Source organism: Pongo abelii, chromosome 23 (genome assembly GCF_028885655.2).
Source record: "Pongo abelii isolate AG06213 chromosome 23, NHGRI_mPonAbe1-v2.0_pri, whole genome shotgun sequence".
NCBI lineage: Eukaryota > Metazoa > Chordata > Mammalia > Primates > Hominidae > Pongo > Pongo abelii.
In genome coordinates this window covers 28231944-28361853 of record NC_085929.1, presented here as the reverse complement: position 1 = coordinate 28361853, position 129910 = coordinate 28231944, and the positions used below count along the sequence as shown (strand labels likewise).

Here is a 129910-nt window from a genome sequence, read left to right as displayed (position 1 = left end):
GAGGCAGGGGCAAGGCTGGAACCCCTTGGGCACCTTGAGGTTCCCCGAAACCTGAGGGTGGGGGCCCCAGTGTCGGCTCTCCACTCTGCTGGTCCCTCTCTCTGCTGCCAGCACCAGATGAGGCCCACTGGGAGCCCTGAACCCCTCTAGGGCTGGCTTTGCCTGACCTAGAGCCCAGGGATACTCCCTTTCCTACCACTAGCAGGGTGGGCATGTCCAGGTGCTGCTTTTGAGCCACTGGCAGGAGCCACCTGGAGCTCAGAGCTGACACCTGAAGCTTCCTATCTGAGAGGACATGAGATCTGGGACTGACTGGCAATGTCTGCCTGGGGTGCTGCAGGATTCCTGCGCTTGGAACCGCAACAGATGGGATCTCGCTCTGTCGCTCAGGCTGGAGAGCAGTGGCACAATCACAGCTCACTGCAGCCTTGAACCACTGGGCTCAATGGATCCTCCCACCTCAGCCTCCTGAGTAACTGGGACCACAGACACACACCACCATGCCTGGCTAATTTATTTTTTTATATTTTGTAGGTGGGATCTTGCGATGTTACCCAGGTTGGTCTCGAACTCCTGACCTCAGGTGATCCTCCCTCCTCAGCCTCCCAAAGTGCTGGGATTACAGGCATGAGCCATAGCACCCAGCCATGATAGGGTTTCTTTCTCTCTGTATAGAAAGGACTCCCCATCGCCTGGACCATAGGGCAGCCTGACGCTCAGCTGAGGCTGAGTGAAGCTGGCCTGGGCTCAGGGGCATGAGTTCCAGGCTCCAGGCCCCACACTGGGACTCAGTGGTGCCATCCTCCTTCTGGGAGCCTCCTGGGGGCCTTTGAGAGCTGGAGCATCACAAGTGGAGGGGTGACTGGGTCAGGGACAGCAGAGCAGGGAGGCAGGGGCCGTGTTGGGCAGTGAGGAATTAAGGCCTAATAATGAAGGCCTTATCTCCAAAAAATGTTTCGGAGGCAGGGCTAGCCAGGCCCAGCTGGGAATGGGGGGGTGTAGGGGAGAGATGTTCTCCAGGTTCTCCCAGGACAGGCCATCCTAAGGACCCAGCCAGCCCAGTACCCAGCCCAGCCCTCCAAGCACTCGGCACCAAGGCCCTTGTCTGCTCTCAGCTGGTGGGGTGGGCCAAGCTCCCACCCACTAGCTGACAAGCCTCTTCTGGACCATCTCCATGTTTTACAGATGGGGAAACCGAGGGCCAGGGTGGGAACAGTGCTTCCAGAGAGCCTACAGCTGGCCTGGCTGTGTGGACTCTTCCTCACCACCCCTGAGGTCCTCCTGCCTCAGTCTGGAGGAGGGACGGAGCTCTGGCCAGCTGTTTGGGTTCAGGCAGACCTGAGCGTGAGTCCACTTCGGCCGTGTCCCGCCTCCAGGCACTGTCCGCTCACCTGGAGCTCTGGCTGTCCCATGGGGCCTTGGAGGGTGTCACCACCTGATGTTGGTCCGCTCCTCGCTGGTCCTACTGCCCTGGTAGACTCCTGTGCACCGTTGAAACCCACTGGAATACTGCCTAAATCGTGAGCCCAGGAATGCCCCCCACTTCCTAGCTCCAGCGCAGGCACTCAGCAACCCTCCCCTGACGGGGAATTCCCTGTCCATTGCCCCCGGGAAACCCACCAGCCCCCGCCTCGGGCAGTCCCAGGCTTGGCCCCACCACTTACCTCACTGGACAGTCTTGGACTCATGCTGTGAGGACAGACACATGACGTCACACCGCCTTAGTTTCCCCAGCTCTGAAATGGAGATGGTAAATGTTGGGTGGGTGTTAAGCCCGGGTGTCCCGAGCTGCCCAGAGGAAGGGCAGCTGGCAGGAGAGCTAGGGGTGGTGCCCACCCTGGGCCTCTGCAGCCCTACTTCCCACTTTAGGGGCCCAGATGCCATCCACAGATCCTTGGTCCAGCCTCTCACTAGGCCTGAAAGCCAGGCTGCTGCTGTGGGTAGACTCCTGCCAGGCTGTGGGGGCTGGGGAAGTGTGCCCAGCGGCGGCTGAAGCCAGGTTGCCTGGAGAACCAGTGCTCCCCAGGGGGCCTACTGCTGCTTCCAAGGCCCCCTAACACCCCTGCCCACAGCTCCACCCAAGCCCCCATTGCTTTCCCTCAGCATTTTCTTTCATCCTTTGGGCCTCAGTTTCCCCACGTGTCTCAGGAAATGACAGATGGCAGATTTGGAGGTGAGGAGAGGAGAGGGTATCCAGGCACTTAGGATTGAGGTGGAAAGAAGAGGTGGTCAGTGGAACATGGGGGGCCAGGGTGAGGAGGAAGGCCTCAAGATCCCCATCTGTCCCCTCCAGAGGCAGAGTGAGGTTAGGGCCTCACCAGACCAAGTGGAGGAGCCAGGATTTGAATGGGGGGCAGGACGCCACCGTGTGGGTGGAGGCTCCCTGTGCCTGAGGCCTGAGTGCTGGCCACCACCTGCTGTCTGGCGTCCTCTCCAATCCACACTGGCCCTCAACCCCTGTCCCGGGCTCTGGCTCCCCACCTGTCAGGGGAGGTCCTTTTGAGCCCACGGCACTGGGGCAGCCTGGGTGGAGTCCCTGTCCCCTCCCAGCCTCAGGCAGCATCCCAGGCACACAGAGCCTGCTTCCCAGGCCTCTTTGAGGAAGGTCAATGGCCGAGAACTAAGGCTAGAGATCACCAGAAACCTGTCCCATCCTCGCCCCCAAGACCCTCTGACCACAGAATCTCCTGTGGGGCTGCACCCTGGGTCCCCTCCCAGGCCTGTGACCCGGCAGGAGTCACAGAGGCTGGAGGCAGACAGGCTCAAAACTAGGCCCCCTCCTCAAAGCCCATGGAAGCCCGTGAGATGTCCCCCAGCACCCCAGGGTGGGGCTCACCCACCTGTACACAAGCAAGGGCAGGCGAGGGCAGGAGGTGGCAGTGAGGCCAGACCCAGGGATGACCTGGCACTAGGCCCAGCCCCTACCCACAGCCCCCCTCTGCCCATCCCCAGCCCCCTGGCCCAGCTTGGGCGCCCAGGCTCCAAACCAGAAAAACTAGACGGAGAGCAAACAAGCCCACGGTGCAGACTCCCATGTCTAGTGGACCAGTGTGGGCAGAGCCTTGGAGCTGGGGTTCTGCCCTAGCAGGGCCCTGTGGGCCTGGGCAGGAGTGACAGGCCCATCCAACCCTGAGTTCAAGGCCTGTCCCACCAGGCACCTCACGTTGGTCCTGTGCATCCCTCAGTGGAGGGGGATTTCCACCCACCAGCCTGCAAAGTGAGCACTGCCATGCCAGCTGCCCCAGATGCCACAGGCTGCCTCTGGGGAGTGGGCTTCTCATCACTAGGGGTGTGCAAATGGTGCCAGAGGCCAAGGCAGGCTGGCCAGGTAGGACTGATTCCCCAAGGTTCTGTTCAGAGTCCCTGGACCCAAGACTCCAGAGCCTAAGGCTCTGGAATTCTGTTCCCTGAGATGGTGATATGTTTCACAGTGGGCACAGCGGTGGGCACGTCATAGGGGCCGGACAAACACCTGCTTATTCAATCAGCACACACCTCAGTGGGGTCCAGGGGTGGCTGGGTGCCTCAGGCTCATTGCCCTTCACCCTCCCCTCCACCAGCCCTCCCCATTCCCTCTCTAAGGGTCAGGCCGACCACTGCAGCCTGCAGTGCCTCACACAGGCCTCTCCTCCCCAGGAGTCGCTGTTCCTGCCCCACGACCCTTGCACAGGGCCACCACTGGAAACCGGGAAGGGTCCATCTCTCCCGGGTCTGCTTGGTATTTTCCAGTGTATTTGCAGATTCTTAGCATGACACTTCCATTCGGCAGAAAGGACAGGGAGAGAAGGCTGTGCTTTAGGGCAGCGGCAGCAGGGCCAGCTGGTGAGAACCATGCACAAAGGTGGCCGGCAGAGGGATGTGACATGGGCTCCCAAACAGGCCAGGGGACCTGGGGCCCAGGATGCCACCTGAGAGGCTGGGGAGAGCAGCTGAGGGAGGGAGGGGGCAGGGACTCCCCCCAGGCCAGCCCACCTGCTGTTCTCGCAGCCCTGGGGCCAGTGATGTGGGGCTCAAGGGGGCCTCACCTGACAGTCAGTTGGGAAGCTAGAGGCTGGGACAGGAGCTGAGGGTCAGAGGGGACCCCAGAGGACACTGGATCAAGTGCCATCAGCTGGGCCAGTTGAAGAGAGTTTTGTGAGGTTTTTTTTTTGTTTGTTTGTTTTTGCGGGAGGGATGGAGCAAGGACCAGCATGCAGGGCAAGATGAGGCCTGAGGGTGGAGGGGACAGAAGAGCCCTGCCAGGACAAGGGACAGAGGGACATCGGTTAGGGTTGGACCCATGCACAAGGGCTCAGCCACGCTGCCAGTGCCGGACTGGCCCCCCTTCCCAGGGCCCGGCAGCACATTCAGTCTTGGGCACAGGCAAGGGCAGGGGCCAGGGCTGCCTCAAGCAGGGGAGGCCGGGCACCCAGCTGTCCTGTGAGGACGCACCGCCCCACCCTCAGACCGTGCCACTGGACACTCACATGACCCAAGTCTGGCCGCTTGCTTACTGGCACCCCTGCCAATCATGCTGACCTTCTTCCCACTAGCACCTGCTGGGAGCTGACAGAGGTCTCTATTCCCAGCCAGGCGCCTGCTCAGGTTATATTTAGGCCACAGGGGTGGGAGCTGGGCCTCTGACCCCCTCCATGCCCAAGCAGGGGCAGCTGGGCTGCCGCTGTGGGTTGCTCACTGCCTGCAGGGCTCCTCCCTCCAGGCCTTGTCCTCTCATCCATCGGCCATGTGCAGACTGGGAGGCACGGGTGCCGGCCATGCTTCATATGGGAAACAAGCTAGTCCGGGCTTTGAGCTCCTGGCCTCGGGACGATGGGGCTGATGGCACCAGAAACTCCAGGGAGGCCAGCACAAGGGGACAGGCCCGGGAGCTCAGGTTGGGTTGGGGGCTGGTGGGAGGCCCAGCCCAGCCTTTCAGCTCCGGAGGCTCAGACGTGCCATGAAGTCATTCCCTCCTGGGAGCTCCCAGAGCCCTGCCCGAGGGGATGCTGAGCCCCAGGCCCTTCCTGCCCAGCCGGGGCTGGATCCCTCTTTTCCCTCCTGCTGCCCAGGCAGGATGTTTCCAGGGAGGAAATGGCTCCTGGGAGGCCACCCCACCCCCGCTGGAGTCTAGGGCCACTTCCTGCCCTGCATGGGCCTTGGTTCTGCCCCCAGTCTGCCAGCCTGGGCCAGACCCCAGATTTCCTGTCCCTACAGCATGGAGAGGCAGAGGTATCTCGGCCTCACCCAGCCTGGGAGGCACAGTCGGAACCTCCTGGACCCCAGGACCTGAGAACCTCCCCCTGGGCCCCCACTTCCCTTGCCCCACAACCCTGGTCAGAGGAAGGCACGACCTGCCCTGCCCCCATGCCCAGCCTTCCCCAGCGCCACAGAGCCTCCTTCAGATAGGTTCCGCTTGGGCACCAGCTGCTGCTCCACCGCCCATCTCCATGGGGCCCGTGGGCCTGGGCCATCCCCAGCCCACCCCAGGAAGCTGAATGGCTGCATCGAAGCACCCTTCTGGCTACAGCCCTGCAGGGCTGGCCTTGGACCAGCGGGCTAGCCTGGATCTGATGGGCCCTCCTAGCAGAGGTCATCACCCGGCTCCGTGGGCAGCCCCATCCCCAGGGGAGGTCAATTGGCTCAGTCCTCACCCACCCTATTCAATGGGGCTTCCTGCCGACCCCAGATCTGGGTGAGTGTCCTGGACCGGCCCCCTCGACCACCACCCACTGCAGCAGGAAACACGTAGCTGGGGGGTTGTGGGGCTTCAGGACTGGGATTGGAGAGGCTGACAGCAGGGCCCAGGGCTCTCGGCGGAAGTGGGGCCTCAGCCCACTCAGAGGTCCAGGAAGTGGGGGTCTCGGAAGCTTCCTCTCTGCCAGACGAGCCGGAGGGTCAGAGGCCTGGCCGCAGCTGCCCCTTCCTCTTCGGCCAGCCAGCCGCTGGGTGGCCCGTGCTGCAGCAGGCCTCAGGTTGGGGAGCTGGGTGTCCTTCAGCCCCTGCAGGTGGCCAGCATCGGGACCGGAAGGCTCTGAATCAGCCTGGTCTGGAGGTATGGGCAGCTGCGGGGGCCACTGGACAGGTGTAGCGAGCTCAGGGCGCACAGCAGGGGCCACCTCAGCCTGGGCCTGTGTTCCCTTCAGTCAGACCTCCTTCCAGCCTCGGCTTGCCCATCTCTCCAGTGAGGTGACAATCCTGGGCCCGGCCAGACAGAGAGGCTGACCAGGACAGAGGACCCTGGGGCCTTCTAAGGCCACTGCCATGTGGGCCAGGTCCTGTCAGACGCCCCCAGCCCTCAGCCCCTGACCCATTTCTGTTCATGCCCTGGCCCTCCTGTGTGCCCACCCAACCCCACCGGAGCTCAGAGACTCGGCCCCTCCAAGGCCTTTTCTCCAACAGCCAGGACCAGGCCCCCAGACCTGGTGCCCCATCAGTCCTTCAGGTACACTTCTCCACAAAAGAAGCCCAGACCCAGCCCAGCCCACGTGGGCCCTGCTGGGGGGCCTGGGCCATGGAGGTCCCCAGCCCCATGCTTCAGGGGACCATGGCCCAGTCAGCCCAGACTGCAGAGGTGTGAGGAGGGGGCTCTTGCCCTTGGCAACTGGCAGGAGCTGAGGAGGTACCCAGGAGACCCCATCCTCACAGATGCTGTCATTCTGGCACATCCCTACCTGCAGTGGGGACCTGGACACCTCATGGAACCAGTGGGAGCTGGAGGCTCCAGGGATTGATGTGCTGGGCCTCAGTCCCTATGGGTCCCCGCCGCGGGAGTGTCTCAGAGTAGGATGAGGAGTCTGTGTCCGTGCCTGGGCCGAGGCCTGGACAGGCCCCACCCCTGGCCCACACATGATGGGCGGTCGTCCATCAGCACAGCCAGCCCCTCTGGCCATCCATCACCAGCCAGCGGCCACAGGAGGAATGGCCTGTTTGTTTTGCCAGCTCCATGTCGCTCCCTGGGGCGGGGGCCGGAGGAAATGGCCATTTTCTGCCTGGGCGGGCGGGTGGACAGCAGGGGTGGGCAGGGCACCAGGGGCAGGGATGTGGCAGGACCCCGGCTCATCCCGGCCCTGCATAGATGCCCACAGCCTTGCCCTGTTCTGTGCCTCAGTCTCCCCTCTGGCATTAGGGTGAGTGACACTGGGATTTTCTGACTGTTCCCATGGCAGCTCTCTCCAGCTGGGTCACTCACCCCTGCCCCTTGCCACTGGGTAGGGTGGGCTCAGGTGTCAGCTGCCACCAGGTGGGGGGTCCCCCTATCTGAAATCCAAGATGCTTGATGCTGGCTGTTCTTATAAACCATGGGGGGAGGCTCTGGGGCTAGGTCCAGGCCATAGGCCAACTGTTGATTGGGGTTGGGGCGGGGGCTGTCAGGAGATCTGAAAGGGCCTGGGCACCGATTTGGAGACTTCCAGCCTTAAGATCAGAGCAGGGGACAGTTGGGGCCACATTTAAAAAGGTAGCACGTGTAGAATGAAGGCAGTGACATCCTGTACCAAGAGGCTGGTGTCCAGACCCCGGGACAGTGTCCTCAGCACCTGCACAATGACCCTCGCGGTGTCCTGATGGTAGAATTTGCAGATATGATGTAGAGGTGTGCGTATATGGGTGGAAAGGTATACATAGCAGGTATAATTTGCTGACACCATGCTAGGGACTCTACAATCATTTTATCACTTCTCACAACACCTACAAGGCTCCGGGGAGTCAAACTGGGATATGTCTTTTACCACTGCAGCCTCAGACCTCTGCCCTGGTCCCTGATCCAGAACACAGTCACCCCACACTCCCCTGGTCTTGGGCTAGCAAGGAGGGCTGTGGAGGAGGAAAGCAAGCTCCAAAGTCTGCAGCATTGAGGCCGGGGCGGAGACACTGAGTTTGCTTACCTCCCAGGCAGCTCTGATGTTGCATAGCTCTTTTTCATTTAGGAGCAGTGACTTCCTTCTCGCAATTTCTTCCCTTAGACCTGGGCTGCTTCCTCTGACCCTGCACAGCCCTGCAGATGTTTGCAGGGTATCGCCCTATTTTATCTCCCCAGACTGAAACATACTCTGTCCTGAATTAAGACTCTGGCTGGTTGTAGCAGACTTTAAGGAAAGAACTTAATTGCAAAAATTCACTCTAAGTGTGGGCGTGACTAAGACTCATTGTGTCTTGAATGTGCAGAGATGGATAGGAGGAGCTCGGGGGTTAGTGACATTGAGGCCATGTGAGGGAACTCTCGTAAACACTAAGTTGAAGGGTTCTGGAGTTGGGAGGCTAGTGAACCAGTCCCACCGGTGCAGGGCTGACAGGTCCCTGTGTCCAGAGACCCCCAAGCCCAGCCTGTTCCTTGAGCCAGGGCTGCCGTGCATCTGCCCAGCCTCCAGCTCACGAGGGCTGGCTTAGCGGGATTCATGTGCCACTCCCTCGGTGACATCTGAGACCATGCACGTCTTGGTTGTGCCTTGTTGCTCCCTGCTGCTCTACACAGGGAGACAGGCCGGCTGGTCGCCTCAGGGGTTACCTTCCCTGGCCCCCGAAGCCCTGGTGACCCTGAGCCTGACCCAGAGGGAACAATGACACAACAGCAAATGCCCTGGGGCGAGTGCCACCCTGACAGCCCCAAGGAACAGAGAGAATCAGCAGGGTGCAGGGCTCAGCAGGTGCAAGGAGAGAAGGCTGGCTTATCTGGTGGTGGGGACAGGGCATAGGGCCGGGAGGGAAGGGACAGGTGGCCAGGGGCTCTGTCTACATGGGAGCTACACGGGGGTGTGGGTAGGCACTGCAGAGAGGGGCCCTGGTCATGGGGTCCGCAGGAGAGCCAAGCCAGCCTAGAGGATCCAGGGGTGGCCCAGGTGCTCCCGTCCCACCTGTTCCAGGCCAGCTCTGTCAGGGGGGACTGCCTCGGTTTCTCCAGGCTGGGACCTCCGCTGCAGACCAGCCCCAGGGCCTGGCAGTTCCTGGTGAAGACTGAGACAGCCCGGCGCCCATCCACACCCCCGCCCAGGATGGGGTGGCTGCTGGGTCACTCGGTCCTGGCAAACATGCTGGAGGGAGGGGCTGGATTGGCTTTAGGGCACTGGCAAAAGCTCATATCCATCTGTCTGTCCACCCAGAACAGCTGGTGCCAAGCACCCACTTAGCAGGACAGGGCACCCCACGCCTCCACACTGCCCATGCCCCCTCCCATCTCCCAGGACGTCCACACAGGAGCCACATGTGTCCTGGATCCACACCACCCCCCGCACTGTCCCTCTATTCCCTGAGCTGGGCTGGCAGGGGAAGCTGAGGTGTCCAGGGATGGCCAGGGCCTCCTCCCTCCCCCCTGCACCCCCTAGCCCCATTGGCGTTACCTCAGAGCAGACAACAGCTTAGTGGGGACCCAAGTGAGGGGGCATCAGTGGCCCAGGCCCTGCCGTGCCCAGTCACTCAGGCAGCTAAGAGAGCAGGAAGGGCCCAGACGACACCCCCACAGACACATGCCAGCCCCTCCGGGTGACCGAAATCATCTCAGTAAAGGCAGATGAGGCCAGGCGAAAAGGGGTGGGTGGAAGAACCGGCTCCGAGTCTCAGCCCACGGACACGGACACTCGTCGGCCCGGTAGGCAGGGGTTCCTGGCAGCCTCAGGCTGTCAGGCCCGGCCCCCTCCCGCAGCTGTCTCCAGCTCCCACCTCCCCCGCCCACCCCCCAGGACTCCTATTTCACTGAGGAGATTAAGACCACCTGGCGAGAACCCCTCCCACCCCTTCCCTCTCCCCAGCCCTCCCTCCTAACCCTGTCGGCCCCTTGAGGTGCCCTCCAGGCCCCAGCCCGCCTCTCCCACCCCCACGTTCCTCCACAGCAGCCTCCACGCCCTGCCCTGCCCTGCCCTGCCATGGGCCTGAGGATATCCCCACCGGCTCTGATGGCCACCTCGGGTCACTTCTCCTCAGCCCATACCCTGGCCTAGCCCCCACCCTGAGCCTCCAGTCCCTCCAATCCTCACCCTCCATGTCCCCAAGTCCTGCATCGGTACAGGCATCGTCACCAGCCACGGCAGTGGATCCCGTCCACCTCCCACTCGGCCACTCCAGACCCAAATTCAGCACTGGCTGCAGCCTCTTGCCATCCTTGCTGGGTCTCAGGAGGGAACCGGGCCAGCCAGGTGCTGTCTGGGACTGTAGGCTCTGAGCCCGGTCCCTGCTCAGGTCCAGCAGCCAGTGGGCCAGGGGTGCTCAGCTGAGGACCCCCACTCATCCAGCCTGCCGTGGGGCAGCCGGCCTGGCCTGATGCTGGCTCAGACAGACTCATGAGGAATCTGAGCTCCGAAAACCGCAGCTCCGAGCTTGCCTGTTTGTTTGCTTTTGAGAAATTCCAACCTGGTTCAGCAGAGCCTTGGAGGAGGGAAGGGATTTGTCAGGGCTGGGGTGGGGCTGGGGCAGGCTTATGGATGTGGGGAAACCAAGGCTGAATCTGGGCACAGGAACCCAGTGGGGAAGCCAGGAGAGGGTGCCTAACTGGGCCTCCTGGGGGGTCCAGCTGTGATTCCCCCTCCCCAAACCTCACGCCAGGCCTGGAGGCTCCACAGGGGCTATGGAGGCAACAGCCATCCTACTCACAGTACTGGGAGGACCTGCGGGGCTGGGAGGGGCCCAAGGAGGCCCTGCAGCAACAATAGTGACATCAGCTGGGGAGCTGCAATTGAGGGCCCACATGTGCTGGCTCCATCCACCCATGGGGCCTGCAGCATTCTCACCACTTCTCAGACAACATCACTGAGGCTTGCAGAGGCCAGGGCGTGTTCTCAGACACAGAGCCCTGAAGGGTGAAGCTCGCTCCTGGACCCAGCTTCTGTGACTGGGCGACATCACCACCCTGGTTCCTCCCTGTGCAGAAGGGCCCAGAGTACAGGGGTCCTGCTGAAGCAGTCCTGCTCTCCTTTGAAATGAAATATTCCCAGCCTTCTCACTAGCTCCTTCCCCTGGGAAGGCGGGAGACCAGACAGGGTTGGCAGCCCCCAGCCCTGCATCGCCACCCTGACCAGGGAAAGCTGCCTGTGCTCCTAATCTCTCTAGGCCCCGGTCCCCCTCTGCCCATGGGCTTGGGGATCCTCCACAGGTCTCAGCAAAGCGGTTCCCATGCTAGAGCCTTGCCCATCAGGGACACTCCCCAGAACCTGCCCCAGCCTGGGCAGTCCACCTGCCTTTGGCCCCAGGTCAGTGAAGGAGCCTCAGGCTGGCCCCTATAGGCACAGGGGGAGATGCGAGCAGGGTCTGCCCAGAGCAGTGGGCAGGGAGGCTCGAATGCCAGCCTGGGCACCTGGGCACAGTCCTGGCCTAGCAGGGACAATCCAGCAGCCTTGGGGGCTTGGCCAGGGAGCAGAGTGGACCGAGAGGCACAGGGTGTGGGGCCAGTCCTCCCCTGCACTGAGACAGGATTTCCACATAGTCTCTCCCAGCAGTCACACTGGGCTGTCACAGTGGACAGTACGGACTACTTGAATCAATTGAGCATTTAATGAAAACTGCAAGTGTGATATATTTGATTACTTTAAATGCTTTAAGCATCTTTAAAGAGAGATACAACATATCCAATGTTTACGGGGGCATGGCCTCGTTAGGACCCATTAACAAAGGTGCTGAGGTCACTGGCTTAGTTGTCATTCCTCATTGCCTCTGGCCCTGTCCCCAGAGCCTTCCTTCTCAGAGCTTCCCAGGGCTCATTCACCACCAAGCAGGATTCAGGGTTGGGGTCTGAGCATGGAAAGTGGCCTCCCAGGGAGTTCCACCCAGAAGGCTCTCTGTAGACCGATCTTATCTTGAGAGTCTCTTCCAGTACCAATGTCTAAGGAAGCAGGCTGGCCAGTCGGATGCCATTATCCGAGTGCATCCCCTTCAGGAATGACCCAGCAGGAGAGGACTGAAATATTGCATTCTTCCTTCCTCACGCAGCAGCAAGCTTCCACAGTGCTTCGCCCAAGTCAAGTCAATCCAAGGCGCACGTGAGCATCGTCATTATTGTAGAAGGGTTACAGTGGCCACTGTGAGTGATAAGCCTGCACATGTGTGCGCCTGTATGTATGTCTGCTACACATGCCAGTGTGTGCACACTCTCCCACAGTGGCGTCTGTGTTGGTGTCTGCTATGTGCACGTGTGTGCCCATGTTCACGTGTGTCTGTGTATGTACAGAGGTGCATACATGCCCGTGCTCACGTCTGTGTACATGTAGAGTGCCCATGCTTGCGTGTCTGCAGGCATACAGTGTGCATGTGGGCATCTGGGCCCAGTCCGTGTGTCTGCATGCAGTGTGCCTGTGTGTGCCCATGCTCACGTCTGTGTGTCTGGTGTGTGCATGTGGACACATGTGCCCATGGTCACAATATTGGTATGCTCACATGTGTAGGCATATGTGCCCACACTCCCATGTATGTGTGCCTGAGTATGAACATGGTGTGAACACACACATACACTCACGCCCGTGCTCACAAGTATGTGTGCACGTGGTGGTGTGGGTGCTTGAACATGAGCAAGTGGGAGCTACTGTCCAGTCAGGGTTCCCTGCTGCCCAGAGGAACTGGAGGGGCCTGTCTGCACGTGTCCATCTTCTGGCCACTCACCCTCAGCCAACACTCCTCCAGGGTCTTTTGGGACAAGTCCCTTCCCCTGGCAAGTGTGGCTCCCCCTGCTGGGGCCACAGAAGGGAAGGGGGCTAGCAGGGACTGGGTCCTCAGCTGGCCCCCCAGGCTGAGATCCAGCCACCTCACCAGCCTGCATATAGGTCATCCAGGGTCTCAGAGCCTCACCTCTGCCTGGCTGCACCTGGGATGGAGGAGCTAGTGTGGCCAGGAGATGGACAGACAGATGGACAGCCAGCTCCCCATGTGGCTGGGTCCTCCCACCAAGTGGGCAGCTAAATCAACAGCCTCAGAAATTGGAGAGGGGTCCAGGGCTGGGCTGTCCATCAGTCTGTCTGTTTGTTTGTTTGTTCTGGAGTTGTGGGAACTTCCAGTCTGCAGGGAGTCCTGGTGCCTGGCGAGGTCGGGGGGCAGAGGGTGCCATCACCCATCCGGCCCAGCCATCCCTCTCATCATCTCCCCACATCTGTCCTCCTGGGAACTTGGCCCAGAACACTGCACCCATAGTTGCGGGGGGACAGCTAGGCCGGGTGACAGGAGGTTGGGGGCCAGCTGTATGCGGCTGGCTGTGCAGACCCTGGCCCATCCCCTCCCGGCTGAGAGGAGGCTGGTGTCACAGGGCTGTGTGCTTCCCTGTCCAGTCTTCCCTCCACCCATTACCCCATCCCATGTCTGCCTCTCTCAGGTCTCGCTGTTCTCTTTGTCCATCCGGCAGTCATTTGTCCCCCAGGGTCCAGGCACTAGGACTCTCAGGAGGGTCAGACCCTGCCCTGGGACAAGGGAGCAGGTGGCACTGGGGCCTAGGAAGAGTCCCAGGGGATGCTCTGGGTCGGGTGAGGGGGCCACACCTCCTGTCATCCTGTCCAGTGTCCTCCCAGTCACAAGGTGTGCACACCAGGCTGTGTCTAACTCCCAGGCCTTTGCCAGCTACGTGGTCAGCCTGGTCCTGACCAGGCTCACAGGGACACCTCCTCCAAGCCCTTGGCCCCTTCCTGGGAACTGGCTGCGGGCCTGGAGCTCCTGGGCAGGGTTCCTGCCTGCTGTCTGGCACACCCCCCAGAGCTTGGAACCAGCCAGAGTACCCACCACCCTGACAGTTTGAGTAAAAGCCCAACACCAAGGAGAACACGTGGGGGTGGGCTTGGTGAGGACTTCCACGTCAGGAGGCGGGTGCCAGGGAGGAGAGGGGTCCAGGGAGGGCAAGGTCAAGGAGCAGTGGGACCACCTGAGCCACAGGTTGGGGAGGACTCCCATGGAGACCCCAGGCTGGGTAACAGGAACGGCCTCCTTCCTCATCGCAGGCAGTGTCTGCGGTGGCACAGGAGATCCCGCGGTGGACCCAAACGCGCCCCGCCCTGGCAGGCAGCGAAGGAAACCGCTTCTGTCTCCAGCCCTCCCTGGAGGCGGACCTGGCCCCTGTTCTGGCTCTGGCTTGGGCCCCTCCACTCCAGGAGTCCCCAGCCCCCAGTTCTAACTCAGCACCCGCCCCAGAGGCTGCAAACCCACTGCCTATGCAAGAAGGCAGACAGCACTCCCGCCAACGCCTCCGCATGCAGAACCTAATGTCCGACCCCGGCTTTGATGCAGATCCCCGCTCGCTCCCGTGCCGGCTCCCGCTCCCGCTCCTCCTCCGCCGCCCCCGTCCGTCGTTCTTCTCCCGGCTTGGTGGCTGGGATCCGACGAAGGGACAGAGGCCACAACTCAGCGCCCCGCGGGCAGCCCCGGCACGCGGCCTCACCCGCCCGCCCGCTTCCCAGGCTCGGGGTCTCGGTTCGTCCACGGCCACAAGGGTCGCCCGTAATGTCGCGTTCGCCGGTGCTGTGGGCCAAGCACTTTCGTGGGATGGAGGGACGATTGGGGAGCGCCCGAGGCTGCTGTGTTGGCGCCCGCCCCCCAGGGCTGGGAGTCAAGAGGTGGGAGTGGATCGGGGAGGAGAGGGCAGAGCTCCTGGGCTCGCCGGCCTGTCCGGGTTCCGGCGAGGTTTGGGCCCCCAGCCGCCCGCCCTTCTCTGGGGCCCGGGGCTGAGCGGCTGATGGCGGGAGGGAGGACGGTGAGGGCAGATCCTGGCGGCGGGCCTTCCCCGAGACCCCGAGGCCGCGTCCAAGCAGGCGCTGTAAGCAATTCCAGGCGGTCCATCCTGAAACGAATTAGCAGGGTCAAGTAAAGCCCGGCTCCTCAGCGCTTCCCTTTGCACGGTGCGCGGGGGAGCCGGATTCTGCTCTCTCCATACTCTTGAGGCCTAGAGGAGGAGTCCCCCGTGCACCTCGAACATCCGGCCGGTCCCTTCTGTGTGTATATTTGCCCCAAGCAGCCTGGGACCAATGCTGGGGGCGCAACTTGCCTGGGAAACCCAGCCTAGCCCAAAGATCCTGGTATACTGTCTGCCCACCAGGGACGCACGGGGGGTGAAGGAGGGTGCGCGGCAACCCAGCGGTGCTCAGAATTCTGAGCAGTGGGGAGGTGCTGTGCCTTCATGGATAGGAAGTGGGGAAGGGGGTCCTGCTGGGTGGGAGTGAGGTTGCCTGTCTGAAGGCTCCCCTGAGGGAGCCACGTGCGCCCAGGGGAGGCGGAACTGGGCAGACAGATGGGCGGCCACAATTCTCCAGCGGCAGCCTACCTGCGCTAGGGAAAAAAACTTCTGGAATTAGGGCTTGCTTCACCCACAACTAGGAAGACTGGGGTGGGGGGCGAGTCTCAGCACACTGGACTCCCTTGGGGCAGGGCTGAGGTGCAGCCCAGACAGCAAAAGCCGCCGCGTGTCCTCGGTCGCATCCGTCCCTTCAGCCTCCTGCACTCAGCGAAGCCTCTGCTCCCCACTCCTTACCTACCCGACCCAAGTGGAAGCCAAGCTTCGGTTTTCCGGCCTGTAAAATGGTATCATAGCTCCCATCTCGCCGCCTGCGCTGGGAGAAATGGGGGTCTTGTCTTCGCTGCGCATTGCATGCGGAGGAGCAGACGTCTCAGCCCAGGCCCTAGCCTTGCATCGAGCCCTGAGGAATCAGACCCTGCGACCCCTAGCCGCGCCTCACCTTCCTGATCCACGCAAGGGAGCTCCCAGTCAGGCCTCCTATCGCGCGGCTGTGGAGGTGCGGCCGGCAGGGGGAGCGAGGAGGAAGGGAACCGCGGCCGGGCCAGGTGAGGGAGGGAGGAACACTGGCCGCGGGCCGTGCTGAGGCGCTGCGTTCGCGTGCGGAACCCGCGTGTGCCGGGCTAGGGCCATCCGACGGGCGCGCTCCCTCCGGGCTGCGGGAGGGCACGACGGGTGGGGTGGCAGCAGGTGAAGAGGAGTGCGGGCGGGTGGCGGGGTGGCGGGGCGGCGCCCTAGGCGGGAGGGAGGGTCGGAGGAGCCCTATCCTGCTGGGCGATGGAGGCAGTGGAGGCGGCGGCTCCGGCTGGGGGCTTGGACGGACTGGCGCTTCGAGGGCTTCCGGGCCCCTTTAGCCGAGGGCTCCCGGAGGGTCCCAGCGCTGAGCAAGGGGGTCCGGGGGTCCGAAATCGAGCGAGTCAGTATAGGCAGCCGGTGGGGTAGGGTCGGCCGAGGGAGCGGGCTGGGTGGGGCCCCTCACCTCTTCCCGTCGCCCTTCTGGTTGACCAGGGTTTCCTCCACCCTGACGGCCTCTTCTCTGCTGTGGCACGCTGGCCGCCCCTGCCTGCCTGCAGGTCCTGCTCAGGCACGAAGGGGTTAATGCGGGGCTGGAGGGGCTCTGCTCCTCCCTACAAACCTCAGGCACAGAGATCTGGGGACCTCTGGACCGATCCTTGAGGGGCTGACCCAGAGTCTCCAGGAGGCCCCAGGGTTTTTCACTTTCACTTCTCCCTCCTCAATGTTGGCCTCACCCACAGGCCCCACATCTGGCCACTGCCCTGAGGTGTGTGCAGATGTGCACAGGACACAATCTTGGGCATACCCTCAGGCTGGGGCACATGCAGGAGCCCCACCCCCATGCCCCCACCGACCAGCCCAGGCCTCTCTGGGTGCAGACTGCCAACACAGGCACGTCTCCTGCAACACTACCAAATCTGCGGCCACCAGCATCCCTACCACCCGCCTCCAGCGGGACTGTCCTTCCAGCAGGAGCAGCTCCTGGGGGCAATGGCTGGTCCTGCTCAGAGAGGAGGGAAAGGGGCCTGGAACCAGCTGGTCCATCCCCACACAGCACTCCTCACTGGACCTGTACCTGGTCAGGTCCAGGGACACTGAGAGCACTGAGAGACACAAGTCATTGTCACTGTCATGGCCCAGAATGACTACTCAGGGCAAGAAAAATGCACTGAGGACAGCTTCCCTTTTCTGACATGGCCCACAAAGCTCCAGCTGCAGGCGGCAGGGGTTGTGGGGGGCAGGACATGAGGCACCCCATACAGGCAGCGACACACACCACATCCCAGACAGGCAGCACTATTCGTATACTCACCCACTGCGGCCCTGGACTCACATGCGTTCCTGGACCTCAGGCCCAGGGCCAGCCTCCCCACTGGCGCCCAGCTCCCCAGCCCGTTACTGGGCCTTCCCAGTTCCCAGCCAGCATCCTCTCCAGCCCAGGGTCTGAGGTCCTGAGATCCTAAAAACCCTGGGAGAGGTTGCCTGCCTCCCACTCCCATCCTGAGCATGCACAAGCGAAGGCTGCAATGAGGTTGTATACAGAGAGGCCTTGCAAACCGTGGCCCTGACCACCAGCACCAGGGGGGCTCCAGCAAGGCACAGAGGCTCCATGGTTGACACCCAGCTGGAGAGGCCCTGTACAGGAAAGCCATGGGTGCGCTGAACTGGTTAGAGGAGACCCTGGAGACAGTAGGTGGGGAAAGGCACAGGCCAAGTCAGGCCTTGGCGTCTGGGATGCCTGGGCCTAGAAACCAGGCTGAGCGGCGGGCCTCGGCCTCACTCTGCCCAGCCTGGTCGGGCCATAGAGCTTCTCCCGGCAGGCAGGCTGGCTGCTGGGTGCCGGGGGGCAGCATACGACCCAGGGGCCTGAAGTTCTCCAACATGTCCTCGGCTCCCTCGGCTAGCCAGGCCCCGCCCCCGGCCCTCCCTGCGCCCGGCCGGTGAGCAGGGAGGTCGGAGGAGCGGGCACTGCCCACCCTCCGGATGTATAAGCGTCCTGGCCAGAGGCGGGCGGTGCGCGCAAGTGCGCGTGACGCTCGGGCTCCCGGGCTGCGCAGCCTGGGCAGCGTCCCTCCGCTGGGGTCTCCAGCGACGATAGTGAGCCAACTTCAGGGGGCTGTTGGGCATTTACTGGGCTGAGTCCTGTCCTGCTGCGCCGAGGAACAGAGGACGCTGCGGCCCTGGGGCTCCTGCCAGTGGCCGGTGCGAGAGCCCAAGCTGCCCTCTCCTCACCCAGGTGCAGGGGCAGCCAGGGAGGAGGTGGAGGCGGGAGGGGCCAAGGGCAGGGGCAGGGCTGGGCCCCGGCAGCCACTCGGTGCTTCATGGGTGCCCTGCCACCTCGGGCTAGGGCTGGGTGCTGCTGGCATAGACACCTCTCCTCGGGGGGCTGTAGAAGCTGACGGTGGCTTCGCTGCACAGAGGAAGGCCGTGCCTTGGCAGGAGCAACGGGATGTTCAAGGGGCGTTGGTCATGGAGGTCCCTGGGAACGGAGGAAGGGGGCAGGGAGCTTGGAAAGCAAGAGGGCCCTGCACTTCCAGGGTGCTCCACCCGTCTGGGCCCCTCGGCTGCTACCAGCCCCAAGTGGGGGGCCCATGACGCCATAATCCTCTGGGCCAGGGGCCCCTGGCTGTGAGTGGCACCACAGGCCCCCGCCCCCGGACTCCGTGGGCTGGGTTGGGCGCGGTGCGGCTGGGCACACGCAGTCGGAGGCGGCGCCGGCCAGGCCGCCGGGCGCCTATGGACGCGCGGAGCCCGCTGTCTCCCCGAGCCAGTGCGTTCAGCATCGCCTCTCTGGTTGCAGCCGAGGCGGCGGAGCGCACCGCCCACCAGGGCTCAGGGTCCTCCGACCGGGTGAAGCTTCGCTGGCTGCCAGGATCCCCGGCAGGGATGCACTTCAGCACCGTCACCAGGGACATGGAAGGTGAGCCTCCAGGCCGTGTCTACACTGGCCCGCCCGCCAGACCCCCTGCCTCAGCTGCTGTGGGGCCCGGGTGCAAAGTAGGTGGAGGCAGCTCTTGGTAGGGTGGGCTCCAGGCTTCTGGCTGCGATTCTGGGGCAGAGAGGAAGAGCCGGCATCCCGCCCAAAGCCTGTCCCCTCACCAGCCTGGGGGCCCAGCTTGGAGATGGGCACTCAGGTATACACAGGCCCGGAAGAGGGCGAGTGAGGCTGGGAAGGAGAGCAGAGGTGGCCGTGAGCTTGGAGAGGGGGTAGGAAAGTTAGTAAGAGAGGAGAGAGCGGGAGAGTTTCACAGAAGGAGAGAAAGCCTCGAGGAAGCCGTGGAGACGAAATTGAGCAAAGGGGAGAAAACACAAAAAACCCAAAGAAGGTAGGGGAGAAACAGAAAGACACGAAAAGGCAATAAAAAGCAAGAGCGAAAGAGAAGAGAGAAAACGAAGGGAAAATTTAAGACAGAAAGTGAAGTCATAAAAAAGAAAAAAAGGAAAGACTTTAGTTTTTATTTTTTTAAAAAAAGAAAAACATAAAAAACAAAGGACATACAAACATAAGAGGAAAGGCGCCGACTAAAAGAAAGACAAAGAATGATTAAAAATAAAGTGAAAAGGAAGGCGAGGATGGAGGAAAAGGGGAAGAGGCGGAAAGTAAAACAAATAAAGAGAAACTACAGAGATAGGGGAAGAAAGAAAGATGATCGGGAGGGAAAATTCAAATGACGACGACAAAGGTAAAATAACAAATTAGGAAAAGAACGTCTGGGAGAGAGAGAGGAGAAACGCACGCGGGCGGGCGGCAGAGCGAGGGCCGGCCGACGGGCCCGGCGCACCGGTGAGCCGGTCCGGGCGGTCGGGGGGCCCCGGGCCGAGCGAGCCGCGGCGGGCGGGCTGGGGGCCGGGGAGGGGGAAGGGGCGGGGGAGGGGCGAGGGCCAGGGGAGGGAGCGAGTCCATTGTCTCGGCGCGGGGGTGGGGGGGCGCGGGGCGGGGCGGGGCGGGGCGGGGCGCCTCCTCGGGGCCGGCCTGCGGTGTGGGGCTGCGCGGCCCGGGGCGCACGCAGCGCGGCGCCCGCCACTCGGCCCGCGGCGCGGGGCAGCGCTCAGCTCGGTGGCGGGGGCGGCGGCGGCGGCGGCGGCGGCCCGCGGGTCATGATCTCCGCCGTGTCCAGCCCGTGGCTCACGCAGCTCTCGCACTTCTGCGACGTTGCAGCCTTCACGGCCAGCAGCCTGAGCAGCCTGGGGGCCGCGGGGGGCTTCCCGGGCGCCGCGTCGCCCGGCGCCGACCCGTACGGCCCGCGCGAGCCCCCGCCGCCGCCGCCGCCGCCGCGCTACGACCCGTGCGCCGCCACCGCCCCCGGCGCCCCGGGCCCACCGCCGCCGCACGCCTACCCGTTTGCGCCGGCCGCCGGGGCCGCCACCAGCGCCGCCGCCGAGCCCGAGGGCCCCGGGGCCAGCTGCGCGGCCGCAGCCAAGGCGCCGGTGAAGAAGAACGCGAAGGTGGCCGGTGTGAGCGTGCAGCTAGAGATGAAGGCGCTGTGGGACGAGTTCAACCAGCTGGGCACCGAGATGATCGTCACCAAGGCCGGCAGGTCAGGGCGCCCCTCCCCACGCCGCGACCCTCCCCACGTGCTGCCGCCAGGGCTGCGGGCCTCCGCCTGATCCGCGCGAGCTGGGCCGAAAGCCGGGTCGGGGGCGCGGCCCGGCCACCTGCGGGCCCCTCTGGGCCCCGCTGCCTCCTTCGCTGTCCGCCGTCCCGGCTCCGGCGACGGCCGCCCGGCGCTCCCCTCCTAACACCTATCCTCCGCCGGGGCGGGAGGAGACGGCGCGGGCCGCACGGGAACGGCGAGGAGCCCCGCGGGACTCGCCCGCACGCCCCGCAGCCCCAGGACGCCGCGCCGCCCAGAAACCGGCCCGGCTTGGAGCGCACCCGGCTGGGGGCAGGCAGCGGCGTCCAGGGGGCCTCGCCGCCCGGCCGACTCCTAGTAAATCCCACCTCAAGAAAACTCTGGTTCGGTTCTGGAGTTCAGTCTATGCGGGCAAGATAAAGAGCGGCAGCCGGGCAACTCTCTGGACACTTTCAGGAGAGGATTACCCTTAAAAACAGCGTGCACTGTTCCGTGGAAGTTGCTACCCAGTTTCCTTCAACCTAGATCCCCATAGCTGTGGGGCCTGGCTCTGTAGCCAGCGGCCCGTCACCTCCCAACCGGCCTGTATTTGTTTTAAAGACCAAGAGACAAGGGGAACAAGTTTTGCAGATGCACCCGATTTGACCAGTAGACAAAGGCGGGTGCCGGGCTGTGTCTAATGTACACACCAGCTCCGAGTCCGAACAGCCAAGGGGAGCTCAGGGCCTGTTTGCAAAGCCTTCTCGTGGTTTCTGTTTCCCTGCTGCCGGCGTCCTTCCTGAGGAACCTGGGCCTGTGCTCCGCTCCAGCTCTGTGGTTTTTTTTCCAGGCCCTCCTTGCTGTCCCCAGGCACACAGGCCCTCCTGAGGACAGCGGCAGCCCAGCCTCTGGCTCAGGCCAGCCCCGCAAGGGCCTTGTCGGCGCTGGGCTTCACCCGGGAGCCCACGTCCCGCAGCACCCTCCAGCCTGCAGAGGCTTCGGGTGGGGGAGGCTGGCTCCTGGCATCTGTCTTCTGCCCACCGCCTGCAGGGAGCTGCTTGTGAGGGGAGGCAGAGGGAAGGGCAAGTGACGGCCAATCCTTGTGTTGTCCTGAAGGGCCCCACGGCCACTACTGCTGCGCCATCATGTGGGGGCAGCCCACGGCCTACAGCCGTCCAGGCACTGCAGAATGTCCTTTCAAGAGCCCTGATCGCTCACTGAGCCAGGGTCCAAAGCGGGGGAGATTTGAGGAACAGGAAAGACACAAGCTGAGTCCACTCTGGGTAGCTGCGTCTTGGGGTTATGTGTCTTAAGGGGAGCGGAAGCTTGCCTGTGTGCTGAGGAAGGTGGGGAGACTCTACCATGGGGCCATGATAGAGTGGGGCCCTGAGAGTCAGGGGAGGGAGGGCTCTGAGCCTTGGCCTCACTGAGGGGATTGGGTAACAGCCGAAGACCCAGCTAAAAGGGCAGCAGGGACGCCTTGAACTCACACGGGACTACCCGGTTTCACTTTGTTGGAGCCGGGAGCTGCTTCGATCAAGCTGGGGAGGCTCTGCTAAGGGCGCATGTTAGGCACCCTGCTGCCGGCCGAAGCTGGGACCAAGAGGCCAAAAAGTCAGCAAGGGTGAGGCCGGGTTTATGTAGGCCAAGGTTGCCGAAGGTGGGGGCTCCAGCGCTGGGCCGGCCATTTCTGTGTCCAGGAACGGCCCAGGAGGCTCCCCTGCTGCGCCAAACTCCCGGTTGAGTAGGGGCCTGCCCAGATTAGAGCAGCTAAGCCAGGAGAGATGGAGCCCAAGGGCTGGGACGACACAGCAGCCCCCAGAGGCTGGAGGGAGGGGCTGAGCAGAGGGGCCGCCAGCCCCGGGCAGGTCAAGGGGGGCTGCCTTCCACCAGCTAGGGTGACCCGAGGCCTCATCATCCCCAGGCGGATGTTCCCCACCTTCCAAGTGAAGCTCTTCGGCATGGATCCCATGGCCGACTATATGCTGCTCATGGACTTCGTGCCGGTGGACGATAAGCGCTACCGGTGAGCGAGCGGTTGTAAGCGTGAGGGACCTGGGAGGGCATCCTGGAAAGTGGCGGGTCTCCGCCTGGTGACCCAACTCCAAGGGTCGTCTGCACCATGAAACTCTCTAGGCACCTGCGATGCTGCCCGATCAACCCGCTCCCTCCTCCACTCCTATCTGACCCCAGACCCACAACCCCACTCCATGCGCTCTCAGAACCCGCCTCTGGAGCCGCAGGCTCCAGACAGCTCTTGCTCCCCTGGGCTGGTGTGGCCCTAGGGTGGTCAGCCAAGTACTCAGCTCCGGACTTCTTCAAGTCTCCCTCTCCCAGGAGGCCGGCCTGAGCGCCTAGTCCCCTTCCCCCATCCCCAGGGAACTCTGGGTCCTGGAGCTGCGCCGGAAAGGTGGGGTGGCCACGAGAGATTATGCAGGGCGGGCCTCAGCTGCCCGGACAATTAACAGCAATTAATAAAGAGAACGCGCACTGCCCTGTGCCTGAGGCCCGGCAAGGCCAAGTGTGGGCTCCCAGCGCAGCGGCACCGGAGCGGGAGGACCCGCATCCAGCGAAATGAGATGGCAGGAGCCCAGCCTCCCCCCTCGGTGCCCCACGGGGTGTCCAGTTCCTTGATTGTTTTGAGTGTTGGGGTGGGTGGGAGTTCTCTGTTTAGTCCATAGTCTCCCTCGGAAAAGCTCCCAGCACGTGTGGCAGCAGAGGGTTCAATCTCACAGGTGGGGAAACTTCTCAGAGGCACTTTTAGGGTTCGCCCAGCACACGGGTCAAGGCCCTCTGGGTTCACCTCCACGTGCACGACCCCACCCCGTGCCGCTCCAGGTACGCCTTCCACAGCTCCTCCTGGCTGGTGGCGGGGAAGGCCGACCCTGCCACGCCAGGCCGCGTGCACTACCACCCCGACTCACCTGCCAAGGGCGCGCAGTGGATGAAGCAAATCGTGTCCTTCGACAAGCTCAAGCTGACCAACAACCTACTGGACGACAACGGCCATGTGAGCGACCGCCTCCCCAGGCTCCTGGTGTCCCCCAAGGCCTCGAGTCCCGAGGCACCCGCCTGTCCCTAAGAGGCCTGTAGAATCCCCAGGCCCCCGGCTGTCCCCAGGCGGCTCTGGGCTGTCCCCGAGGAGGCCCTTTAGAGTCCCTGCGAGGCCAGAGGCTGAAGCAGAGCTTGGGCAGCGCTGGCGTGCCGATGAGGAGAGCGGCCTCTGGTCAGGGGTCGCACAGCCTAGTGGGCCTGGGCCCTGGGAGAGGGGTCACCCTCCTTCTCTCACCCCACTCCTGATTTTATGTGGGAAGCTTTTTTAATGGAAAAGATGGGGCCCTGCAAGGGGGCTGGAGAAAGAGGCTTTATGGAGTCCAGGCCAGCGAGGTCGCTGGGCAGGCACCTAAGGAAAGAGAACCTAAACCCAGATCTTTTGCCACTTGGAGCTCATTCCTGGCAGTTGCCAATGGGTCACAGCCTCTTCTTGGCCCAGTGACCCAGCCTCATATTGGAATTAAGGGTTTTGCCCAACTTATCCAGGAAACTAATTGCCAACTCAGACCTCAGCCCGTTTCCTGGCTCCCACCCCAGATCCTCAGCCCAGCCCCACCGCTGGAGCTGATTCCCCACCTTGTCTTCCAGATTATTCTGAATTCCATGCACAGATACCAGCCCCGCTTCCACGTGGTCTACGTGGACCCGCGCAAAGATAGCGAGAAATATGCTGAGGAGAACTTCAAAACCTTTGTGTTCGAGGAGACACGATTCACCGCGGTCACCGCCTACCAGAACCATCGGGTGAGGGCCTGTGGGGAGGACCTGAGCAGATTCAACGCCTCTGGAAAAGCGGGTGTAATTTTCAGTTGCCGTTTGGGGACAGTGGGTCCGCTTAGACCTGCAGGCTGCGGTCCCAGTGGAGCCCAACCCAACTGGAGCCCCACTCCCAAGGGACTCAGGCAGCCCCCTCCCTCTCGAGGCTGGCTGGCCCTGCCTCCTATCAGCTTGACCTCTCCAGCGGCAACTGTCACTTCGTCCTGAAAGTTTGTTTTCCGAACCATTCCGGAAACTCCCCATCAGGGGCCTGATCTGAGGTTTACCCAGATTCCTAGGGAACCCGCTCTGTTCCCCACCCCCCACCCCACTGCACGTGGGGGGTGGTGACCACATTCCCGTCCCAGCAGGGGGCATAGGGCCTCCATCCTCATCCACTTGGGGGACACCAGAGAGGGGTTTCTAGTGGGAGAGGAGGTTCCTCAGACCCCCGCCCCCCTGCAGGAGGGAGCACCAGCTCCGTAGAGGAGGGGCAGACATGGACTGGTTCTTGTCGGGGCAGCAGAAAGGCCCTTGGTGCGCTTCTCCTAACACTCCCCTATCCTCCGCCGAGGTCGGGTGGCCCAGGCTGCAGGGCTCCAGCGGCTTGCTCACACCCACCTCCCTGCAGATCACGCAGCTCAAGATTGCCAGCAATCCCTTCGCCAAAGGCTTCCGGGACTGTGACCCTGAGGACTGGTGAGTGTCCTCCCCCCGAGAGAGTGAGCGCCGGGCGCCTGGCGCAGGCGCCGCCCTGATCCGCCTCCCGCCCGCAGGCCCCGGAACCACCGGCCCGGCGCGCTGCCGCTCATGAGCGCCTTCGCGCGCTCGCGGAACCCCGTGGCTTCCCCGACGCAGCCCAGCGGCACGGAGAAAGGTAGGGCCGGGGTCGTGGGATCCGGGTCCCGGCTCTGTGCGCTCTCTACCCCGGGCCGGCGGCCTCGCCCGACCTCGCCTGCGCCCCCGGGGCGCTCCAGGCTTTCGCGCCGGTTGCACAACGGCCGCGGCGGCGGGCAAGCGCGCACTCGCCCGCCTGGCCCGACGGTTGCGCCCCGCCCGCCGCCGCCGCCCGCAGAGGGGCGCGGGCCCCGGGGAGGGCTCGGGGCGCCGGCGACTTGGGGTCTCGGGCACGCTGGCACCGACTGGTCGGGGAACACCGAGGGCGGCCAAGCGCCTTCTCCCCGCCAGGGCCTCGCGTGGGGCGTCGGAGCTCCTCGGCGGCCCCGGCCGGCCGCGCTCACGCCTCGGCCCTCTCCGCAGACGCGGCTGAGGCCCGGCGAGAATTCGAGCGCGACGCGGGCGGGCCGGCAGTGCTCGGGGACCCGGCGCACCCTCCGCAGCTGCTGGCCCGAGTGCTAAGCCCCTCGCTGCCCGGGGCCGGCGGCGCCGGCGGCTTAGTCCCACTGCCCGGCGCGCCCGGAGGCCGGCCCAGTCCCCCGCACCCCGAGCTGCGCCTGGAGGCGCCCGGCGCATCGGAGCCGCTGCACCACCACCCCTACAAGTATCCGGCCGCCGCCTACGACCACTATCTCGGGGCCAAGAGCCGGCCGGCGCCCTACCCGCTGCCCGGCCTGCGCGGCCACGGCTACCACCCGCACGCGCATCCGCACCACCACCACCACCCCGTGAGTCCAGCCGCCGCTGCCGCCGCCGCCGCCGCTGCCGCAGCCGCCGCGGCCGCCAACATGTACTCGTCGGCCGGAGCCGCGCCGCCCGGCTCCTACGACTACTGCCCCAGATAACGCGGGCCCCGCCGCGCTCCCGCCCCGCTCCCGCCCCGGCCCTGCACAGCCCCGAGGTTCGCGGGGCCCGGCCACCCTGCCCCAAGGGCCAGCAAGGAATACGTTCCCCCAGCCCCAGGGGCTACCGCGGGTCTCCCCTTCCCCAGCCTCGAAGCCATGGGGGCCCCCTTGCCACCCCCCAGCCCCTTGGGCTATCGAAGTATCCGTTCCCCAGTCCCTGGAGCCATCGCGGGTCCTTCCCCGGCCCCGAGGGCCAAGGGGGTCCCCGCCCGCCAGTGCCAAAGCGCCCGATCGGAGGCGGAAGGAAGTGATATTTATTGTTCTCCCCGAGACCGCGTCGCCTGCGGCCCGGCCGGCAGTTGCAGTGTAGACAACCCGAGAGCCCCGCCTGCAGGCGGTGTAGATACGTGTAGATACTGTAGATACTGCGCCGGCGCCGACTTGATAAACGGTTTCGCCTCTTTTGGAAGCCGCCTGCGTGTCCATTTATTTGTGCCCAGTTAGATCGCGTTGGGAATCTTCGGGTTGGGAATCTTCGGGACAGCGAGCCCAGGGTGGCTCAGGGCCCTCAGGGCCTACCCAGCCCCAATCCCTGCCGACTGTAGGTCGGTCAGGTCCCACAGCCCCCTGTCCGCCACGCCCCCTGCCCTCTCCCCGCCCCATAGGGGCTCCCACTGCCACTCCCCTCTCCGAGGTCCCTCCTGCCAGGCCTGTGCACTCCCCCCACCTTCCCACCGTCCCGTCTCATTCCAACCTCCCCAGGGCTGGTGGTACCGCCCAGGTGTGCATCCTGCCTTTTTACTTAAATTCCTCACACCTGCAGTTGTCCCTATTCTGGGACTTGGGCCTGCGCCCTGGCCTGTTTTCGGGACAGATGCTTGTGCTTTTCCATGGAAGTTGGGAAGAAGGGTCATGACAGACACTGCCGGTCGGTGTTGGGAGGGGGAGAAGCCCCTGACCGGATGGGGTCATGGAAAGACAAAAACAGGCAGCACTGTTCTGCTAGCATTTCCCCTGCCGGCCTAGCCCAGGCCCGCATGTTCCCTCCTTACTGACTTTATTTGCTGTGAGTGTCCCTACGGAGTGACCTGGCCAGGGGGCACAATGACAGTAGCCATGAGTCATCTTGAGACCTGTGTATGAAGCATTTTTCCCAGGCCAGGTGGCTAAGGGACCTCTCCCTGTTAACTCAACACCAGGGATGGGGCGAGAGGAACTCTTTGATCCCTCCCTTCCTGAGCACAAGCAGGAAGGGCTGACAGCCGGTCAGCGCCAAGGCTGCTGACTTGGACACAAGATGAACGGGAAGTGCACGTGGCCGAGGCTCTGTCCCCCCGCTCCCGTGCCTGTCCCAGTGTGTTTGTGGCAACTGCTGCCTTCTAGGCCACTCGGCTCATCACCCCACGTGGTAGCGGCAGCCTGAGTGCTGCCTCTCTGAGGGCACAGCCAGGAGTTTCCAAATGTCCACCCTCGCGGACCTATTTTTCATATACATGTTTGTCCTGGCGGCGTGAAGTGAGTGGGGTCTTAGTAATTGAATGGCAGGAACCATTCCCAGAGACCAGTTTAGGGTGGGAGGGGGTCTCCAGGGGCCATCCAAAGCCTCAAAGGGCATCTAGCACCAGAGTGTGAAGACCTCTGCAGCATCTGCCCAGGCTCCGTGAGCACAGCTTTGGAGATGCATTTGGGGGGACGGCTGTGGATGCCCATTCCCAAGTCCTGATCCCCACCTGCGTGAACTTGGGGCAGCCATTACCCATGTGCCCCACGGTGGGCGGGGCTTTGCACTGCAGAGGGCCTCCCTCTCTTGCTGTCAAAAAGCAGCCATTCCGTACTCCACATCCAGGGTGTGCGGAGGGGCTGCCATTCGAGACTTCCGCCTTGGTTTTGTTCAGAGCTAAAGGGAGGAAAAGCCGTCCCCTGAACAAAGAGCAGACACAGTGTTTGTAAATGAGGGTGGAACACACAGCAATGTGCAAGGACCCTGGGTGTGCAGCAAACTGGCCTGTTAACCTGCCCCTCCTGTTGGGATGGCCATGCAAGATGGAGCACCCAGCCGTCCAGCAGGGCCGCTGCTGGCCATCCATCCGGGGCTGTTCGCATTCTTTTTTTTTTTTTTTTTTGAGACTGAGTTGCACTTTGTCGCCCAGGCTGGAATGCCGTGGTGCGATCTTGGCTCACTGCAACCTCCGCCTCCTGGGTTCAAGTGATTCCTTCTGCTTCAGCCTCGGAGTAGCTGGGACTACAGGAATGTACCACCATGCCCAGCTAATTTTTGTATTTTTAGTAGAGACGGGGTTTCACCATGTTGGCCAGGCTGGTCTCGAACTCCTGACCTCAGATGACCCGCCTGCCTTGGTCTTCCAAAATGCTGGGCTTTCAGGCATGAGACATCACACTCGGCCACACGTCCTAATGAACTAGGATTCATTAAACATTCAGGTCCTCACTGGCCCCATTCCAGGTGCTCTGTGGCTCACAGGCCGCGGGTCACCACACTGCTGCTGTTGCTGCTGAGGGCACTCCCACGCTGGGCAGTGGCCCCCAGAAGTGTGGGTTTCCTCCCCTCTACCTCCGTAGATGAGTTTGTGCATCTGAGAACTTGTAAATGAGAGCTCGCAGGCCGGCGTCTGGGGGGCAGCTTCTGCTGGCTGTGTGTCTGCAAGACTGGTGCACGCCGCTGCTCACCATCCCTCATGCGTTCAGTCCTCAACCAGTGCCCAGTGATTGCCTGCCCGCTGCAGGCGCTGTCTGGCTGATGCCCCAGCCACTACCGTTCCTGTGGAGCTGATGTTCCCGTGGGCAGCTGCCCTAAGGCCTGGCTTCCAGCAGCTTCCTCTGTGACAGCTGTGATCTGAGTGTTCACCCCCAAGGTGATGGTGGCGGGAGATGGAGCCTTTAGGCGGTGATTAGGTCATGAGCGTGGAGCCCTCATGAATGGGATTAGTTGAGTACTACTCTGCTCACAGACCTCCAGCCTCCAGAACTGGGAGAAATAACTGTCCATTGTTTATAAGCCACCGGGCCTATGGTGATTTGTCCTAGCTGCGCTACTGGACTGACAGTGGCCGTTCTTCCGTCTCCTTCTTGTTCCCTGTTGTAGGTTCCTCGTTGAGCACACCTGCCCTGCCACTTCTGTAAGCTGCTGTGCTGGGCAGTACGGTGTAGGGGATAGGGGGCTCGTCCCACCACTGTTCCCCCACAGGCTCCCCCTCAGCTGTTGGACTTCCCCCAAGCATCCTCCTCCAGGTTCCCTAGCTGGTCCAGAGGCCCCGTTCCCCTCCCCTAGCCTGGCTGCAGACATCCAGCTGCCAGGACTCAGGAGGACGAGAGACCAGAAGGGCCCCCAGACTCCTCACTCCCAAAAACTCTCCAAAAACAACAGATGCACAACGCAGGAAACAGAAACATTCTTGACTAAGCGGGGGTGGGGACCATCCACACCCCCTTCACACCACTGCATCCCACAGAAGGGTTCTAGGACCCCAGGGCCTGGGGGTGCAGCTGGACGATCCTGCAGTAGCTCCGCTCCCTGTTTTCAGAGGACCCCCCGTGGCTGTCCTCTGCAGCATGTGCCCCTTTGTCGAAGGGACAATGAGCACTCCACTGCCCAGAGGGGCTTCTCACCCAGGAAAGCATTGGAGGTGCAGAGGCAGGAGCACGCTGGGGCTTGGCTGCGGGACAAGGCGAGTCTGTTTGGTGGCACCTTGAGCTGCAGAGGAAGACAAGACCCTGGCCTGGTGGAGATGAGACCCTGGCCTGGTGGGCTTCAGGCCGCACCCTGCGGCGCACCCTCCAGCTGGGGAAGTCCATGGGGTGTGTGGGATCCATGCGATGACAGTTGTGTGAGGCTGAGGCCCTGATCTCCAGGTGCGCTGCAGATCAAAGCACCCGCATACCAGAGAATTCCACGTGGCCACAGCTGCTGAGGGCAGAGGCAGCCTCATCTCTCACTGGTGGAGGAAGAGTGATGGGCAAGGAGCTGCTTCTAGGATGAAAGGGATGGCTCCAGTGTGGCAGGCAGTGCAGCCCAACCAGGAGCTGGGCACCAGGGGAGAGCATGTGGCCCGTGTTCCAGAGACTGAGTTTTCCCTTCGGCTGTGGTGCTGACCTCTGCCCTGTGTGGAGAAGCTCTCTGTCAACAGTGGAGGCCTGTGTGAGCCATGAGCACAGGGACGTTCATTCCTGCTTCTCTCCTCCCTGTGGGTTCCAATGAGGCCGTGTGCTCGGGCAGGGTCCGCAAGCATCTGCACCATCCCGCCCCTCCTCCTTGCCAAGCTCCTTCACGCCCCCCGCCGCCCTGAAGGAGCATCCTGCAGAGCCTGGCCAAGGAGCAGGTGGGGGCACGGCCCCCCAGCCTGGCATAGTGGCACCCAGGCCTAGGGAGGGCAGGATGAGACCTTTTTCCCTGGTGCTACCTCACACATTTTCTGGATTTCAAAAAACACAACTGGTGCCTTTGATTCAATTCCCTTTCCTGCTTGTTGTACTACTTCAAACCAGATGGGCTCCTCAGATGAAACTCCGGAGACTCAGTGTCTCTCTTTAACCGCTGCCAGGTCTGTGTGTGGGAAACAGCAGAACCAGAAATATTTTGCTAAAACCAGCCCATGTGGGGGAGAGGCTTAGGTTTTAATAGCAGTAATTAAATTATCTTCTTAATTATAAAGGGTGATAGCATTGTCAACATCCTTTATCTATCAGCTTTCAATTGCACAAAGTAAGCACGTAATCCTCTCCTCCCGGCCCCACTGGCATCCTCTGCTCTGTGACCAGCCCAGGCCCCCTTCCTGCAGTGCAGACCCCCGGAAGCTTTGGGGTGCATCTCCCCATTTCACCAATTCTGAATTGCACAGGGTTTTTTGCCTGCATTTCAACACCTCTGAAGTTGGTATTCTCTTATTCAAAGTGGGGGGTCTCAGCCTAGCTGAAGGATCTTGGCTGCACATGAAACCATGGTGCAGTGGCAGTTGCCAGGGTGCTGCAGTCGAGGCCCATGTCTGTGTACCCACTGTGGCCTCGGGCAACGCTGGGTGCCAGCATCTTGCTCTGGGTGACTTTCTTGCAGGTGGTGACTCTGGCTTCTGTCTCCAGCCCCTACAGTGGCCCTGTCCTTCCAGGACCTTACTCTTCATTCACATCATTTCTCAGGACACTCCTCCCTGCATATCCCTAGTCTTCCCCATCTCCTCTTCATTCCTCTGTCATTCTAGCCTCAATTCCTCTCAACAGTTTTTTTGTTTGTTTGTTTTTTGAGATAGAGTCTTGCTCTGTCGCCCAGGCTGGAGTGCAGTGGCACAATCTCAGTTCACTGCAACTTCCGCCTCCTGGGTTCAAGCGATTCTCCTGCCTCAGCCTCCCAAGTAACTGGGATTACAGATGTCCGCCAACACGCCCGGCTAATTTTTGTATTTTTAGTAGACATGAGTTTCACCATGTTGGCCTTTTTTTCTTTTTGAGACAGGGTCTTGCTCTGTTGCCCAGGCTGGAGTGCAGTGGTGTGATCACGGCTCACTGTAGCCTCGAACTCCGGGGCTCAAGCCATCCTCCACACTCAGCCTCCTGATTAGCTGGGACTACAGGCGTGTGCCACCACACCCTGCTAATATTTTGTAGAGACATATGAGTCTTGATACGTTGCCCAGGCTGGTCTTGAACTCCTGCCTCTTGAACTCTTGGCCTCAAGTGATCCTTTGGCCTCAGCCTCCCAAATTGCTGGCATTACAAGCGTGAGCCACCGTGCCCAGCCCTCTTCTCAAATAGTTTTTTTTTTCCCCTCCATTTCTGAATTCATCCTTTATCTCAGAATATGTTTTCTGGATTACTCCTCAAGACAAGCTTTTTTTCTTGTGACATCATCACAGAATGCAGATAGTGACGGCAGCAGGGCCACAAAACAGTCCCCTGTCTACCCAGCTGCTCATGGCCGTGGTTTGGACCTTCAGCCATGAGGCAGTATGTCTTCCCAGGGCAGGGTAGGGACCTTCACCGCAGGGCTGGGTCTCAGGAGCTGCCGGGCGCCCTTCTCCAGCCCGCCTTTGTGATAAGGGACAGAATCGGGGTCACTGGCAGGACACAGGTCCCCTTCCCTGTCGCCTCAGGCTGCACTCGAGTGCTGCTGGGGCTGCGGGCGAGGCCTGGGCTACACAGGAAGCCCGGGCACCGCAGAGTGGCCGCTAGTTGGTGGCATTGTTCCTCCACGGATTCAGAGCTTACGAGCACGGGCGTTGAGCTGAGGCAAAATACGGAAACAGCCACTTCCATGCAAATAATCACCCTTCTGATAACAATAAGTCAAGTCTCAAGAGACTAAGAAAAACAAGCAGCTTTATTAAGATGCAGCTGACCGATCTCAAAGCCTGCCTGCTCTGCCCCCTCCTGAGAGAGCCTGCAGGGCTCGAGCTCTGGGGACAAGGGCTGCTGCTCAGGCCCCAGAGGAAGGTCTAGGTGGGGAATGGGCCGCCAGGAGGTGGACACCAACACATAGGAGCACATCCCAAGACACCCATCACCCTGTGTGGTGGGTGCTGGAAAGAAACCTCCTAGTTATGAGAAAGACTTGCAACTGGGGGCACTCTAGCACCCCACAGAGGCATTTCCAGGTGGCCCCTCCAGCTTGGCTGTGTGGGCTTCCTTGGAGGACCCTCCCTCCTCCCAGGCGGCCAGCCAGAAGGGGCCATCTCCAGGCAGGCACCCCCTTCAGGAGAGCCCATGCCCAGTCACTGCCTGGGAAGCTTACTGCAGGGCTGGTCCCCAGCTGCCACTGTCACCTCCTGACCTCCACCTGCTCTTCTGGGTCCTCAGGCCTCACACAGTCCTGTCCCTCTAACAGGTGACTGCAGGGTGGAGCCCCATGCATCTCGGCACCCTGATGCGGCCACTGCCAGGAGGGGAGTGGTCTCAGGGTAGGCCAGACCCCTGGACACCAGCGTGGTCTCCTTCCTGAGCTGCCGAGGGAGATTTGCCTGGCAAAGCCCACCTGGCCCCTCTGCCCTCAGCCGCCGAGTTTCCCTCCTGTAGTGGGAGGTTTCCCACGACTGGAGGGAAGTAGTGGCTATTCCAGTAGTAGCTGTTTCCCATGCACAGGTCTCTTCCCCAGTAAGAATTTGTGCTGCAGGACAGAGATCCTATCACATGTATACCCAGAAGGTGATTCAAGGTGAATATTAAAGACTTGGATATCCATTAGAATGATGATGATTTTAAAAAACAAAAACAGAAAACAACACGTGTTGGTGAGGACGTGGAGCCCCTGGAAGCCGTCTACACTGCTGGTGGGACTGTAAGATAGTGCAGCTGCTGTGGGGAACAATGTGGTGGGTCCTTGAAAAATTATACAGTTGTTAGGGAGAGTGAAGCAGGAGGACTGTTTGAAGCCAGGAGTTCAAGACCCGCCTGGGCAGGCCCAGGCACCTGTAGTCCCAGCTACTCGGGAGGCTGAGGCAGGAGGATCGCTTGAGCCCAGGAGTTCCAGGCTGCAGTGAGCTACGATCACACCACTCCACTCCAGCCTGGGTGACAGAGCAATATCTTGTCTCTAAAATAAATTAAAATTCTACATAGAACCCTATGATCCAGCATTTCCACTTCTGGGAAAATACCCAAGAGAATTGAAAGCAGCGTCTCAAAGAGTTATTTCTCCACCCATGTTCATAGCAGCATTACTCACAATAGCAAAAGGTGGAGGCGAGCCGAGTGTCCACCGATAAGTGAACGGATCAACAAAATGTGGTGTGTGTGTACCATGGAGTATTATCCAGCCTTAAAAAGGAAGGGAATTCTGTTACTTGCTACAACATGGATGAACCCTGAGGTCCTCATGCTCCGTGAACTGAGCCGGTCACAAAGGACACATTTTGTACTGTACAATTCCCCTTGTGTGAGGCACCTCAAGTAGTCAGATTCAAGAAACAGACAGGAGAATGGGGATTGTCAGGGGCTGAGGGAGAGGAATGGGGAGCTGGTGTCTAGTGGGGACAGAGGTTCCATTTTGCGTTCATCTGGAGGTGGACGCACAGCATCGGGAATACACTTAATGCCACTGAACTGTGCACTTCAACCTGGTGACAATGGCACATTCTTTATTTTTTGTAGAGACGGGGTCTCACTGTGTTGCCCAGGCTAGCCTCGAACTTGGGTTCAGGCTCTCCTTCCACCTCGGCCTCCCAAAGTGCTGGGATTATAGGTGTGAGCCACCACACCTGGCCAAATTTGTGGGTTTTTTGGTTTTTATGTTTTTGAAAGTTTCTCCCTTGTCACCTAGGCTGGAGTACAGTGGCACGATCTTGGCTCACTGTAACCTTTACCTCCTGGGTTCAAGCGATTCTCCTGCCTCAGCCTCCCAAGTAGCTGGCATTACAGGCACCTGCCAACACACCCAGCTAATTTTTGTATTTTTAGTAGAGACGGGGTTTCACCATGTTGGCCAGGCTGGTCTCGAACTCCTGACCTCAGGTGATCCACCCACCTCAGCCTTCCAAAGTGCTGGGCTTACAGGAGTGAGCCACTGCGCCCGGCCAAAATTTGTGTTTTTAAATGTAGGTTTAACAATTTAAAAATCCTAGATCATCCACAGTTTGCAAAAGCCACTGCTATTCATCTTGGATTGACCAATTCCCTACCTGCCTCTAAAGTGGTGGTTTTTTAACAGGAGCAGTCTTGTCCCCTGGGGTGTTTGACAGTGCCTGGGACACTGGGTGGGGGTGCTTCTGGCATCTGGTGGGTAGAGGTGGGGGATGCTGTTCACCTCCTGCAATGTACGCTCGGAACCACAGGTCCGGAGCCACGGGGCTGCTGTGGCAAGGTCTTCCCACGTGGCCGCATCCTGTCTGAAGCAGCTAGTGGTGGGGCCCTGAATATTCTGAGGCCAGGAGCTCCCAAGTCCCACCTGGCATGAAGCGGTGCCCCAGGGCCCTCTCCGCACTCCTCCCCCTGCCCAAGTGGGCCCAGACTCCCCAGTGAGGCCGCATGGCCTGGAGTGCTCGCCTGGAGCCTGAGGGGTCTGGCTGCAGTGAGGTGGGCTTCGAGGGTGGCTGCCAGGCTGTGCTAGAGAAGGCTGGGCTTCAGAAGGCTGGTGACAGCCTTGCAGGGAGACGGAGGGTTACCGGAGCGGTCCCTGGAGGTGGCCCCTCCAAGTGCTCGGGCCCCAGGCAAGTCCCACCGGCTCCCGAGTGGAAGGTGTAAGCCACGTGGGCATAGGTGGGAGGGAGTTCTCACCACCCATGGCTGCTAGTGCCCCTGAAACCACCTGGAAGTCCCAGTGGCTTCCCCAGGGACAGGCAGTGCTGTGGCCCGTGTCCATCCCAGCTCTGGGGCCTGTGCTCGTGGCTCTGTGTCTGCCCGTGGTCTCCCTCTCTCTCAAGGGTGGTTTCTCTGTCCCTACCCAATATGGTGCTCTATAGCTTTCCTTAGGATCCTAGCTCCTCAGGAGGAAGACGTGTGGCCCCTTGCTCCAGGAAGGCCCAGTCCTCCCTCACTGGGGGTGGGAGGGTAAGGCAAAAGTGCCAAAGTATCCATTCCATGAATGCAAGACACACAGTGCCTGCTCTAGAAGAGCTCATGTTCCGGCAGGGAAGGACAGCTGACACCCAGGGACCTGCGCGGGGTGGAGGGCTCTGCAGAGGCAGAATCACCTCGGAGATGGGTGCAGGGGACCTCGGGCCACCCCAGGGCCAGGCCTGCTTGCCCTGCTTAGGAGCTGGGTTTCCCACTCAGGGAGGGAGGGGTCATGTCTCAAGGGCAGCCCACTGGGCTTGAAAAGCAGAACCGCACGTGATCAGTCCGGGTGGGCAAGACTTCAAGAGAGCACGCCTACCCTCAAGGGATGGAGGCAGAGACTGGTAGCCGACGTCCATGCCAGCCGCCAACTCAGAGCCAGCACACTACCCGCATGTGCCTCTGCCAATGAGTGGATGAAAAGCAACGACCTACAGACTCAGGCAACCTGGATGAGTCTTGACTTTATCTCGTGGAGGGAAGGAAGCAGGCTCGGGAGGCGCTGTGCCGCGTGGCTCGGTTTATAAGCTGTCTGGGAAAAGGCAAAACCACAGTACAGAACACAGATCAGCCAGTGCAGGCAGGAAGGGCCGGCACACGGGGCGGGAGGAGCTTCCTGGGTAATGCTCAATCCCATACGCTACAGAGGGCGCATGTTATTGAACATTAAGTTCTTTTTATTATTATTATTATTATTATTATACTTTAAGTTTTAGGGTACATGTGCACAATGTGCAGGTTAGTTACATATGTATACATGTGCCATGTTGGTGTGCTGCACCCATTAACTCGTCATTTAGCATTAAGTATATCTCCTAATGCTATCCCTCCCCCCACCCCCACCCCACAACAGTCCCCGGAGTGTGATGTTCCCCTTCCTGTGTCCATGTGTTCTCATTGTTCAATTCCCACCTATGAGTGAGAACATGCGGTGTTTGGTTTTTTATCCTTGTGATAGTTTGCTGAGAATGATGGTTTCCAGTTTCATCCATGTCCCTATGAAGGACATGAGCTCTTCATTTTTTATAGCTGCATAGTATTCCATGGTATATATGTGCCACATTTTCTTAATCCAGTCTATCGTTGTTGGACATTTGGGTTGGTTCCAAGTCTTTGCTATTGTGAATAGTGCCGCAATAAACATACGTGTGCATGTGTCTTTATAGCAACATGATTTATAATCCTTTGGGTGTATACCCAGTAATGGGGTGGCTGAGTTCTACTCTTATAGAGAGCGTGCTGGCCTTTCCCACGCCTTCTCGTCTGTTTTGACACATTCTGGGTATCGGTGCTTTTCGTCTCCCCCTCTCCATCCTCTCTCAGCCCCTTTCACTGGGTTTCAGTGTGCTGGGCACAGGTTCAGGGTGTGTTGTTACTCTATTTTTTTTTTTTGAGACAGGGTCTCCCTCTGCCACCCAGCCTGGAGTGCAGTGGTATGATCATGGCTCATGGCAGCCTCGACCTCCTAGGCTCAAGTGATCCTCCTACCTCAACCTCCCATGTAGCTGGGAACACAGGCACGCACCACCACGCCTGGCTAATTTTTAAGTTTTTTGTGGAGATGGGATTTTGCCATGTTGTTCAGGCTGGTCTCGAGCTCCTGAGCTCAAGTGATCCTCTTGCCTCGGCCTCCCAAAGTGCTGGGATTACAGGCGTGAGCCACCACGCCCAACCAGGATTTATTACTCTTTAACTAGTAAAACAGCACATTCCTGCTCCTTATTTCAAGAGACAGGATCTTGCTCTGTCACCCAGGCTGGAGTGCAGTGGCATCGCAATCAAGGCTCACTGCAGCCTCAACCTCCCAGTCTCAAGCGAACCTTCCTCCTCAGTCTCCCGAATAGCTAGGACTACAGGTGTGTGCCACCACACCTGGCTTTTTTGATGTTAGAGATGGGGGTTTCACTATGTTGCCCAGGCTGGTCTCAAACTCCTGAGCTCAAGCAATTCTCCTGCTTTTGCCCTCCAAAGCACTGGGATTATAGGTGGGAGCCACTGCACCTGGCCATTGCTCCTTATTTCTTTTCTTTTCTTTCTTTCTTTTCTTCTTCTTCTTTTTTTTTTTTTGAGACAGAGTTTCGTTCTCGTTGCCGAGGCTGGAGTGCAATGGCGTAGTCTCAGCTCACTGCAAACTCCGCCTCCCGGGCTCAAGCAATCCTCCTGCCTCAGCCTCCCGAATAGCTGGGATTACAGGCATGCGCCACCATGCCTGGCTAATTTTTGTATTTTTAGTAGAGACGGGGCTTCACCATGTTGGCCAGGCTGGTCTTGAACTCCTGACCTCAGGTGATCCGCCCACCTCAGCCTCCCAAAGTGCTGGGATTACAAGCGTGAGCCACTGTGCCTGGACCGTTGTTCCTTATTTCTAAAAGTAGGTAAGGGGGGGCCGGACACGGTGGCTCATGCCTGCCATCCCAGAACTTTGGGAGGCTGAGGCAGGCGGATCATTTGAGCCCAAGAGTTTGAGATCAGCCTGGCCATCATGGTGAAACCCCATCTCTACTAAAAATATAAAAGTTAGCTGGGCGTGGTGGCAGGCGCCTGTAATCCCAGCTACTTGGGAGGCTGAGGCAGGATAACTGCTTGAACTTGGGAAGGCGGAGGTTGCAGTGAGCTGAGATTGCACCACTGCACTCCAGCCTAGGCAACAATAAGACTCCCGTCTCAAACAAATAAAATAAATAAAAGTAGGTAAGGGGGAGATCTAGTTCCCTGATCCAACGTCTTTCCTTGGGGTCACTGACTGTGGGAAAGGCATGTGCTGGGCTGAGGTGGGACCTGGTGTGGCTGTGGGGGCCGCGTCTGTGTCTGTGTCCTATGGGCGGCTCGGCTCGTTGGGAGATGCAGTCCTGTCCTGCCCTTTCATGCGGTTCAGACACTGGACATTTGTGCAGTCTCGTCTACAAGAAAAGAGAGGCACCTCTGACATGGCACTTCATCCACTCTCATTGGATGGGGTTGTCACCCAGGTGAACATGTCCTGAAGGACAAGGAAGTGAAAGCTGAGACGTCCAGGAACGCACCAGAGAGAGAAGTGGAGCTTCCGAGGATGCAGGTGGCCGTGTGACCCTGGGGCTCCCCTACCCCGCAGAGTGCCAACCCTTCAATGCCCAGGGCCTGGTGGCCGGGAGGACCGCAGGTGACTGCCTTTGTCGAGTGCTGAGGCCGGGCCACGGGCACATGGAGTTGTCGTGTTTCCCTTCACTTTGGTTCATGTTTGAAATTTCCAAAATTAAAAAAACAGTGACTTGTTCAGTAAATTCCAATATGAATAAATTGCATGTTTTGTAATAAATACTTCTCTATAGAGTCACACTCCCAGTTGATAAATCAAAACTTGTTGGATAAAACAAAGTAAATTTCTCCTGACATTTAAACATTGACTGTAAACTCATTATAAACACTTCTAAATATTTAATGAAAACTACAAGCTTAACATATCTGATCCAAAAATGCCTGAAACACCTCAGTACAGACACCCACACACTATGAGGATGATTCCCTCAAACTGGTTCTAAAGCAGTAGCTGTGCTTTTCTCTATTGCGTTCTTATTCTTTCTCCGACGTGCTCTTAGCACCCTCCTGGGGATTAGCATCCGACCCACATCACTCGGGAAAAGCCCTGGCTGGCGGCTTCCAGGCGGGGCACCACGGTGAGGCCAAGTGCCGCTGCCCAGTGAGCCTGACTGCCCCCTCAGGCTCTTTCCCTTCACATTTACTTATTTATTTTTTAAATCGACATATAAAATTGACGTATTTATTGTGTAATGTTCTTACCACAAAAATGAGAACTATGTCAGGTGATGTATTTGCTAGTTAGCTAGACTTAACCAGGCCTTTAGTTTTCAGTTTTTAACATTGAGGGAAAATACACATAAATCAAACTTACCATCGTAGCCCTTTGTAAGCGTACATTTCAGTGGCATGAAGACCATCCACATGACTGTGCAGCCATCCCACCAGCCATCTCAGAACTCTTCATCTCAGAAAACTGAAACTCTGTCCCCATTAAACAAGAACTCCTCGTTCCCGTCCCCTGGCAGCCAGCATTCTACTCTCTGTCTCTATGAATCTGACTACTCTAGGCCCCTCATGTAAGTGGAATCACACAGCATTTGTCTTTTTGTGGCTGGCTTAGTTCCCTGAGTGTAAGGACCTCAAGGTTCACCCGTGTTGCAGCCTGTGTCGGAACTCCCTTCCTTTATAAGGCTGAACGCTATTCTGTTGTATGTCTGTACCACATTTTGTTGATTCATTCTTCTGTCAACGGACACTTGGGTTGCTCCCACCTGTTGGCTGCTGTGAGTAATGCCGCTATGAACGTGGGTATAGAAATATCTTTGCAGCCCTGCTTTCAGTTCTCTTGGGTATTCTGCCACAAGAGGAACTGCTGGCTCATATGGTAATTCTATGTCCAGGATTTTGAGAAATGATCACACTGTTTTCCATAGCTGCTACTCCATTTTTACATTCCCACCAATAGCACACAAGGGTTCAGATTTCTCCACACACTTGTTTTCTGGTTTTTTTTTTGTTGTTGTTGTTTTTTTTTTTTTTTGAGATGGAATCTCGCTTCGTCTCCCAGGCTGGAGTGCGGCGGCGCGGCGCGATCTCGGCTCACTGCAAGCTCCGCCTCCCGGGTTCACGCCATTCTCCTGCCTCAGCCTCCCGAGTAGCTGGGACCACAGGCGCCCGCGACCACACCTGGCTAATTTTTTGTATTTTTAGTAGAGATGGGGTTTTACCATGTTAGCCAGGATGGTCTCGATCTCCTGACCTTGTGATCCGCCCATCTCAGCCTCCCAAAGTGCTGGGATTACAGGCGTGAGCCACCGCACCCGGCCCTGTTTTGTGTTTATTTTTGGTGTACCCATCCTCGTGGGTGTAAGGCGGTATCTATCTCATTATAGTTCTGACTTGCGTTTCCCTAACGAATAGTGATGCTGTGCCTGCTGGCTACTCATACATCTTCTTTGGAGATATGCCTACTTAAGTCATTTGTCTATTTTTTTTTAATTTTTAATTTTTACAGACAGGGTCTCACTATGTTGCCCAGGCTGGACTCCAGCTCCTGGATTAAGTGATCCTCTTGCCTCAGCCTCTTGAATAACTGGGTACATACCACGGCACCCAGGATGGCCCATTTTTGAATCGGCTTTTTTGTTGTTGTTGAGTTTTAGGAGTTCTCTATATATTGTGGATATTAATCCCTTATCAGATATATGGTTTGTAAAGATTTTCTCTCAGTCTGTGGGCTGCTTTTTTACGCTGTTGATGGTGTCTTTTGATGCATACAACTTTTAAATTTTCATGAAGTCTAGTTTGTCTATTTTTTTCTTTTGTGAAATGTGCCTTTCGTGTCATATCCAAGAATTTATTGCTAAATTCAATGTCATGAAGCTTTTGGCCTATGTTTTCTTCTAAGGGTTTTATGGTTTTAGGTCTTAATTTAGGTCTTTGCTCTATTTTGAGTTTATAGGGGGTATGAGGTGGGGGATCAAACTTCATTCTTTTGCATTTGTAAATCCAGTTTTCCCAATATCATTTGTTAAAAAGACAGTCTTTTCCCCCATTGAATGGTCACCATATTAAAAATCATTTGGCCAGCCAGGTGCAGTGGCATGTATCTATAGTCCCAGCTACTTGGGAGGCAGAGGTAGGAGAATTGCTTGAGGCCAGGAGTTCAAGACCAGACTGGGCAACACAGTGAGACCCTGTTTCTAATTAAGAAAAATATCACTGGATCGTATACATGATGGTTTATTTCTAGGCTGTCTATTCTATTACATTGGTCTTTACATCTGCCTTTATGCCAGTACCACACTGTTTTTATTACTATAGCTTTGTAGTAAGTTTTGAAACCAGGAAGTATGAATCCTCCAAGTTTATTCATTTTAAGATTGTTTTAGCTATTAAGGGGTCCTTGAGACTCCATATGAATTTCAAAATAGCTTTTTCTATTTCTACAAAAAATGTCATTGGGATTTTTGAAGGGAATGCATTGAATCTGTAGATTGCTTTGGGTAGTATGGATATCTTAACAATATTAAGTTTTCCAATCCATGAACATGGGATTTCTTTCAGCAGTGTTTTATAGATTTCAGTGTACAAGTCTTTCACCTCCCTAGTTAAGCTAATTCTTAAGTATTTTATTATTTTTAATGCTGAGTCGCTTTTGATAACAACACCTCTTGTTATGTTGAGGAACTCTTTAGCCCATCTTTTGTATTTGCTTTCAGTTTGTGACACTTTAGCATCTCTTCCTGAGATGAGCGATTCTTTGGGTTTCATGGATGGGAGAGCCCATTGCGTTGTCCTTTCATTTGGAGATATTGCCTGGTGTGTTGGGACAAGGAAGGACTAACTTTCCTTGTCAGTGTCTTATCACACCCGCGGGGCTGAGTGACAGGGTGGTCCTGGGCAGGCTGCCTGTGGCTGTGCAAGCAAGCGGGTGCACACTGGACTCTTCCCACCAACTGATGGTGTGTGAAGCCGATGTGCATGGATTCTAGCTCCTTCCCTGTTTCTGGGGCCTCAGCTGTCTGTGTTCACTCTTTCTTGCTACACAAAGAGAAACAAGGACAAGCCTTATTTGATAAAGGCCACAAACACTTTGACCTTCCTCCACCCAGTGTGGGGATCTGTGTCCCCTCTCCTGGACTCCAGGGCTGGTCACAGAAGGCTCTGGGCTCCGGCCTGGCTTGCTGGACGTGCTCTTGAAGCCCCCAAGTAAGAAGTCTGAGTCCCTGAGACCACCACACTGCAAGGACACTCGAAGGTACTCAGGTTGGTGGTCCCTGCTGTGCCCAGCCCCTGAATGGAGCCAAGGCTCCAAGCACCTGAGTGAAGAGGTTGTGATGGAAGCGGATCTCCAGCCCTGGCCATCACCCCATGGAGTAGACAGACTGCTCAGCCCAGCCTCTCCCAAATTCCCGACCCACAGAGCCCACATGCACAGAATGGCTGTTATGCTGCTCTGTTTGAGGTGGTTTATGAATGTAGCAAGAGATAATGGCACCAGGATGAGGCCAAATGACTCGATTTCTCTACACCCCACATTTTACAGGTTTCAGAGCCCAAGTCAGGAGGTCAAGTGTGCATGCAAGAGGTGGCAGGGGACAGATGTGCTGCTGCTCCCAGGCCACCTGCACAGCTGGATGGTGGAAGCAGTTCACTTAAAGGCCCTGAGTTACTCGGGAGGCTGAGGCAGGAGGATCACTTGAGCCTATTAGTTGGAGGCTGCAGTAAGCTATGATCATGCCACTGCACTCCAGCCTGGGTGACAGAGTGAGACCCCCACTGTCCCTGGTCTCTTAAACAAACAAAAAAAAACAACAAAAAAACCAAAACAGCCTATGAGCACCTCCTACTAATTTCCTCAGCTTAGCACACCCTGTGGCCGTTGTCCCCATCGTCCGTGGCTTCATCCCTCAACTGATGCTTTCCTATGTGGACTTCCCGGCCAGTGCTGTGGGACCTCCCCTGTAGAGGTGGCCAGCCTCATGGGCTGGGCTACCTGTCCCACTCAGCAGTGGCTGCCTGGCCTCCCCTCTGTCCCTCCTGCCCAGCTCCTAATGGGCCTCCCATAAAAGCTGATGCGTGGGAGCCAAGCCACAGCTCGCTGACCTGGGGAAGCTGACAGAGTGACAGAGGGCCTCAGGGACCCTCCACCCACAAGGCGGGAAGGGGGATGCTGGCAAATCTGGTATGAAGGTTGAGACCCCGAGGAGAGGCAGGCCTGGGGGATCGTGCAGCAGCTGTGCCCACCTAGGACCACAGGGCTGGTGGGGCTGGCGGCTTGGTAGAGGGCAGGTGCACGGCAAAGTTTTCACCGGTGCCGGCTTGTTGTCTTCCACGCTGGGATTTCACATGAAGTTCTAGCTAATTGAGTATAAGCGTTTCTAAAGAACCCCCGGAGGGTTGTTTTTCTTTGTGCAAACAGTCCTTTTGTGCAGAGGGTGTTCTGTGGCTTCTTGGCAGAGACACAGGTGGGAAACACCTGATTGAACATCATTGCCTGGGGAGTGGAGACACGCACAGCACGTCAACACGGAGCGCCCAGCAGCGGCGGCGGGTCCCGGGCTGTGCTCTGGAGCCCTTCCTGGGATCATCTCCCGGCATCGGCTGACCCCTCGGTGTCTATGTGCCAAGCCCAATCTGCCTGCAGGAACGCCCACTGCCAGAGGCAGAGGCAGGTTCTCCTGGTCCCAGACCCAGGGCCGTCTGTTAGCCTGCAGGTAACACGCAGGAAGGAAAAGGCTCTAGGCACAGCTGCTTGTCCAAGAGGGACCCTGTTGGCGGCGCAATGCTGGGTGAGTGCTGCCCGCCTGCGGATGGGGTGCTGGCCGAACCTACCTTGTGAAGTGGGGCTGCACAGAGGTCTGCACATGGTGGCGCCCACTGTCGAGAGGGGAGGCCCCTTGGCACTGGAGGCAGGGCCTCACCAGGCAGACGTGCCAGGGCCCGCGTCCCTGCACACAGCTGGCCACCGGCCAGTGGAGTGGGACCTGCTGCCCCTCTGACAGCTCCTGGTAATCAGAAGGGCCCACTCCGCCTGCACCAGAGGCAGTGGCTGGGAATGCTGGAGCACACGGCTCCAGCCACTCAGGATCCCACTCTGGGCCGTGAAAGTTACTCCACAGAACACCCCAAGGCCACCCCTGCTGGCTGTGAAGACACCACCAGGCGGACAGTGCCCAGGGCTGGGGCTCACAGCCACGAGAATCTGGATTTGAACAGGAAAAGCCCCCAGCCCCGCTACCACCCTGACGCAGCCTTGTGGGGCCCTGAGCAGAGGACCAGCCACGTCGTGCCCGTGCCTCGACACACGGAAATTCTTCCAATAAGAACAGGATGGTGGGCCGGGCGCAGTGGCTCAGGCCTATAATTCTAGTGCTTTGGGAGGCTAGAGGCGGGAGGATCCATCGCTTGAGCCCAGGAGTTCGAGACCAGCCTGGGCAACATAGCGAGACTCCTCTATAAAAATAAAAAATAAAAAATTAGCTGGGCATGATGGCGTGCACCTATGTGGGTGGTCCTGAGCTCCTCGGGAGGCTGAGGCAGAAGAATTGCTTGAACCTGGGAATCGGAGGTTGCAGTGAGCTGAGATTGCGCCATTGCACTCCAGCCTGGGGGACAGAGTGAGATTCTGACTCAAACAAAAAAAAACACCCCAAAAACACAGGATGGTAGAACACACCTACCTGAGTTGGCACTGAAAATGGCAAGAAATGTCCACCGTTATTTCCAAACACCAAGTTCTCTCTGGCTTGAGAGGCCTCACTGCTACGCAAGAGCATTATGGAGGAAGATGTGGAAGGGCCGATGAACAAAGGCTGCCTCTCCCAGTTGGTGAGTTGGCCAGGGGCGTGATGGCAGCGACCAGCCATGCTGCCAGGAGTCGCCTCTCAGGTTCGTCCCAGGAGCTGCATGCTGACCTTCGTGCACTGCCTCCGGGCCACCCCTCCTCTCCACTTAATGCCTTCACTCCTGGCTCTGTTGGCGTTCCTGCCAGCCTACAGGAAGCGGCTGTTTGCTAGGAAGATAACGCCAATGTTCAGGTGCATCTTTTCCAAGCTAGATGTCTGGAGCTGGGACCCTGTTTCTTCTTCTGTTGTGGGGGTTTCAAGGCTGGTCAGACGCATGGTGATTCATCATGACCCAGGTTCTGTTGACACAAAGGCCGACCTGTCCAGAGCCACATGGCCCTGCTGTGGACACCACGGAGCAGCTCAAGAGAGGAACAGGACCAGGAGGGCTGCACTGCTCTTGGCCGGCTTGGACCCCAGCACCGATTCTGCTGCTCTCCCAGGCAGCTCAGCCAGGTGAATGAAAGTCCTGGGCCTGCCCTCCACAGGACGTCTATAAGGCCTCAGAAGCTGGATGGATCTCCCTGGCAAGGGGGGCCCTGTCTGCCTAGCCACCCAGATGCAGGCACCTGGCCCTGTTGTGCACTGGAGGGCTGAGGGCTGTGTTAGGCATGCAGGACTCATGCTGTCCCCTGACTCCACCCCTGCACACTGAGATTCAGAACAAGATGTGCCTGGACACTGCTCAACGCCACATGGCCTGGGGCAGGCAGCTCAGGGCCAGGCTAGGGGGCAGCTGCCTGCCATCCACCCTGCTTGTGCCTTTGACTGAAAGCACGAGGGCCAGGGGCCAACTCAGGGTCTGTACATCCCTGCCCACAGCTCTTCATGGCCTCTAGGTAAGACACCGGCAGGCAGCGCCACTCGCCAACCTCATGCTGGCGCGCACACCTGGGCCCTCTTGTGGGATACACGCCTCGTGGCTGTGGGATGCCAAAGATGACAGGGACATAAACAGGGGAAGGGGCAGAGGCCCAGAACCCTCAGGGTGGGAGCTGAGGCGGGGCAGATGTGCCTTTGGCAAGGCTGTCAAGGGCATGCAGGGAAACTGCAAAGCCAACTCCCACTCCACCTACCCTGCTGCTGTCGTGGGGATCTCAGAAACTGACACCTTCCCTCGCCGTGACAGCCTGTGATGAGCACCCAGGGCGCAGCTCCCTCAGCATCTGCAGTCACTGCAGCCTAAACCCAGGACCCTTCCCCTCCCTGACACCTCAGTGATATGAAAATCCCTCCTAGAGTGCCCTACACATCCTGGAGGCTACAGGACACTCGAGGAGAAGCAGCAGGGCCCCCCTCTCCAAAGGTCCTGGGCACCTGGTGGCCACCCTTGTCCAACGGAGCCAGGCCAGTACCTGAGCCGGGCGGTCTCCAAGCTTGGGCCAGGGGCTGCTTTCCCGGCCAGCACTGACATTCCTGTTTGGTGGAACAGTCCCCATGGTACCTCTGACCGACAGAGAAGTGTGGTCACAGGACTCCTCGAGGACTCCGGGCCCCCCAGCAACCATGTTCCTCACAGTGGGGTTGGGAGGCACGGCCTTGGGACCCCCTGCAGTGGGTGCGCAGGTCTCACTGACAAATCCAACACCCCCATCCCCAGGCCTTGGAAGCCCTCCTCGGCCGTACCCCACGGCAGCTGGCCACGTCCACTTCACTCAGTGCAGCCACCCTCAGGCTGTAATCCAGCCCCCCACCCCCAGCCCGGTGCTGGAGCCTTCCTGGCCCCAAGCTGCAGCGCCCAGTCCAGCCCTCCGTTTGGCAGGTCTGTTCCAGGAACTCCCCTGATCCACCCCTGCTCCGGCCACCTGGATCCCACACCCTTCCGATGCATCCCACACATGTTCAGATTTCTGCCTAGAAACCTGGAAATGCCACATGGTCCTGCAGGAGGCTGGTGCCCCTCTCAGGGTCACCCTCTGTATCTCATCCCGGGGGCCTGCTGGACTCGAGTCTAGTTCTAGGACTACAAGCCCAGGTGGGGGTCCCAAGGAGCATCGGCAGGGCCTTACAGGGCAACTGCCTCAAGGGAGGCCACCCTGGGCCTTCAGCTAAAGGGGCTCTTCCGGCAGTCTGGGCAGACACAGGCGTTTGTGGTCCCAGCTTCTCTGGATCTGCCCATGGGCCCCACTCCAATATTCAGGGTCACGGTTTTTTCCCAATCAACACCCGCTTTTAGGAGGAGACGACCGACCAGGCTGGGCCTGGCTGCATGCAGTGTGAGGCTCTGGCTGCTAAGTCCTGTTCTTGCTGTGTTGTGCCCTGGGGGCCGCCCTGTGTGCAGCCGCAGCTGTGACTGTGGTCTTGGCCACTGTGAGGCGGTGCTTGTCACACTCCCTCGCTGCTCTCGTGCCTTTTGCCCAGCACTCACCTGGAGGCGCACCCTGCGCGCCTTCCCCACTGCTCCCTCTCTGGGCAGGCGTGCCCTCCCGGATCCCACATCGGGCCTGGCCCTGTGCGCTGCAAGCTCCCCTTGCCGTCCCTCACAGGCACCTTTCTCTGCTTCACTCTTTAGGGAGTTCAGTTACTTCCTGATCCTGACCCTGGCCTCAACCTGTGTGTTGGGAGCTCCTGGCCTCCTCGGGGTGAGGGGTCATGTGGACATCGACAGGCAGCTGTGGTTGGGGCCCATCATCTCCTGAGGCCTGGCCCAGGAAATCCACACTCGAGGTGGCCCATTCAACAGCAGGTGTGAGGGTGGGGCTGAGCATCCTGCCTGGTGGGGGTCTGAGGGCACCGATGCTAAGTGGGGGACCAGGGCCTCCTCAGGGAGCTCCCACCTCAAGCCTGCAACTTGGCAATGGAAATTTATTATAAAATACCCTCAGCTGGCAACACAGCAGGCCCAAGCCAACGTCTCCTGCAGGCCTCGGATGGCCAGGGCTCTGGCTGGCCCCCAGAGTCACTGTCCTGTGATAAGGCACTCCACAAAAGGAAACACCAACCTCGTGAAGACAGCGGGGACTCCATGGTCCTTGGGCCATGACTTGCTGATTCCTCAGAGGCCCTTGAGGTTTCAGGTCAAGGCTGGGGCCTGATGCCCACCTCCCTGCCCGCCCTTCTCGTCTCCCGGGAAGGGACTGGGTGAGTCATGCGCGTGGGTAGAGTGACCAGAGGCTGATCCGCTGATCCTTGGAGCCCGCGGCCAGCAAGCCATTGGCGGCGAAGGCCACGCACTGGACAGTGGCGCTGTGGAAGGCCAGCACGGCCAGCGGCTGCATCGTCCGCCAGTGGAACACACGGATGCGGTGGTCCCAGCCTGCGGTGGCCAGGATCTTGCGGTCTGGCCGGATCGTGACCTCGGCGATCCCGGGATTGATGAGTTCATGAGTCCCACGCACCTGTGAGAGTGGGGAGAGGTGTTAGGCCATTCCTTAAGCCCACGAGGCAGTGCTGCCCCTGGCACCCCACCTGCAGCTGGAACCAGGAGAGACGCAGGCCCACAGGCCTGGGATGTGAGGGCCACACACTCCCACCCAGCTGACCTCCCACTCTTCCTAAGGCCACGATGAGGGACTCCAGCCCTCCCCTCAGAGTGCTCTTTGGCCCTGCCCTGCTGCTCCTCGCACCAGCTCTGACCAACTCCTTCCCCAGTCAGAGAGCAGCAGAGACAGGGAGGTCCCAGCTGCAGGAGAGGAGCTGGGTCCCAGGGCCCCTCACCCCGGGGAAGCCACTGCACCCTAGTGCCTAGCGAGAGGCCATGTCCCGGGCTTGATGGCAGCAGAACGCTGGTACTCCTCCCAGAAGAACCTCACAACCACCCAAAGCTGACGAGGGTGAGAAATACAAAGTCCATCTTCAGCAAAACCCTGAGGTATGTGAACCCCCAAGCTCGACAGGGCTGGGAGTGCTGCCAAGAGCAAGACCCAGTGGGGGGTTGGCAGGATGAGGGGGGGACGAGGGGGAGACGCCCTGGAGGCGGCAGGAGCCACACAGTGCACCTTGCCCGGTGGGGGCAACATCCCCGGCTGGGTTCTGAGAGGGGGTGGGGCACTGCACAAGACCCGGAGCCACACAGGCAGGTCCTATGTGCACGGGGCCGTCAGGGTGCTGGCCTCTTCCTGGGCCGCGCTGGGTGCACAGTAAGCCTCCTGCCCTGACCCCTCCCTGACATTCTTCTCCTACAGCGAGTAGGGAGCTGGGAGGTGGGGGATTAGTGCTGCCTCTGTGGCCACCGCACTTCTTGGTTCCACAGGGCTGTCCCATGTGCTGCAGGGCACTTGGCACCTCTGTGCCCACACACTGAATGATAGAGGCACTTTGCCACCATGATGACAAGCAACAAGGGCCACTTCCTTCCAAATCAGCCCCATGCACTGCGAGCTTTCCATCAGCACCGTTTTCTCTAAGGGCCTCCTGATGGGGCCACGCTGCCCTCAGTTGAGAATCACACACCTCTGCAGAGATAGCACAAGGAAAAAGGAAGAAGAAACAGGAAAAACAATGGCAACATTCAGCAGAGGCCAATGGAAACTGTCACCAAGCAGTGCTGTCATAAATTAACAAAAGAAAACTTGATGAATTCAGCTCTGGCTCTGCATCTGCTCTGTAAAACCAGAACCCAAAGCAGCAGAACGCAGAGGAGGAAAGCTGACCTGCCAGAGCGCAGGGGAGAAATGGAAGAAAAACTCAAAGCAATGAAGGAGAGTCAGCAGCAGCAGCAGCGACCCTAACAGGACAGCCAGACACAAAAGGCAGGAATGATGGAGAATGAGCAGAATGTGCTGGGCATGGTGGCTCATGCCTGTAATCCCAGCACTTTGGGAGGCTGAGGTGGGAGGGTTGCTTGAGTCCAAGAGTTTGAGACAAGCCTGAGTAAAACAGCAAGACCTCCATCTCTGTAAGAATTTTTTAAAACATTAATTGGGGGTGGTGGCATGTGCCTGTAATCCCAGCTACTCAGCAGGAGGATCACCTGAGCCCAGGAGATGGAGGTTGCAGTGAGCTGAGATCACTGCCACTGCACTCCTGCCTGGGCGACAGAGTGAGACCCTGTCTCAAAAAAAAAAAAAGATAAGCTCTAATAAAATTATTAGACTTCATAGCTAAAAAACTTTTGGTGGCCAGACAAAAAGACCATGTTGATGATGAGGGTGCCGTTTAGGCCGTCCTCCGAACGCCCCACAGCCACATAGGTGCCAAAGGATGACGGAGTGATGCCTGCAAGGCTGAGGAGGAAAGCGAGGTCCAAGTATTTTATATCCAGCCAAACTGTCGCTCAACTGTAAAAACAACAGACCAACATTTCTGAACATGTAAGAACTCAGAGAATCCTGCACCCATAAGCTGTTCTTGAAGGACTAGAAGATTAACTCCAGTCTCATAAGAGATAACTGGAGAACTGCAGCAAATGGTCTGGCAGGGAGCACTGGACCCACTTGCCTATAGGATCAGCTCTAAGACAATATGGGGATTATGGCTATGGAACCAGTTATATAACTCACAGAAATATAGGAGGCACTGAGAGAGATGGGATGGTTGTTAAGTTCACTGATTTAGCTCAGCTTTTGTCCTTTGGGGCCAAAGATATAATAGTCAACCTCATCCCCGAGAGATTATCTGAGAACCCCCCCACCATAAGTAATGACAAAAATAGCATTATTTCCTTCTCCTCTCCCACCTCACTGTAGGTGCCTATGTTTCCTTGTATAGCTGCATAAAGTAAAAAAAAGATCTAAATATACTCAACAGGCTGAGTGTGGTGGCTCATGTTTATAATCCCAGCTGCTTGGGAGGCAAAGACAGGAGGATTGTTTGAGGCTGGGAGTTTGAGGCTGTAGTAAGCTAAGATCACACCATTGCACTCCAGCCTGGGCAACAGAGTGAGACCCTGTCTTTAAAAAACATTACAAGTTAGCCAGGTGTGGTCGTGTAGTCCCAGCTACTTGGGAGGTTGAGGTTGGAAGATCATTTGAGTCTAGGTTTATGATTGAATTTCAAAGTAAAATCTAAAATCTATGCTGTGTACAAGGGAGATGCCAAAGGAACTCTTGGCAAAGATATACTGGGAAAATGCAAATAAGAAGAACACGGTAATCTGAATAATAGGAACATTTGAATTCAGGGCCAAAGTATTAGGTAAGATTATATAAAATACTTAACAATGACAAAGAGTACAATTCCCAATGAAGAGCCATATAATCCCAGCACTTTGGGAGGCCAAGGCAGGAGGACTGCCTGAGCCCAGGAGTTCAAGACCAGCCTGGGCAACATATAGAGATCCTGTCTTTACAAAAAAAAAAAATTTAATTAGCCATGCATGCTGGCATGCACCTGTAGTCCCAGCTTATTGGGAGGCTGAGGTGGAAGGATTGCTTAAGCCCAGGAGTTTGAGGCTGCAGTGAGCTGTGATCATACCACTGTACTCCAGCCTGGGTGACAGAGCAAGACCTTGTGCTCCCCATCCCCCAAAATAACTGTAAATATCTGTTTAGCCAGTAAACTGACATATCATCCATAAAGCAAGAACAATAGGAAAGTGTCTATAATTGAGAAACTGGTACCAGACTAGTCCTCTTGCTGCAAACAACCATAAAAAGTGGACAAAATACACAAGGCAACTGTTTACAGGCAGGAAACACTAGGCAGAGAAGGGCAGCTGATGAGGTGGGCCTCCCAAATGCCCCCACAGCGCTCTGCCTGGAGACAATGCCATGAGCATGAAGTCCAGGCAGAACATAGTGGTCACATTAAGCTGAGGAGGCAGGGATCATAATCTGCAGCAGCCAGAGGGCTGAAATCCATGGGGCAAGGCAAAGGAACAGAGGCAGCTGAAGATTGTCTGAGGGGTCCCCTATGAGTCTTGTGTGAGGCCTGGACTGTGCATGCTCATGGTGGACTCCACAGGGCTTACCAGAGCTGCACAGTTAAACAGAACAAGTTCAAGAGGTCAACAGTGCTGGGGGTCCAGTCAGCCTGAGTGTGAAGACTATGTGACAGCCTGAGACCAGCTGAGCTAACAGAATGGCTTCACTTCAGGAATAGGATTCTATCTTAGAGTATGGCCTACCCTAGATCTACCAGAACAAAACTAGAAACCAAGCCCTGACAAGGTCTGCAGGAGAGGCAGAGTTTGGAAGTTGAGTTCCACCCCACTTAACAAGCCTGGGAATGAACTTTCCACAGACCTGCCCTAACAAAGCCAAAAGCCAAGCCTGCACAAGCTCAAGGTGAATAGTCAGTAACTGAACTCCATGCCGGAATGAAAGCAAACACTCTTCAGAGCAAAATAACAGAACCCAGAGATTCAGGATATATCATTTACCATGTCTGGCACACAAACAGCAAATTACTAGACATGCTAAGAAGCAGGAATATATGACCCATAGTCAAGGGGAAAAAGCAGTTAATAGAAACTGACCCCAAAATGGCAGAGATGTTGAACATATCAGATAAAGACTTTAAAGAAACTACTTAAATATGTTTAAAAAATGAAAGGAGCTCTCTCCTCCCGCCGCCCGAGATGCCGAAAGGAAAGAAGGCCAAGGGAAAGAAGGTGGCTCCGGCCCCTGCTGTCGTGAAGAAGCAGGAGGCTAAGAAAGTGGTGAATGCCCTGTTTGAGAAAAGGCCTAAGAATTTTGGCATCAGACAGGACATCCAGCCCAAAAGAGACCTCACCCACTTTGTGAAATGGCCCTGCTATATCAGGTTGCAGGGGCAGAGAGCCATCCTCTATAAGCAGCTGAAAGTGCCTCCTGCGATTAAACAGTTCACCTAGGCCCTGGATCGCCAAACAGCTTACTCAGCTGCTTAAGCTGGCCCACAAGTACAGACCAGAGACAAAGCAAGAGAAGAAGCAGAGTACTGTTGGCCCGGGCCGAGAAGAAAGCTGCTGGCAAAGGGGACGTCCCCACCAAGAGACCACCTGTCCTTTGAGCAGGAGTTAACATCGTCACCATCTTGGTGGAGAACAAGAAAGCTCAGCTGGTGGTGATTGCACACGATGCGGATCCCATCGAGCTGGTTGTCTTCTTGCCTGCCTTGTGTCGTAAAATGGGGGTCCCTTACTGCATTATCAAGGGGAAGGCAAGACTGGGACATCTAGTCCACAGGAAGACCTGCACCACTGTCGCCTTCACACAGGTGAACTCGCAAGACAAAGCCGCTTTGGCTAAGCTGGTGGAAGCTATCAGGACCAATTACAACGACAGAAACGATGAGATCCGCTGTCACTGGGGTGGCAACGTCCTGGGTCCTAAGTCTGTGGCTTGTATCGCCAAGCTCGAAAAGGCAAAGGCTAAAGAACTTGCCACTAAACTGGGTTAAATGTACACTGTTGAGTTTTCTGTACATTAAAATAATTAAAATAATACAAATTTTCCTTCAAAAAAAAATGAAAGTGTATTCAAATAATTACCCAAAAAATTGTCTTGAGTGAGCAAATAGGAACTCTTAGCAGAGAAATGGAAATTATAAAAAAGAGTCATAATAGAAAATATAGAACTGGAAAGCTCAATACTGAAATGAAAAATGTATTGAATAGGCTTAACAGTAGATTGAAAATATATATTTTTTAAAGTCAGTGAACTAGAAGACAGATCAACAGACATTGCCCAATCTGAAGAGGAGAGAAAAAACGACTGAACCAAAACAAACAGAGCCTCAGGGGGCTGTGGGATGCTATCAAACTGTGTAACTCATAGAAGCCCCAGAAGGAGGAGAAAGTGAAAATGGTCAAGAAAAAACAGTGGCTGGATATTTCTCAATTTTAATATATAGATGAATATACAGATGAAAAGCTCAGCAGAACCCAATCAGGACAAGAAGAAAAATCTATCTAGGCACATGATAGTCAAACTACTGAAAACCACAGATTAAAAAAAAAAAATCTTGAAAGCAGCCACGGAGCAAGACATATTACATGCATGGGAATGATAGGATATCACGAGTTCTCATCAGAAACAATGGAACATCTTTACAGGGCATGAAGAAAAATAAAACTATCATTCCTAAATTCCATAGCCAGGATTCTGTAAAAATGAGGGTGATAAAGACATTTTTTAGATAAACAAAAGCTAGAGAATTTTTTGCCAGCAGAATTGCACTACAAAAAAATGTGAGAAGATACTTGGGTCTACAGGATGAGCACCAGAAATGGCAAAGGGGTGAGTAAATGTAACATGTTATGTTTTTTATTTCTTGTAAGTTTTTTTTTAAAACTGATGATTTAAAGGAAAACTGGCCAAATGCAGTGGCTCATGCCCTTAATCCCAGCCTGTGGGATTGCTTGAACCTAGGAGTTCAAGGCCAGCCTGGGCAACATAGTGAGACCCTATCTCTACAAAAACTTATCCAGGCATGGTGATAGGTGCCTGTAGTCCCAACTACTCGGGAGGCTGAGGCAGGGGTTTGAGGGTGCAGTGAGCTGTGATTGCACCACTGCACCCCAGCCTGGGTGACAGAGCAAGACCTTGCCTCAAAGAAAAGGGAAACTAATATCGTAAGGTGCAGTTTTGAATGTGTGTAGATGTCAAGTAGATTACAACAGTCACAGAAAGACTAAAAGGGTGAGTAGAAGGGATTGCACCAGCACAAGGTCATCATGTTTGTGAGGCGGGATGTGAGCAACACTGATTCTAAGGAGGCTTTGAGAAGGTTGCACACTCTTGGAGTGCAACCACTTAGGAACAAAAGTGGCAAGAGGTCTAGCTAAGAAGCCAAGAGAGGAAACAAAACAGAACTAAAAAATAAATATTTGATTACCACAAAAGAAGGTAGGAAAGGAGGAAAAGTGGTCAAAAATGGAAGCGACAAGTAGAAAATAAGTATAGAGGTGTTAGACTTAATCCCAGACATGTCAATAATTACAGTGAATGCAAACAGACTAAATGCACCAGTTAAAGGGCAGAGATTGTCAGAAAGCATCACAAAGCAAGACACATCTGTCTGCTAGAGATGCTTTTTATTGGGAGGCCAAGGCAGACAGATCAAGAGGTCAAGAGATCGAGACCATCCTGGCCAACATGGTGAAACCCCGTCTCTACTAAAAATACAAAAATTAGCCGGGTGTGGTGGCGTGTGCCTGTAATCCCAGCTACTCGAGAGGCTGAGGCAGGAGAATCACTCGAACCTGGGAGGCGGAGGTTGCAGTGAGCCGAGATCACACCATTGCACTCCAGCCTGGTGACAGAGTGAGACTCCGTCTCAAAAAAATAAAATAATAAAATAAAATAAAATAAAAGATGCTTTTTAAATATCAAGAGGTCAGGACAGGTTGAAAGTAGAAGCAAGGAGAAAAATGCAAAGGGCAAACCTAAGAAAGTCGATGCTACTGTTTAGTATCAGACAAAGCCAACTTCAAGACAAAGAGCATTACAAGAGACAAGGGATACTTTGTGCTGAGAAAAAGGCTCTGCACCAAGACGAGGTGACATCTCAGCACCTATATACCCACACTCAGCCCCAGAGCTTCAAAGCTCATGAAGCAAAACTGGCAGAGACAAAGAAACAGGCACGTTTGCAATCACAGTTAAAGATTTTAAGAGCCTTCTCTGCGTAACTGGTAAAAAAAAAAACAACAAAAAAAACAAACAAAAAAAAAACTAGACCAAAAGATCGGTAAGGATATTAAAGACTGGAACCACGTCCACTGACCTGGGTCAGGCTGACGGAAGGCTCCACCCCACAACTGCGGAACACACGCTCCTTTCAAGTCCATGTGGTGCACTCCCTGAGACACGCCATGTGCTGGGTCGAAAACAAGCCTCCATAAATTTCTAAACACTGCATTTGCACTGCGTGCATTCACTGACAACAGAATTAAGCTAGATTAAAGATATAGCTACAAAATCAACGAATATTTGGAAATTAAATAACATACCCCCACCAAGGAACCTACAGATCAAAGAGGAAATCACAATATTCTGAACTGAATTAAAATGAAGACACAGTAAGTCAAAGCCAATGAGACTGAGTCACATGGAAGGTGGCCAGGCTGGGAGCTGAATTCTCAGCAGCCCAGGGAAGTGGCAGGACCTAGACCCATGGCCCAGCAGCTGCTGCTGCTCAGAGAACGGCCCCTCGGCATCCAGGCCCGTGCATCAGAGGCCACCAGCACAGCCACCAAGAGGCCCCTGCCCGAGGAATCCATAAAGGATGCGCTTTTTGGCTTCCAGAGGAGGTCTTCAGATGTAAGAACGCCCAGGGCAACGCTCACACATGAAATGCAATCATCAACGTGAGAACTGGCTCCATAAGAGATGTGTCTACACCTGGAGGGCCAGGAAGGTTGGAGGTAAAATGATTAAAATGTAAAGGCTATAAAGGGAAGTAGTGACCAAAAGAAACCTGGACTGAGCCATATTAATAGTTGGAAAAATAGGCTTTGGGGCAAATGTCCTTTCTAGAGATGATGAAGGGGAATGAAGAAAAGACCTCATTCACCAGGAAATCACCATTTTAAACTGGCATGTTCCTAGGCCAGCTTCAAAGTGCATAAAGCAAATACAGACAGGGCCCCAGCAAAAGGGAACAGGACAGGCCTGTCTGCGCCTGCTGGGGACCCTGGTCACCTGCAGGATGTCTTAAAGGCCTAAGAATCAGTGGACACGGGCCTGGCGCTCACGTGTGCAGCGGGGCGTCTGACAACCAGCACCGCCTCCCTGGCACATGTGCAATGCTTATGAAAACTGGACAGCCCCGCATTTCAAAGAACTGATATCATTCAGACCTTGTTCCCAGACCACAATGTTAATTAAGTTAGAAATTGAAAACTAAAAAATAACTGGGGGAAAAAAATCAAACATTCAGAACCATAAAAACATTCTAATTAACTCAGCAGCCAGAGAACAAATAAAAATGGGGTCTTTGTGTCAAATGAGGAATATGGAAAAAAAATAATAAAAATGGGGTCTGCCTGGAAGTGAGGGGAGGAAGACAATGTCTTCTTGCACCAGGGAGCCCAGCTGGACAGTCACCTGTGGAAACAGGCTCCATGTGGGGCTGGCAAGGGAAGGCTGAGTGCCGATGGGCTGTGCACCTGACCTCAGGCAGGGCAGCAGATGCAACCCAGGGGACATGGGATGGAGGGAGAGCATGGCAAGGACAGAAACAATGAACAGAAAGATAGAAATGCTCAAGGACAAACACATACAAGACTGATCAGGAATAAAGCAGGGACAGAGCTTTGAATGCGGCAGAAATTTAAACAATCATCACGAGCAATCCAAAAAAGGTCACTAGGAATACAACCTTGAGGATTTGTATGCCCACAGACAAATTCCTAGAAAAATTCCCCAAATCAGGAAACCTAAATTAGTCCACAAAGAAAACAACCCGGGCAGAGAAAATAACTGCCCAGTAATGGTGCAGGCAAAGACCAGCCTACAGTCACTCACGACCCCCCACCTCCACCGCCCAAATGTGTCCATCCATCGGGAGAAGAGGGGACGCTCCCTACCAGCTCCCTGAGCCTGGGGCTCCTGTCACTAGGCAGGTGGTGGGAGAGGGAGGTCCAGGTCCGTCTGTGGCCCTGGGCAGTTCTGGCCCAGCCCAGCAGAGTGGGTGGAGCACATGTCACACATTGGGGGGGTGGGGGGTGCAGGCGGTGATTTCAAGACTTTTCCCTGAGATTCAGGGACAGACTGAGGATTTTAGTTGTTTTAATGTTTAAGAAAACTCCAACAATGCAATGAACAGATTCAAGAAGAAAACCTGTATGAGTCGGAGAGATGTAGTGAGATCATTTAGTGACATCAGGCACCCATTCAAGACCCAGATTCTTTCCCCAGGAGGGGTGGGAGGAGCCTCGCCTGGTGAGATGCCACCAAACAACCCACAGCCAGCGCAGCCCTCATCCCGGCCTGGGATACCACCGCCTGCGCCCCCGACACTGCTCTAGGCTCCTGGCCAGTGAGGTCAGCGCCTTGCCATGCCCTCAGCCACCTTGCCGTCCTACCTCAACACCAGCTTGTCTCTCAAGGCCAAGCCCCTGCAAGCCTATCATCCTGCCCTTTCAAGGCCTCTCCAGGGCCCGGGGCCCCCCGGTTCATGGACTTACCAAGGCCTGCAGCCCTGACCCCTCTCATGGCCCCTCCCCTCCCACCGCACACTGTAACCAGCACAGTCCCAGCACATCCCAGACACTCTGCCTGTCCTCTACCTCTCTTGCCTGGCAGACCTTGGCTCTGGGGGTCTCGGCGGTATCCTGCCTGTGCACACACAAGCAGCTGAATGTGCTGCAGCACGACACACAGCCATTGATTGGCAACCGCAAGCCCAGGCTGGCCTCAGTGTCCAGAGCACCCGGCCTCGGCGCTGCCTCCCCTCCCTTCACACCAGCCCCTGCCTCCCCACTTGGCTCCCTGTGACCCGGCTAAGGGGCCGTCAAGGCCAGCACCTGCTGCACGGGGCCGTGAGGGGATGCTGGCATGTACCTGTCATGCGTGTGGGGTTCGCCGCCTGTGCTTGCAGACCCAGGAGCCCCTCCCCAGCTCTCAGGGACCAGAACACAGTGGCCCAGGGAAGGAACTGGCGGCTGGGAAGAACAGGAGGCTGATTTGACGCCATCGTCACTGTCACCCATTTCTCTCCTGTGACCTCTGCCCTAAGTCAGTGGTAGAGAGGGGACACCAGGCCCCACGCCATGGGCCTCACTGGAAGCCACTGCGGCCTGCTCAGGGCCCTCTTGATAGGAATTTGCTGGCAGGTCCTTCCCAGGGAGAAAAGAGCTGCCAAATGCCTGGAGCCACAGGTGTGTGGCGGGGTTTCCGTAGAAGTCCTGACCAGGGATCTTCACCTGTGGGAGGCTGAGATGCCTAGTTCCTCCTGCCCAGCAGCCTGGCTGTGCCTACCCACCAGCCAGGCGGCCACTGCCTGCAGGGACAGGAGCGACCCCACACCCACCTCAGCCATTCTCAGAAAGCAGTGACAGCATCAAGGTAAAGAAAACCAGGTTCAAGGACCAGCTTCCCGCAGGAAATGAGGACGATGCGGGAAGCCTGGTGGGGCCTCCTGGAGAAAGACTAGGGCCTGCTCCAGCCCTGTGTTCCTGAAGAAGAGGAGGACTGGTCCTGGCCCTGCAGTGACGGCAGCCAGGGCCCTGCACTACCGTGCTCCTGATGGCAGATGGAACCATGTCCACGCCCTGCACAAGCCTCCCCTCCTGATGTGATGCACACGGAGCTGACCCGGGGCCCTTTGGCCTCCCTCCTGGCTGCCCAGCAGCTCTGCTACTGCCCTCTAAAGGGAAGCCTCTGGCAGACGGCACAGCAGCCACCACTGCTGTGCAGATGGGAGCGCAGCTGGGACACCTGGCCATGTCTCGTGGGAGAGCCACGGTTGGTCCGCTTCCCAGGCCAGGCTGCCTGGGGTGGGGGAGCCTCATTATTACTTAAAGGCCTAAGAATATGGCTGGCTGTAAATCAGTCCCCACTTCAAGGCTGTGGGCGCTACCCCAAAATGTGGGAGGGAGAGGGCCTGCGTACCACCTGTATCTGATGACAACGCAGGCTCTAACTGTGACAGCTCACGGGAAAGCCACCTCAACAAGGCAGGCTCAGGGCTCCAGTCACCACTTGCCCCCGAGGCACTCTCAGGTGGCATCCTGACGTGGGCAGCCTCCTCGTCACCACCGCGGCCCCTGGCCAAGCCCCAGCCTGGACCTGGGCCTTCCAGGAAGGACCTCTGGCCACCAGTGGCTCTCGTAGCGCATGACCTCAGGTGCCAGGAATGCGTGGTGCGGCGAGGCCACCATCTGGTTCCGATTACCCATGCTCTGCTCCGGGAACCTCATTCGCGTCTCTACTCCCAGCACCCGCCGGGGGGAGACTGATCTGGGCTCATGAGAAGCTTCGGCAAGAGGGTACGAGGGACACACAGCCGCGCCCACGTGGCTCTTGGCCGAGGAGTCATAGTGCAGGCGGTGGGTGAGGACACCTGTGGGTGCTGAGGACCTTCGGTCACCTTGCTTGCTCCCGGGCGGCAAGAACGCTCTCAGGCAGCTCACCTCCGAAAGCGGCCCCAGAGGCTTTCCCTGAGGCCGGGGCTTTACAGAACCTGCAATCTCCAGGGCCTCTAGGATCAACGTTAAGATGTGACATTGGGCAGAGGGTGGCGCGTCAGCCTCTCCGGCTCCCTGTCCCCTGTCCCCGGAGTCGCCTGTCCCCTCCAGGCCTCCTCCTGACCCATGCCACACAGGGCTCAGCAGGGGAAGCGCCTCTCCTTCGATGTGCACCACGGGCCGATGCCCTGCCCAGCACGCCACAGCCACGCCAACCACTCCCTGTTCCTGGTTCTCCCTTCTGCTCTCACTTTTCAATTCATTAATACTTGGTCCCCCTTTTGCTTTAACTTTTCAATTCATCAATCCGGTCAAGTTCATCTCTGGACTGGAACATGCCCCATAAATTAGTCTTAAGTTCCAGCAGCTGTTTCCCAAACACGCCAGGAGAGACGAGGCAGATCTGGGCCAGGACGGCAGGAGGGCCCCTTCCCGGGGTCCTAGGCGCAGAGGTGGGGACTGCAGAGAAGAGCCCTCCGGGGCTCTCAGGGAAGCTGCCTGGGTCTTCAGCCCTTCGCTGTCAGGCTGGTGAAGGACAAGCCAGTGCCAAGTGAACACTGGACCCCATGGGGGCAGCCCTGCAGGATCCCTGCCAGGCTTGAGGAGGAGGGAGGGAGTACGAGGGAGACACCCCTTCCAGACATGCAGACCCAGCACCCAGAGTGGCTCAGCCTCCCAGCACCCAGAGCAGCTCAGCTTCTAGCTGCTAAGAATGGGCATCATGATGATGACACATCCACCCACCACCCAGGCCTGCTAAGCCTTAGGAGACCCTTCCTCCCAGGGAGACATGAGAAGCTCTGTCGCTTACATCACGGCCTTGTGCCCCCACCCCCAGGACAGCTGATGTATGGGTGACGGATGGACACAGCTCTCCTGCAAGTCTACCATGTGCCCACACAGGTTGGTGATGCCCACAGGGCACTGGGGCCACTCACAGAACCCCACCCCTCTGTGTATCCTGGTCTCACCAGGGCACGTCCTTCCGCAGCTCTACCATGCGCTTCAAAGACTCTGGTGGTGCCCACTCAGGGGTGGGCCTGATGGACCTGAGGTGAGCCCTCCCCACCCCACAGGGTCTAGGGCTGGGCAAGCATGAGGCGCAGCAGGCTTGCTAGGGCTGCTGGCAAGGCTGCCCTGCCTGGGGGGCCCAAAGAATGCCCTCTCTGTGGCCTCCTGTCATACAGACAGCCTGGACCACAGCCCCACAGAGAAGGGCAGCCCCGGGCCCTGTCCTTGGTGAGGCTGGGAGCTGCTGCTGCTTCTGCCAGTAGCCACCTCACGGGACATGCAGCTCCCCCTGGAGGCCCTTCACCCACTAGACTGGGCAATCTGACCACTCGTTGGCTATGGGTAAGTCTCAGGCTTCCAAGACTTCTGGTGAATGGGGGCTCCTTGTCCACCCCCCAGAAACCAGGATGTACCCAGGCCACACCCAGCACCTCATCCCCCATGGTCTCTGCAGCCCCTGAGACCTGCACCAGAGTGAGACCTGGATAGGAAGATCCCCTTGCCCCCACCAGCCTGACCTGATCCCTCCCATCCCAAACAGGGCCACGTGTAGGCCAGGCCACCCTGGAGCTACAAGCCCAGACAGGGACAACATGGTGCCCCTCGAGCCATGCCAGCCAGGAGAGCCCAGGAGACAGCATGGGAAGATCTTCAGAAACCGCCAGGCGGCCCTGAGGCCTCCCAGCCTTCCTGCTGGGCTTTCCTGCTGCCCGTGAGCAATGGCCTCCCTCGGGCCAGCTCCAGACCACCACGGGGGCCGCAGCTCCTCGCAGTTTTCCACACTGGTTTTTTTTTTTTTTTTTTGATTAATCAGTTCCTTACTGACCAAATTCCTCTGAGTTTTTACAAAGGGGTTTGAGTATTCCTGGACTCTGCGTGCCTTTCTCTAGATGGACAAGATGTGACGGCATGAACCCGAGGTCTGGGCGAAACCCAAACCATGTGAACGGTCTGCCAGCGCCCACGCCCCCTTCTTCCTGCGCCAGCCATGGACAGCCCCCCTGCACCCGCCTCCAAGTGATTAATTAGCCAGGGATCTGCAACAACTCCTCTTCATGCCTAAATATTGTTTCAGCCTATCAGACTGTTAGTGCAGAGCAGGATAAATGAGGCCTGGGGCCTGGCGCACTGACCTGCAGGGCCTGCTGCCCGTCCAGGCTCCAGACAGCCAGCGCCTTCCCCGCGGAGCCTGAGATGCCCCTGGCCTTCTGGGAGTCAAAGTCAAGGTCCATGACGGGCTCCTCATGGCAGGCGATGCGGCTGCACACCTTCTGCTCAGAGACGTCCCACAGGGCCACCGATCCATCCTCATAGCCGGCCAGAAGGAGTGGGCGGGGGCTGCAGTCGGCCTGCGGGGAACAGCAGAGCAGTCAGCTCCTGGAAGGACCCTGACTCCAGTGAGTTTCAGGGGAGAAGGGGCTCTGGAAATCTCCTGCCCCTCCTGCTGGCTGGGGCTGTTTCCCATGTCTTCCACGTGGCTGCCACAGCTCAGAAGCTCTGCACCGCCAGTGCCCTCCCACACAGCCCCTGGATGGCTGATGCTGTCAGCATGGGACTGGCACGGCTGCCCTTAGGGCACCCCAAGGACATGGGGCGGAGGGCACAGAGCCAAGCCCGAGGCCTCCCACTGCTGTACCACTTCTCACCAGCCCTGCAACCTGCATGTGCCCACCCCGGGTTCTGCCCAAAGGGGTAATGCTGGGCACCCACCAGCCACTGTGAGTGCTGCTGACCCTCTCCACCTCTCCCATGCACAGGGACCTGTCCTCCTGCCTCCTTTCCCCAGGCCTAAGATGTGTGGCCACCACTCACTGGGGCTGGTCACCTGTCTAGAGCCGCCAGCCAGAAGAAACCGTGAGCTCCATCTCCATGAAAAATGAACTCTCTGTGCTTTGTCAACGTGGCTGCCGAAGCCCCCGCCCCTGAAGCCTGGCGCGAGCCGCCCAAGCTCTTGTGATGAATGAGGGTGCAGGTCAGAGGGCTCCAAGCCCTGGGCAGACACCTCGTTTGTTAAGCCTCTGGAATAATTGCAGGAGGAGAGCGCTGCAGGATTCCGCATCACCCTGGGGACACAGCCGTCAGTCCCCGGCACCAAGAATGACAGCCCAGAGAAACCTGGCATGGCTGAGCAAGGAGACATAGGGGAGCCAGAAGGCACCAGGGCGTGTGCCTAACAAAGGGATGCTGAGTCCTCAAACACCACAAGGACGAGGGCTCTCTGCATCAGAAGGCTGGTGATGGGAACCGGGGAAGCCAGGCCCGGAGCCCGAGGCCAACTGCCCTGACCTGGAGGGGATGGCCATGCCAGGGACAGAAGGACACTCACTGTGCCCTGAAGGACATGGGCATGTGAACCCGAGGCCAGAGCTGGTCCAGTGGTCCTCATACATGTCCCTGGAAAAGACTTGTAAAACCACTGGGTTCTAATAACGGAGTTCACACAGACGAAACTGAGAAGAGTGAGGCTCCGGGATGAGGCAAGTGGCGGTCAGTGCATCTTCTCCCGGGGCACCTCCTCCCAGACCTCGTCCCAAGTCATGCCCCGTGGCCAGAGTCCACACTGTCTCTGGGAGGCAGGGCTGCCCCGTGGCCCCGAGTGTACTCAGCGCCCTGCCCCTCCCTGCAGAAGCCCTGGCCACGCTGCTGCGTGTGCTGTTTTATCCCTGGGAGGAGCTCCATGTTGGCACCTTTCAGATCACCTGCTGGGAAATGAGGCGTGCAGGGACCCACAGTACTTTCCTTCCCGACATGGGCGCCATGCCCTCTGCACAGAAGCTCCTTGCAGGCGGCCCTGGCTCCCTAGAAGGGCCTCCCCCTGGTAAGCGGTGTGTCTGAACTCACAGTGGGTGAGGGCCAGGTGAGAGCAGCGGGGAACACTCTGCATCCCAACCAGGAATGCAGGCCAGCCCCAGAAACTGACTCCAAAGACTCTCCCCATTGGACCCACTCCCCTTAGGCAGCGCTCTGTGGTGGTGCCTGTTCCCAGCCTGTGCCACCCTCCTCCCCAGCACTTTCCTCCACTGCCGGAGCTGAGACTGCCTGGGGCTGCTCCCATCACCGATGTCCTTCTGGCAGTCTCAGAGCTTAGCGCCTGTGTGAAGCCACTGCCTCTGAGTTCAGATGCCATGGCCAACGCAGGGACTGTGTGTGTGACTGACCCGCCTGTCGTGGTGCCACAGGGTGGCCGCAGCAGAAGCCAACCTGGCCTGGAGGGGCTTGCCCTGTGGTTGCCAGCCCCTGCTATGCCCCTGGTCCCTGCAGCCCCCCAGTGACAGACACCACAGGCTGGGCAGTCCTCTTGTGGCTGGAGCACTTCGGTGCCCACAGCCTTGATGCTGCCTGACCTCTGCAGGGGAGAGGATCTGAAGTCTCCTGGACCTGTTCTTCTCTGCCCCCTCCTTGCCCGCAGATGAGACCTGGTGGCCAGGCTTCATTCTGTACCCCTCCCATTGACTGGCAGCCCCAGAGGGACACAGCAGGTCGGGGGCTGTGGGAAGCCCTCCATGTACCATACCCCAAGAAGCAGGGCAGGGCTGACTAGAGGGGCCCCTGCCCTGAGGGCTGTGCCAGTGACTGCCTCAGGCTTGACGTAGGTCCTGACCTTTTATATATTAATAACAATTATTCTTATGTTGCAGGTCAGCTGCTTAGAGGAGCAAAATAAGAATACACTAAAAATTAAAAATTAAAAAAAATTTTAAAATAAATAAAAAATAAAAATGTGATTGCCCCCAAAAAAAGAAAACCCTCGGTGTTTCAGAAAAAAAAAAAAGCAAGTCAGGCCACTGTGCCACAATTGGATTGATCAATTATAATCCGACCCTCAGGCTTGGGGATGGAAAAGGGAACATGTGGAGTTAATGTCGGCTTTTCTTAGCGGAATGCTTCACGCTGGATCTCCATCACCAACAGAAACATGATTTGTCCTCTGTCAACTACCTTAATTACCTTAACAAGTTTGTACATCCCTTTCTACGCATTTTTCTGTTGGAATTTTACATGATTGTGCAATGACCCATGTTTCCCAAGGGGTGGAACAGGAGCCATGCAGACTCGGACACCCTTCCCCAGGACCTGGATGCCCTGCCCACTGCCTGCGGGGTTGCAGCCTTGGGGGGCATTTTTCCTCCCAGCGGAACCTCTGTCAAGCCCTTGGAGGAGCCTTGTGTGGGCACATGGAGGCCAATGATCCAGGCTCCGCTGCAGTCCCTGTGGCCCGGCTATGAACCTGCTGGCGCCGAGTTTCATCATCTCAGGTGAGCCTCCTGGAAGCCACCCTGCCTCCTGTGAGGGCTTCTCCCCAAAAGTCCACAGCCACAGAAGCAGCACCACAGGATCAGCCCACGGGAGACCCCAAATTCCAAGTGAACCTTCTCAGTCAAGAAACCACAGGGGGAAGCTGACTGCAGTAAGGGGCGCCCACTTTCTGGTCATGTAGACAGAGAGAAAAGCTGGGGTCAGGGCCTCTGGGGGTGCCCATCCTGGTGGGCCTTGCAGGGCACGCAGATGCCCACAAACTGCACAGGCCCATCCAGTCTCGCTCTCGTGAGGAGATCAAAGAGGCAGCGAGCCAGAGTCACCTCCTGGTAAAGGCCCAGCCCAGGGCAGTTCTCAGAGCCGAACAGAAAAGGAGGGTGCCTGGGCCGGGCGTGGTGGCTCACGCCTGTAATCCCAGCACTTTGGGAGGCCGAGGCGGGCAGATCACGAGGTCAGGAGATCGAGACCATCCTGGCTGACACGGTGAAACCCCGTCTCCACTAAAAATACAAAAAATTAGCAGGCGTGGTGGTGGGCGCCTGCAGTCTCAGCTACTCGGGAGGCTGAGGCAGGAGAATGGTGTGAACCCAGGAAGTGGAGCTTGCAGTGAGCAGAGATCACGCCACTGCACTGCAGCCTGGGTGACAGAGTGAGACTCTGTCACAAAAATAAATAAATAAATAAAATAGAAAAGGAGGGTGCCTGGCATGACTTAGGGCCTGGGAAGGGTGCTGCTGGTGACCCCTTACCGTGGGCTTCTGAGGCAGCTCAGGGCTGAGGGGCTCTTTGCAAGTGAATGCACGGGACCACTTGCTCTGCAGCCCTGGACATGAGCGGCCCCGAGGAGGGCAGCTACACCTTGAGCCAGTACTGGCCTGGAGGGTGATGAGGGAGGAGGCTGGCCTCGAGGAAGCTGTGCTGCATGGAGGCAGCTGGCCCAGAAGAGTCCCTCCCAGCAACCCCGACCTGGGCCCTGGCTGATGCCTTCCAACCCTGTCTAACCACAAATAACAGTTGAGAAGGAAGGAAATGTTCATGGATCAGAAATTCCAAATGTGGCCTCAGGGAATGTCATTGTGTTAAGTCCACTCCTGCCTCTAAGAGGCAAAGAAGTAACAAAAATTAATCCCAAGCAAAGCGGGGGCCGTGCAGGCTTGCTGCAGTTAGTCAGCGTGGCCCGCCCTGCCCTAAGCAGGGCCCAAGTACTGATGTGCTGGCAGACCCCACTGTCCCCTCCTCACCGCTCACTGGAGGGCACCACGAGCTGCGAGGTGAGCCCACCGGAGCCTGCAAAGGACGAGGACCTGCTGCCACTGCTGCTGGCTGAAGCCAGGCCTCTCCTGGGGCACTGACAGGAGGCCCCTTGCAGCAGCAGGAAGCAGAGGGCTGTGGGGACACTGAGGCAGCTGCACAGGTTCCCTGCGGCGGGGGGGTGGGGTGTTGCCTGAGTGGCTTGACGATAAATCAGATCCTGAATGGAGCATGACTCATGGCCGTGGGCGTGGCCGGCAGGGCGTGGCTGGTGCACGCGGGGCCTTACCTGCCACAGCTGCAGGCACATGGGCATGCCCAGCTTGGCATCTGCCTTCGGCTTCAGGGCGCACACTGATGTCTTGGATGGCATCTCCAGAATCTGAACCTGACAGTAAGAAAACAAGTTGATTTGGGCCGTCGCCAAGTCGAGTCTGCGCTATACAAACAAGAGACTCTTAAGGCGATTAGCCAGGGCTGCTGTGAGTTTCTGTCTGCTCCCCTCCCCATGGGCACCTGGGAGCCCAGGCTCCTAATTAGGCTGTATGGGCCTTTGCAAAACACTCACAGTGTTCCTAGGTCACTGCCTGGCAGCTGCCCCGGCCTCTCCCGACGTTACCGTGCAGGCTGAGCAGGAGGCTGGTTCACTGGCCCCTGACAGAGCCCGACGATTCTCTCTCCTTCCTGGTGCAGGTTTTACATACGAACCACTGTGAGTGATCTCAGGCGTAGCCATGGTTCTAAGACTCGCCCAGGAGCACCTAGCGATTTGCCACCCACTTCAGAAATCAATGTGATGTGCGTCCTCTGAGGGCAGCTCCGGGAAACCTGGCTCCCCCAGCACCCCGGTGTGCCCTGTGCATCGAGGCTGCATTCCAGGTCCCCTGAACACAGGCCAGGGGCCCCCTACACCTGGGCTGGGAGATGTGCCATGCCGGCTTGTGGGGTGTAGGCTCGCTGGTCACACATCTTCTGAACAGCCAGGTCAGGGGATGGCCGAGGCCACAAGCAGCAGACTGCCAGGTGGTTCTGCTGGAATCCAGGTCCACCTGCACCCTCTGCCCTCGCTCTGGGAACTGGGGAGGCTCAGCCAGCCCTGAACTTCCCCAGGTATGAGCAAGAGCAGCTCACTGGCCCCTGACAGAGCCCGCTGATTCTCTCTCCTCTGTCTGCTTCTCCTTCCTGGTGCACGTTTTACATAGGAACCACTTGGAATGAGCTCCTGATAACATGGCAATAACATCAATGCACAGCCACCTTGGACAGAGCCTGGCATACATGGGGCATCACCCAGTTTACACACGAGGAGTCTGAGCCCCCGAGGCTGGGGGCTCTGAGTAGGCAGAACTCATACCAGTTGGTCCAGTGGTCTCTGGCCCCTCTATTTTCCTGAGCCAGGCAGAGGGATCGTGTCTTAGGGGCCCGTGCCTGTGTGGGTGAGAAGCTTGCTGCCCTCACTAACCCACACAGAACAGGCCCGGGACCCCAAGTCTGAATCCCAGATCTGCCACAGGCATGCTGGGGGTGTGCTGAGGTCACCTCTGGGCAGGGCAGAGAGCTGGGCCCACAGCCGGGTCCTTCCAGCTACAGAGACCTGCTGAGGCGCCCACCTCCAGTATGCGGACCAGGGCCACGGTGCTTCCTGGGCAGGCTGCTCTCGCAGCTCAGCCTCTGCCAGCAGGGCTTCTGCGCCACTCAGCACCAGGAGCTCAGCCTCTGACAGCAGGGCTTCTGCTCCACTCAGCACCAGGAGCTCAGCCTCCAACACAGAGCTTCAGCCCCACTCAGCACCAGGGATGGCTCACAGATCTAGGCCCCACACAAATGCATGCACACACACATGCATGGGTAACATGTACACACCTGCACACACAAATAGAGGCTCCTGCCCATCAAGACCAGAAACCAGGGGCCTCAGGGGGAGCCAACCATCTGACGAAAGAGGCCCCCAGGGAACAGAGCAGCATAATGAAGAGGGCAAAAAAGAACTCAGTAATGGGAGAGGTGATTACAGTCAGGAACCAAGAGGCTCAGTGACGGTGAGACCAAGCCTGCGAGCTCTGGGGAAGGTTGTCAAGCCTGAACTCCAAAGCCGGCCAAAATGGTAAGCAGGAGGGTAAAACAGAGGTCTCTGTGGACACCAAGGATTCCTTGCGGAAAAACCGCTCAAGGAGAAGCTCTAGCAACATGGAAATACAGGAACATTGACGTCCAAAAACCAAGACGAGGTGCCACTGAGCCTGGCACAGAAGAACGTGGAGAACCCAGGAGAAGCTGGGGTGGGCTTAGCCGATCTTTGTCTTCTGCAAGTAACAGCCACTCCGGGACAGGGTTTCTGCTCAGGATCAGCATGGCCACTGAGTGAAGAGCTAGAGGCACCAGGGCGGCCTGCAGGGACCAGAGTTATGACCCATGTGCCACCTCCGTGATCCCAGCTAAGGGAGCAGCGGCAAGCTGTCATTGGGTGTTGCCACCATTGTCCCTTTGCTGTTTTCAGGAAGGGTCTGTGAGAGCCACTGTCAGGGATGTGGGGAGGGTCTGCGAGGGTGCAGACCACACTGTGTGGCTCACTCCCCACATTTCCAAATGATACAGGAGAGGGGCAGGGAAGTGCTGGGAAGGGAAGTCCCCTGGCAAGGGCTCCACCCCCGGGCCTGTGCCTACAGACCTAGGTGAGGACAGGCACTCCTGCCTTCACGCCCAAATGCTGCATTTCCCAAGACCACCCTGGCTCACCACGCCCCCATTCTGTGCCTATAAAAACCCCCAAGACCCTAGCAAGCAGAGACACAAGCGGCTGGACGTTGAGAGGACGTTGAGGGGAGCACGGCGGCGGAAGAACACACCCACAGAGGTTAGCATGCTGGCAGGCCATCGACCAGCAGAACGAGGTGGAATCTGGCCGGGCAGTTGGAGGAGAGCTCAGGCCACCCAGAGGCCCGACTCCAGGGGAAAACCATCTCCCTTCTGACTCCCTCATCTGCTGAGAGCTACTTCCACTCAATAAAACCTTGCACTCATTCTCCAAGCCCACGTGTGATCCAATTCTTCCGGTACACCAAGGCAAGAACCCCAGAATACTGAAAGCCCTCTGTCCTTGCAATAAGGCAAGGGTCTAATTGAGCTGACTAATACAACCCACCTATGGACAGCTAAACTAAAAGAGCACCCTGTAACACACACCCATTGGGGCTTCAGGTGTAAACATTCACCCTTAGACACTGCTGTGGGGTCGGAGCCTCACAGCCTGCCTGTCTGTATGCTCCCCTAGAGGTTTGAGCAGTGGGACACTAAGGAAGCAAAGCACGCCTCCATTGCACGCCCTGGGAGGGGATAAGGGAACTTTTCCCGTTTCACGACCTGTTTTCCCCATATTAAATTGAGAAGCTTTGTTTTGTTTTAAAGTCAGAGTCTCACTCTGTCACCCAGGCTGGTGCCATCACAGCTCACTGCAGCCCTGAACTCCTGAGCTCAGGTAACCCTCCCACCTCAGCCTCCCCAGTAGCTGGGACTACAGGTGTGCGGCCACCAGGCCCAGCTAACTTTTTGCAGAGATGGAGTCTCACTGTGTTGCCCAGGCTGGTCTCGAACTCCTGGGTTCCTCCTGCCTCGGCCTCCTGAGTAGCTGGGACTATGATTTCCTACTTTTTGCACTCCTCTGTGCCAGATTTCTTAAAATAAGATCTGTTCCTCTTGTCGCCATATCAGGAGGATGGGCTAGTTCCAGCAGTTAATGGGGTGGGGAAGTAGGGGACTTAAGCCAGGGGCAGGAGGAGCTGCCCTGAGCACACCTGTGCCTCTGTGGGGTGGGGAGGGCTGCGGAGGAGGCAGGCACTGGCTACACAGCCTACACGGCCATACACAGTCCCCAACCAGGGAGGGCCTGTCTCATTTTGGGCTCAAAAAGACCCCTCTGGGGACAGTGAGGGGACATCAAGGGCAAAGGACTTGAGCAGGCCAGTGAGGGCAGTGGCAAAAGATGGGAGGAGAGGGGCGCGCTGAGGGCAGAACCCAGGGCAGCCCTGATGCCCCACTCTGGGCGCTGCAGGAGGGAGCGGGGGTGGCGGCGCCTTGAACCACATCCTGGGTGCAGGGGAGCGGTGAGCCCAGGGCCTGAGCACCAGAGGTACACACCACGTCCACCTGGCCTGGGTCCTCAGCCCGGGGCCGCCCCTGCCTGCGCCTGTACTTGGAGCCTCCTACAGACACCCATGAGCTTTCCGCCTGGCACCTGACTACAACTTTTGTTTCCAGAAGGAAAAATGTTAGGTTTGGGCAAGTGTGGCCACCCAGCCGGCCGAGTGGGGTGGGAGTGCGGCTCCCTGGGCGTTGTCTGGGTGCAGGCCAGCGAGGCTTTCTCCCGCCCAGTCTGACAGATTCCAGGTGGGAATGTGGAAAGCAACTGTTTTCCCAGGATGTGCGAGGTCCCCAGACAGGCTGCCCCGGGAAAAGAAAGATGCTGCCCCACGGGGAGAGCTGAAAGCCAGGAGGAGGGTTAGACAGGCTTGAGCACAGGGGACGTGTGGCCGGGGGCAGCGCAGGCTGACCGAGGGCTGGCTGGCAGCCTGGGCGTGGCCAAGACCAGCGCATGGAGGACAGCAGGCCAAGGGAAGAGCTGACTCAAACTCCTGCAGCATTCCTGTGGGTCTGTAGACCTTGGGTCCCGGGGGAGGAAGCATGCCCCTCTTTCTCACATAAATACAACTTGTAACAGGTTTTTGGCAGATTGGCAAGAAAAGTGTATGTAGCTCCTAATTGGTTATTTAAATGCAATGAACAAATAAATGCCTGTTCCTATCTCATTATTTCTGTACTGGATCTGCCTGAAGACAGAACGACTCTCCTTGGGCAGAGGCCAAGCCCAACTGTGCGTGGGGGCTGTCCTGCCCAGTACCAGCTCCAAAGACTGCCGGGGCACAGCGAATGGGGAGGACTCGGCAGTGGGCATTGACAGTAGCCCCCAAGTGTGCGCCCCCTACTCCATGGTATGTCCTCCCCATGCCCCGCCCTCAGGCCACCATGCCCCACTCACCAGGCGGGACAGTCATCACTCACGGGCTCTTCTCTGATTTCCCTTCAGCTCCCGCAAGAGCTGAGCCTCCAGCCACACCCTCCTCCACTATGACACCCTCCCCACACATCTTGGGCACCCCTCCCTTGGCAGACCCTGCCTCCTGTGCCACTGGGGGTGTGGATACCACTGTCGAGCTGGGCCAGTCCTGTGTTACCAACACCTCTGGTCGTTCTGGCCTAAGCTCCACCTAACAGTGGCCTCCCTGCATGGTGATCCCCCCAGCCCCCTGGGTGTTCCCTAGCTCACCTTTCCCCTGGGGACTGTAATCACCACCTTGTGCCTGCACCCACTCATCCCAGCCCTGGTTCTGTGCCCTGAGATACCACCCTCCCTGCTGCCCTGGCTCAGCCCTCCCCAGGCCTCCAACTTCATCAGGGCCTTGGTCTCTCTCCCACCGCCTCCTGCCAGCTGCCCCGGAGCGTTCTTCCCACTTGGGTCTAAGGTCCTCAGGGCCTGAGCAGTCTCACCCCTGCCATTCCTGCCAGCCTCGGGCCTCCATGCTTGGCCATCCCATGCCGCTGTCCTCCATGTGCAGAACCATGCTGGGTGCCCAGGCCTCCAAAACACCGGCCCCTCCCCCAACGCCTCCTGATTCTCCCACTGCCCTAGGAGGATGGCTCATCAGCAAGGCCACCCCAAGGGGACAGGCCCAGGCCTAGCCGGCTGTGCATCAGCCCCGGCTGCTGGAGCTGCCGTCGGGTGGGCGGCTCCATGGAGTCCTGTGGGTGGGCGCAGGCGCCTCCTAACCAAGTGCAGAGGATGAGCACAGCTGTTTGGAGAACATGGGGCCTCAGGCGGGCTGGCTCTCACCTCGTCGCTGCCCTTCCCTGGCACGGCAAGCGTCCAACGTGGCTGGCCCCCGGCCAGGATGCTGCTCCGGCAGAAGCCCACACTCTCCAAGCACACGGAGTCCACGACAGCATTCCTGCCCTCCGCCAGGTCCCACAGGCACAGCTTCAGGTCCCGGCCCTGACTGCCAGACAAAGAGGAGACAGGCCTGAGACTCCCCTTGACAAGTGTCAGCTCCCGTGGCCCCTGCGGCGGAAGGAAGGCAAGGCCACGTTTCCAGAGAGTGGGTGCCATGAGCTTGGATCATCGCAGGTCGGGAGCCTCAGCTGAGGAAGGGCCTCACCGCTCTGGCATTGACACATGAGCCAGCACCAAAGTGCCCAAGGCCAGGACATGCAGCGGACCAAGGCTGTGGACCGACGGCTGCCCAGCGTGGCCCCGGGGTGGGGGACACCAACCCTGCAGTGCTGCACAGCACAGAGAGCAAACTTCACTGTGTGCACCCTAAAACCAGCAAACACCCAGGGTGCCGGGACCCCAGGAAGGACTGCAGACTGTGACGAGGGGGAGAACAGAGGGGAGCCAACCTGAGGTGTTTTGGGGTAGTGCTCATGACTAGACGCTTATGAGGTTAAAGACAAAAATAACTGTGCAGAAACTGTTCCAGTGGGTGAATTAGTTTCTCAGAGGGGTGCAGGTTACAGTTCTGAATCCTCTCCACGCATACACCTGGTAGAACAGACAAGGAAACCAGTGGTGGCTCACGGGCCCGGGGTCTCACCACAGGGAGATGTGACAAAGAGGCACAGGGGAGACATGGGCTGGCGGAGTCGAATTAGAATTGTAAAGTCAATATGAGCAACAAGTGTTTGGGCAGATGCACAGACAGAAATGAGCACAGACGGGTGTGCAAGCACAGGTCAGCGGGCACCCAGGCGTCTCCCAGCGCTGTCCACTGAGAACACCTAGAAGCAATCACCACACCTAACCCCAGGTCTTAGTTTCTTATCCTGTTCTCCAAAAACAGGAACCAGGGCTCTGGAGAAATGGCTGAGTCTAGGGTGGAGTGGAGGAAAACCAAGATGAGTCTCAAGCATCCTGTAGTGCCAGGCAGTGAGAAATGCTTCAAAAATAAAATAAGGCTGGGTGCAGGGGCTCAACGCCTGTACTCAGCACTGTGGGAGGCCAAGGCAGGCGGATAACCTGAGAGGTCAGGAGTTCAAGACCAGCCTGGCCAACATGGTGAAACCCTGTCTCTACTAAAAACACAAAAAAATCAGCTGGGTGTGGTGGCGCACACCTGTAATCCCAGCTACTTGGGTGGCTGAGGCATGAGAATTGTTTGAACCTGGGAGGCGGAGGTTGTGGTGAGCCGAGATTTCACCATTGCACTCCAGCCTGGGTGACAAAGCAAGACTCTGTCTCAATAAATAAATAAAAATAAAATAAAGACTGGGTGCGGTGGCTCACACCTATAATCCCAGCACTTTGGGAGGCCAAGGCAGGAGGATTGCTTGAGCCCAGGAATTCCAGATCAGCCTGGGCAAAATAGTGAGACCCCTGTTTCTATAAAAGACACAAAAATTGGCCAGGCATGGTGGTGCGTGCCTGTAGTCCCGGCTACTCAGCAGGCTTAGGTGGGAGGATTGCTTGAGCCTGGGAGGTGGAAGCTGCAGTGAGCCATGATCGAGTGACTGCGCTCCAGGAGACCCTGTCTCAAAAAATAAAATAAAAATAAAAAAGGATCGGAGATGTCAGAAGGACACGGGCTCTGAAGCTGGAGCAATCTGAGAAATCAAATAAATCATGGTAGTATTAGATTTTAGCCCAAAGAAAGAAGTAAATCTGCATGAGCCCATCCTCATGGGTGAATGTGTATTATGTATCAGAAAGAAGGAATAAACCTTCCTTCCAGCTTCCTATATTCCAATTAAAGTAGAAATCTGCCATGGCTGGGAGGGATGAGGGAAACGAGAATACCCCAGTAATAACAGGTGCAGGCAGAGTCCACAGATGGATGCTAAAATCAGCAGCAAAAGGGTAAGGGTCTCAACATGTTGCCCAGGCTGGTCTCAAACTCCTCGGCTTAAACGATCCTCCCGTCTCGGCCTCCTGAGTAGCTGTGACTACGCTCCCCAGATGTTAGTAATTACTGCAGTGGTTTTAACACAGGGCCACACATCCTTGGCTCTCCTCCCCTCAGGAGGTGAAGCTTCCTTTTCCCTTTGCATGTGGACTGCAGCTAGTAAGCAAAAGCTGTACCTTGACAGTGGAGTCAGGCAGACACTTCCTGCCCCAGTGACCAGGGTTGTCCTCCCCAAGCCATGGGCCATCAGGGACCCATGTGTTCAGCATGGACTCTGGGATGATAGGATGAGAAACCTCACTTCTGTGGGTTTCTTCCCAAAACCCATCACCCCAGTGTTAACCTGAGAAAATATCAGACAAACCCAACCTGAGGGGCATTGTACAAAACATCTGGGCAGTAACTCTTCAAAAGTGTCAGCTAGGTGCAGTGGCTCACACCTGGAAGGTGGAAGCGGGAGGATTGCTCGAGCCCAGGAGTTCAAAACCAGTCTGGGTGACATAGTGAGACTCCATCTCACAAAAAAATTTTTTTAAATTAGTCAAGCTTGGTGGCGTGCACCGGCAGTTCCAGCTACTCAGGGGGCTGAGGTAGGAGAATTGCTTGAGCCTGGGAGATTGAGGCTGCTGTGAGCTGTGATCACACCACTGCACTCCAGCCTTGGTGACAAAGCAAGACCCTGCCTCAAAAAAAAAAAAAGACCAAAATGTTGAGGTCACGAAAATAAGTGATCACACACCAAAAGGGACTAAGGAGATGTGACAGCTCAGAGGATCCTGGAGCAGAAATGTCATTGGTGGACAAACAGAACAAACTGAAACAAAGTCTGGGTGTCAGTTATTATCATGCACCCATGCTCTGCCAGGAGGGCCGTGCAGTGTGCGGTGTGCGGTTGCGGTTGTGGTGTCCACACCACAGAGAATTCAGCACCACAAAGGCCAATCTGGCCAACTCAGTCCCTGTCCAAATCTCCATTGGGGTTTTGGAGAACCTGCCAAACTGATGTCAAAATGTACCTGGACATTTGGAGCACAAAGACTCGCACAGCCCCCGTGGCTCTGCTAGGCAGCAAGGCTCAACGTGACAGTGCAGGGAGGCCGAGATGGGGGTGTCCTCAGCATGGGGAGGGGCCGGGGCCAAGGGAGGGGAGATGTGGCTGCACACCACGCTCACATGGAGGGCACCCATGTAAGCCCTGTGGGGAGCGGAGGACTGACTTCTTTTTCCAGGAACTTTAATATTTTTTTTCTTTGAGATAATATCTTGATCTGTTGCCCAGGGTGGAGTGCAGTGGGGTGATCACAGCTCACTGCAGCCTCAAACTCCTCCCTCAGATGATCCTCCCACTTCAGCCTCCCAAGTAGCTGGGACTACCAGCGTGTGCCACCACACCCAGCTAATTTTTGTATGTTTTGTAGAGACGAGATTTCACTATGTTTCCCAGGTTGGTCTCGAACTCTGGGCCCAAGCACACCTCAGCCTCCCTAAGTGCTGGGATTACAGGAGTGAGCCACTGTGCCCAGCTTAACTTTTTATTTTGAATCAGTTTTGAACTCACAGGACAGTTGTGAGAACAGCACAAAGACCCCCTATGCCTCCTGCTGCAGTGGCCTGCTTCTCCTGGCCCCTCCCAGCCCTGTGCACACAGGTGAGCCTCTCACCAAAAACCCTGCCTTGTCACCACCGCATCCTGACCAAGGGTGAGCCCCAACAGCCCGCAGCCATCCTAGGGCGTCGTGGCCTGTGTGGGGCCTCGCGGGGCACACATTGCATTGCTGTGGGCCCCGGCTGCCTCTGCCCGCTGCATGGCCCCTTCTCTCTCCCTGTCTCTGCCTCTCTCTCATGTCCTTGCACTCCTTCCTTCCCTGGGGACGAGGCCTAGGACCATATTCCTCAGGGGACACCAGATGATGCTGCCTCTCCTCAGTCGTCACGCTGCGAGGCACACGATGTGACCTGCCCACCATCAGGGGTGTCAACCCTGATCGCCTGGTCAGGACCCATAGTATTCAAAGGCTCATCATCCCTAATTCTGATCATTTATTTTAGTGCTCAAATTGGCCCAGGCTAATGGGAGTCCCTGCAGGCTGGCTCAGAATCCTCTGACATGTGGCCATCTATGAGATGTTCAGACCTAGAATCTGCCATCTCGCGGGGAACCCTCACTCGGCTTAGGACACACAGGCATTTAGAAGCCAGGACCTGGGTGTCTACCTGCTCACTGCCAGAGTGTGCCCCAGCCACCAGGCCCCTCCGCACACGGGCGAGGGAACACACACGCCTCACACGCATGCACACAACACACAATCACACACACCACACACCTCATACACACCTCACATACATATACACCACACAGGCACCTCACACACACACAACTTACATACACAAACCTCACACATACAACACACAGGTTCTTTCTCACCTTCCCCCTTCCCGTGTTTGTAACTCTCCTCTCTGGGCAGGGACAACCCTGGCCTCTGTTCTCCTGGAGATGTTCACTGACATGCCCAACAAGCGAGCCCGCCGCCTGCCCTCACCAACCTCCTGGCCTCCCAGGATGCCGCTGCCACACCACTCCCCCAACCCTGCTTCTTTGACTGCCTGGAACCCCCTTCCTGCCCCATCCAAGGGGCACTGAGGTGGGGGAAGGCGGGACCGCTGGGTACCCACATGGAAACACAAGGCCTTCACTGCACACCATAGTGAATTCCAGCTGAACCATGGATCTACAAGGGACAACAGCAAAGCTCCTGGGAGACATGGAGAGAGGTCTCTCGGACCTCGATGCGGGAACTCCCGGCAAGACACAAAGGCACTCTCCATAAGGGGAAAGCCTGGCAGACTTGAATCAACTCCATTAAAATGAGTAACCTTTGTTCATTGAAGACACCATTAGGGGCCGGGCACAGTGGCTCATGCCTGTAATCCCAGCACTTTGGGAGGCCAAGGTGGGCAGATTATGAAGTCAAGAAACCGAGACCATCCTGGCCAACATGGTGAAACCCCATCTCTACTAAAAACACAAAAATTGGCTGGGCGTAATGGCGCATGCCTCTAATCCCAGCTACTCGGGAGGCTGAGGCAGGAGAATCACTTGAACCAGGGAGTCGGAGGTTGCAGTGAGCCGAGATCGTGCCACTGCACTCCAGCCTGGCAACAGAGCAAGACTTTGTCTCAAAAAAAGAAAAAAAAAGTAAGAAAAAGACAACAGCGACAGCTGACTGCAGCTACATGCAACACACAATGGTCACAGAGATAAATCTGAGTGAGAGAAGTCACACACAGATGCTGCTCCTTATGTCTCCACGCTTCCAAAGAAAAAAGCAGACAAAATAGTCTATGCTTTTCAGAGACATACATTCATAAATAAAGCAAAAATGAGGTGTGAGGGGCTGCCTCCTGGGGCATGAGGGGCCATCTCCAGGGAGAGCAGGTGGCAGCAGCTCGGGGGTTCGGAGGCTCAGGGGCCCTGCGCTCTACTTCTTGACTGGAAGGTGGTTGCTCAGGTGCTCACTCAGCCGTAATACAATGCTCTGAGCACTTGTCTTGCACTCTTCTGTGAGTACATTATACTTCACAAGAAAAAAGATTTAAAAACACCCTGCTGAGGTGGCTGTCGAGGGCACAGGTGCGTCCTTGGCATGCGGAAGGCTGAGGGCGTCCTCCCACCTCCCATCAACATGAAAGCCATCACTTCCTTCAAGGGCCACTTGGAGAGATTTGGCTTCCAAACACAGCTGAGCGCAGGCCGGGTGGTGGCCCACAGGCTCTAGTACAGTGCAAACGCACCTGGCACTCCACACCTGCAGTCTCCGTCCACAGACCCCCTGACCCGTGGCTGGCTCTGCCTGGGAAGCGGCCACTACAGCACCATCCCAGCAGGAAGGGGAGGTGCCCTCAAACACCAGCTCTCAGACTGCCCACCAGGCCTGGCACAGCTCCTGTCTGCAGGACAGCCTGATACCACAAGGCACTTATGCAAGGGACCACCAAGGGCTACATCGTGGCTGAAAGATCAGGAGGACACTTACAAACAGCAGCTCCTGATGCACATGGCCTGGTGGGGTTCTAGAAATGAAGTCTACTCTGACAATCAAAGACCAAACCCACTCTGAGGCCCCCTGCACCAGTGGTGGGGGATCTGGGTCGGCTTGGCCAGGATGCAGGCATGACCACACGGGGCTCTGCAAGCACACAGGCTCAGGGCCTCTGCTCTTCAGGACAACCCTGGTGCCTCCGTCACCTGCAGCCATCTCCCAGGTGGTAGGCACCGCGTGAGTCTGGCACAGACATGTTTTGCAGACTGGTGGGGGCCAGACAGGCCTCATTCTCCAGGGACTGGACTCCACAGTGCCATGAACCGGGCACCGAGTCCAGAGCAGAACAGGCCTGTCCTTCTGGAGTTCTGGGCTGTGATGGTGATGGCACGGAGTTCCCTGAATATGACGCAAGGCAAATCCCAGGACAGCAGCAGGCCAGTGCTCAGGATTCCTGGGCTGGTGGCAGCGATCCCCACACAGAGGCAGATGTCACTGTGATCAAGGACAATAGCCTGCTCCAGCATCCAGGCGGCCCAAAGGAGGACTTGTTGTCAGCCCCCTGCAGGCCTTACCTGTCCCACCATGCCCTGTCCCTCCCACTCCCCATGGGAAGCAGAGAAGCCCCTCACGCACCTGCCCCTGCCTGCTGCTTCCTGGCCTACCTCCGGCCTGGTGTCCCAGCCCCATCACCTCCACAAGACCATGGGGGCAATGTCAGAACCCAGCCCTGGGCTAATCCCCGGGGGCTGCCCCTCCCTGCTCTGCTGCCAGCTGGCCAGCACCCAGCCCCACTGTCCTTCACCACACTCACAGGCAGGCCCTCCAGGGCCACAGCACGTGGGGTCTCCCCCACCAGGACTGCCAGGCCCTCTTATTCCTCCGCCACCTCCTGCTTACCCAGCAGCTGCACCAGCGTGTGAAGTGGGGCCTTGTGAGCTGGGTAACCTCAGGATGAGGCTCTGCCACCCATGCAGGAGGATGGTGCCACGGCCACAGTAGGCCAAGTTGCAGAGGGGCTGTGGTGACTGGGACCTGGGCCCATGGCATGGAGGCAGAGGCTCCTCTGAGGAGGGGCCTGGGCTCAATGCGGACCCCCGGCCAGGGCGAGCTCTGCTGAAGGCACAGGCTGACACTGGAATGGGGACACAGCCATCACCATACGTTCACTAGGCTCTTCCCAGCAGGCACCTGGCCAGACAGCACAGCAGTCACGGAGGGTAGGATCACACTGTCTCGGGATGGGCTAAGGCCTCGTGAACCAGGGGGGCACCCAGAAACCTGCCCTTGTGCTAAGCACAGGCTAGAACAGTGGGGTCTGAATACCAATGGGGACAGGCCACCTCTGTGGACCCTTCCTGCTGGGATACAGTCTGGACAAGTAATCCCCAAGTGATGCGTAGGGGACAGAACACACACGTGAGCTCAGGGCCCCGAGGGAGGAGACCGCAGGGGTAGAAACCACAGGAGACACTGCAGGGGAGACCAGGTGGGGAGATGGCCCTCACTACCACGCCCACTTCAGAAACGCAGAAGCACACTGCTGTGGGACGGCACTACACACCCAAGCCCTGCGCCCCACCCCTGGCCACTCAGCCACCATCTTGCCAGCCACATAGCCATATGTGGCACAGGATCAGGGGCTGGGTCCTCTTGGGAAGAGTCAGGTGCATTGTCATAACCTAGTGAAGGGACACACACGGCCAGGGCTCAGCTGCCAGAACTCCTAGCTCCCAGGGCCTCCACCGGCACCGTGTGTGACCTGCCATGCTCATGGCACACGGCTCAGGCAGGATGGGCAGTGGGCAGGGAGGCCCTCCTTGGGACCACAGCCTGCATCTCTGATCCTGTACTTTGTCCCATTCCCCTCCTCTCAGCAAATGCCCTCACCCCTGCCCAGTTTCCCAAGCCACGACCCAGTGCCCTTGTGAAGGCCCTCCCACCAACTTGTGCCTGGGCTCACCTCAGATGTCACCAGCCTTGGAGCTCTGGCCTCCTCAGCTGGCACCTCCTGGCTCCAGCTTGGAGAAGAAGGGTCCAGTGGAGATGGTGGAGATGCAGAGGCAGACCTGCCTGCCTCCCCGCGACAAGGGGCTGGACCTGCACACCCTGCCCTTGCTGCGGACCCTCTGCTGGCCCCTTCTGGTCCCCCCACCCCATTCTGCCCCTCAGTGGGGGACACCAGGGCCTCCATCAGAGAGTTCCTGACTCCCCCGAAGGCCACACCTGGCTCCTGCACCTTGGAGACCCACCTGAGGAGCTGGTGCCCCTGGGGCAGCGTCTGCAGCCAGGTCACACACTGGCCGCCGTGGCCATCCAGGGTGGTGACCGCTCTCCGCGTCTGCAGGCTCCAGACGTGTACCAGGCCGCTCTGAGACCTGTTTCAGACAAGCCGAGCAGGGTGTCAGGGGGCAGAAGGGTGTGCTGAATGCTCTGGGGCCAGCCTGGAGGCCACATTGCGGGATGCGGGCATCTAGGCTGGTAAAGCTGAAAAGCCAACAGCTCTAAATATGAACTAAGGGCCAAACTGGCAAAGCGCTCCTCGCTCCTCTTCCAGAGAGGGGACCGGGGGACCCTCAGGAGCCTCTAGGGGTAACTCAGGCAGATCTGCTTCTCTGGAGGTAGGGGGAGCCATGCCACAGTAATGCACGCTGGGTGGTCGTGCCTGCCCTTGCGTCTGTAACAAAGAGTGTGTGCGTGTCCCTGCCTCCCCCAAGGGACAGTGTGTCTGCTGGTGGGCGATGAAAGCTCAGCAAGCCTGGGTGACGAGCAGTCCATGCCCCTTGGCCAGCACCCTCAAACAAGTGCTGGGCTCCTTGCTAGCTCACAACCTCCTGACTTGGCCCTGGGTGGCCTGGGGCTGGGGCCGCAGCTACTCACCCTGAGAAGAGGAGCGGGCGCCCCTGAGCCTGGGCTCCTTCGCAGAAGTGCAGCGCATGCACCGCTGACTGGGTGCCTCGGAGGACAAACTGGGGGTCTGGAGGTGGCGGCGGGCAGGGGGCCGCCATGCTGGGCAGGATGCAGTTACCTGGGCACCAAGGGAAGGCGTGTGAGTGACTGTGTCCCTATTCCCACCCTCTAGGAAGGCTGCTCAGGCACAGGGGTGCTTGAGACGCTGCCCCTGCTCATTGTCCCTGGCCCTGTGCCCCTCCTGGGAGAGGCGCCCCTGCTCCCCAGACACTGATGAATGGCCTGTGGCTACAGAGGCACCAGTTCCCTGCACGGCAGTGAGCCCAGCAGAGAGCACAGAGCTCACCCTTCCCCCACTGCTGGAGGAACCTGGGAGCCCCATGGATGCCAGCCCTCCTCGCACCGTGCCTGCTGGCCTCTGCACCTGACTGGTGTACCCGCTTGGGCCCCACCTGAGCCATCCCTGAGTGAGCACAGCGGCATCCAGCACTTCCTCGGCCACCCTGGCCTCCAGGGCTTCCTGTCCACCACTGGCTGTGCCCTCCGGCTCCCCAGATCCCAGCGGCCACACCAGTGCTTTCCCACTCTGGCCATCTGCGTGCCGGGACTGCCTGTCCTGCCACTGGGCTTGGCTGAGTCCCGCCCTCTGTCCAGGCCTCACTCCAGTGTCTCTCTTGGGAGCCACCCTCCCTCCCTGCTGGCAAATCCAGTCTCCCTTCTTCTCTCCTCCCTGCTGCCACCTCTGCCCATGGCCAGCTCAGGGATCAGGGGAAAAGAGGCATGCAGGGCCCCGGGGGGCTGCTAGGAGGAGCCTTCCTCTCACATCTGCTGGGCCCCAGGCCTGCCCCGCCGCAATTTCTAACCGCTATCACCATCCTATGAGGCGACAGCACCCCTTTTACTCTTGGGGAAACTGAGGCAGAGAACAGTCACTGAGCTGCGCCAGGCCCCTGGCGCTGAGGCCTGAAGTACTCTAGGGCCTCGTGGCACCACTGAAGGGCAGAGTGGCTGGAGCAGAGTCGCCGTGTGGCTCCTTAGGAGAGCTGCGGTCACAGATGAGCAGCTGCTCCCCAGACCACTGGGCCTATGGGGGAGGACTGCCGGGCCACCACCCACCCAGAGAGGCTTCCTGGGTCCCTGCCGAGCTCACCCAACCACTCAGACCCACAGGGCCTCTCACTCCACCTCAGCCCCACAGCTGGCTGCTCTGTGGGGTGGCCCTGGAGCCAGAAGCAACCAGCTCCATGTCTGTCTGCCTGCAGACCCTGAGCTGGGCTAAGGGCTCAGAGGGAAAGGCCAGGAGCAGACCACTGGGTGGCTGGGGCAGCCTGTCACAGGGGGCCTTTTCCACTGGGCTCTGGGACAGTGGGGCAGGCCCCAGCCCATCCACCTGCAGCCTGCACACAGGGCAGGGAGGATGGCCCACGGCAGCCACAGCCAGCAGAGGGACTGGGGCCAGTAAAGGACCAGGGCAGGGGAGGTGGGAAGGACTCTTCCAGAAGGGGCCGGGTGGAAGGCGGATGGGGGTGCAGGTTCAGAGGCAGGAGTGCTGTGGATGTCTGGAGGCAACTGTCCAGGGTGCCCCTTCAGCCACACTGCCACCGCCAAGCCCTGCCTCTCCCCTTCTGAATACATGCCAGCCCTCTCCTTACTCTCTTCAGGAGAGGCAGCAGCAGCCCAGCTGGGGCAAAGGTTCAAAACACCTGAGAAATGCCCCTGCCAAGCTGTCCTGCAGAATGGAGGGTGGACAGCAGCCAGTGCCCACGCGGACAGCATGGGGGAGGGCAGGAGGCCTGGGAGGGGCCGGGCAGTGACTCCAGGGCGCAGGTCCACCCTGCCTGGCGAGAGACCTCGGGCAGCCACTCTACCTCCCAACCCTGCCTCTCTCAAGGGGTTCCGAAGACAATGCGGAGTTCCCTGGGATGTCCTTTACTAACTGCCAAGTCCCATTTTTCCTTTTCTTTTCTGGGGGGGATGAGAGGGGTTTCATCCTCTCTCACCTTTGGCTGAAAGCCAACTGACCATGCCCAAACTCGAGGGTGGCTTCCAGGGGAGGCGGAGGGACTGGACCCCACACTGCTCCCAAGACCCACGGCCCCTGCTCCAGCTTGTGATGGGAAGACTCCTGAAGATGCAGCCAGGCCGGGGGCTGGAACAGCTGCCCTCAGCAGGCTGGCTTGAAGGAGAGTTGTCAGAAGCCACTGCCTGCTTGTGCTATGCCTGCCAGGTAAGAAAGGCAAGCTAGCCAGGGGGACAGGGAGGCAGGGCCCAGCTCCAAGAGGAGCCAAAGAATGTAGACCCAGCAAAAGCACCTCCACCTAGCAGGAAAGCACCGAGTCCAGGATGGAGGGTCCCTCCCATGACTCCAGTCCAGGAAGCAGAGCCTGACAGGTCACCTCTACACAGGCTCCCCTGTGCAGTCCAGGCACGAACACACCTTAGACACATGCTATGCACATACATACACACAGGCACACACATGCCACACACATGTAAAATCCACACATAGGACACACATGCCTACACATACATGTTCACACACTCATATGTGTACTCACACACATGCACACACACAGGGACACATGCATACCTATATACGCATACACACATGCAGACTCAGACACTCAGGCACAGGCACTCACGTATGTGCACACACAGCACAGAGAAGCACACACACAGACAGCACAGCGGCCTTGGGCAGTGCCAGCCGAAGCCCGGCCCCCACATGCCACCTGCCTGGGGCCTGGCGGGAGTTTCCAGAACCTCACCAGCAGAAGGCTCATTCTCAGGTGATGAAATCAAGTTCTCCTCTATTGTTTCCCCAGAATTGCAGGGAACAAACCCGTCACGTTGTTACAACAACCAAAACGCACAGGCCAAAATGATGCATCGGCAATTAAGGGCTCCATCATTTCAAGTAATTAAAATAAATGCTTTATTTGAAAACTAATTAATTCTAACTACATATTTTTCCCATGACAATATCCTAGGATTGCTTGATTTATGACATCTAATTATTCTTTATTAATCTAATTGAGAATCATCACGTTCCCCTATCTTGCCTGGCCCCAGGCTGTGGAGCGAAGGCCGCCCTTGCGCAAGGCCTGTGTGCGCCCAGCTGTCCTTGCGGTGGCCCCGGCCCGGCCCCGGCCCTGTCCTCCCGGAGGCAAAGGAACAGGAAACTTAATCCACAGAGCACAACTTTGGCTTCTGCCTGCTCTTCCAGGTGTCAAAGTGAGCCACATTCTTTGAAAAATGAAAGACAGTCTGACACAATTTGTGTAACTCTAACAGCCCTTCCAGAGAAGCCACAAACACCCCTGAAAGCCCCAGGGAACAAAAGGACGACAACAGCATCGGCCTGCAATGCGCCACTGCGGAGGCAGCTCGGCAGGCCCCAGGGATCTCCCAAGAGGGGTCCAGAGCGCTCCTCTGGGTGTAGGGACCAGCAGGTAGAAGCAACTGGCAGAGAGGTCCACAGACACCCGACTCAAGGGAGGCAGGGGCAGGCCTGCAAATGTTCTGCTGGCGCAAACCCGCCCACACCTGCAGGGCCTTCCTCCCTACAGATGAAGCAGGGCTGCGTCAGTGGCTGCAGCCCAAAGACCACAGGTCCCTACCCAAGACATTCTTGGGCTCCTGGGGGTTCACACCAGACAGGCCTCAGCTCAGCCTGGGCCCCTGCTCTGCCCTCAGGCTGCACAGCCCTGTCCTCAGTCCCCTAGCCCTTTTGTGGAAATCAGCAAAGAGTACCACGAAGTGAGCCAACATGGGGAGCCACCACCCAGAGAGGCCACTGGCACCACCCCTGCCCACCCCAGCCCACCAGGTCCTGCCTGTCCCATTGGGCATGTGACAGCACAAGGACAGGCCACACAGGCCACTGGGAGTGCCTCAAACAGGACCCTCCGCCCCACAGCATATCTCACACAAGGGCATGGAACTAGCTCCAGCATCCCCCGAGGAAGCTCCAGCCCATAACCAGCAAGACTGAAGACTAGGTCCAGTACCCCTTTACACCAGGATGGACACCCTGGGTGGCCCTCTCCCAAAAAACAACTAAAGATGTTGATAAAAGTTTTTTAAAAGGCCAGGCATGGTGGCTCATGCCTATAATCCCAGCACTTTGGGAGGCCGAGGTGGGAGGATTGCTTGAGCCCAGGAGTTCAAGACCAGCCTGGGCAACATAGGGAGACCTTGTCTTTACAAAAAATAAAAATAAATTAGCCAGGTGCGGTGGTATATGCCTGTGGTCCCAGCTACTCAGGAGGCTGAAGTGGGAGGATGGCTTGAGCCCAGGAGGTCAAGGCTGCAGTGAGCCATGATCGCACCACTGCACTCCAGCCTGGGGGATAGAGCAAGACCCTATCTCAAATAAATTAAATAAATAATTACCTTAAAAAAAATTTTTTTAAACACAGCCAGGCACAGTGGCTCAGGCCTGTAATCCCAGCACTTTGGGAGGCCAAGGCAGGAGGATTGCTGGAGGCCAGAAGTTCAAGACCAGCCAGGGCAACATAGTCAGATCCCATCTCTACAAAAAAAAATAAATAAATTAGCTGGGCATGGTGGTGGGTGCCTGTAAGTCCAACTACTCAGGAGGCTGAGGTGGGAGAATCACTTGAGCCCAAGAATTCCAGGCTACAGTGAGCCACGATCACACCACAGCACTCCAGCCTGGACAGCAGAGCAAGACCCTGTCTCTGAAAAAAATCAAAATCAAAATCAAAATCTTAAACGCATCACTAAGTTGACAAAAAAAAGTCTGAGCTGCCAGAGGCCAAACACTAAGTAAAAGTGCAGCCTCGGGAGACCTGCGAAGCCTGCCTTGAGGGCATTTGCTGCAGTAGTGAGCTGGATTTCCAGCTCTGATGGCCTCTGGGGTGACAAAAGGCAAAGCTTAGGGCCCTCCTATGGTGGCTAACCTCCTAGGAGAACCCCAGTAGCTAGATGCTCAGTGTTGGGCTGAGCCAGCACTAAACCTACACCCACGGATGCCAGAAAAACACCAGTCCTCAGGTTTCAGCCCTAACTCACACCACCTTGAGAGATCCCCCACACTTCAGTCTGTCTTCTCAGAAGGAACCCACCTGCAACCCAGGCCTCAAGGAATTCACTTTAGACAAAGTCCTAAGAAGTGCAAGGTTGTAGTCAAAAATCACGAAAATCAACAAGGCACTGTAAGTGAGAGTCATCAGAGGCAACAGAAAACAGAACTAGACCCACAGAGCAGAGCACTCAGGTATATAAGGCAAGGGTGCTTAATGCTCTTAAAGAAACGGAGAGGGAACTGCGACTACAAGTAGAGGGCAAGGGAGATGACACATCATCACACAGATCCGAAAAAGGATCCAACTTGGTGAGAGGTGGTTGGGAAACAGGAGATGTGTGTTGTGCCAAGGTATTACTCTCCAAACTGTTTACTGATCACAAAAGGAAAATGTGTATCTTCAATGGAGACATCTGGCTGTCACCACTTTCACCACTGAGAAAAGCTGACACTGCCAATAATGAACAAATTGGCATTGCTTATCTCCTGATGTGATGCCACAGACATGGCACCATCCTTGTGTGTCCATGCCAACAATCCTCAACCTCAATCCAGCCATAAAGGAAACAATCAGACACATCCAGGTTACGAGACACTGGGCAAGACTACTAGCTTGGACTCATCAAAAAGGTCAGCATCAAGAGAAACAACCAAAGGAAAACGCCGGGTAACTTCCACATTAAGACACCAAAGGGGCATGATAACCAAACACGACATTAGATCCTGGCTCTTAGATCAGATCCTGGATCAAAAAAAAAGGGGGCCATAAGGGACATCTGGGGGATCTTTGTGGGTAATCTGAATATGGACTGTAGACAACGGGGTGTTATTAATTTCCTTGGAAGGATAACAGTATTTTATGTAGAAGAATGTCTTTATTCTTACGAGATACATCCTAAAGTATTTAGGAGTGAAATGCTATAATGTCTACAATCTGTTTTCAAATGTTTCAAAAAAAATTTTCTCTTAATCTCTACCTATCTATGTATGAATATATAGGCAGAAAAGTAGCACAAATGTGGTAAAATGCTAACAACTGGTGACCACAGGTGAAGGTGTACAGGTATTTATTTTACTACACTTGCAGCTTTTCTGTAGATTTAAAACCGTAAAAGCATGCTGGAGGGGTGGAGAAAGACAAGTCCACACTGGACTCGTATCCAGAATATCTAAAGAACACAGAGGTCAACAGAATACAAAAGCAAACACCAAAAGAAAAATAAGCAAAAGGCTTGGACAGATATTTCACAAGCAACGTAAATGTCCAATAAACATATGCAAAGATGTTTAACCTAATTAATAATCCTGGGAATGCCTGTCAAAACTACAATGTGATATAATTACCCTCTCAGCAGATTAGCAAAAAATTAAACAGTCTGTCAAATGTTGATGAAGACAGAGGACAACTGGAACCCCATGCTAGAAGGAGCACACACGGAAACGACCACTTTGGAAAACAATCTGGCTCCATCTTGCACACCGTATGACTCAGCAACCCTACTCTTAGATAAACACCCTGAAGAAATTCTCACAAGTGTGTACAAAGAAACTCACACAAGAATGTTCCTAGTAGTATTGGGTAAAATAACAAAAACCAAAAACAACCCAAATGGCTAGCAACTGCAGAAAGGAACACATTGGGTAAATTCGTATGATAGAATACTCCACAGAACTGAAAATGAATCAACTCCAGTCTTACACGGATGAAGCTCAAAGTCATAATTCTCATCAAGAGACATTAAGGGAGTCAAAACTGAAGTCACAGACAGAAATAAAATGTTCACAACACGTATCTGTTAAAGGATTCATTCTCAGAATTTACTCCTTGATTCAGAATATGTCACTCAATAAGAAAAAGAGTGTAACACAAAGTAATTCCAAAAGGCTAAAATTAGAGATGGGCAAAAATGTATATGGGGCAAACAGAAACAATAAGAAAGTAGGGGTTGAAATACTAATAGCAGACAAAGTTGAATTCCAGCCAAAAAGCATTAGACTTGACACAAGACACATAGTTTTTAATTCTTCATTGCAGTTTACAAAATGTAACAGTTTATGGCCAGGTGTGGTGGGCTCACACCTGTAGTCCCAACACTTTGGGAGGCTGAGGTGGGAGGATTACTTGAGGCCAGGAGTTTGAGACAAGCCTGAGCAACATAGTCAGATTTCATCTCTCAAAACAAATAAAAATTAGCTGGGCACAGTAGTGTAGTCCCAGCTATTTGGGATGCTGAAGAAGGAGAACTGCTTGAGCCCAGAGCCTGGGTGACAGAGTGAGACCCTATCTAAAAAAAAAAAAACTATATATATAACAGTTTTTTATATCTATATATAATATATAATTAATATATGTAACAGTTTTTAATATCTATGCACTATATAACAGAGATACCACCTCTATAGAGCAGAAACGACAGGAGATGCAGAGTCACAGAAAGAAGCCTACTAATGATTGGAGAATATGACATACTACTCTTTTTTTTTTTTTTTTTTTTTTTTTGAGACAGAGTCTTGTTCTGTCACCCAGGCTGGAGTGCAGTGACATGGTCTCGGCTCACTGCAACCTCTGCCTCCAGGGTTCAAGCAGTTCTTGTGCCTCAGCCTCCCAAGTAGCTGGGACTACAGGCACACGCCACAACGCCCGGCTAATTTTTGTATTTTTAGTAGAGATGGGGTTTCACCCCATTGGCCAGGCTGGTCCTGAACTCCTGACCTCAGGTGATCTGCCCATCTTGGCCTCCCAAAGTGCTGGGATTACAGGCATGAGCCACTGTGCCGGGCCATAACATACTACTCTTAGTACAAGTCAGATCATGTGGACAATAAGTAGGCAGATAGAAGATCCAAAAAATACAACCAACAAGGTAGATACTACAGATCGATAATGGAACTTTACATTCTCATAACAGAACCTACATCTTCTTCTCAAGGGTACATGGGACATGTGTAAACATTGACTGTATATTGGGTCACAAAGAAATATAAGTAAGTTTCATAAAGAAGAAATATTTATAAATAAAATTCTATGACCACAGTGCAATTAAATTAGAAATTAATAAAATAAAAAACAAAAAGGTCTTATCAAATAGAAATTTAAAAACAACTTTTAGGTGAAATGGGATAACTGAAACCACACAAATTTTTTTAAAATGAAAAATACTACGTACCAGTTTATGAGATATATTTAAAGCTCTGATCAGAAGAAAAGTATAGACCAATACCAGTTATGACTATCACACAAAAATAGTAAGTAAAATATTAGTAAACAAGATCCAATATCACATTAATATACAATGACCAAGTGGAATTTATCCTAGAAATGCAAGGTTGGTTCAAATAGGGAATTTATGAATGCCATATACCGTATTAATAGATATAATGAGAAAAAGCATGTAATTATCTCCACAGATGCTGAAAAGCCTTTGACAATATTCAATGCCCATTTTTTATTAAAATACGTAAACAAACAGACATTGATGCATTTCTTAGAGATTATTTATATATATATATATATATACATCCCCCTTGGTCCTAAATCCAACATATTATTTTATGAAGAAATATTGGGGACATTCCCACTAAGATCAGAATGCCCGCTATCTCTACTACCATTCGACATTGTAGTGGCAGTATAAGCCAAAGCAATTAGTCAAGAAAAATTAAGTAGAGGTTTATAATTGGAAAAGAAGACATTAAACTATCTTCCTGTTGAGTATAGTGGTACACGCCTGTAGTCCCAGCTACTTGGGAGGCTGAGGCAGGAGGATTGCTTGAGCTCAGGAGTTTGAGGCTACAGTATACTATGATCACACCTGTGAATAGCCATTGCACTCCAGCCTGGGCAACACAGCAAGACCCATCTCTAGAAAAAGAAAACAAAACCATATTCCAGATTATATGATGGTATACATGGAAAGCCCTAGAAAATCAATGATAAAACAGATTCAAATAATAAAAAAAAAACTTCAACTGGTAGCAGGATGTAAAACTAACATAGAGAATTCAATAGTCTCTATGTTATTTGTATACAATAACAATAAAGAGCACAATATTACTTGTACAAAAATAATTACCAGTTAGAGAAAATTCCATTCATACCAAAGAAGATAAAATACTTAAGAATAACTTTAATAAATAAATATGAAAAACCTACATGAAGAAAATATTAAAATTCTCCTGGAAGACACAAAAGTAGATTTGAACAAAGGAAAAAGGATTCTTTGTTCTTGGTTAAGACAATTCAGCATCAACATAAGATGTCTCTTCTCCCCAAATTAATTTATAAATTTAACACAACCCCAATGGAAACACCAGCAAGCTTCTTTATGGAGTTAGAGAAGTTGATATTAACACTCACTTGGATAAACAAAAATATAGCACACACAGAAAAACATGGGGAAAAATTAGCTGCAAAGGAGCTAGCCCTATCAGATACTAACATGTACTCAAGTCTTTAGGATTAAAAGTATAGTACTCCTGTATAGACAGACGGACCAGTGAAATAGAAAGCCTATAAATAAACCCAAGTAAGTGTGGAAGTTTAATACATAAAAGAGGTGGTATCTCACATCACTGGAACCAAAATGGTTAACCATATAAAATCAGATCCATATCTTACAGTGAAATACACGAGCATAAACTCCAAGTGGATCTGGGATCCATATGTAAAAAATAAACCAAGCACTAGAAGAAAACATGGAAGAACTGCATTATTAACTTGGTTGTGGAAAAGGTTTGTTATGACTCAAAATTTAGATACAATGCCTGTAATCCCAGCACTTTGGGAGGCCGAGACTTGAGGTCAGGAGTTCAAGACCAGCCTGGCCAACATGGTAAAACCCCATCTCTACTAAAAATACAAAACTAGCTGGGCGCGGTGGCACGCACCTGTAATCTTTGTACAGCTACTCGGGAGGCTGAGGCAGGAGAACTGCTTGAACCCAGGAGGCGAAAGTTACAGTGAGCCCAGATCATGCCACTGCACTCCAGTCTGGGTGAGAGAGTAAGACTCCATCTAAAAAAATAAAAATAAAAATAAAAAAATAAAATAAAATAAAATGGATAATTCTGACTATATAAAAATAAAAAATTTTCATGCCTGTAATCCCAGCACTTTGGGAGGCTGAGGCGGGAGGATCACGAGGTCAGGAGATCAAGACCATCCTGGCTAACACGGTGAAACTCCATCTCTACTAAAAATACAAAAAATTAGCTGGGTGTGGTGGCAGGTGCCTGTAGTCCCAGCTACTTGGGAGGCTGAGGCAAGAGAATGGTGTGAACCTGGGAGGCGGAGCTTGCAGTGAGCCAAGATCACGCCACTGCACTCCAGCCTGGGTGACAGAGTGAGACTCTGTCTCAAAAATAAAAAATAAAAGAAAGAGAAAAATGTTAGCTTTTGCATGTCAAAAGAAATTTTAAAATTAATATCTTTAAAATATAAATAAACTTTTCAAAATTAAGGAAAGGCTAAAAACTCAATAGAAAAATGGGAAAAAGAGATGAATAGACAATTCAGAAAAAGCTATGAAAATGGCCATTAAACAAATGAAAAGATGTTCAACCTAAAGCTTACTCATAGAGAAATGTAAATTAAAACTACAGAAAAACTTCTTGTTCTGGCAGGATGAAGTAAGCTCATTACAGCCTCTCTCTCAGGCTGACTGCAACTCAAAACTCTGGACAAAATATAAAAAGCAACTACCTAAGGCTGGGCACAGTGGCTAACATCAGTAATCCCAGCACTTTGGGAGGCTGAGGTGGGAGGATCACTTGAGGCCAGGAGTTCAAGACCAGCCTGGGCAACATAGTCAGACCCTATCTCTACGAAAAATAAAAAATATTAGCTGGGCTGATAGCGTGTGCTTGCAGTCCTAGCTACTTGGGAGGCTGAGGTGGGAGGATCACTTAAGCCCAGGAGTTCAAGGCTGCAGTGAGCTATGATTGTGCCACTGCACTCCTCTCTAGGCAACAGAGCAAGATTCTATCCCACCCCCCAAAAAAACCCAAAAAACAATTCTCTGAAAACAGAAAAGTGGGCAACAGCAGCCAGCCGGATTTGGGAGGAAAGCAAAGCTTAGGACAGTGACCTACACAGAGACATGTTTCCTAGGTTATTCGTATGTGTGTTTTGGGGTACTGCCCTGCGGTTGGCCCTGATTGCAGAGCTACCAGGCAGCAGTGGCTAAAACTTGGATAAAACTCCAAATTTCTAGATAGAGATACAGAGAAAAAGGTGCGCTATGGCCCCAAGAATGTGAGGGGAACCCTGAAGGTTTACTGTCCCCCTCTCTCACGGTGCTGCCCCAGGGATGGCCCTGCGCACAGAGCCCAGGGGAAAGTGACTCAGAGAGAAGCTTGTCTTTCTGGTCAGGGGAACCAAGGAAAGGGAACCCTGCAAGATGGCAAGAGGGGAAACTACAGAGTGGGGAGAGCTAAAAAAAGTTCCCCAATTCTGCAAATAAATACACAGAAGCCTCAAGCTCACCCCTGAGCTGTGTATACACAGGGCAGACCCAAAGCAGCACCAGCTGTAAGAAGTCTCAGGCTGAGCCCTGGGTGGCTGGTGTGCGAGACAGAACCAAACCAGCATGTCAAAAGCTCTGAAAATAAAAATGAGATTAAAACCACAGCCCACGGAGGGCGAGATGGAGCTTGTGCAAATCTAACTGGGTTGACTGCCTGCTAGCGCCAAACTCAGCTCTCTGTGGAGGACCTCACATACTATTCAACCCAGGATATGTCTAGGATATCATCCAAAATTATTCAGCATACAAAGAACCCGGAAAATGAGACCAACTCTCAAGGGAAAAGGCAATTTACAGATGCCAACCTTGAGAAGATTCAGATGTTGGAAATATCTGGTAAAAATTTTAAAGCAGCTTTATGATTATGCTACATGAGGCAAAAATAAACATCCTTGAACTGAATGGAGGGAAAGGACCTCTCAGCAGAGAAATAGAAATTTTTTTTAAAAAACCAAACAAATACGAATTTCAGAACTGAATAATATCTGAAAAAAATCAATAATGGAATGGGAAGTGACAGAGTGACATAAAGTGGGCCACGCGTGGTGGCTCACATCTGTAATCTCTGCACTTTGGGAGGCCAAGACAGGAGGATGGCTTGAGGAGTTCAAGGCTGCAGTGAGCTATGATGGTGCCACCATACTCCAGCCTAGGCAACAGAGCAAAACACTGTCTCTAAAATAAAATAAAATAGGCTGGACACGGTGGTTCACACCTGTAATCCCAACACTTTGGGAGGCTGAGGCAGGTGGATCACTTGAGGTCAGAAGTTCGAGACCAGCCTGGCCAACATGGTGAAACCCTGCCTCTACTAAAAAAATACAAAAATTAGCCAGGCATGGTGGCGGGCACCTGTAATCCCAGTTACTCGGGAGGCTGAGGCAGGAGAATTGCTTGAAACTGGGAGGCGGAGGTTGCCGTGAGCCGATATCACACCATGGCACTCCAGCCTGGGCGACAAAGTGAGACTCCGTCTCAAAGAAAAAAAAAAAGATAATAATAATAATATAAATATAAAAATAAAAGATCGAGTGAGTGAAATTATTCAATATAAGATCAGAAAGAAAAAAGATTGAAATAAGTGGTTAGCATAGCAGGGACTTGTAGAATAATAGTAAAAGGTCTAACATTAAGGGCAGTGGAATCTGAGAAGTAGAAGAGAGAAACAGATTTGGACCAAAAAATTAATTGAATAAATAATGTCTGAAACTTCACAAACTTAGAGAAAGACAAAAGCACATATGTTTAAGAACATGATGAACCATAAACAAACCATAGGATAAATTCAAAGAAAACCATGCTGAAACATCATAAACTGCTGAAAAATAATAATGAAACCATGGAGGCCAGAAGGGTGGAATATCTTTGTTAAAGAACTGAAAGAAAACAACTCTATATCCAGCAAAATATTCTTTGGGAATGAAGGCAAAATAAAGATTCCCAGATGAGGGCAAATGAGAATTTCTTGCCTACAAATCTGCCCTAAAAGAAATGCTAAAGTTCTTCAGGTTCAAAAGACCTGATACCAGAAAGAAACGTGGAACTTCAAGAAGGTAGGAGGAGCAATGGTAAAATGTGGGTAAATATTAAAGACAATTTTATCACTTCGGTAAAGATGTATGATTGTTAAAATTGTATTATCTGTTGAGGTTTTCAATATGGCAGTTATAACATAATGGAGGAGGGTAAGGGACCTATGTGGTTGTAAGGCTTCTATATTTTATTTGAAATGGAAAAATATTAACTCTGAGAAGACTGTGAAGGGTTAATTAAGTATGTACACTGTCATCCCTGCAGCAACCATTAAAAACATAACACAAGGAGATACTGCCAAAGTTCCAACAAAAAATCAAAACAATGTTTTAAAATACCTAAATAATTCAAGAGAGGACAGGAAAGAGGGGATAGAAGAAAAAAAAAAGAAGAAAAAGAGAAAACAACAAAATAGTAGACCTAAATATAACCATACCAATCAGTACAATAAACATAAATGCTCCCAACATGCTAATTATAAGACCCAACTATAAGCTATATGATTTTTAAAAGACTCAACTATAAGCTACCTAAAAGAAATCCACTTTGAATATAAAAACATAGATTAAAAAAGAAAAAGGTGAAAAAGATATGCTATACAAATAATAAATTGGAGTGGATATATTAATATCAGGCAAAGTAGACATCAGAGTGAGGAATATTATCACGGACAAGAAGAAGATACAATGATAAATGGCATCAATTCATAAAGAAGACACAGAAGTTGTAAATACTGAGCTAATAAGAGAACTTCAAAATGCATGAAGAAAAAACTGATGGAACTGAAAGTAGAAATAGATAACTACATAATTATAGGTGGAGACTTAAACTCCTCCTTAGTAACTGACTGAACAAGTGGCCAGAAAGTCATACAGAAGACCTGACTAATACTATCTATTTACTTGACCTAGTTGACATTTATAGAACATGCCACTCAGTAGAAAAAACACATTCTTCTCAAATGCACATGGAGCACTCATCAAGATAGGCCATATCCTGGGTCATAAAAGAAACCTTAAAAATGTTAAAAAAAAAAAAAAAAAAAAAAAAAAAAAAAAAAAAAACACCTCACGCCTGTAATCCCAGCACTTTGGGAGGTCGTGGCAGGCAGATCACGAGGTCAGAAGTTCAAGACCAGCCTGGCCAGCATGGTGAAACCCCACCTAAAAATACAAAAAATTAGCCAGGCATAGTGGCGCACACCTGTAGTCCCAGCTACCCAGGAGGCTGAGGCAGAAGAATTGCTTGAACCCAGCTGGCGGAGGTTGCAGTGAGTCAAGATCGCACCACTGCACTCCAGCCTGGGCGACAGAGCGAGACTCTGTCTCGAAAAAAAAAAATGTAAAAAAACAAAGTATACGAAGTATGTTCTCTGATCATATGGAATTAAACTGGAAATCAATAACAGCAAGATAATGAAAATCTCCAAATATTTGGAAATTAAACAACACTGTTTTATATAATCAGTGGGTTCAAGAGGAAGTCCCAAGGGAAATTAGAAAATATCTAAACTAAATACAAATGAAAACACAACATATCAAAACTTGTAGGATGCAGCTAAAACAGTGCTTAGAGGGAAATTTACAGTATTAAATACTTACATCGACAAGAAGAAAGGTCTCCAAATCAATGACCTGGTTTATGCCTTAAGATAACAGAAAAAAGAGGAACAAAACAAGCCCAAAGCAAACACAAGGAAGGACATAAGATTAGAGCAGAAATAAATATTTTTAAAGAATAGTAAAACAAATGAGAAAATAAAGCAAGAGGTCGGTTCTTAAAAAAGATCAATAAAATTGATAAATCTCTAGCTGAACTGACAACAATAAAAAGAGAAAAGAGACAAGTTATAATAATTAAAGAAGGGTTATCACTACAGACACCAGAAACATTAAAAGGGTAAGAAGGAGATACTATGAACAACTGAAATAAATTCAAGCTAAATAAACCTAGCTGAAATGAAAGTTGAAAGACACAGACTAGGTGAAGAAAGAGAAGACCTGAATAGTCCTACATCAATTAAAGGAATCACATTTTTAGTTTAACTCCTTGGGGAAAAAAAAATCAAAATTCCAGCCCACATGACTTTACTGGCAAATTCTACCAAACATTTAAAGAAGAAATAACACTATTCTACAAATTATTTTCCCAGAAAACAGAAAAAGAGAGAACATTTCCCAACTAATTTGATGAGGCTAGCACTACCCCAATATCAAAACCAGACAAAGTTAGTAGAAAGAGAAGAAAACCACAAACAAATATATTTCATGAATATAGACATACAAATCCTCAAACAAAATAATAGCTTGCTGCTTAAGTCTCAAGTTGGGGAGGAAAAAACAGCAAATCTAATCCAACAGTGTAGAAAAAGAATACACTGGAGCCAACTGGCATTCATCTCAGGAATGCAAAGCTGATTCAATATTCAAAAATCATTCAATGTAAACTCTCATATTAACACTAAAGAAAAACCACAGGATCATATCAGTTAATATAGAAAAGGCACTGGGCAGAATTCAATATCCATTTATGATTTTAAAAAAAACCCTCAGAAAGCATAATCCATAAGATAAAAAACACAAATTCACCTTCCACAAAATTAGAAACCTTTGGTCTTGAAAAGATTTTTTTTTTTTTTTTTGAGACGGAGTCTCGCTCTGTTGCCCAGACTGGAGTGTAGTGGCGCGATCTCGGCTCACCGCAAGCTCTGCCTCCCGGGTTCACGCCATTCTCCCACCTCAGCCTCCCGAGTAGCTGGGACTACAGGCGCCCACCACCACGCCCGGCTAATTTTTTGTATTTTTAGTAGAGACAGGGTTTCACCGTGTTAGCCAGGATGGTCTCGATCTCCTGACCTCGTGATCCACCCGCCTCAGCCTCCCAAAGTGCTGGGATTACAGGCGTGAGCCACCACGCCTGGCCTGAAAAAAGATTATTAAGAAAATGAAAAGACAATCTATACAGATGGGGAAAAATATTTTCAAATCATGTATACAGCAGATAATTTATATAACAAATATATAATTTTCAAAATCCACAAGGAAAACACACACACTCACAAAATAAAACAACTAAGAATGGGCAATAGATTTGAACAAACACTTCACCAAAGAAGATATGCAAATAGCAAATAAGGACATGAAAACATACTCAATATCTTTAGTCGCTAGGAAAATGTAAATTAAAACCACAATAAAATGCCATTACATACTTATCAGAATGGCTAAAACAGAAAAGACTGACCATTCCAGTTGCTGGAAAGCTTATGAAGTAATTGAAACTCTCATACGCTGCTGATGGGATTATAAAATGGTACAACCCTTTGGGAACAAAGTTTGGCTATTTCTTTAAAAACCAGTCCCATACTGGAGACAACCCAAATGCCCATCAACAGCAGAACAAACAGAGCTATATGCACACCTGGATATATCCATCCTTGACAATGACAAAGTAGGAAGTACTGATACATGCTTTAATGTGAATAAATCTCAAAATAATCATGTCAGGTGAAAGAAGCCAGAAAAAGAGAGTAAATTCTGTGATTGTATTTATGCAAAATTCTAGGAGATACAAACTGACCTATAGTGACAGAAAGCAGATTAGAGGGAACCTGGAGAAGAGAGGTGCAGGGAGGAGGAAGGGAGGGGCATGCAGAGAGGCAGGAAGATACTTTAGGCACAGTGGGTATGTTGGTTGTCTTGAGTGTGGGGATGGCGTCACAGACGCTGCACTTGTCAAACTGTCCACTTGAAATATGTGCAGTTTATTGCATATGCAATTTAATTGCACAATCTATTTTTGTGCTCATTAAAGGAAATGTAAGAGCAACTAAACAATCCAATTAAAAAGGCATAAAAGATTTGGCCAAACACTCCACCTAAAAAGATGTGCAAATAAGCACAAAAGGCATCAACATCATAGCCATTAGGGAAATGCAACTTACGCCCATAATGAAATACCACTACATACCTATTAGAGTGGCTAAAATTCAGAAAAAAACTGACAAAACTAACAAAACCAAGTGCTGACAATACTGTGGAGCAACTGGAACCCTGTTGGTGAAACGCAAAATGGTGCACACACTCTGGAAAAGAGTATGGCAGTTTCTTATTTATTTATTTATTTATTTTTATTCTATTTTATTTTTTTTTGAGGCAGAGTCTCGCTCTGTTGCCAGATTGGAGTGCAGTGGCGCAATCTCAGCTCACTGCAACCTCCGCCTCCCAGGTTGAAGCGATTCTCCTGCCTCGGTCTCCCGGGTAGCTGGATTACAGGCGCCTGCCACCACACCCGGCTAATTTTTGTAGAGACAGGGTTTCACCACGTTGGCCAGGATGGTCTTGAACTCCTGACCTCATGATCCACCTGCCTTGGCCTCCCAAAGTGCTGGGATTACAGGTATGAGCCACTGCGCCCAGCCCAGTTTCTTATAAAATTAAATATGCATTAACATGTTGCCCAGCAATTCTACTGCTAGATATGTATTCTAGAGAAGTGAAAACTTAAATGCAAACAAAAACCTGTACATGAATGTTTATAGTAGTTATAACTAACCACCCAAAACAGAAATGTGAAAAATATAATCTCCTAAAACAGAAAATAACCCAAATGACCATCTATGGATGAATGGAATACTATTCTGCAACAGAAAGGAATAAACTATTGATAAATGCAACAATGTGGGTGAATCTCCAAAGAACTGAGTAAAAGGCTACATACTATTTATATGGCATCCTGGAAAAGGCAAAAGTATAGGTACAGAGGACAGATCAGTGACTGTCATGGGTCAGAAGGAGGGGGAGGAGATCACTGCCAAAGGGCAGTAAAAGGCAGGGTTTTGAGAGAATGAGCAGTTTTCTGTGTCCTGATTGGTGTGGTGTTGACATAGACATGGGTTAGGACTCACTGTAAGTGCACACAATAATAAAGATAACAACAATAATACAGTAGTTCCACCTTATCTAGGGGGGATGATGAATGATGATGATGAAAAGTATCTAGGGATACCTTTCAAGACCCCCAGTGGATGCCTAAAACCATGAATAGTTCTGAACCCTATATACACCATGTTTTTCCCTATAGTGTACATATATACCTATGGGAAAGTTTAATTTAAAAATTAGAGACAGGCACAGTGGCTCATGCCTCTAATCCCAGTACTTTGGGAAGCCAAGGCAGGAGGATCACCTGAGCCCAGGAGTTCAAGACCAGCCTGGGCAACACAGGGAGACCCTGTCTCTACAAAAAATAATTAGCTGGGGCAGGGTGCAATGGCTCACACCTGTAATCCCAGCACTTTGGGAGGCCGAGGCAAGCGGATCTTGACTCCTGAGGTCAGGAGTTCAAGACCAGCCTGGCTAACATGGTGAAACCCTGTCTCTACTAAAAATACAAAAGTTAGCAGGCCCCTGTAATTAATAAAAATACAAAAATTAGCAGGCGCCTGTAATCCCACCTGCTCGGGAGGCTGAGACAGGAGAATCACCTGAACCTGGGAGGTGGAGGTTGCAGTGAGCCAAGATCGTACCACTGCACTCCAGCCTGGGCAACAGAGACTCCATCCCAATAATAATAATAATAATAATAGTAATAAGCCAGGTGTGTTGGCACATGTCTGTAGTCCCAGCTACTCAAGAGGTTGAGGTGGTAGGATCACTTGAGCCCGTGGAGTTTGAGACTGCAGTGAGCTATGTTCACACCACTGCACTCCAGCCTAGGCAACACAGCAAGACCTTGCCTCAAAAAAAAAAAAAAAAAAAAAGTATACTATGATAGAAGTTATGTGAATGTGATCTCTCTCTTACAATATCCTGTTGTGCTGTACTCACCTATTTTCAGACCGCAGTTGACCATGGGTAACTGAAACCTCAGCAAGACTGCAGATGAGCAGGGAGCTAGTGTCATAACAAAATGTCCATGAGTCCATACTGAGGTAAAGAAATGACTAAATAAACAAATCTCCCAAACAGAAGAATTCCACTTTATGCAGACACTCTACCATCAAGGAAGAGTAGATAACTCCCAACCGTTTAAGTATGGGTTATGCAGTGACTCCCTTCCTAAGAGAAGAGTACGGAAGGGAGAGAAAAAGAGCCACTTTACAGCGGAAACACCTGACAGATACTGCCTCCGCCAAGTGATGACGCTCAGCATCAGCAGGGCTAGGTCATGCTGACCACACGTGCCACTGACATGATAGAAAATCCAGGAATGGGCTGGGTGTGTGGCTCACACCTGTAATCCCAGCACTTTGGGAGGTCGAGGCGGGTGGATCACTTGAGGTCAGGAGTTCGAGGCCAGCCTGGCCAACATGGTGAAATGCCGTCTCTACTAAAAATACAAAAATTAGCCGGGCATGGTGGCACGTGCCTGTAATCCCAGCTACTGGGGAGGCTGAGGCGGGAGAATCGCTTGAACCCGACAGGCAGAGATTGCAGTGAGCCGAGATCGTGCCACTGCACTCCAGCCGGGGCGAAGAAGCGAAACTCCGTCTCAAAAAAAAAAGAAAGAAAAAGAAAATCCATCCAGGAATGGCACTCAACCTTTGTGCTTTTCTTCCCAAAACCCATAAGCTCAGTCTAATTGCGAGAAGAACACAACAAATCCCGGTGGAGGAACATTTTACAAGAGCCTGACCAGTGCTCCTCAAAACTTAAGGTTATCAACAACGAGGAAAGTCTAAGAAGGTGTCCTGGCCAGAGGAGCCTGGGGAGACAGGACAGCAAATGCAGTGTGGTGTTCTGGATGGGATTCTGCAACAGAAAAGGACATTAGGGCAAATTCAGGAAACTTGGATGAAGCCTGGACTTCGGTCACTAACAATGCATCAATCCTAGTTCATTAGTCATGCGCAGAGCAAGATGCTGACAGGAAAAAGGGCTCAGAAATGCCTCCATGCACAAGGTTCACACTCAACCACTGCTCTTGGCCACAGTCTCACAGATTATGTTTCAAATAAAACATATTGTACAAGATACAAGATTCTTGTGCTATTTTTTCTTGTGTTACAGTTAATGGTATTTAATTTACACTAATGTATTATGAAACCTCAATTCCTGTTTCTGGCTTTGGAGTCAATTTCTATCTCTACTCAAGGTGACTTAAACAGACTTAATGAGCCTAGGCAACATGGCAAGACCCCCATCTCTACAAAAAAAAATTTTTTTAAATTGGCCAGTTATGGTGGTGCCCGCCGATAGTCCCAGCTATCTTGGTGGCTGAAGCAGGAGGATCGCTTGAGCCCAGGAGGTCAAGGCTGCAGTGAGCTATGATCACACTACTGCACTCCAGCCTAGGCTAAAGAGACCTGCCTCTAAAATAAACAAACAAAACAGACTTAATGCCAACGTTTACATGCTTTTCCCATTCCAAATAATTTACTATCTTATTTTTGCCCTTTGCCCTAATATAAATTCATCAACAGTGCCCCCTGGTACAAGCTAGTAGTTATTCGGTTAAGCAAATGAGCTGATGACTTTTATGAACATCGTTACTTCCAGAAGGTGTCCCCAGCCAGCTGGGGACAGAAAGAGCACTGACCTAACCACTGTTGCCCTTCACCAGCCCAGCCCACCTAATTTCTCTATGAAGCAGCACAGCCGTTCTAGCAGGAAGATGTTGAATTGGCTGGTCATCCAGGCCAGCAAGAACATGAAGCCAAGGCCATGAGGCCTGAGGCAGGCACACAGGTGGCTGGTGAATGGGCTCCCTCCCACCTCCTGCTCATCGGGCACCTCCCAGGCTACACCTGGAACCAGAAAGGCGCTCCCTGGACAGGCCTGTCCTGAGCAGAGACCTCAGTGTCATCCCCTGCCTTCCTGATGAGGACAGACAGCAGTAAGGCCCAGAATCTCAGAACTGTCCGCTGCATTGCAGCCTCAGCCAACGACCTTGATCTCCCAAAAAGCCTCACACACACCACTCCAAGAAGCTGTATCAGACACAGAGCCCTGGGCTATCCAGGTCAGTTCACTGGCACACATCTCAGTGCTGCTGCTTCAAACCAGTAAACTGAGGTCTAGGCATGCCCTTCCCCATCTCTGAAATGCAGGGAGATCAGCGGGGAGTCAGTGGGGGCAGTCAGAGACTAGCCCCCAACAACCCTTCTCAGTCACTGATGTTGTCTGCCCAATGCCTCGGGGGCCAGGATTGCTTCCATGGCCTTGGCTCTCGGCCCAGGATGGGGGTGGGAGCAGCCTGGTGAGTGATGCCCAGGCCCCCAAGAGGTGGTCCTGCCATAAATAATGCCAAGGACACATTCCCCTTCAAGGGAGGCCAGATCTGCCAGGGAGGGCTGCAGAAAAGCTGCACTGTAGCTACAAACAGGAAGGGATGAGCCTGCTCAGATGGTGAGGTCCCTATCCTGTTACCTGCCACTCACGGCCACAAAGGACCAGAAACCCTCCCTGGGCCAAGGAAAACATGCTGCACCTCCCTGTTTGGACCCACGGCTACCAGGGCCAGCTACTGGAGATACCAGGACTCTGGTAGTGTCACCTGGCCTGGGAAGGACCTGAGCAGCTCAAGCTGGCCACACACCAGCCACAGCCCTGGCCATGGCCCCCACCTGCCCACTCCCACTGCAGCCAGCTCCCTGTCCTGAGCGCGGGAAACAGGTCTGCCAGCACTAACTCAAACTTCACAAAGAAACCATTTCTGGAATGGGGCTCCGTTTGGCGATTCGGAGTCAAAGGCGCACTTCATAGCTCCTTTCCAAATCCCGTGCATTGTCAGGCCCTGTTCCCCTTTGAAGCCTCGCTGAGTGATTGAAGCGTCTACTTTCTGAGGGGCAGATAGCACCGGGCTGGTAATCTGACTCTAAGCCACGGGATAAAGGTAGTTTGTTTCCTCTCAGCCCGTCTGTCAACACCTCCTCAGTAATTAGCCCTAATTATTACAGAGGGCCAGCCTCCCATTCGGTTATTAAATCAGAAATAGTATCACGGCTGGGCATCTGTCAACGCCCCGACTGGCGACCTTCGATTCATTGAATCCTCTGTCAGTATCCGCCTTTGGAAGCGCCCAGGCGGGCAGGGAGGCAGCGGCTTCAAAGATGCAGATCCCAGGAAGAATTCCGGGGAGGCAGGGAGGCAGGGAGGCAGGGAGGGCCGGTGCCCAGCAGCCCGACGGCGAGGGGGAGCCAGGCACCGCCCCCTGGGCAGCAAGTGCACAGCCCAACCCCAGCCATTTCCCACCTCCCAGGGCTGACCGATGTCAGTCTGTCTGTGGCGGGGAATAAGGTATGCCCCCCAAGAACTCCTTCCCTGGGAGGAGAAAGCACCTCCAGGCCTGCATCAGGCATATCCATCTCAGGGAGTGGCCCTGACTGACAGCTTGGCCTGAGGCCCACAAAGCCCTGAACCAGCTCAGTGCAGGGAGGAGAACCCGAGCCCTGGCTGCCCAGAGCACTGGTAAGCTGGCAAATCTGCAAAGCAAAACTCAGATTCCAGCCGTAGACACAATTTCCATAGTGGAGATGAGAGTGCTACAGTCCTATAGGCTCCGACGAAGGACAGCCACCCATCTCCCTTCTGGGTCTGAGTCTCTTCTCCATCCTAGAGAAATGGTCACTTGCTCTGCCACAGGGGCCTTCTGCTCTGGCAAAGCACCTCCACCCTGCTCCCCTAGGGGATGGTGTCCCCCAGCAAGATTCACAGCCTCAGGCCAGGGGCTGGCACTGACCTCACCTCACTTGGGGCAGTGGCCCAGGTGCCCCAGGGCTGGCCACCAGCACTTCTCCAGAGACTGAGACCCACAGTGCCCCACCCAGGGCTCCTGGCCTGCAGTGAGCCAGGTGGGGCCCAGCACAGTGCCTACACGCTGAACCCCACCAGGTCTGTGCCGCCCCCTTCCAGACAGGCCCTGCTGCGTGTGAGGGAGGGTCCCAATGATCAGTCACTTGTGCTGGGGACACGCCCAAATGGCGTGATTCGTTCCCAAGCAGAGGCAAGCAAGTTCCTCTAGACAGCCCGCTGCAGCCTGTTCTCCCCCGAGGCACTGCCAGTCCCTGATGGGTGCTCTGCCAGCACTTTGGGTCCTTGTGGCCACCAACCACCATGCTGGCAGGGGGAGTGGGTCTCATGGAGACAAGGACATGGATTAGTTTTCTTCTTTGGGGATGCCTGGAAGCCTCACGGCTGGAGCATGAGGAGTGACCTGCTGGCCGGCCCCACAGTCAGCAGGGGCGCCAGGCAGGCGCTGAGGCTGCAAGTCAGACTTCTCCTTTGCACTGGGACACGGGCTGCCTCAGCTGAGCTAAAAGGAAATGCCAGTGTGAGGAGCCACCAGGCTGCAGAGGCAGGCAGGATGGGCAGGCAGGGTCTCTCTGTGAGCAGGCATCTCACGCTGTGGCTGGGGATGTCCGCCGCCCCAGGAGCGGGTCCCAGGAGCCTGGCAAGATGGCAGGAAGGAAGCCTGACTTGGGCATTGTTAGCCAGCCTGCCCCAGGCACTTACGGGCAGAAGCAGGAACCCAGCCAGCAGAAGGGACCGGCCTTTTTGCCCCGGGTGAACACACGGAAAAACTCGCTGCTTTACAGGAAGCGTGACATTCCCGTGCACCAGTTCAGCCTCTGCTCAGAGGCCTGGTTCACGTAGGCCAGCTGCCGATCCCATCAGGGAGAGAGACAACACTCACAGAGGGTGCAGGATGGGGACCAATCCCCTGGGGCTGGTGCCCCTGGCCTAGGGGATGGGGACATGCCCTGGGAACTTGGTTGGAGCTGGAGGAGGGATCCCTAAGCAAGCTGGGGCTGACACTTTCTGACAGGGACTTGACTGTGTGGCTCCTCCTGTGGCGGAGGCCACCTTGGGTGGAAAGGGGAGGTCCCCTATCACACACAGGTGGTGGTGTGGCCAGGTGTATGTCTCATCAACTCCCGACCACCCAGCTGCATGCAGTCAGCTGTGCACATGCTTACACACGCATGCCAGCAATGTGCTTGCCCACATCCACAGACATGCGAATGAGGACAGAGGCCAGCTTCCCACTCGCTCTGCCCTGTGGGTGCTGCAGGTGGACCCCTCACTGAGGGGGCCCCCCTATGCACAGCCTGTGAATAAAGAGCCCTGGCTCCACAACCCACAAACACTCCCCAGTCCCCTGCAGTGCTCAGATACAGAGGTGAGGTGGGTAGCGCAGGCACAGCAGGGGGCAGGGGAGTCAGATGTCCTGTGCACCCAGCTGGCAGCCCCGCCAATGGGGACACAGAAGAATGTGGCAAGTGCATGAGCACCTACCACCCACAGGCCCCAGCCCTGTGCTGGGGGTGGTCCCTGAGGCCAGAAGGAAAGGAGCGAACCAATGAGAACACCCCACAGGCCTGGGCTCTTCCCTGGCCAGCCCCCACCCACCGTGTCCCTGTAACAGAGATGATGTAGCCCAGAGAAAAACTAAGGGAGTAACGGGCCCTGCTGTCCTGGAGAGCAGGCTTGGCCAGGCTGTCCAGCGACACGGCACCCCCGAGGCCTGCACCAGGAGAGTGTGAACACTGCTGGGGCTGGGCAAGGGCCATGACACCATCCTCACTGCCTCTGCATTTGTGATCCCATGTGTTTTAAAACTTGCCAAGACAACTTGAAGAATGGGGACATGGAGGGTTTCCCTATGACATAATCAAGACTTAAAAGCTAGAATAACTAGTAAAGGACAGATCAGACCAGAGAGCAGGCAGGTAGGCCAGGCACGGCTCATGGGTGGCTGCGGCCAGGCTGTGAGTTGCTGCAGCCAGCAGTTGATGCTGAGGCAGGCTGGTGCCCTATGGAAAAAGGTGAAATGGGATCCCCTGTTGGTCAGGACATAATACGTTATGCTGTGGAAAACACAAGCCCCAAACTCAGTGGCTTCACACATCAAAAATTTATTTCTTGCTCATATTACATGTGCATCGCGGTCGGCAGAGGGGCTCTGCTCATCACAGGCTATCAAGGATGACAGCAGACCCCTCCCTTCTGCCACAGTTACACTTACAGGTGGACTCAAGGTTGAATGTCAAAGGCAGAAAGTTACAACCTGGGAATACAGGATAATGCCTTTGTACCCCCAGGTAGGGAAAGATTTCTTAAGTGAGAAACAGCATCCCATACAGCACAACTGGGCACTGCCCACTCAAGAGCCAAGGCTTGGCCATCCCCATTCCTCAGTATGGGCCCCAGAACCCAGGGCCTGGGGGACTCTGCACACAGGCATGTGGAGACCGCGGAAGCCTGCCCAAGATAGTGCTGCCAGGAACAGCAAAGACAAAACCAGAGAAGCCTATCGCGGGCAACACTGTGGACAGAACTATGTCCCTTCAATATTCTTATGTTCAAGTCCTAACCCCTAGTACTTATATTTGAAGACAGGGTCTTTAAAGAGGTAATTCAGGGTTAAATGAGGTCATGAGGGTGGGCCCTGATCCAATAGACTAGTGACCTTATGAGAGATCAGGACACAGACACAGACAGGGACACTGCAAGAAGGTGGCTATCTGCAGGCCAAGGAGTGAGGCCTCAGGAGAAACCAACCCTGCCCACACCTTGATCTCAGGCTTCTAGCTCCAGAATCATGAGGAAATGTCTGTTGTTTAAACCCCCTAGCCTGCGGTCCTTTGTCGGGCAGCCCCAGCAGACAAACAGGTATGTTGCCCTGGGATGGATGCAGGCCCTTCCCATCCTCCCATCCTCAGCAGCACCAACCAGCCCCACGCTGGGTGGCTGCTCGTACTTCTCCATACTGAGCACCCCAGCCCACAGGATGATCAGCTGCTGCCGTCCTATGGAACTCAGGTGTGGCTCTGTGGCTTCCTTTGGCCATGGAAATGGAAGTGGGGTGACACATATTACTTGTAGCCTGCTGTGGCCTTTCCCCTGCCTCAGTGAGCATGGAGAAATATGTCCAGGTAGGCTGTCGTCAGCACAGGTCTGACAGACCCCAGCCATGGTGGCCCACAGGTGCGAGCAAGAAATAAGCAGTGCCAACTGTAGCCGCTGTGCTGTTGGAGATCTTTGTTACTGCGGCACAATCTGGCTCATGCTGACTGATCCTGCAGGGTAACAGCTTTATTTGCCTTGCTCCTTTATTGCTGGATCTTTGGGCTTTTCCAGTTCTGCTGTTCAAAAAACAGTGACACCCATGAGGTGGGCGTCAGAGGGCCCAGACCCCAGCCAAGGCACTGCATGGGCACCATTCTCATTCAACCCTTCTAACCACTCCATGAGGAAAAACTGTGGTCACAGCTCAAAAAGGTCACATAAGGACCCTCAGCTCATGAGGGGAGGGGAGGAGGCAAGGCCAACCTCCAGTCCCTGCACTAAACCCCCACATAGTGGCACCGAACCATGACCATCCCTGGCAAGAACCTTCATGCACCTAGCAAGCAGTTACAGCACGTATGTGCCTAGAATTGTTACGTGGTCAAATTATAATATTGTATATTCCCACCAATAGTATGAGAAGGCCCACTTCTCCATACCTCCACAACTCTGGGCATCTAAAACTTTTTAAAATCCTGGAATCATAGGCAAAAAAAAAAAAAAAAAAAAAAAAATCACCCATATTTCCCTCTAGTACTTTTATAATTTTAACACTGAAATCTTTAATCTGGAATATGTACTGGCATAGAGTGAGGCACGTACATGGCTTTACTATTTTCCAGAGGGCCAAATGCTTTTACTGAATAATCCATTTTACCTTCGTTAATTGGAAACACCTCTAGCATGTACTAAATTTCCATATTTATTTGGCCCTGTTTCAAAGTTCTCTATTCTCTGCTCATCTGTCCACAACATCTAAGTGCTTTAACTATTGTGGCTTTATAAAATATTCCAATATCCCATAGGACCTTATCCTTAGTACTTCCTATTTTAAAGTTTTCCTTGGAGACAGGTACTTTAAATACCATCTCATAGGACCCATCATGTCCTATCTTCAGGAAATAAAATCTCTGGGTATTTCCAAGGGAAGTGAAGGATAGACACCATGATTAGAAAGCAGAGCCAGCACCATGGCCTGTCCCTGAGCACGTCCAGCAGACCCTGCCAGGTTCTGCGGCTCCTGAGCACCCCGCCTTTGGGTCTGCCAGTGTGTGGGGGCCAGGAGAGAAAAACAGCCCAGGGAGAGTGCCTCCTCTCCTGGCCCTTGGTACGCCTCCTTCCCTGAGCAGGAAAGCAGCTTGGTCATCGTCTGTCTGAAAGCAGGTGCTGCAGCAGCTGGCAACAAAGCCGCTCTGAAAGGGGCCGTGTTGCACTGCCTGTCTGGAAGGCCATGCCAGTCCATCATTGCCTCCGCCCTACCTGTGCAGGAAACCTGGACATCACCACTTCAAGGCTCTGCCTTAATTTCTGGGGAGAGCCCAACCACAATAAACAGGACCCGTTTTAATTACAAACAAGGTCACCTGGACTCTCCCATGGACTCTCAAGCCTGCCTAGGTAGATGCTGCATGACTGGCCCTCAGACACACGGCAGACCATAACTCATACACCCCCAGGAGCTGCCTGGGTCCCAAGGGCAGAAAAGCCCCAAAGCCCCAATAGGGCAGGGTTCAGAAAAGAAGAGGCAGCAATCCCAGGCTGGAGGATCCACTTCAGGTCCACTACAGGGAGATGGGGAAGGTGGCCTGTCCAGAAGCCTGTGGGACAGGGTAAGGGTCAGCTGGCTGACTAGGCTGTCCATCCCAGAGAGCAACTCTGGGTTCTACTGCCAGACCCACAGGCAAGCCAGGCCACAGTGCACTGGAGGCAGGCATCGGGGAGCAGTCTGACCCGACCCACAAAAGGGGGGCTGGGGCCTGAGCCACTGGACGGAGGGCAGCTGTATGACCTGGCACAGAAGCATGGGGCTGGGCCAGGACGTCCAGGGACTTCCCATGTCTGACCAGAATCAAGACTAAACATGGGTTTCTTCTGCCAGCTCACTTGCTTTGCTACCAGGGCTATACCTGCTTTCTAAAAATAGCTTCCCACCTATTTCCAACGTTTCCAGTTGTTTTATCTACAAGGTATCTGTGCCCTGAAATAACTCACACATAAAACCATCTGAACCCAGAGCCTTTTTTAGTGATAGTTAACATAAAATAATCCCAACAATTTCTATTTTTCTAAATAAGGTTTTTTTGTTGTTTTTTTTTTTTGAGATGGAGTTTCATTCTTGTTGCCCAGGCTGGAGTGCAATGGCGTGATCTTGGCTCACCGCAACCTCTGCCTCCCGGGTTCAAGCGATTCTCCTGCCTCAGCCTCCCAAGTAGCTGAGATTACAGGCATGCACCACCACACTCGGCTAATTTTGTATTTTTAGTAGAGACGGGTTTCTCCATGTTGGTCAGGCTGGTCTTGAACTCCTGACCTCAGGTGATCCACCTACCTCGGCCTCCCAAAGTGCTGGGATTACAGGTGTGAGACACTGCTCCCGGCCAGTTTCTGAATAAGTTTAATCAGATGCTTGCTAATTAGTTTTTCCTAAAATAGTTGGCTGTATTTCCAATTCACATTTCTGCTTTTTCTTCCTACTTTCCAGGAAGGTGTTGTTTTGTTGTTTTCACAATTGTAAACCTGAAAGGGACTTGAACTTCTTGTCCAAGCACCAGAGTGGGCACACACTGCACACACTGGGTGGCTGTAGCTGCCCATCCTGTGGTAAACTTGGCTCCAGGAGCTTCCAAGCTCAGCTTCCACTAGAAAACCCCTCCTTGTGTGGAACAGGTCTTTCTTCATTCCAATCCTCTGGGCCTGGGGCCTCACAGCTCTGGACTGCTGCCTGGTCCTCACTTCACCTGCAGCTCTCGGATATCAGTTCTCCGCCTGCAGAGCCACCCACCCCCACCTACTCAGCCCCACCCAGCTTCTTCGATCAGACCCTTGGACCCTCAAAACCCCTGCTAGAAAACACAGCTGCAATGCTGACCTGGAATGCTCACGGCCAGGCCTCTGCTCCTGACAGAATGGGAAACAAAGACTCGCTGGTAGACAGCCACTGCACCACAGGCTCAGCCAGTAATCCAACACTAATCCAACACGTGTTTAATGAGCACCAATTGTGTACCAGCCCACAGAGCTGACTAAGATAGAGCCCCTGTGCTGAGGGTCACAGTCTGCCAGGAGGGAGATCCAAGTCATTTACACACTAGGGCTTAAGTGCTGAATCCACGATGCATGCGAGTGCGGAGTGAGCAAGGGACGGCAGCACAGCAGCAGGGAAGAGGAGCCTGCTTCAGAACACCAGGCATGACTAGAGCTAGAGCGTTAACACACAAAGGGGGAATGCCTGCAGCTGAGCCTGGCAAGGGGCTTGCATCCCACCTTCCTGCATCCACACCTCCCAGCTGCCCAGAACTGCTGGTAAACCTACAGGAAACATCATTCTCTGCCAAGATGCCATCCCACTCATCCAGCAGAATCAAAGTGGCCACTTCCTCCAGGCAGCCTTCCTCACATTCCAGCTGGGACAGAAGTCACAGGGAGCAGAGAGGGTGGAGCTAGGGGGACAGACACAGAAACCCCATACAGGAACAAGGTTCCAACAGGGCAGACGTGGCAGACCCAGTTCAGTCCCAGCCACTGTGGAAGACACCAAGGGGGGTGTTTTATGGGGGTGGAGGTAACAAAGATGATGCAAGTATCTGCTGAGAGTTGATCTACAAAACAACCCCCTCGTGGGAGCAGGCCTGGGCAAGACGGCACTCTCAGGAGATGGGCAGGGATGCAGCCGAGAGCCAGCAGCAGGGAAAGGGCACAGGGCGGAGGTCAAGCTCTGCTGGAGTTGGGGGAGCTGGTTCTGCTCAGCGTGGAGTCCAAAACAAGCGCATCTTGCCCAGCTATGGGGTCTGAAGTCATCTGGGGACACCACTCTGCTCTGACTGGGAACTATGGGGCTCTCAAGCCACACAGGCCACTTCATCATGAGGGGCAGCATTGTTCCCACCTGGGCTGTGTTCAGAACCCAAGAGAAAGCGGTGGCTCTCCTGGGCTCTCCGGGGACTCCACCACTTCCTGTGGGGTACCTAAGGACACCTCCTGGTCTCCCTCTGTCTCCAAAACCTCCTCCTCTGTTTTCTGGGGTTTTGGACCTCCTGGATGAGCTGGGTCTGGTCTCTGGGCAGGAGGATTAGCTGACTCCAACAGTCCAGGGACAGGTGTGGGGGCTGCCTCCTCTGGCTGGGAAGAGGCTGGTTCCACAGGACCAGGCTTGGAGCTACATGCAGAACTGGGCAGGACTGGGGGCTCCTTGGGCCCAGGGGTGCTCTCCTTGGTCAGCTGCTGCTCGAGCAGAGCACTTCTGGATATAGAGTTGGACCCAAACGCAGCAGGGGTGGCCATGGCGGCTGGTAAAGACCTGGGGGCAGTACCCATGTCGAGTGCCAGGCCCTCTAAGAACCTAGCTAAGTATTGCTTCACCACAGGCAGCTGAGGGGCCACTGGCAGCTGGCTGGAGGCCAGGGGCAGGGGACAGGGAACCACGGCATGGTACTCGGCAAAACTGTTCAGGTCTTGAACAACTTCCTTGAGATCCTGGCAGAAGAGCTCGTAATCGTCAGGCAGGGGCAGGTCTCCATCAAGGTACGGGGCTGCCCAGGCCCGGGCTCGGCCTGTTAGGCGCCCGAGGATCTCGCAGACACGGCTGATGTTGTCCTGATAGTGCTCAAAGTGGAAGGACATGTAATCGCCCAGTTGGGCCAAGAAGCGGTCCAGTAGCCACGGGGAGCCATCAAAGGTGCCTGGGTCCGAGCCTGGCACCCAGCAGAAGTCCACCCTGTGGGGTCGGGAGCTGGGCATGCGCCCAGTTAGGGGACCCCTTTCTGCAGGTTTACCGCCACAAGCGCCACTAGCTGTGCTCTTCTGCTCCATGGTCGTTCGCACACACAGAGTGTCCCCACAGCAGGGCCGCTCAATCCAGGGATCCACAAGGGGGGTGTATGCCACCCCAGGAGACGCCTGGTCCATCTGCTGCCATGGATGTGCGTTGGCATAATTGGCGGCTGCCCAGATGGGAATGCGAGGGCCCTGCTGATGGCACTGGCCACGAGGCATGCTGGGAGCAGAGGGGAGAAGAGAGGAGAGCCAGCACTGGTGGGTGGTGGGGGTGTGGACAGACGTGGCTTGCACGACACAACAGGACAGGGATGGCTGAACAGGGCGTGGCAGACCCGCAGTGGTCCAGGCAAGTGCTGACGATCAGGGAGCTGACAGCTGCAGCCTCAGGAGAGCTGAGAAGAGCTGAGAGACTGTCAGTCGCAGGCCATCATCCGAGGCAATCTGTCCAAAGACAAGGTGGGGAAGAGCAGGAACTAGGCCTAACCATCACCCACTGGACTGGTGGGAAGAGGCTGCAAGCGGGCAACCCTCTGGTACCCAACTAGGAGCTCTGAGTGGAAGGAGGGGCCCAGGGGGCTGGCCTGGGTGGTGTGAGGTGGGCAAATGCTGCCTATGACATTGCAAGGGCAAGGCAGAATGACAGATGCTGCCAATTTCAGAAGAAAAGTGGCCAGATCAGAACTGTCAGGGAATTTCAGGATAGCAATAGTAGCAACCTTTCACTGAGTGCCCCATTTGTGCCACCTCCCCCAAAGGAGGTTGGTACTAGCCTTGTCTTTGAGGCACACAGTGGTGAAGTAACTTGTCTGCAGTCACACACCAACCCATAAGTGGTGGAAGAAACAGAAACTGGCTGGAGAGACCAGAGGCTTAACTACTATATAGCACGCGATTATCAACTACATTTGTCTGCTGAGGAGGCTCCAGCCGCCCCAAAAACTCTGAACAACGCACAGACCGCGTTGTCATTAGGCTCTTTTACATCCCAGCACCAGGCACACAGCAGGTCCTACCTGCATCCCCGACAGAGCAGTGAGCCTGATATTATCTGCTCCCTCCTGACCCCACATGCTTTCCAAATTCACCTCTCACAACTGAGTGCCGCCTGCAGGCAATGCCACCCCCACCCCCAAACACCACCTTTCCACAGTCCCCATCCCAGCCACAGCAGAGCATCCCAGCCCCTCCATTGTAAAATCCTGGAACCCCACTTGCTGTGTCTGCTCCCGCCACTCCAGTCACTTGTGCCCAGGGTCTGGGGAGTCCCAGTGTGATGGCTGGACCTGCCCCTCCTTCTCCACGCAGCAGTCACCTAGGAGGCTCCACAGCCAGCAGCCAGTTCTATTCCAGTGCAAGGAGCCCTCCTGTAGGGCTCTCACACTCTACAGCCTAACTCTATCTAGCCCCCTCCCCAGTCTCTCTGCAAACGGTGGCCCACTCACGACCTCCAGGAAACTCTCTGCTTCACCCCGCACACAAACTCCATCGGCTCACTGGGAGCACAAGGCCTGCACACACCTTCATCCCACATCTTCTATCTGCTGGCCATCCCCCCTCAGGGTGAGTTCCTCCAGGGACCTCCCAGGGTGGCCTGCAGCACTAGAACCTGCCAGGGCCACTGGCCCTACCTCCACCACCCAAACACTCTGGAATCCCTCAGGTCTGACCCCCCTCTGGGGGGGTCTTCACCTGAAAGCCCAGCCCAAGACCCTGGCTTCCCACCTTACTGCAGGATTATACTAAGGCCTGGACGTGAGTCGAGTCCAATCCAGTCCCTCACTGAGCTCTAAAAAAGCAGTGATCCCGATCCAGGGCCCAGCTCCCACCACCAGCCAAGGTTAGGTATCCAGGTTGCCCACAATGACCACACCCCATGCCCAGGAGCCACAGTGTGCTACCCAGATCTCTGCCTTCCCTTCTTCCCAGTCCCCCACCCTGCCCCCTCACCTGCGCACCTGTGTCCCCTGCAGTCTGGGAGAAGGCTTCCCTGCACCAGCCAGCCAGGCCTGCTTCGGGCCTGAGCCTTCCTAACCCTGGGCCGCACTCTCACCATTTTGAGAACCTTAGCCCTCCCACGCCTATCAGTCTGTTGGTCCCCCTACTTTTCTCCCCACAGTGCCTGGCATAGAAGACTTTCGGCCCTTCTAGACTGGACAGCACTATCCTAAAGGGGCAGGTACTACGGCGCATGTGTTTGCCCCCACAAGGCCAAAGGCAGCACCTGGAACGCTGGAGCCGTTCTCTGCTCTGGGGAGATCCAGGGGCCCCAAGAACAAAACCTGCCCAAAGCCTTAAAGCAAGCTGAGTGCAGACGACTGCACCGCCCGCCCCCCAGCAACCGCCATGCAGGAAATACGAGCTCACAAGGCCCACGGCAACAAGAAGCCCACCCACCTGAGGCTACGCGAATCGCCCGCGAAGAGGGTCCAGGGATCCGTAGCCGGAGACCGTGGGACTGGCCTCCCTCCGTGGGCGAGAGTCCAAGCGCCACCTAGAAAGTGGAGAACGAGATCGGCCGCCGTGAGACCAGGCAAGGCGCGGGCGCGACCTCCCGAGACTGCGAGAACGGCCCAAATGTCTCCAGGTGCCCCCACAAACCCCCGGCGCGGACCGAGAAACTGAGGCCCGCAGACCGAAGGCACTGCGACCCAGGCTGGGGCTCCGAGTGCCCCTCTGCGGATCAGAAGTCGGGAAAAGACGGAAGGGCGCAGCTCCAGACCCGCGTGCACGGAGTTCCAAGCCGGCCGCCCGGGCTCCCGCCTCCACACTGACCCTCTTGCCGGAGACGACAACGCCTGCTCCGAGGAGCGCCGCGCAGCGTCCAGGGACCGATTACAACGCGCAGCGACGCCCCCAGCGTGCGCGCGGCCGCCGTGTACGTCCCCGCGCATGCTCCCGACACGCTCCGCGCACACCTCTCATCTAGGCCGCGCCTGCGCTGTTTGCCGTGTGGCCGCTTCCTCGCAGGCGCTCCAGGTCCCTGCTGGCGCGGCAGCGCCGCGCGGTGGGTGATGGGAGAGCGCGACCATTCCCACGCCGCGCCAAGTGCCACGGGATCAGGTGGGGCCGCGTGTACAGGCGCGGGACGGTCGGGCCAAAGCTGCCCCTCATGATCCCCAGCGGGCGGTGCCCGGCGGCCCCTCAGATTCGGGAAATTTGCACCCGGCTGTGGCGTAGACCGAGGGGCCGTTGCTGCTTCAGCCCGCCGTTACTGCCCTGGCGTCAGCCAGACACTAGGGTGCTGCTGGGCGTCCAGAGGGCTGCTGCGGGGCCGGGCTAACCCTGGGGGGCTGCAGGTGTCGGGGTGGATGTGGGCATAGCGGGGCTGCTGGGCCCCGTGAGCGCCCTGGAACGGCGTGCCCGCGGAGTGCTTCTCATCACTCATTGCCAGTGCCGGGAACCTCGTTAGGGCCCGATTCGACGTAGCTGCAAGCTGGGCGCCAGAGGCGGGGGGCAGGCAGTCCGAGAGGACCCTCTACCCGCATACCTGGGGGCTGCAGGCAGGGCCTCTGGGCCTCCTTGTTGTGGGTATAAGTGTGTGCTTCCCGACTCAGGCCGAGGCTGGACCCGGAGAGGACAGCGAGGGCAGGCTACCAAGCCCTCCCCACAGGGCCGCGCCCAGCCCAAGCCTGCCGAGTCAGCACTCAGATCCGGGGACAAGATAGGTGACGATGAAGTGGTGCTCTTCTCGCTTGCACGAGCCGTCCCACGCCACTTCTCCTCGGCTTCACGGTGCCTAGAGAAGAGGTGGGAGAGGGTGCGGGCGCCCCAGCTCAGGATCTGATGCCTGTGGGCCAAGGACCTGGATGCAAGCCAGCAGTCCTTGGGGCCACGGGCAGGCAGCCGGATTCACCGGAAAGTGACGCTTCTCAAGGGGAACACACACGTAACACACCAGCTCCCTTTCTGCCCTGGTCCAGTGACTCCTTTCATGAAAGCTCTCTGAAATGTTATCTGCATTTACACCCAAACTCACTCACTTTGATCCCTGAAACGCGAATCAAAGATCACATTGTACCTTCCCTGGGTCTGTGGGGCTTTCAGCAGCCTGGGCCAAAAATAATAAAAGTGGCACCGAGCCAGGAAACGCCTCCTTGAAGTGGGAATGAAACTTGGATTTTTTTCGGTTGTATCTTTCCTAATTGACCTGATAATTTAAACTTCCTCCCTCAAGGGAAAGGTGGGGGTTCCCACAAATTCAGCTTACCTCAGCCTCAAGGCAGCTCAATCTACAGCTCAGCGCCCATCAGCAGAGTGGGCAGTGGGCCTCTGCAAGAAATGAATCCAACTGAGCCAGAAAAGGCCTTTTTTGGTCCACATTTTTTTTTCTTTCAGGCCCTCTCCTGTGTATAACAGTCATGCACCGCATAACAACGTTTTGGTCAACAAAGGACCACATACGTAACTGGTCATCCAGTAAGCTATAGTTACTTTATTATTGAAGAAAGAAAATCTTTAGGCCGGGTGCTGTGGAGGCTCATGCCTGTAATCCCAGCATTTTCGGAGCCCAAGGCGGGCAGCTCATTTGAGGTCAGGAGTTTGAGACCAGCCTGGCAGACATGGTGAAACCCTGTCTCTACCAAAAATACAAAAAATTAGCCGGGTGTGGTGGTGTGCGCCTGTAATCCCAGCTACTTGGGAGGCTGAGGCAGGAGAATCGCTTGAACCCAGGAGGCGGAGGTTGCAGTGAGCTGAGATTGTGCTACTGCACTCCAGCCTGGGCAATAGAGTGAGACTCTGTCTCAAAAAAAAGGAAAATGTTTAATATAAATGTGGTGCAGCCTAAGTGTACAGTGTTTATAAAGTCTAAAGTAGTGTACAATAATGTCTTAGGCCTTCACATTCACTCACCACTCACACCCACAGCAACTTCCAGTCCTGCACCTGTGTTCATGGCAAGTGCCCTAACCAGTTCCATTTTTTATTTTTTGCACTGTACTTTTACTGTACCTTTGCTATGATTAGGTGCACTAATACCGCTGTGTCACAATTGCCTACATTGTTCAGTAGAGTCACTGTGCAAGTTTGTAGCCCAGGAGCAATAGGCCTTTACCATACAGCCTAGGTGTGTAGTAGGCTCTACCATCTTAGTTTGTATAAGTTACTCTATGAGGATCCCTCCATGACAAAATCACCTAATGACACATTTCTCAGAATGTAACCCCATAGTTAAGTGACATATGACTTTTTTTATTGTGGTAAAATATAGTAACATTTACCATTTTAGCCATTTTTAGGTATACAGTTCAGGAGCATTAAGTACATTCATACTGTTGTATATCCAGTGATCACTATTTCTAGAACTTTTTCATCACTCCAGAACATTAACTCCTCTTCCCCTCCCACTCCCAACCCCTGGTAACCATCATTCTGTATTCTGTCTCTGTGAATTTAATTATTCTGGGTGCCTCATATAAGTGGAATCATACAGTATTTATCATTTTGTGACTGGATTATTTCACTCAACATGTTTTCAAGGTTCATCCACATCATAGCATGTGTCAGAACTTCCTTCCTTTTTAAGGCTGTATAATATTCCGTCGTACACATTGACCACATTTTGTTTATTCATTTGTTGATTGACACTTGGGTTGTTTTCACCTTTTGGCTATTGTGAATAATGCTGCTATGAACATTAGCGTACAAGTATATGTTTGAGTCCCTGCTTTCAGTACATAAGAGTGAAATTGCTGAATGATACGCTAATATTTTGTTTGACTTTTTGAGAGATTGCCAAACTTTTCCATAGCAAATGAACCATTTTACATTCCCACCAACAGTGCACAGGAGTTCCAACTTCTCCACATCCTCACCAACACTTGGTTACCTTCTCTTTTGTTTTTTTCCAATAGCCATCCTAACAGTATGAAGTAGTGTCCCACTGTGATTTTAATTTGCATTTCTTTAATGACTAGTGAGATTGAGCATTTTTCCTGTTATTGGCCATTTGTATATCTTCACTGGAGAAATGGCTATTCAAGTCCTATGCCCATTTTCCAATGGATTTTTGTTTTTATTGTGAGTTGTAAGATTTTTCTAGATATTCTGGATATTAATCCCTTGTCAGATATATCATTTGCAAGTATTTCTCCATAGGCTGCCTTTTCACTCTGTTGATAGTGTCTTTTGATACACAGAAGTTTTTCCTTTTCATTAAAATGTCATTAACTTAATTTCACTAAATTAATTTCATTAATTTCGAAGTCTAATTTGTCTATATGTTGGTGGTAGTGGTGGTGTTATATCTAAATCATTGCCAAATCCAATGCTATGAAGTTTTGCCCTATGTTTTCTTCTAAGTTTTATAGGTTTAGGTCTTTACATTTAGGACTTTGACCCATTTTGAGTTCATTTTTACATACGGTGTTAGGTAGGGATCCAGCTTCATTCTTTTGCATATGAATATCCAGATGTCCCAGCATGATTTGTTGAAGACTATCCTTTCCCTATCTTAGTACCCTTGTTGAAAATCATTTGACCATATATGCAAGGGTTTATTTCCAGGCACTCTAGTCTGTTCCATTGGTCTGTATGTCTGTCTTTCTATTTTCAGGAAAGTACAGTGTTCAAACTACACAGTCTTGATTACTGTGGCTTTGCTGTAAATTTTGAAATCAGGAAGTGAGAAGCCTCTAAGTTTGTTCTTTTTCAAGATGGTTTTGGCTATTAGGAGTTCCTAGAGATTCCATATGAATTTTAGGATGGGTTTTATCTTTCTATTTTTTTTTATTTTTTATTTTATTTATTTATTTTTTTGAGATGGAGTCTCGGTCTGTCGCCCAGGTTGGAGTGCAGTGGCGCAATCTCGGCTCACTGCAACCTCTGCCTCCCGGGTTCACGCCATTCTCCTGCCTCAGCCTCCTGAGTAGCTGGGAATACAGGCACCCTCCACCACGCCCGGCTAATTTTTTTTATTTTTAGTAGAGACGGGGTTTCACCGTGTTAGCCAGGATGGTCTTGATCTCTTGACCTCGTGATCCGCCCGTCTCGGCCTCCCAAAGTGCTGGGATTACAGGCGTGAGCCACTGTGCCCAGCCTTTTTTTTTTTTTTTTTTTTTTTTTTTTAAACTAGACACAGGGTCTCCCCTGTCACCCAGACTAGAGTTTAGTAGCCTGATCATAGCTCACTGCTGCCTCAAATTCTTGGGCTCAAGTGATCCTCCTGCCTCAACCTCTAAAGTACCTATGACTACAGACATGTGCTACCACACCTGGCTTGTTGTTGTTGTTGTTGTTAAAGCTAGGGTCTTGTTAATTTGCCCAGGCTGGTCTTGAACTCCTAGGCTTGGCAAAAATATTGGGATTACAAGCATGAACCACTGAACCTGGCCTGTGATAGGTTTTTATATTTCTAAAAAAACACTGTTGGGATTTTAATAGGATTGCATTGCCTCTGATGACCACTTTGGGTAGTACTGACATGTTAACAATATTCAACTTTCCAATACAGGATGTCTTTCCATTTAATTGTGTCTTTAAATGGATATAATTGAACACAGGATGTGTTTCCATTTAATTATGTCTTCTTTAATTTCTTTCAACAATATTTTGTAGTTTTCTGTGTACAAGTCTTTCACCTCCTTGGTTAATTCCTACGTATTTTATTCTTTTTGATGCTATTTAAATGAAACTGCTAATTTCCTTCTTGAAGTGTTCACTGCTAGTACTATACAGAAATGCAAGTGATTTCTGTGTGTTCATTTTGTATTTGACAACTTTGCTGAATTTGTTAATTATTCTGTGTTTTTATAGAATCGCTATAAGATCATGTCATTGGTGAAAAAAGATAATTTTACTCCCTATCCAATGTGGATGCCTTTTATTTTCTTGTCTAATTGCTCTGGCTAGGACTTTCAGTTCTATCTTGAATAGAAGTGGCAAAAAGCAGGTATCTTTGCCCTGTTGCCGATCTTTGGGGAAAAGCTTTCAGTCGTTCACCATTGAGTGTGATGTTGGCTGTGGGTTTTTCATGTATGGGCTTTATCATATTGAGGAAGTGTCTTTCTGTTCCTCATTTATTTAGTATTTTTATCATGAAAAGGTGTTGAATTTTGTCAAATGCTTTTTCTGTATCAATTGAGATGATCATGTGTTTTTCCCCTTCTTTCTAATAATGTGGTGTATTACATTGCTTTCAATGTATACATTTTTTCTTTTTTCTTTTTTTATTGAGATAGGGTCTCGCTCCATCACCCAGCCTGGACACAGCTCGCTGCATCCTCAATTCCTGGGCTCAAGTGATCCTACCCCCTCGGCCTCGCGAGCAGCTGGGACAACAGGTGTGTGCCACCACGTTGGCACTTTTTTCTTTTTCTGTAGAGACAGGGTCTCCCTATGTTGCCCAGGCTGGTCCCAAACCCCTGGGCTCAAGCAATCCTCCCACCTTGGCCTCCCAAAGTACTGGGATTATAGGTGTGAGCCACCACACCCGGCTTCAATGTATATATTGTTACATGATTTAGGCCATGTGTGGTGGCTTATGCATGTAATCCCAGCACTTTGGGAGGCTAGGGTGGGAGGATTGCTTGAACCCAGGAATTCGAGACTAGACCGGACAACATAGCGAGAGCCCATCTCTAAAACAAATTTAAAAATTAGCTGGGCATGGTGTTGTGCACCTGTGGCCCCAGCTACTCAGTACGCTGAGGCAGAAGGATTGCTTGAGTCCAGGAGGTTTAGGGCTTCAGTGAGCTATGCTTGTGCCATTGCACTCCAGCCTGTGCAAGAGTGAGACCCTGTCTCAAATTAAAAAAAAAAAAAAAATGTGGAACTGAATCCTTTCGTATCCATCAGAGGCCCCAGTGTCATTCCCAGAAAGGAGTATCCTTCCTGCCCTGCTGGTGGGGCTGCACCCTACTTGACTCCTTTGGATACTTCAGACACCCTTCCATCTTAGCCAGGGCAGGGAGGTGGCTGGGCACCCAAGCCTGGTGTCCCTGGGGCTGTTTGTGCTTCATCCCTTAGAAACCAGTGTTCTCTTTGTGGGTTTCCTTCCATTCTTTAGTTTTATTTTAATTAAAAAACAATTTTTTTAAAGGCAGAGTCTTTGTTGCCCAGGCTGAGTACAGTGGCACGATCATAGCTCACTGCAGCCCCAAACTCCAGGGCTCAAGTGATTCTCCTGCCTCAGCCTCCTGAGTAGTGGGGACCACAGGTGTGCACCACCATGCCTGGCTAATTTTTTAAATTTTTGTAGAGGTGGAACTCACTCTATTCTTTTTTTTTTTTTTAATTGAGGTAAGACTTAAGTCTCAGGTATGAACAACAAAATTGAGGTACGATTTACTACAATGGAAGGCATGGATCTTTTATATTTTTAAAAAATGTTATCAGGCAGCATCCCAAACCAGAATAGCTTTGGAGAGATTCCCAGAATGCACAGATCTTAACAGCAGGGTTTCATGACTTTTGTATGTGCAGACCACTGCCACATACGAGCAAGCTATGGAACACTCCATTCCCTGAAAGCACCCACAGGCCCGTTCCTCACAGGCACCATTCTGATTTCTACTCCGTTGCCTTATTTTGCTCACTCTGGAACTTCTCACAAATGGAATGCTACAGTATAGACTCTTGAGTCTGGCCTTTTCCAGTCAATACAGCATTTGCAAGTTTCATCAATGTTGCGGTCACATGTATCTCATCTTTTTGTTTTTGTTTTTCTTAAGCACAGTGTGATAGTAAATCTCATTTGTTCTGAGTGCTGTGTAGCATCTCATTGCATGACTACAGTTTGTCTGTCCATTCTCTCTGTCTAATTTTTTGTAGAGATGGGGTCTTGTTTGTTGCCAAGGCCAGTCTCGAACTCCTGGTCTCAAGTGATTTGTGCGCCTCGGGCTCCCAAAGTGCTGGGACTACAAGTGTGATCCACTGTGCCAGGCCCCTGTTCTCTTATTGATGGACATTCTTGTGATTTCTGGTTTGGAACTATTATGAATAAAGCTGCTCTGAGCATTCTTGAACAAGTTCTTTTTGTTCACCTAAGGTTCCATTACTTCTGGGTAAATATCTAGGAGTGGACTTGCTGGATCATAGGGTAGGTGCATATATTTAACTTTATTTATTTATTTATTTATTTATTTATTTATTTATTTATTTATTTTATTTTATTTTGAGACAGAGTCTGTAGCCTAAGCTGAAGTGCAGTGGTGCAATCTCAGCCCACTGCAACCTCTGCCTTCTGGGTTCAAGCAATTCTCCTGCCCCAGCCTCTTGAGTAGCTGGGATTACAGGTGTCTGCCACCATGGCCGACTACTTTTTGTATTTTTAGTAGAGCTGGGGGTTTCACCATGTTGGCCAGGCTGGTCTCGAACTCCTGACCTCAGGTGATCCACCCACCTTGGCCTCCCTAAGTGCTGGGATTACAGGCATGAGCCACCGCGCCCAGCCAATATATTTAACTCAACTTTATAAGAAACTGCCCACCAGGCGCAGTGGCTCATGCCTGTAATCCCAGCACTTTGGGAGGCCAAGCCCGGGCAGATCACGAGGTCAAGAGATCGAGACCATCCCAGTGAACATGGTGAAACCCTGTCTCTATTAAAAAATATAAAAATTAGCTGGGCATGGTGGCATGCACCTGTAGTCCCAGCTACTCGGGAGGCTGAGGCAGGAGAATCGCTTGAACCCGGGAGGTGGAGGTTGCAGTGAGCCGAGATCGCACCACTGCACTCCAACCTGGGCGAGAGAGTGAAACTCCATCTCAAAAAAAAAAAAAGAAGAAGAAGAAACTGCGAAGAGCGTTTCACAGTAGCTGAAACTCTCATCTTTCCTGCAGCATTGTATGTGCATTCCAGTTGTCAGTTGTTCCACATCCTCACCACACTTGCTATTGTCAATCTTTTAAATTTTAATCATTCTGGCAGGAATGGAGTGGTATCTCATTGTAGTTTTGATTTGCTTTGCCCTGGTAACTAATGATGTCCATGATTTTATGTGATTGTTTTTCACCTTCTATTAATTTGCAAGAGCTTTGGGGGGTGTTTTGTTTTGTTTTGTTTGTTGTGTCTCGCAGTGTCTCCCAGGCTGGAGTGCAGGGGCGCCATCTCGGGTCACTGCAACCTCCGCCTCCCAGGTTCAGGCGATTCTCCTGCCTCAGTCTCCTGAGTAGCTTGGATTACAAGTGTGCGCCACCACACCCAGCTAATTTTTTAGTAAAGACGGGGTTTCACCATGTTGGCCAGGTTGCTCTTGAACTCCTGACTTCACCACCCATCTCAGCCTCCCCAAAGTGCTGGGATTACAGGTGTGGGCCACCGTGCCCGGCCAAGAGTTTTTGCATATATTCTGAATAAAAGTCTTTGTCAGATATAAATATTGCAAACACTCTTCCCTAATCTGTCACTTGCCTACTCACTTTCTTGATGTGCCCTTTTGAAGAGCAAAACTTTTACACTTGGATGCCAGTGCTTTTTGTGCCCTAAGAAGCTTTGCTACCTGAACGTTATGAAGGTTTTCTTCTGTTTAGTTTTGGAAGTTCTATTATTTTCACTTCTACATGCAGGTCTGTGGTGTATTTTGCATTGATTTTCATGTGTGATGTGAGTCAAAGTTTGTTTTCTCCTCATGGACATCCCATTGTTTTAGCACCATTTGTTAAAAGGACTGTCCTCTTCTCCATTGAATCACCTTGGCACTCTTGTTAAAATCCAGGTACTACATTTGTGCGGATCTATCTTCCGGACCCCTACTGTGTTCCATTGATCTTTGTCCTCAGGCCCAAAGCATACCGTATTCATTATTGTAGCTGGCCAGGCACAATGCTCACGACTGTAATCTTTGGGAGGCCAAGGTGGGAGAGTCACTTAAGGCCAGGAATTTGAGACTGTCCTGGGCAACATAGCAAGACTCTGTCTCTATAAACAAAATGATAGCTTTATAGTAACACTTGAAATCAGATAGTGTAAGTCCTCCAACTCTGTTTTCCTTTTTCAAAATTGTTTTGGCCATTCTAGTTCTTCTGCACATCCATGTAAACTTTGTAATCAACTTGTGAGTTTCTATTAAAATAATCAGCCTGACAATTGCTCATGGGATTTTGATTAAGATTTTGTTGAATCTATAAATTTGGGGACATACAACATTTTAACAATATCTCATCTTTCAATCCTTGAACAGATTACATCTCTTCATTGATTTAGGTCTTCATTAATTTATTTTCTTTTTTCTCTTTTTTTTTTTTGAGACAGGGTCTCACTCTATTGCCCAGGCCGGAGTGCAGTAGCACAGTCTCGGCTCACTGCAACCTCCACATCACAGGCTCAAACGATCCTCCTGCCTCAGCCTCCCAAGTAGCTGGGACTACAGGCATGTGCCACCATGCCTGGCTAATTTTTATATTTTTAATAGAGATGGGGCCTTACCATGTTGTTCAGGCTGGTCTTGAACTCCTGGACTCAAGTGATCTGCTTGCCTCAGCCTCCCAGAGTGCTGGGATTACAGGCACGAGCCACCGTGCCCGACGTTAGGTCTTTCATTAATTTCTTTCAGGAATGTTTATAGTTTGCAGTGCATAGGTTTGGGCATATTTTATTAAATTTATCCCTGCACATTTTATGTTTTTTGATGCTACTGTAAATGGTACTTTTAACCACCACATGTCCTCACTCATATGTGGAAGGTAAAAAAAATGATCTCACATTAGTCAAAAGTAGAACAGAGGCTATTAGAGCTGGGGGGAGGGAGAGAGAGAGATGTGTTGAAGGATACAAAATTCCAGCTAGATGGGAGGAATACGTTCTAGTGTTCTACACCACTGTAGGATGACTGCAGTTAACAAAAATGTATAGTTTCAAATAGCTAGGAGGAGGACAGCAAATGTTCCCTAATGCAAAGAAATGATAAGCGCTAGAGATGATGGATAAGCTAGTTGACCCGGATCTGATCACCACACATTGTATGTATTGAAACACCACTAGGTACCCCATGGGTATGTGTCATTATTTGTCCATTTAAATTGTTTTAAATTTCACTTTCTGGTTGTTCATAGCTAGTATATAAAAACAGATTTGACATTTCCCTTGAGCTCCTGCTAAATTCACGTATTAGGTCTAGTAGTTGTTTTATAGTCCTTAGGAGTTTCCATGTCCATGATCGTGTCATCTACAATTAAAAACAATTGTGCTTCTTTCTTTCATATATATATGTTCATTTGTATATGACATTTGCATATTGATTTACTATAATGTACATATGATGTGTACACATATGCATACATATCTATACAGGATTTTTTTGCCTATGTCAGTGGCCAGGTCCATCAGTGGTGTGAGTGGGCGTCCTTGATGTGTTCCTGATCTTAAGAAAGCGTTTGGTCTTTCACAATTAAGTACAGCGTAAGCTGTAGATGTTTCTCCTAAATGCCTTTTTATCAGGTTGAGTGAGTTTCCTTTTCATTTTAGTTCCTAGAGAGTTTTATTTTTTCATAAATGGGTGTTGAATTCGGTCAAATGCTTTCTCTGTTGATATGATCACGGTATTTTTCTTTGTCATTCTGTTAATGTGATAAATTATGTTGATTAAATGTTGGCTGTGAAATCGTCTTGCATTCCTGGGATAAATTCCATGTGGTCATAATGAATGCTTTGTACGTGTCGCTAAGTACAATTTGTTCACGTTTTGTTAAGGACCTTTGCGTCTGTATTCTTGAGGGATGATGCTGGCCTCATAAAATGAGTTTGGAGGTGTTTCTCCCTTCTCTATTTTCCTAAATAATTGGTGTAATATTAGCATTATCTCTTCCTTAAATGTTTGATCAAATTAACCAATGAAACCATCTGGGCCTGGAGTTTTCTTTATGGGATAGAATTTAATTATTTTAATAGATATAGAGCTATTCATATTTTCTGCTGCTTCTTGTGTAAATTAAGGAATCTGTCTAGTTCATCTAAATTTTCAAATTTAGTGAACTAAATTTGTTCATATTGATTTATTCTCCTTTTAATGCCTGTAGTCTCTGTAGCAGTATTTCCTCTTTCATCTTTGATATAGGTAATTTTATGGCTTTTTATTTTCAAATAACCAACATTATACCTTACTGGTTTTCTCCATTATTTGTTTCCTATTTTATTGATTTCCACTTTTATATTTATTTCCATCCTTCCATTTACTTTGGTTTTAATTTGAACTTCTTTTTCTGTTTTTTGTTTGTTTGTTTGTTTGTTTGGAGACAGAGTCTCACTCTGTCGCCCAGGCTGAAGTGCAGTGGCGCATTCTCAGCTCACTGCAACCTCTGCCTCCGGGGTTCATGCCATTCTCCTGCCTCAGCCTCCCAAGTAGCTGGGACTACAGGCGCCCGCCACCACGCCCAGCTAATTTTTTTTGTATTTTTAGTAGAGATGGGGTTTCACCATGTTAGCCAGGATGGTCTCAATCTCCTGACCTTGTGATCTGCCCGCCTCGGCCTACCAAAGTCCTGGGATTACAGGCATGAGCCACTGCGCCCGGCCCTTTTTCTGGTTCTTAAGGAGGTTGCTTAGGGCATAGATTGTAAACCTTTCTTCTTTTTTAACATAAGTATTTAAAGCTGTAAATTTACCTCCAACCACTGCCTTAGCTACGTTCTGGAAATATTGCTGTGTTATTTTTTTCATTGTCATTTAATTCAAAATATTTTCCAATTTCTCTTATGAGTTCGTCTTTGATTCTTAAGTTATTTAGAATGTGTTGTATAATTTCCTGGTTGGGGGGATTGCCAAGCTATCTTTTTATGATTGATGTTTATTATTGTTGTTATGTCCTAGTGTATGGTCTACTTGGTGAAAGTTCCATGTGCAACTGAAAAGAATATGAAGTGTGAAACATATGTGAAGAATGATGGTGGGACTCTGGTATAATCATCTTGGAAAAAGTATTTGTCATTCTTGTGTTAAATATATACCTACCTATGACCTAGCCATTTCACTCGTAGATGTTCATCCAAGAGAACTGAAAATGTATGTCTACACAGAAAGTTTTACATTAACATTCACTGTAGCTTCATTCGTAATAGCCAAAAACAACCCACCAGTAGGTGAGTGGATAAACAAAATTGGCGTATCTATACAATGGACCACCACTTACCAAAAAAAACAAAAAAGAAAAAAAAACAGCTCCTGATACTGGCTTTTTAGATGTACCTCTTTGTATTTTAGTGGATGCTCTGGGAGTTTACATTGTACATCTTTATTATAACCTACTTACTGTACATCTTTATTATAACCTACTACCTACACCTTATATTGTACTACTTCTCATTAAGTGTAAGAACCTTGCATCTGTATAATTAATTCCATTGGCAACCATGTTTTTGCTATTGCTGTCATATGTTTTTCATTAATATAAACCCAAATATACATTGTTATAATTCTTAAGTAATCAGTATTGTTTAAAGAAAATAAGAGAAGGAAAAATACAGCATTTTTCTTTACCTGTATATTCCCACTTCCTATACCCTTCATTTCTGTCTGTCCATCTAAGTTTTCATCTGGGAAAATTTCCCTTCTGCCTGCGGAACTTTTTACTGCAGTTTTTGTAGTGCAGGTCTGCTGGTAAGGAGTGATCTTGGCTGACTTTATCTGAAAATGCCTTTATGTCTGTTTAGGGTTTGAAAAGTATGTTCACTGCACATAGATCTTGGAGTTGCTTTTTTTTTTTTTTTTTTTTTTTAAGACAGGGTTTCACCATGTTGGCCAGGCTGGTCTCAAACTCCTGACCTCAAGCAATCCGCCCGCCTCGGCCTCCCAGAGGGCTGGGATTACAGGTGTGAGCCACTGTGCCCGGCCCGGAGTTGGCTTTTTCTTCTTTCTGCCCATACACTTTTTTCTGATGGGAAGTCGCCAGGCGTGTGCAACATGTCCCGGCTGCTTTCAAGGTTTTCTCTTAATCTTGGGGTGTCCAAGAGTTTGACTGTGATAGGCCTGGCTGTGTTTCTTTATTCTTATATTGCTTGGAGTTTGCTGTGATTCTTTGATGTTTGTCAGCAAATTCATGAAACTTTAGGTCATTATTTCTTCAGTTTTTTTTCCTGCCTCATTCTCTCTCCTCCTGAGACATCAGGATGTGAGTTGTTTTAACATTGTCGCTCAGGTCCCTAAGGCTGTTTTTTCATTGTTCTTTTTAATCTTGTTACTCTCTATTCTTTTGATTGGAGATCTTTTTAAAAATCTCTCTTCAAGTTCATTGACCCTTACTTCTGCCATCTCCAATCTCTTCTTAAGAATAAAGTCCATCCAGTTAAATTTCCAGTTTTCACTTGTTATTTTACCTTTACTTTTTGTCCTAGAATTTTCCTTTCTTTTTTCTTTGAGATGGGGTCTCACTGTGTTGCCCAGGCTGGAGGTCATGCATGCAGTGGTGTGATCATAGCTCACTGCAGCCTCGAACTCCTGGGTTCAAGTGTTCCTCCCACCTCAGCCTCCTGAGTAGCTTTCAAGAGTGAGCCACCGCGCCCTGTCAACCATGGACACTTAAAAACAGAAAACATAAAGCCTTCATGCCATGCTTTACAGCCATGCTTTGAGCACCTACTATGTGGCAGGTACTATGCTGGGGACAAAAATGTGAAGAAGGGAGGCCCCTGCAGGGCGAGAGAGAAAGACAGGCTTTAGAGTAACCAAGAAACAGAGTTCTGTGGGAGCCCTGAGCGGCCTCATCTTGCCAGCTGACAGGGAGGACTCCTGGAGGGGAGCCTGTGTGCTGAATCTTAACCAATGAGGGGGCGTTAGCCAGGGCAGAAAGAGGAAGGCACAGCTTTGGGCTGAGGGAACAGCATGGGCAAACGCACAGAGGCCAGACAAGGCGGGTGCAGAAGAAAGTCCCAGGCAGGAGTAAAGGCAGTGTCCCCACCCACTGGGGGCCCCCACCGTGGCGGCTGTCTGGTCCTCACGGCGGCCCTCCGCGGGTGGGGTGGGATCAGAGCTTGTCTGAGCTGGTGAAGGCGGGACTCATCCCTGCTATGTCTGGGCCTCCTGGTGCAGTCTTCCGCCCTGACATGCCTGGGCACCTGGGAGCTGACAGGTACAGCACCTTTCCAGAGAGGTAAGGCACTGGATGGGAGACTCTGATCTGTAAAGAACTGGCTGATGGGAAGCGCCTGCTGCATTGATACGGCATCTCCGCCCCACCGAGGCTTTGAAAATCAAATACTCCCCAAGCTATGGAAACCCAACCACAGGCGGACTGTTAGGACTTTATTATTATAATCACTCGGCCCAATTCCAGCCACCTCGGGCAGAACAATGAGCCATTGAAGCCTTGCGGAGGTCTCGCCTCTCCCATGGGCAGGGACCCGGTGCTGAGGCCTTGGCAGGGAGGGTGGTGGCAGGCCCGTGCGCTACTGCATAGCCCGGGGGCCCGTGGGGGGTCTGGGCTTCGGTCTCCTCACTCATCGAGCAGGAGGCCTGAAGAGAACACATCCGGATGGTGCTGCACTCTCCTGACATTCTGTCCCACATTATGACCCTGGTAGGTCAGGAGCTAACTCTGCTTCAGGGAGACCATGATGCAGAAGATACCGGCGCCCTTCGCAGTCCTCAGCATGCATGGCCTCGCCTATATAATCATAAAAAGGGAGCCTGTGGGGTGTTCCCGCCCCGAGCTGGGGTGCCTAGTGTAGGGGTGGCCCTGGGAGTCCCAGCTGGGTCAGAGGCCAGCGGCCAGGGTAGAGGGCTGGGCACAGTTGGCTGCGCTCCCAGCTGCTGAGTTACAAGGCCACACCACCTCCTGCCTGTCGCTCCACTTTATTCTCAAGCATTTGGTGTTATTTGATCATCAGTTATAAGCCAAAAAGATTCCAGTTTTAATTAGGGGAAAAAAAGTTCCATTCTGTGGAACTGCAAGGCCCCATGATTGTCCCACGAAACCCTAGAGGCCAGGACCTCGCCAGGCTTGAGCCAGGTCTGCCCCGCCCTTCGCTCCTGCTTCACCGGCACCGCTGGCTTTGCATCTCCATGTCCTGAACACACTTGGGTTTGTTGGGCCT

The 129910-nt window shown here is 53.9% G+C and overlaps 3 protein-coding genes, 1 long non-coding RNA gene and 1 pseudogene across 5 annotated transcripts; 3 read left to right on the top strand and 2 right to left on the bottom strand.

The window, feature by feature from the left end:
* Positions 1-19698: 19698 nt before the first annotated feature.
* Positions 19699-26250, top strand: TBX1 (T-box transcription factor 1). 2 transcript variants are annotated; one of them, XM_054543676.2, is made up of 7 exons: positions 19699-20214; positions 22154-22255; positions 23068-23239; positions 23872-24027; positions 24671-24738; positions 24816-24916; positions 25300-26250. In XM_054543676.2, the coding sequence occupies exons 1-7, from the start codon at positions 19775-19777 to the stop codon at positions 25779-25781; spliced, it is 1521 nt and encodes a 506-aa protein (XP_054399651.1). In that variant the 5' UTR covers positions 19699-19774; the 3' UTR covers positions 25782-26250. The 2 variants fall into 2 exon arrangements, with proteins under 2 accessions (XP_054399651.1, XP_063579039.1); XM_063722969.1 differs by having other exon boundaries at positions 19720-20214; positions 24614-24738.
* A 21185-nt stretch (positions 26251-47435) lies between these two features.
* GNB1L (G protein subunit beta 1 like) lies at positions 47436-114435 on the bottom strand. The gene is made up of 7 exons (XM_009234113.4): positions 114345-114435; positions 81028-81175; positions 80400-80525; positions 72043-72205; positions 66448-66546; positions 61784-61999; positions 47436-47982 (listed from the first exon to the last, which is right to left on the bottom strand). The coding sequence occupies exons 2-7, from the start codon at positions 81153-81155 to the stop codon at positions 47731-47733; spliced, it is 984 nt and encodes a 327-aa protein (XP_009232388.1). The 5' UTR covers positions 81156-81175; positions 114345-114435; the 3' UTR covers positions 47436-47730.
* On the top strand, positions 51921-52968 carry LOC112130612 (large ribosomal subunit protein eL8-like; annotated as a pseudogene).
* On the bottom strand, positions 109180-114479 carry RTL10 (retrotransposon Gag like 10). Its single transcript, XM_009234112.4, has 2 exons — positions 114345-114479; positions 109180-112391 (listed from the first exon to the last, which is right to left on the bottom strand). The coding sequence occupies exon 2, from the start codon at positions 112164-112166 to the stop codon at positions 111072-111074; it is 1095 nt and encodes a 364-aa protein (XP_009232387.4). The 5' UTR covers positions 112167-112391; positions 114345-114479; the 3' UTR covers positions 109180-111071.
* Positions 114480-114834: 355 nt separating this feature from the next.
* On the top strand, positions 114835-127588 carry LOC129052714 (uncharacterized). The gene is made up of 3 exons (XR_008517846.2): positions 114835-115010; positions 120128-120229; positions 126693-127588. It is a non-coding gene; the product is annotated as an uncharacterized LOC129052714 (long non-coding RNA).
* Positions 127589-129910: the final 2322 nt, after the last annotated feature.

Excerpts from the sequence above, each read along its gene's own strand:
- TBX1 (XM_063722969.1), top strand. The coding sequence starts at position 19,775 with ATGATCTCCGCCGTGTCCAGCCCGTGGCTCACGCAGCTCTCGCACTTC. Across the intron at positions 24,739-24,815 it reads GACTGTGACCCTGAGGACTG|GCCCCGGAACCACCGGCCCG; the intron begins GTGAGTGTCCTC and ends TCCCGCCCGCAG. Across the intron at positions 24,917-25,299 it reads GCCCAGCGGCACGGAGAAAG|ACGCGGCTGAGGCCCGGCGA; the intron begins GTAGGGCCGGGG and ends CCCTCTCCGCAG.
- GNB1L (XM_009234113.4), bottom strand. The coding sequence starts at position 81,155 with ATGGCGGCCCCCTGCCCGCCGCCACCTCCAGACCCCCAGTTTGTCCTC. Across the intron at positions 80,526-81,027 it reads CGCCCGCTCCTCTTCTCAGG|GTCTCAGAGCGGCCTGGTAC; the intron begins GTGAGTAGCTGC and ends TGTCTGAAACAG. Across the intron at positions 47,983-61,783 it reads ACGGGCAGCAGGCCCTGCAG|GTGCGTGGGACTCATGAACT; the intron begins GTCAGTGCGCCA and ends CCACTCTCACAG.
- RTL10 (XM_009234112.4), bottom strand. The coding sequence starts at position 112,166 with ATGCCTCGTGGCCAGTGCCATCAGCAGGGCCCTCGCATTCCCATCTGG.